The 144,179-nt window shown below is 43.3% G+C and overlaps 1 protein-coding gene and 1 long non-coding RNA gene across 2 annotated transcripts; one reads left to right on the forward strand and one right to left on the reverse strand.

The window, feature by feature from the left end:
• Window positions 1-16,787: 16,787 nt before the first annotated feature.
• IRX6 (iroquois homeobox 6) lies at window positions 16,788-111,552 on the forward strand (the record flags this gene model as incomplete). The annotated part of the gene is made up of 6 exons (XM_082271008.1): window positions 16,788-16,832; window positions 17,504-17,758; window positions 18,069-18,178; window positions 91,765-92,069; window positions 98,795-99,376; window positions 111,417-111,552. 6 exons carry the CDS (start codon window positions 16,788-16,790, stop codon window positions 111,527-111,529), a joined length of 1,410 nt encoding a protein of 469 aa, XP_082127134.1. The 3' UTR covers window positions 111,530-111,552.
• LOC309565836 lies at window positions 46,033-50,594 on the reverse strand. Its single transcript, XR_014225836.1, has 2 exons — window positions 50,525-50,594; window positions 46,033-46,415 (listed from the first exon to the last, which is right to left on the reverse strand). It is a non-coding gene; the product is annotated as an uncharacterized lncRNA (long non-coding RNA).
• Window positions 111,553-144,179: the final 32,627 nt, after the last annotated feature.

Here is a 144,179-nt window from a genome sequence, read left to right on the forward strand (position 1 = left end):
ATGTACTGCCTCTTATCTGATATTCAGGACATCTCCTTTGCCTCTTACTCCAACGACGGTACTCTGACTCTCCTCCTATCCCCATGCCATGGGTGTAAAGTTTGTATCAATTAATGCCCGGGGCCTTAACCACCCGGCCAAGAGAAGATCGTTATGTCAAGAGGCTTTACACCTGAAAGCGAACGTTCCCACAGCCCAGGAGACACACTTCAACGCACTTGCTTCTCCAAAATGTTCGCACCCTGCCTTCCCTCATGTCTTCCAGGCTTTGGCTAGTGAAAAGAAAAGGGGTGTGCTGATCGCCATTCGAGATACTGTCACCTTCTCCCTTAAGGACTCCATGATTGATCCCGATGGTCGGTATATAGTTTTAAACTGCATTATTAACAATCTACCGCTTACCCTTGTGTCTGTATATGCACCAAATTTGAGACAGGTTAAATTTCTCCGTAAACTTTTGAAAAAAGTGTCGCACTCCAGATATGGCAACATTATTGTAGGTGGTGATTTGAATGCGCCTGTTATCCCGGGCCTCGACACGTCCTCCCCTCGCGGCAGGGGCGCCCCTTCCCTGGCGGCTCTGCTTGAGTCAGAGGACCTGTACGATGCTTGGCGTTGCTTGCACTCCACTGACAGATCCTATACTTATTACTCTCCGTGTCCCAACTCCTACTCTCACCTAGATTTCTTTTTAGTCGACAAAACTCTTCTGCAGAGAGTTTCCGAGGCCTCTATACATGATATTGTGTGGTCCGATCACGCGCTGATATCCCTCCTTCTGGAAGTGTGTAACGTGTCCCTAACACTCAACATCTTAGCTCCCAACATCTCCAGCAATATTTCTCACTTAACTCCTCTTCTGATACTAACGTGTTTAACCATTGGTGTGCCCATAAAGCCTTCATTAGGGGTATCCTCCTCAAGCTTAATGCCCAAGTCCATAAATCCTTACGCTTTAAATTAGACAAAATCCTTGCAGATATCCGCACCTTAGATGCCCAGAACCAGGCCTCCCCCTCCCTAACCCTAGCGGATAAGATAGCCACTCTCTGCCACTCCCTCAGAGAACTCCTGTCTTCCCAACATGACAACTATATGCGTAAATTGAAACTCGATTACTATGCCAACAATAACAAGGCAGGCAAACTTCTGGCCAAATCCCGTAGGTCCAAATCGAAGATTTCCTCTCTGGTCCACCACCATACCCGTGATACTCTAACTAACCCCCAAGCAATAGCTGACGCATTTTCAGATTATTGCGGCTCCCTGTACAACCTATCCTCATGTGCATCTACACCTCAGCCAACTGAAGCCAATATTGCTGATTTCCTCTCTAAAATTCGCTTGCCTTCCCTCTCAACATTCCAACTCGAGTCTCTGAATCTCCCTTTCAATGATGAGGAAATTTCCAAAGTGGCCCATTCCTTGCCCAATGGCAAGTCCCCGGGCCCTGACGGTCTATCCTTGGAATACTTTAAAACTTACCTCCCTCTTTTGTCCCCCCACCTCCTAGCAGTGTTCCAATCGGCGGCTTCTAGTGGTTCCTTCCCCAAGGAAATGCTCCTAGCTAGAGTTGAGCGGACACCTGGATGTCCGTGTCCGGTGGGTCCAGCCGAACTTGAAAAAAAAGTCCGGGTCCGTGACCCGGACTTTTTCCGAACTTGACCCGGACACCGAACCCCATTGAAGTCAATGGGGACCCGAACTTTCAGGCACTAAAATGGCTCTAAAAAACCAATGGAAAGGGCTAGAGTGCTGCAAATGGCAGCAAAATGTAGTTAAGAGCATGGCAAGTGCTCTGCAAACAAATGTGGATAGGGAAATAACTTAAAACAAAAAAAAAAACAGAACAATAAAACAATTTTCTTCATCTGTGAAGGACAAGGAGTAGGAGGGAGGTTGAGGTGGCGATGGATGTGGCGGTGTAGGTGGAAGCGGCGGTGGAGGGGGACGAGGTAGCCAACACTGCTTTTTTTTAGTCATTTTTAGTTAGGGTACACCCCAAAAGAGTGAGAAAGATCAAAAATATAACAATGGCTGGGTAAGGCCGGTATACATCTCTATTCTGCACAAGGTACGGAAAAGTCCTGTTGGATCCATGCCTGGTTCATTTTAATGAGTGTGAGCTTGTCCACAGTGTCTCTGGACAGGCGGCTGCGCTTGTCTGTGATAAGGCCCCCAGGCGTGCTAAATACACGTTCAGATAATACACTGGCTGCAGGGCACGCCAGCACCTCCAAGGCGTATAGGGCAAGCTCAGGCAATGTGCCCAATTTGGGGACCCAGAAGTTGAAGGGGGCAGACCCGTCATTCACTACATGTAGGCGTGTGCACACATACTGCTCCACCATGTTGGTGAAATGCTGCCTCCTGCTAAGACATTCCATATGAGCTGCTGGTGCTGCTGTTTGTTGTGGCGTGCTGACAAAGATTTTCCACATTTCGGCCATGCTAACCCTGCCTTCTGAGGTGTTGGCGGTGCCTCCTCTGCCTTGGCCTTGTGCTTCCACTGTGGCCCCGCTGTCAGGTGGGAATGCCAGCAGCATCGCGTCTACCAGCGTGCGCTTGTACTCGCGCATCTTGCGATCACGCTCCAGTGAGTGAATTAAGGACAGTACGTTGTCCTTGTAACGGGGATCCAGCAGCGTGGCCACCCAGTAATCAGCACAAGTTAGAATGTGGGCAACTCGGCGGTCTTTGTGGAGACACTGAAGCATGTAATTGCTCATGTGTGCCAGGCTGCCCAGAGGCAACGAAAGGCTGTCCTCTGTGGGAGGTGTATCGTCTGTGTCTTCTGTATCCCCCCCAGCCACGCACCATTGATGGCCATGAGCTGGCCTGGGTGCCACACTGCTGTGAACATGGTTCCATCTCCTCCTCCATCTCCTCCTCCATCTCCTCCTCCTCGTCATCCTCCAGAACTGTGCCCCTGCTGGACAATTGTGTACCTGGCGTTTGTGGGTGCAGGAACCCACCCTCGGAGCCACTTGTGAATGACTGCCCTAAAAGCCATGGAAATGATCCCTCCTCCTCCTCCTCCTCCTGTGCCACATCCTCTTCCATCATTGCCCGATGCGTTTTTTTAAGGAGGCATAGAAGTAGGATAGTTAAGCTGACAACGGCGTCATCGGCACTGGCCATGTTGGTGGAGTACTCAGAACAGCGCAACAAAGCACACAGGTCTCGCATGGAGGCCCAGTTATTGGTGGTGAAGTGGTGCTGTTCCGCAGAGCGACTCACGCGTGTGTGCTGCAGCTGAAACTCCAATATGGCCTGCTGCTGCTCACACAGTCTTTCCAGCATGTGCAAGGTGGAGTTCCACCTTGTGGGCACATCACATATGAGTCGGTGAGCGGGAAGGCTGAAGTTACTCTGCAGCGCTGACAGGCGAGCAGCAGCAGGGTGAAAACCCTGAAAGTGCGCACAGACGGCCCGCACTTTGTGCAGCAGCTCTGACATATCGGGGTAATTTCTAAGGAACCTCTGCACCACCAAATTCAGCACATGCGCCAAGCAAGGGATGTTTGTCAAACCGGCTAGGCCCAGAGCTGCTATGAGATTTCGCCCATTATCGCACACCACCAGGCCGGGCATAAGGCTCACTGGCAGAAACCACTCATCGGTCTGCAGTTCAATGCCCCTCCACAACTCCTGTGCGGTGTGTGGTTTTTCACCCAAACAGACAAGTTTTAAAACTGCCTGCTGTCGTTTACCCCTGGCTGTGCTGAAGTTGGTGGTGAAGGTGTTGGTGACCGGAAGAGGAGGCGGTAGAGGATGAGGAAGCGGAGTAGGAGGAGTTAGGAACAGGAGGCAAACTGAAGCGCCCTGCAATCCTCGGTGGTGGAAGGACATGCGCCAAACTGCTATCTGCCTCAGGCCAAGCCGCCACTGCATTTACCCAGTGTGCTGTTAGGGAGATATAACATCCCTGACCGTGCTTACTGGTCCACGTAACCTTAGTTAGGTGGACCTTGCCACAGATGGCGTTGTGCAGTGCACACCTGATTTCGTCACCCACTTGGTTGTGCAGGGAAGGGATGGCTTGCCTGGAAAAGTAGTGGCGGCTGGGCACGACGTACTGTGGGACAGCCACCGCCATAAGGCTCTTAAAACTCTGCGTTTCCACCAGCCGGAATGACAGCATTTCAAAGGCCAGGAATTTTGAAAAGCTGGCATTCAGAGCCAGGGATCATGGGTGGGTAAGGGGGTACTTCCTCTTCCGCTCCAGTGTTTGGGAGATAGAAAGCTGAACGCTTCCACGGGACATTGTGGAGATGGTTGGTTGTTACCCTGGTGGTGGTGTTGCTGGTGGATCCTCTGTTTGCGGGGTGGCAGGTGTCACTGTCACTACAGAGGTGGATGAAGAGGCCGAGACTGCAGCAGCAGAAGAGGAAGCAGGAGGAGCCAGAGACCTTTCTTGGTTTTTGAGGTGTGCACTCCACTGCAGCTCGTGCTTTGCACTTAGATGCCTGATCATGCAGGTTGTGCTCAGGTTGAGAAGGTTTATGCCTCGCATCAGGCTCTGATTGCACAGCGTGCAAACCACTCGTGTCCTGGCATCATCACATTGTCTGAAGAACTGCCACACTAGGGAACTCCTGTGAGCTGGCTTTGGTGTGCTCGGTCCCTTGCTGCGTTGGGCAGTAGCAGGTGTAGTGTCTAGGGCACTGCCGCTCTGCTTTTGCACCCTGCTCCCTCTTCTGCTGTGCTGGTGGCTCTGTTCGACCACCGTCTCTTCCTCCAAACTACTCAGGTCATCTGCATGACGTTCATTCCATGTGGGGCCGAGGACCTCATCTTCCTCCACATTGTCTTCCACCCAGTCTTCACCCCTGCAACCCTCGTCGGTCTCCAAAATTCGGAATTCCGCAGCAGTTGGCACCTGAGTTTCGTCATCATCCGAGACAAGCTGCGATGGTCCTCCCATGTACTCATCTGGAAACATAAGTGGTTGGGCATAGGTGCTCTATTCCATTTCTGGGGCAGGGCTAGGTGGATGGCCCTGGGAAACCATGCTAAAAGAGTCATCAAAAAAAAGAAGAGATTGCTGCATGAATTGGGGCTCAGACTGCTTGGCTGATTTGCAAGGGGGTGCGGTGACTGTTTGATGGACATCGGCTACAGGTGCCAACTCTGAACTTTCAGCAGAAGACTGGGTGGGAGATGATGTGAAGGAACTGGAGGCACCGTCAGAAACCCAATCTACTATTGCCTGTACTTGTTCTGGCCTTTGTAGAGGCACATTGGGCCCTGCCAAATACTGCTGCAGGTTCTGTCGCCTACTCGCAGCTGAGGAAGGTGTTTCACCTGTGCGTGTAGCTGGCACAGATCAACCACGTCCTCTCCTTGCAACAGGAGCTCCACAAAAAACACCACGACCCAGGCCACGTCCCTTATATGACCATCTCCTCATATTTATCAAATTTTGGATCTTCCCCGAAATAGGTTTTTATTGCAAGGCGCAATACAACAGTATACAACGGGTGTATCTCACACGTACAGATACAGACTAGGCCGCAATTTAATTTTTTTCCCTAAATGGGTGTTTATTGAATAGCGGACTAGAACAACAGTATACAACGAGTGTATCTCACAGTAAAATATGCAGACTAAGCTGCAATGTAATATTTTTTCCCTAAATGGGTGCTTATTGAATAGCGGACTAGAACAACAGTATCCAACGAGTGTATCTCACACGTAAAGATACAGACTAAGCCGCAATTTTTTTTTTTTAACAAAAAAAGGAGTGCTTTATTGAAAAAACATGTGTACAGAAAATAGGTCAGAAATAGACAGTCAACATAATACATGTGTGAGTCGAAACACCACAAGACAACAGTATTATACAGTAACCAAACTAAAAAATGTCAAGAGGCACAGATCTAAGAGTCATGGAATACAAAGCAATCAGTCCCGGACATCAACCCCAGAGAGGCTAAGGGGAACAGAGGGAATGGGAAGGGAAAGCGGGAGAAAGAAAAAAAAAAAAAGGGGGGGAGGGGGGGGGAAGAATGGACATAAGAAGAAAAAAGAAAAAAAAAAGGGGGGGGAGAAGGGGTGAGAAGAGGGGGGGGGAGGGACAGAGTAGGCAACATCAATCCGCAGTCCATGGCGCCCAGACCTTATCATATTTCCAAGGGCAACCCCTATTCATGTAGGTCAGCTTGTACAAGGGCAAATCTGCATCCACCAGTTTAAGCCAAAACGGCACATCTGGAGGAGACGGAGTCGACCACCGGAGGAGTATACCCTTCTTTGCATAGAAAAGAAGAAATGAGATGAGGAGCTTAGAGTGGTGAGAGCGCTGGTCATCCTCATGAATACCCAGGAGTGCCAGTTCGGGGGAGGGCAGGAGAGTCAAACCCAGCTTAGCATTAATAGCCCCGAAAACTGCCGACCAATAACTAGCAATCACAGGACAGTCCCAAAACATATGAAGGTAAGACCCCGCGTGGGAGCGACAGCGCTGGCAGGTAGCCTCCCTGTCAGGATAGATACGATGCAACCTCTCAGGAGTGTAATATACCCTATGCAGAAATTTCACCTGAATCAACTTATCACGGGAGGGGATAACCAATTTAGGACCCTCTTCTAGGCATTCTTCCCAACCCTCCCTGTCCAACGAGGGGGAGATCAAACTGCCACTGACTCCAGAGGCGTTCAAGTTTGGGAGATTGAGAACCCAGGAGAGAGGCATAAAGGGTAGACAAAGGTTTTAACAAGTCCCCAGGGGCCAAGATCTTTTCGATGGGATCAGACTGGAGGAGAGGAGGCACCCTGAATTGTGACCGGAGGGCATGACGGAGCTGGAAGTATCTAAACCTCATCCACAGAGGCAGGCCAAACCCGTCCTTCAACTGCGCAAATGACAGGACCCGATCCGAGGCCATGACATCCCCCAGGGATGTCACCCCATATCTCGCCCAGACCTGCGGATCCGGAAGCATACGCAAGTGAGGGAGAGAGGGGTTCCCCCAAAGAGGCTGGTCGGGAGACCACTGATTAGGCTGTATAAACCTTTTCCGGGCCACAACCCAGACACGCCAGGTAACACGGGAGGGGCCGGGGACAGAATCATAAGCCCTAGGGCCACGGTACACAAAGTTACGCAGGTCTGCCAGGGAGCCCAGGTGGGCCGCCTCCAAACACGTAGCAGCATTCATAGTGGAGTCCTGAAACCACCAGTGCACAGTGACCAAGACCGCCGCCCAGTAATACACCTGAAAGTTGGGAAGAGCCAGGCCCCCTAGGTCAGGCGGAAGCCACATAGTGGATCTAGCCAGACGCGGAACCGAGCCCCACCAAATGAAGGACCCCACACAGGTATCAACCTCACGGAAAAACCTACCAGGGACCCAGCACGGGGAATGACGAAAAACATAGGTGAACTTGGGAAGAATCATCATTTTCAGAAGGTTAATTTTCCCCAAGAGATTCAACGGCAGACTGGCCCATGCGGCGCAGCGCGCCTTCAGGTCAGACAGGTAGCAGGTTTTTTTCCACAAAGGACTCAAGGGGTTTGGACACCTGAACCCCAAGATACCTAAAATCAGTCACCCAACGGAGGGGGGTTTGCGGAGCCAGTTGCCGTGCCGAATCATCAAGCGGGAAAAGCACCGATTTAGACCAGTTAATGCGAATACCAGAATACACCCCAAAGGTATCAAAAATGATGAGTGCCGCCGCAAGAGAAGAGCCCGCATCCCGGAGATAGAGAAGGGTGTCGTCCGCATAAAGAGAAATTTTCTCCTCCAGCGCACCCACCCGCAGACCCTCCACAGCGTCAGCCGCCCGGATCAAAATAGCGAGAGGCTCCAGAGCCAGAGCGAAGAGGCTGGGGGACAAAGGACACCCCTGACGAGTGCCCCGGTGGAGAGGAAATGGCCCAGAGAGGTCACCATTTGTGCGAACACGCGCTTTAGGTGCCTTATACAGCAGCTGCAGGCCATGGATAAACTTGGGACCAAAGCCGAATCTGCGTAGGACCTCGAAGAGGTAGTCCCACTCCACCGAGTCAAACGCCTTCTCGGCATCTAAAGAGGCAATAACTCTGGAGCCAACGTTGTCGTGGGTGATAGACATGTTGAGGAAAAGACGCCTGATATTAATATCGGTTCCCCGTCCAGGCATAAAGCCAGTCTGGTCGACGTTAATCAACTCCTCAATAACCGTGGACAAGCGAGAGGCCAAGATCTTAGCAAAGATCTTGGCATCCACATTCAACAACGAAATGGGGCGATAGGACGCACAGTCCAGGGGGTCCTTGCCCGGCTTGGGAATAAGGACCACCACCGCCTCCTCCATCGAGGCAGGGAGGGAGTCCAGAGAGGCAAACTCCGTGACCAGGGAGAAGAGGCGCGGGGCAAGCAATTCCACATTCATGGAGTAAAATTCGCCCGGAAGCCCATCTGCACCCGGCGTCTTACCCTTCTGCAACCCAGAGATCGCCGCCCGAACCTCCCCCAGAGTAATCACGTCCTCCAACCGATCCCTGGCCGTCGTCTCCAGAACAGGAAAGGAGACCCCATCCAGATAGCCGGACAGCTCAGGCAAGGAGAACTCAGCCCTAGAAGAGAAGACAAATTCAAAAAATTCCGCAAATCGAGCGTTAACCCGGTCCGGAGAGGAGACAAGGTCTCCCCCCTCCAGCCGAATAGATCCCACCGGCGTGGTCGGCGACTGACTCCTTGCCAACCAAGCCAAGAGCCTGCCATTTTTACCCCCATATTCAAATATACGCTGAGCAGAGTGCACCATGGCCTTGGTAGTAGCCTCCATTCTTAACACTGAAAGAGCACGGAGAGCCCGCTGAAACTCCGCATGCCTCTCAGGCGAAGGGTCCGAGGCATAGGCCTCCTCCAGGGCAGCCATCCTCTCCTCCAAATCCCGCAGGGATCCCAGGGCCTTCCTCTGAATATGGGAAATGCGGGAAATATACTCCCCCCCTAATCCAAACCTTAAAGGAGTCCCACACAACCGGAGGCGCAGCAGAGTCAACATTAGAGTCCCAGTGGGCAGCTATCACCTCGGTCATCTGAGTCTGCAGTCGTTCATCCTGAGCCCAATACCTGGTCCGATATGCCGCGGGAAAGGATCTCCGCCCCCGTTATCAGGCGCAAAAAAGGGGCAGAAGCAAAAGCCAGATCTATACGAGATAGAGCCCGATACGAGGCAGAATGACACGTATAGGCCCTATCCGTCGTATGCAGAAAGCGCCAGACCTCCGTCAGGGCAAATGCATCAGCCCAGCGCGGGAGGTCCGGGGAGTCCCACCTCGCAGCATGCAGCCTATCCAGGCCAGGGGAGAGCACCAGGTTAAAGTCCCCCAACAGCAGAATATTAGGAGTGTCAAACTGCAAAATCGTCTCCATAAGAGAGTAGAGAAGTTGGACGGATGCAGGGGGGGGGGTAAATACAGCCCCACCAGTACTAAGGGGACATCATAGATCCTAGCATGAATCACCATGAAAACCTACCATGAAACCTACCACCCGGGTCAGTTTTAACCTCTAGAACATGGAAGGGAAGGGACCTACGTACCAAAATACTAACCCCTCTAGCATAGGACGAGTAGGTTGCATGGTATTGGGGTCCCATCCAGGGTCTACCAAGGCTGCGCACCCTCGAACCATGTAGGTGCATCTCCTGCAATACACAAATATGAGGAGAATGCTGCTGCAGGAACCGAAAAACCAGGGATCTCTTAACAGCAGCATTGAGCCCCCTAACATTCCACGGAATAACCTTTAGAGATGACATTGCATGGCCAAAAAATTACATGGAAGTGGCGGTGCCCGGCCCCAGGCAGTCCCCCCAGCAGAGAGACAAGCTCCCCGCCACGGAGACCCCCCGCCGACGGACACCCCCACCGGATAGATCACCACACACATGCATACAGTAAATATCTCCCACCACCTGCAAATCCGTACAGCAGCACTCCCAACATAGATAAACAAAAAAAGAAAAAAACAAAAGCAGCGAACCCCCAAAACTTGCAAAGGACATAAAAGCAGCCCCCCACCCCGCAACACCAACCCAACCTTGGTGAGCATAGTTTCCCAAACCGTGCAACCGCACAACCAACGGGAGGGGCGATCACCATATTAGATCTTCCCGAAGGAGCAGCGGTCCATGCAGCAGAGATGCTGAAAAAGTAGGATCACCAGTCATATCAACAGCAATTTCCCCCCGCCAAAATGTACCAGTTCAAAAAAGGGGAGAGACCAGATCCTCCACCCAGCTCAGGGGTGCAGAAGAAGGCCTAGGATAAAAGAAAAAAGAAAAAAAGGGGAAAAATAATCCAACAGTCCACACAGGGTCCTGCACAGTAAAATGTTCCAGCAATCCAGGTGCAGCCAGACATTCCTCCAAAATGGTTGGAAACTTCAACTTTTTTTCCCTCCCCGTGGTTCCCGCAGATTTCCGGCGCATGGATAGCGGGATAGTGCAGGTCCAGGAGCCGCAGGAGAGGAGTAGCCGGCAGAAGGGACATAAGATTCAGCAGAGCTCCGGCAAGTGCAACCGCTCAGGTCTCCATCTTGGCCACGCCCCCCGACTAAGCCGCAATTTAATATCTTTCTGTCCCCTAAATAGTTATTTTTATTGCATGGCGCAATAGAACAGTATGCAATGGGTGTATGTCACTGTAACATATGTGGACAGGGCAGCAATAAACTCTTTTGTCCCCTAAATAGTTTTTTTTATTGCACGGCGCATTAGAACAGTACGCAATGGGTGTATGTCACTGTAAAATATGCGGACAGGGCAGGAATAAACTCTTTTGGTCCCCTAAATAGTTTTTTATTGCAAGGCGCAATTCAACAGTATGCAAAGGGTGTATGTCACTGTAACATATGCAGACAGGGCAGCAATAAACTCTTTTGTCCCCTAAATAGTTTTTTTTTATTGCACGGCGCAATAGAACAGTACGCAATGGGTGTATGTCACTGTAACATATGCGGATGTAACGCTCTTGCATTTTTTGTTAATGAATGGATTTGCAGCTGCAGAATTATTACACTCAGTAGTCATGTAGAGATGTGTTGAACAAACATATCCAACTCTCAGGACTCATCACCGTGCACAGCCTGCTTTATGCAAATATACATACACTCAATATGATGTTCCTGGAGTGATAGGATGTATATGATAGTATAGAGGTGAGAGACAGGCGTTAGAAATGGTGAGTAGTAATATTCAGGAGAGTGGTAGGCGATGATAGGTAGTATGCAGATAGGTTTAGCAATCATGTATAGTAACAGGTGGTAGGGGACAGCAGATGAAGTATACAAGAGAGAGTAACCTAGTGCAATGATGTAGATGATGGTAGGCTCAAGAGCTAGCAATCTATGAAGTTATGCAGATGATAGAAATAGTGCTAACATACTAACAGTCCTTTAGTATGCAGAGGTAGATAGTGTAAGTTAGTTAGGAAGAAATCCCCTGTGGGGTACTTATCACTAGTTGGGTTAGTAGTAGCAAGGTCCAGTAGCAAGAGAGTGATCCGGTAGCGAGATACGGGATCCGTAGCGAGGTTACGGTTTTGTTCAGGCAAAGGAATAGCTAGAAGCTCCGGCAGCATAGGACAAGACTGGTCAAGCATGCGGTTTGAACGAGCAATGAGTGAGAGAAAACCGGCGATTGAAATAGCCGCTCATAGCGGCGCTCGGCGATGATGTCATCGTTCTTAAAGGTGTATGCGTTCCACCTAGTTAGCAAGGTGGGACGCAATATTAAGGTAGAAATGGGAAATAAGGGTACCAGAATCTTACAGCGGACAGGGCAGCAATAAACTCTTTTGTCCCTAAATGTTATTTTTTATTGCACGGCGCAATACAACAGTACGCAATGGGTGTATGTCACTGTAACATATGCAGACAGGGCCGCAATCAACTTTTTTTGTCCCCTAAATAGTTTTTTTTTATTGCAAGGTGCAATTCAACAGTACGCAATGGGTGTATCTCAATGTAACATATGCGGACAGGGCCACAATAAACTTTTTTGCCCCTAAATGTTTTTTTTATTTCACGGCGCAATAGAACAGTATGCAATGGGTGTATGTCACTGTAACATATGCGGACAGGGCAGCAATAAACTCTTTTGGTCCCCTAAATAGTTTTTTTATTGCAAGGCACAATTCAACAGTACGCAATGGGTGTATGTCACTGTAACATATGTGGACAGGGCAGCAATAAACTCTTTTGTCCCTAAATGTTTTTTTTTATTGCACGGCGCAATACAACAGTACGCAATGGGTGTATGTCACTGTAACATATGAAGACAGGGCCGCAATCAACTTTTTTTGTCCCCTAAATAGTTTTTTTTATTGCAAGGTGCAATTTAACAGTACGCAATGGGTGTATGCCACTGTAACATATGCGGACAGGGCCGCAATAAACTTTTTTGCCCCTAAATGTTTTTTTTTATTGCACAGCGCAATAGAACAGTATGCAATGGGTGTATGTCACTGTAACATATGCGGACAGGGCCGCAATAAACTCTTTTGTCCCCTAAATAGTTTTTTTTATTGCACGGCGCAATACCACAGTATGCAATGGGTGTATGTCACTGTAACATATGCGGACAGGGCAGCAATAAACTCTTTTGGTCCCCTAAATAGTTTTTTTTATTGTAAGGCGCAATTTAACAGTACGCGATGGGTGTATGTCACTGTAACATATGCGGACAGGGCCGCAATAAACTCTTTTGTCCCCTAAATAGTTTTTTTTTATTGCACGGCGCAATACAACAGTATGCAATGGGTGTATCTCACTGTAATGTATGAATGAAAAACTGAAAAATAATTTTTTTACCCTAAATACTGTAAAATAATTATTTTCCCCTCACATTGGTGCTTTTTGAAGAGGAGGTTAGAAAAGCAATGTCTGTCTGACATACAGTCTTTAAAGTTAAATATGAACGAAAATTTTTTTTTCTTTTTTAAATGCAGATTAAGCACACACATGTGCACTGAGGTTGCATGAAATGTGCAGCACCGCACACCTAACAGCCAGGTTGAATACTGTTGTTCTATTCCGCTATTGAATAATTTAAAAAAAAAAAAACATTTGAATGAAAAACTGAAAAATAATTTTTTTACCTTAAATACTGTAAAATAATTATTTTCCCCTCCTATTGGTGCTTTTTGAAGAGGAGGTTAGAAAAGCAATGTCTGTCTAACATACAGTCTTTAAAGTTAAATATGAAGGAAAAAAATGTTTTTTCTTTTTTAAATGCAGATTAAGCACACACATATGCACTGAGGTTGCATGAAATGTGCAGCACCGCACGCCTAACAGACTGATAAAATTTTTTTGTTTCTCCCTTCTCCTCCTCACTTGGCTCAGGTCAGGGCATAAAGATCGTTCTACTGCACCCCCACACAATACAATCAATGTAGATCGCTGTCTGATTAAAGCAGATTGTTTCTATCTATGCTTTCCCTAAAAGCAATTTCTCCAGCCTGGCCCTACAGTAAACTGCTATCTCTCCCTCCTGGCAAAAACATCATTCATTGCACCCCACAAAATCAAATCAATGTAGATTGCTGTATGATAAAGCAGATTGTTCCTCCTATGCTTTCCCTACAAGCAATCTCCCCAGCCTCGCCCTATAATAAAGTCCTATCTGTCCCTCAGCAGCAGCAGTCAGGAACCTCTCCCTACATTAATATTAGCAGAGTGATGCGCGGCGCTGTGTGACTCCAGCTTATATAGAGTCTGGGTCACATGCTGCACTGGCCTATCACAGCCATGCCATTACTAGACATGGCTGTGATGGCTTCTAGGGCACACTAGTTAAACGCTTGCTGATTGGCTGTTGAAAGCACGCTATTAAAACCGCGCCAAATTATTAAAATAACGTTACCGAACAACGGACAGTACCAGAACATACAGTGAAATGTCCAGGTTCGGGTCCGGGTACCGAATACCCAAAAGTCCGGTACGAACACAAACAATACAGTCCGGGTTTGCTCAACCCTAGTCCCTAGCATAAGGAAAAACTTTTTAGGGAAAGGGAATATAATAAGACACGTGGCCACTCACTAAAACTAGAGGAAAAACGGTTCAACCTTAAAATACGTAGGAGGTTCTTTGCTGTCAGAGCAGTAAGGATGTGGAATTCTCTTCCACAAGCAGTGGTATCAGCAGGGAGCATTGATAGTTTCAAAAAACGATTAGATGAGCACCTTAAAGACCACAACATCAAGGGGTATACAATGTACGGTTAACAGCAAACACACACACACATCATAGTTTGAACTGGATGGACTGATGTCTTTTTTCAACCTCAAACTATGTAAACTATGTAAACTATAAATAAAGACAGATATTAGAGGACTGCAGTTTGATTGCAGTAGCCCTTGTTCATTTAATCTTGTGAAAAACAGCAAATATTTAGGTAGATCGAAGTAACGCAAATAATTATGTAGCATAATCCGCAAGCTCTTTTAATAGCAGCCAATGTACTGTGATAAGAATGTTCTCTCTAAGAAAAACAATTATATGTAGTAGTTGTGTGGGATGGACTGAAGCAGTTTGTATGCCACCTTTTACTACTATGAATTTACAACAATCCAGATATGCCAGCACTTCACAAGAACTATGCCCTATGTCCCAGGAAATTACTCATGCGACAGTAGGGCACATGACCACATACACAGGACACATCAGTAAACATATCACCACCAACCACAAGCACATCTACTATTCATTATTGTAAGTTTACACTGGAGTAGTAAAAAAGGAGTGTGGTAGGTCCAGCACCCAGTGTGGGAAACTAGGGTGCCCAGCTATCAGGGACTAATCCAAAAGTTTACACAGTGGCCCCTGCTATTAATTACATAATATTTGAATGTTCAATTAATGTATATTTATTTTTGAAAATCCTTCAACTCTTTATGGAACTAAAAGGGGAAAATGGTTTTAAATAAATAAATCCTTGAGGATACCATTATGGTATTCAGAAGTCGATAATATGAGAAAAACAATATTAAACCCATTGAAAAGAAATAGGAAATATGTGCTCAGAAAAGTCAAATGTACACATTACCCTTTTCAGCTTCATAACCCCATTACATAAAGCTGTAATTATACTTTACACTGGTATTTCAAATACACAATGAGGTTTCGGGGATTTAAAACCTCGTAAACCCAGTCTAGTGTGAACATTATTCCACTGGTAAATCTTGAACTGTCTATAAAGGTAAAGTATTAAAATACATTTTAATTTCTTAGCTGATGCAATCACCTAACGCTGCATGTAAGTAATTTTTGTCTCTAAGCTGGTAGCTGGTCTGTGCCATATGTCCTGCTTGGGCAACATCAAATTTTTTATTAATTTTTTTGCTGAAATCTGATAATGTGCCCCCATTTATTATTTTTATGTAACAACTACTTGTGTTTTATATTTCACTCTTATTGACAAATATCAGATCTTATGCAATAGAAATGTAGAAACACATAGGTAATGCACCTAAGTGCAATGTAGTTTTTAATTTTTGCTTTTCATTTTTATAATTGTTCCCGCTTAGCTATGTTAATGAAAATGTAATTTCTTATTTAATTTATCACATCAAATTAAGGAGATAATGTTGTTTTCATCAATTCTAGGTGTACCAATTATTATCCATACTATTTTACAGGTATTCCATCAGAGTATTCCATATAGTCATTTATTATATAGTAATTTATTATACATACATCAAACACACTTATAAATATTGTATCCAAATAAATAAAACAGCATTTATGAGTTATGAGTTACAAAAGAAAAGGAGTACACCACCGTTTAAAATAAGGAATATATTAAACATGACTAAACTTTTCTTAGTTGTAGTTATCCAGCAATTATTGATGTGTTGCACTTTCAGGTCAAATATCTAAATATTTTTGACAGGAAACAAACTTTTTTAAACACTCACTTTCGGTATGAATAACATAAAAACGAATACTGACTTAAAAGGTTGTCACAAAATGCATCTTTCAGCAGTTCCACACTTCCACACTAAAGAAATAAAAGAAGTTTCAGAAGTGTTGTACACTTGTTAATCACAAAATGCGATTTTAGGCATATACCCTTATAATTTTATCTTAAAATGTCTGTGAAATTTTTTTATTCTATACTGACAAGCAATTTAGCTTTCATATGTATGTGATGTTTGTTGATCATCACAAAAAGATATTAAACATTTGACAGTATTAACATTTATTATTTTTTTTGTCTCAAATTCATGCCAGACAAAAAAGGTTTATATTCATGAAAATATACTGCTATGTAAAATAATTTACAGTAGTTAACGAATGATATTGTTAGGAAACCAGCAGAAGGATTTGGCACAATCTCTCTGTGCTGAGAGGGTTAAAAATATGTGGAACAAATATGAAGCCTATCTAGAAAAATCAAATGCATGGCTGGGATCCTATCCTGTACTGTGCTTTGGGATTACCGTGACGTATTTTTCTTCTTTTCCATGGATGAATGTTAAAAACACTTTAGGCAAGCAAATAACACAACAGTCTGTCTTCCTACCTTGCAAGATATATTTTTTAACCTTGTCAGCTGAACTATGTATCCCTAATTTACAGAGAGCGTAAGCACTTTGGAACATTAACCTAAAATCTGAAGATGCTGTTGTACTTGTTACATGAAATCACTTGCATTTTTACATGCAATCATATATAATTATGTAAAAAGACCTGGGATGTGCATCAGATTCAGCTTCTGTTACAGATGATCTGCTTGTGAACTATTGTCTGTGTTAAAAAAAACAAAAAAACAAAGAGAAGATGTCATTTTCACAGTTTAGCTATCCATACAACAGCAACTCACAGGTAAGTGGCAGTACTCTGCTTTCATTCATCAGTCCAATAGCGCAGACATGAGGAGGATTACTTAATGAACAGGCATTTTATTTTGTACTTTTATTGTGTGTGTGTGCACACATGTATGAGTATTTATAAATATATATATATATATATATATATATATATATATATATATATATATTTCATTAGTACTGGTTATTGTTGTTCTGCTATAAAGATATTTTTATGACTAATTAGTAATTTTTTATACAACAATTTGTAAACCAGTCTCATATTCATTTTATAGCTATTTTAAGTATACAAAAAGTTTAAATTAGCATTGTTTTGCATATATTTTTCCTCTAAGGTGCATAGTATCTACAAACATTGGAAAATAAAAATGAAGAATAAATTAATATAAAATAAATATAAGTGCAGTATAAATTAGTATTAATTAAATCTATTACTGTGATATATTATAATAAGAGTACTCTAATTACAATATTAAAATAACTCCTTTATTTATTATGTATATGCAGCAGCAAAATATAGAGTAAAGAGTACACGTCATTTCAGTACAAAACTACATTAATAGGACAATGTATGTTTTATTATAATTTGTGTATTGTGGTTATTACTTTACAAAGAATTATTGCACAAGCTTTAGTGGATTTTGTATCTTACATTTCTGTCCACAGTTCTTGGTTTCTGTAAATCCCAGCACAATTTGTTACGATACTTCTGCATCCGGATCTTTGCCTGTGATCTCTGCTGCTTCTGTCCAGACCTCTGCCATCTGCTGTCCTTCCTATGAGAAAAGGCTGCTGGTTAGCACAAGAACTGATCTAAATGCAGCTTTTGGAATGTATAACCCTCCGCAAACAACAGCAAGCCTGGGCTATGCCAGTTACCTCCCTTGCAGCTCTGATCCCACAGCCTTTTATTCAACCTTGGTGAGTAGCATTGAATTTGCTGACAAATTATTCTTTTCAGTTCTTCCTGCTGATGTTCAATGTTTTCATAAGCAGTCCAAACCTGTACAAAACTGAAAAACATGTTTCATTTAAGTATTAGAACTAGGAATCCTATATTTACACATTTTTAATTAGTCCTTGTATTGCACATCTACAGAGTTTAATCACTTAGTGACAGAGAGAAAAATAAAATTTTTCCAAATTTTAAGTGCAGTGCTGCACATTATTTTCCTATGTACTGTCCCATTGTATGTTAATTTAATTGCATTTTTTTTTCTCCAAATGGAAGACCTCGCAGTATGAAATGAAGGATTCTAGCAGCGCCTTGCATTCAGGGATATCTCAGCCCTCTGTATACTCTCCATATGATCATTCCTTGGGGCAGTACCAGTATGATAGGTAAGGTTTTCTTTGATCAATAAGAATAACTAATGTTCTGTCTGTGATGGTATAACAGACATCAAACCACACCATTTTCAACTAACACTTTTTTGTGATGAATCCCAAAGCAATCATATCATAGAGAAAAATGCATGTAGGCTTACCAAATAAGTAAGCTCTAATAATCTGTAGAATGATAATGCAGAATAATACAAGAATATTACACTGATCTTCAGAATATTTCAGAACTTTGGCTATATGTCCAGTATGATTTGCAGAAACAATATTAGAGCAGTTAAAAGATATACTGTATATATTGTCTGTAAAGATGACTGTAATGTATAGTACTGGAAAAAAGAGTCAATGTAGCAAATGCATATGCATGAAGCTACAGGGAGTTTAGGATGCTAGCTTAAAGCATACATGTAGTTAGTTTCAAGGCAGTAAAGCACTGTTTGAAATGCCTCTTTGACTTTCATGGGGATGGCTGGCCTCACTGGTAAATAGTGAATTGCAAGAGGTGAGAAGAGATTAGCTTAGACCTTGTAAGCATGTTGCACTTTATATATTGTGCCCATACATTTCAGATCTCATGGAGTGTTCAAAAGAAAACTCCACACCTGGAAATGCCTTTTCCTGACTGAAGGAAACACTAGTCCACTGCTTGGTGAAGTTAAAAGCTATATGAGGCGCTTGACTCATCCACCACTCTTCTCACATATCCAATTCAGTTCCTCTTTGTTAATTAGTCCACCAGCTACTAATTAGTCAAGCTTCTAAACTTACAAAGTTTTTAACATTACATTTCCTTAAAATTTCCAACTACCATAACAGACACATCCTCTTTATTTTTATTCACTCTGCTGTACGTATGTATGTACTTCCTCATGTTCGTGTATCAAGGACATCTCATAACCTTCTCCCCTTTTCTGGAATTACTCACTTGGCACTCTCCAACCCTGACATCCTCGATACCCACCTACTTGGACAAACATACAATATGAGTTAAGATTTTCTCTTCAGTCACTGTCTTGTATTTCAGTGTATGTCCCTCTGTAATTTCCCTGTATGATATACTTTGAGATAGTTTAAGTACATTTTTATTGTATCGTCATTTTGTTTGTACTGCATCAAGCAACATTAATTTAATAAACTTTCATGAAGGCATACAGTATTTGCTAAGTGTCCTGAATTTTACAGAACATCCTTGTGGATCTGAACTCTGTCTCATGTTCTTAACATCCAATAGGATGTCCAACAGGATTCAGGACCCTTTGCCTTGCAGGATTCTTAGCATAAATAACTGCCAAACTAAGCTAGAGCAACATATATTGCTGGGGGTGGGGGGCAGTTATGGTGAGATGAATCCTCAGGAAAAATCCTTTAGCTATGAAATCCACTGATGAATCCAATCCAGCACACTTTATGCAGCACCTCTGAGAGACTGAAGAGATCTCTATGATGGCAAACAGAAAAGAAGAGCAGAGTGCACAGACTAAGTGTAGTGGATATTAAACATTTATTAATAGGAGACAATTGCCATTACACTTGAAATAAATCAAAGAATGCTTATCATTTTTCACAATGGGAATCTCAATTGGGGGGGGGGGGGGCACCAAGTGAGCTGTCCAAGTGGATGTGGTCCTGGTGACAACTGTAGTGGCTGAGAGAAAAAACAAGAGGTCACCAGGTTACGTGCAGTATGGTGGAGAGGTGGACAAAGCACACAACAATTAGCAACTCACTTGAGTGTGTAGGTAATATCATGTATAACAGGTGGTAGAAGTGGCCATTGGTGCATCTGCATCTGGGAGGGAGACATCTAAAATCGAGGGGTGGGAACGCTGCTGCAGAGAGAGTATGATAGCTGGGGCAACCAGGCTGAATCTGAGCAGGAAGCAGGAAGCGCCACACTTGGATCGGTGGAGCACAGATGAGGACCAGAAGTGAGGAAACTGAAAGTGAAGTCACGGGACGTCAATGGGTGAAGCTACGTTTTGAGGTCATGCCTCTTTTACCTGACAACCTATCACATTTTTGGAGAACCTGAAATGGCAAGACAATAGAAACATGTTTGGCTTTCAGAGAAAGCGTGGCCTATAGACAAGTAGCCCCACCCATTGAAATACTGAAACGGCACTCACTTCCAATGTCATCACTTCTGGTTTTCATCTGTGCTCCACCAATCCAAGTGTGCCGCTTCCTGCTCTGAGGCTGCCTGGTTACCCCAGCTATCACTTTCCCCCTCCGCAGTGGTGGTCCCACCCCTGGATCCTGAATGTCCCCCTTCCAGCTGCAGGTGCACCAATGACCTATTCCACCATCTGTTATACATTAGATTACCTACACACTCTAGTGAGTTGCCAAGTGTTGTGTGTTTTGTCCACCTCTCCACCATCTTGCACTTAGTCTGGCACCCTCTTGTTGCTTCTCTTAGCCATTACGAGTGTCACGAGGACTAGATCCAGTATATCCACTTCGACAGCTTCCTTGGTGTCCTCCTAAGCTCAGAATCCAATGGAGAACCATGATAAGCATATTTTAAATTTATTTCATGTGAGTTGCTAATTGTCTCCTTTAATAAATGCCTAATATTCACAACATTTAGGGGTTGATTTACTAAAGGCAAATCCACTGTCCACTACAAGTGCACTTGAAAGTACACTTGGAAGTGCAGTCACTCTAGATCTGAGGGGAAGATCTGAAACAAGGGAAAGCTCTACTGATTTCTATCATCCAATCACGTGCAAACAAAAATGCTGTTTTTTTATTTTCCTTGCATGTCCCCCTCAGATCTACAGTGACTGCACTTCCAGTGCAATTGGATTTGCCTTTAGTAAATAAACCCCATAGTCTACATACTCTGCTTTCATTGTCAGGACTCCTAAGCAGCACAGTGACGCTGGTCCTGCCAACCCCCTGAAAAGCACATCCATGTTCTGGTCACACCAACATATCTCTATTATTATTCTAGGGAAAAGTGTCTCCCCTAATTGCTTTAAAAAGTTTACAAATACCTGCATGTGAAGGGCAGAAATAAAGTGTGTAAATTGTATCTCTTTAAAGTAGACAGACTGTGTACAGTTTTCCATATTTTATCCTTACACAGGCTTTATAAGCAGCTCATTCCAAAAACATCTTGCATTCCTTTCAGTGGATGTAAGGTGTTCTTTGACCGGAGGAGGGGGGGTTGTGCTGTTCTTATACACCACCTTCAATCACTGAATGCCTTGTATTCATTATAAAGAGATGCCTTCGGAATGGACAAGCTGCAGAGTAAATTACCCACTGTGGTCTCTGTACCCTAGAACAAACTACGTTTTAGGCGTCATATGCTCAGTGTCGACTGTACTTATTTTTATAGTGTAAATATCCATTTATGTTTTAACAATTGATCTTTATTAAGAATTTACCAAAACAAAATGTTACAGCTGTAAGAAAATCAGGTAAGATCACAATGAAACAAAAAACACAGAATTCATAGTTAGTATCTTAGATATCCAAGTTACTAAAATGTAGCAGTTATGATGCTTCACAATGAGATCTAAACCTTTGAGGACAGAGTATATTTGACTAATGCTAAAAACATGGGGAACAATTCAGGAATAATTAAAGAGAAAGATGAGGGGAATTAAAAGTAGAAAGTTCCAACGAGGAATAAAAAATAACAATGTGCAGGTCTCATCATCAAACATGTACTTCAAAGAAATAATTATTGAACCTATACATTGTACATATATTATGTGAGTTCAGTTTTTATAGGACTTTGAAGGGCTTTTCCATCCTCCTCTCAGGACTTATAACTACTCAATTAAAAGCAATCCAGTTATTTTGCATAGCATGAGATAAGTTTGCTTTATTAATTAGTGACAGGAATTTTTGTTAATTTTTATTTATTTTATATTGAATATTAATAATAGGTTACAATAGCATATTATGTGAATTTGAAAGTAGAAATAAGTACACCTACAGTTAGTGTTCAGAGTGCAAAGAAGTAATTTTGATGTACAATGTGCTGAGTCCCGCTGGTCAATTAGTCAATTATAAATGATATTATTTTTGCTGCATTGTAGATCCAGTTGTTCATTAGTAGTATTTTAGGATTTTAAAGTTAATATCTACTGAGTAGAATTCAAAAAGTTGGCATAAGTTTGGACCCGAACAGTAAACCCTTTTAAAGTCTATGGGACTCGAATTTTAAAAATCAAAAGTCCCCACTTTGAAGGCTTATATGCAAGTTATTGACCATAAAAAGGCTGTGAGGGCCCAGGCACTGTCCTGGGGGACATGTATCATTGCAAAACATTTTTTTTAAAAAGATCCTTTAAGCAGCAGTAATTTTAATGATGCTTAACCTCCCTGGCGGTATGATTCATTCGGATTTTAGGTGCCGAAAGCGGTACCATTATTTTGTATGTAATTCTTGAGAATGAGCAGCCCAAACCAACTATTTACACAACAGTGTAAGGTTTTATTCTTGCAATTTTCTTCACACAAGTGCAAGCTTCAAAAACAGCATAATTCAAAATAAACATAAATAAAATAAATCCTTGCCACTGTGGGCGGCTACCTTCTCACATACAGGAACCTACCTACGGAGTCTGTCTCCAACCTACTGTTGGGCAAACTTTGCTGATCCTACAGCAGACACTCAATAGTCCATGTTTTTTCTTCACACAACAAATGTCCATTGAACATGTCCCTTTTCCTCTTCACATTGAACATGTCCCTTTGCTTGTCTCTTCACATAGCAAACAGTGCATTTATTTCTTTCCACATAGAAATAGTCCAAGACCTCACCTTGAGTAGTCTTCAGTCTTAATTAATTTCCCCTTCACACAGGAAATGTCCATTGGTTTCTTTTCACATAGAAACGATCCAAGACCTCACCTCGAGTAGTCTTCACACTTGTTACCCTCCTCAGCGCACATCGCTTCAGGAGGTCTTCCCCATGCTCACACAGCTTTCAGGGGGCACACATCTGACTGTCCTCCTCTCCCCATGCCCACACAGCGTCAGGAGGCAGCAATCCTTAGACTTCCTTTGGACAAATTATAGAGGCCTTCATTTCCTCATTCTGAACAGTTGACTGGTTTTCAACTTCCTGCTGGCTATCTCTGCAGCCGACACCCTATAGTAATTGGTGAATTTTCTAAACCAGGTGGAAATGTATCTCCTGTCTGTGACTACATCCACAGATTTACCTGACTTCCTGTCACAATATATATATATATATATATATATATATATATATATATATATTTATATATATATATATATATATATATATATATATATATATATATATATATATATATATATATATAGGGCACTGGGGGGCAATGTAATGTGAATTTATTTTATTTTGAATGGTATCAGTGTGTTTGGTGTGTTTTACATTTGAATTTGCCGCCGGTTCCACCCCTCTGCGAACGTCACGTCGCAGGAGACGGAAGGCGGGGCACGGAGACAATCGGGAGGAAGATCAGCCGCCGCATACCGTTGAGATACATCGATGGATCCCGGTGACAAGGTAAGAAACCTCTTTTACAGGATCCAGCAATGCTTCTGGCGGTACCCCGAGTGTGGCTAGGGGTTACCGCTTTTGGCTCTGAAATTTAACCCTGAGCCACACTCGGGAATACCGCTAAGAAGGTTAAAGTGAAACAATAAAAATTTTAAATTATTTTAAATCCCAGTTCCTGGATTGTCCCCTTAGGCTGCCTGTAAAGTGATGCATCTGTATCCTGTATAGAACCTGCTGCAGCAAAACTGACATATATAAAGAAAAATACATTTAAATTGATTTTCCCTGCAAAATTTCTTTATTTTGTAAACAACAGCTTGGGGAGCCAGTCTGTATGATGAGGCCACAATTTAGTGCACTCGGAACAAGATTAGAGATTTTTTGGATAAATTCTGGTGTCTCTTCGGCAGATTTTGAATAGAAGTAACAGGTGCAGAAAGAAATGGGCTTTGGGTGTTGGTGGTACCTTCACACTGTAACCCTCTTGATAAAAGGAAGAATTGACCTTTCTGTAAAAAAATTGATATTATATGCACCTGTCAAACAGGTGTGGAAACATTGGGCTTTGGGTGTGGGTGGTGCCTTCCTGCCGTAACCCTATAGAGGTACTCTTGATTAGAGTTGAGCGGACACCTGGATGTCCGTGTTTGGCGGGTTCGGCCGAACTTGAAAAATAAGTCCGGGTCCGTGTCCCGGACTTTTTCCGAACTTTACCCGGACACCGAACCCCATTGAAGTCAATAGGGACCCGCACTTTCAGGCACTAAAATGGCTCTAAAACACCAATGGAAAGGGCTAGAGTGCTGCAAATGGCAGCAAAATGTAGTTAAGAGCATGGCAAGTGCTCTGCAAACAAATGTGGATAGAGAAATAACTTAAAACAACAAAAAAAATGAAAAATAAAACAATTTTCTTCATCTGTGAAGGACGAGGCCCGTATGGAGTAGGAGGGAGGTTGAGGTGGCGGTGGATGTGGCGGTGTAGGTGTAAGTGGCGGTGGAGGAGGACGAGGTAGCCAACACTACTTTTTTTCAGTCATTTTAAATGAGGGTACACCCCAAAAGAGTGAGAAAGATCAAAAATTGAACAATGGCTGGGTAAGGTCGGTATCCATCTCTATTCTGCACAAGGTACGGAAAAGTCCTGTGGGATCCATGCCTGGTTCATTTTAATGAACGTGAGCTTGTCCACATTGTCTCTGGACAGGCGGCTGCGCTTGTCTGTGATAACGCCCCCAGCCGTGCTAAATACCGTTCAGATAATACACTGGCTGCAGGGCACGCCAGCACCTCCAAGGCGTAAAGGGCAATCTCAGGCCATGTGCCCAATTTGGAGACCCAAAAGTTGAAGGGGGCAGACCCGTCATTCACTACATGTAGGCGTGTGCATACATACTGCTCCACCATGTTGGTGAAATCCTGCCTCCTGCTAAGACGTTCCATCGCCGCCGCTCCTCCCCTGGCCCGACTCCCGCTGTGAATGAAAACAGCGGGAGAGTGCCTCCGGCGGCGCGCGAGCGCAGTCTACAGGGGGAGGAATCCAGCGACGTAGGTCTACGTCGCTGGACGATAACGAGCCACTGTGCCGCAGTAGAGGCACAGTGGCCAGAGGTAAAGTGGTTAAATAGCGGATTAGAAAAACAGTATACAAATACAACGGGTGTATCTCACAGTCAAATATGCAAAGTATGACACAAATTTAATTTTTTTCACCCCAAAAGGGTGTATATTGAATAGCGGAATAGAAAAAAGGATATAAAACGGTGTATCTCACACGTACAAACACAGACTAGGCCCCGATTACAATTTTTTGTACCCTAAAGGGAGGATGAGGAAGAGGAGTAGGAGGAGTTCAGAACAGGAGGCAAACTGAAGCGCCCTGCAATCCTTGGCGGTGGAAGGAGATGCGCCAAACAAATTTAAAAGGTGTATCTCACACGTACCGATACAGATTATGCCGTAATTTAATTTTTTACACTCCAAAAGGGTGTATATTGAATAGTGGAATAGGAAAAATTTGATAAAACGGTGTATCTCACACGTACAAACACAGACTAGGCCCCGATTACAATTTTATGTATCCTAAAGGCAGGATGAGGATGAGGAGTAGGAGGAGTTCGGAACAGGAGGCAAACTGAAGCGCCCTGCAATCCTCGGCGGTGGAAGGAGATGCGCCAAACAAATTTAAAAAGGTGTATCTCACATGTACCGATACAGACTATGCCGTAATTTAATTTTTTACACTCCAAAAGGGTGTATATTGAATAGCGGAATAGAAAAAAAAATTCAAAACGGTGTATCTCACATGTACAAACACAGACTAGGCCCCGATTACAATTTTTTGTACCCTAAAGGCAGGATGAGGATGAGGAGTAGGAGGAGGTCCGAACAGGAGGCAAACTGAAGCACCCTGCAATCCTCAGCGGTGGAAGATGTGCCCCAAAAATTTTGGAAGGTGTATCTCACACGTACCGATACAGACTATCCCGCAATTTAATTGTTTTTACCCCAAGGGTGTAGATTGAATAGCGGAATAGAAAATATGATATCAAAAGGTGTATCTATCTCACACGTACAGACCCAGACTAGGCCCCGATTACTATTTTTTGTACCCCAAAGGCAGGATGAGGAGTAGGAGGAGTTCGAAACAGGCAGGAGGCAAACTGAAGCACCCTGCAATCCTCGGCGGTATGAGAGGCGCCCCAAAAATTGGAAAGGTGTATCTCACACGTACCGATACAGACTATCCTGCAATTTAATTGTTTTTACCCCAAGGGTGTAGATTGAATAGCGGAATAGAAAATATGATAACAAAAGGTGTATGTATCTAACACGTACAGACCCAGACTAGGCCCCGATTACTATTTTTTGTACCCCAAAGGCAGGATGAGGAGTAGGAGGAGTTCGAAACAGGCAGGAGGCAAACTGAAGCACCCTGCAATCCTCGGCGGTATGAGATGCGCCCCAAAAATTGGAAAGGTGTATCTCACACATACCGATACAGACTATCCCGCAATTTAATTGTTTTTACCCCAAGGGTGTAGATTGAATAGCGGAATAGAAAATATGATATCAAAAGGTGTATGTATCTCACACGTACAGACCCAGACTAGGCCCCGATTACTATTTTTTGTACCCCAAAGGCAGGATGAGGAGTAGGAGGAGTTCGGAACAGGCAGGAGGCAAACTGAAGCAGCCTGCAATCCTCTGCGGTATGAGATGCGCCCCAAAAATTGGAAAGGTGTATCTCACACGTACCGATTCAGACTATCCTGCAATTTAATTGTTCTTACCCCAAGGGTGTAGATTGAACAGCGGAATAGAAAATATGATAACAAAAGGTGTATGTATCTAACACGTACAGACCCAGACTAGGCCCCGATTACTATTTTTTGTACCCCAAATGCAGAATGAGGAGTAGGAGGATTTCTGAATAGGCAGGAGGCAAACTGAAGCACCCTGCAATCCTCGGCGGTATGAGATGCGCCCCAAAAATTGGAAAGGTGTATCTCACACGTACCGATACAGACTATCCCGCAATTTAATTGTTTTTACCCCAAGGGTGTAGATTGAATAGCGGAATAGAAAGTATGATATCAAAAGGTGTATGTATCTCACACGTACAGACCCAGACTAGGCCCCGATTACTATTTTTTGTACCCCAAAGGCAGGATGAGGAGTAGGAGGAGTTCGGAACAGGCAGGAGGCAAACTGAAGCAGCCTGCAATCCTCGGCGGTATGAGATGCGCCCCAAAAATTGGAAAGGTGTATCTCACACGTACCGATACAGACTATCCCGCAATTTAATTGTTTTTACCCCAAGGGTGTAGATTGAATAGCGGAATAGAAAATATGATATCAAAAGGTGTATGTATCTCACACGTACAGACCCAGACTAGGCCCCGATTACTATTTTTTGTACCCCAAAGGCAGGATGAGGAGTAGGAGGAGTTCGGAAAAGGCAGGAGGCAAACTGAAGCACCCTGCAATCCTCTGCGGTATGAGATGCGCCCCAAAAATTGGAAAGGTGTATCTCACACGTACCGATACAGACTATCCCACAATTTAATTGTTTTTACCCCAAGGGTGTAGATTGAATAGCGGAATAGAAAATATGATATCAAAAGGTGTATCTATCTCACACGTACAGACCCAGACTAGGCCCCGATTACTATTTTTTGTACCCCAAAGGCAGGATGAGGAGTAGGAGGAGTTCAGAACAGGCAGGAGGCAAACTGAAGCACCCTGCAATCCTCGGCGGTATGAGATGCGCCCCAAAAATTGGAAAGGTGTATCTCACACGTACCGATACAGACTATCCCGCAATTTAATTCTTTTTACCCTAAAGGGTGTAGATTGAATAGCGGAATAGAAAATATGATATAAAATTGGTGATTTTTCAATAGCACATGTGAACACAGCAGTGACTTATATCAGTCAGCTCTGCTGCAGGCTATGAAGGGGAAAAAAAAAGAAAATTCCCCTTTAAGTTTGCAATTTTTAAATAGATTAGTACAGACTATGCCACAATTTAATTATTTTAACCCAAAAGGGTGTATATTGAATAGTGGAATAGAAAAAATTGTATCAATTTTAAAATCACTAGCACATGTGAAGACAGCAGTGTCTTATATCAGTCCGCTCTGCTGCAGGCTATGAAGGGAAAAAAAAAAGAAAATTCCCCTTTAAGTTTGTAATTTTTAAATAGATTAGTACAGACTATGCCACAATTTAATTTTTTTAACCCAAAAGGGTGTATATTGAATAGTGGAATAGAAAAAAGTGTATACATTTTAAAATCACTCAATAATAGCACATGTGAACACAGCAGTGTATTATCACAGTCAGCAGCACTGAAGGAAAAACGCTGCACACAACTGACTGATAAAAAAGATTTTTTTCTCCCTCCTCCTCAGCGGGCAAAAAGATTGTGTTCACTGCACCACCCCACACACACAGCAAAATCAATGTAGAACACTGACCCTGCCTATTCTCCAGCCTCGCCCTAAAATGATCGATAAGATTGGTCACTGGCACTGCAAACCCCCCACACAGCAAAATCGATGTAGAACACTGACCCTGCCTATTCTCCAGCCTCGCCCTAAAATGCCCTAATAACTCGCCCTGCCTGCACTCCGACCTGACCCTGAATTCTTTTCGGACACAATATAATTTTTGACTGTCTGTCCCTAATCAGCAGCCAGCACGTATGATGTGTGCTCTCTCCCTAAACTACAGCAGAACGAAGCAGCGCGCTGGGGCTCTCGAACTTATAAAGACATGGTCACATGCTTCAGATGGCCAATCACAGCTACTAATACATTAGTAGGCATGCTGGGATGGCTTAAGGCACACCAGTTAAACGCTTGTTGATTGGCTGTTGAAAGCCCGCCATTAAAAGCGTGCCATTACATATAAACCCGGAAATAAAATGACCGAACACGGATTTTAAACCCGAACATACAGTAAAGTTTTCGGGTCCGTGTTCGGGTAACAAAAATCCAATTATTCGGTACGAACACGAATAATACAGTCCGTGTTCGCTCAACACTACCCATGAGCCATGAAACACGGCATGGCTTATTTTAAGCTAACTTCGGAATACCACTGTAATTTACAGGAAAATATGGTGTCTTACAGAAATATACAGGCAAAATATTATTTATACTAGCACCAGCAAACACAGCAGGAGATGCTGCCCAAACCACAGCAGGGGTATCAGAGGGCACTAAAGCAAGGCTGCTGAAAATATCTGAACTGGAATATTAATCATTAATAATTTTAGACAAAGATGTTTATAACTGACAAAGTAGTTGAATATGTCGGGATTCACCCACAACAGGAAAAACCTACCTGTGCCAAGACCAGCGCCATTCATTGCCTAGGGGATGAGGTCATCTTTGGCAAAGGCCACCCAAAGCTCCATCTGCTGGAAGCTCCTTTCACTGCATCTTCGCTCCTTGGCCGCGGGAGGATGCCGCTCTGGGCGGGGAAGGGGCTGTCTTCACGTCTTCTATGGCAGCCAATGGATCCTCCTGACTCGAAGGTAGGGCTAGGCAGTGCCTAAGCCAGTCTTCACTGCTCTCTGCCTCTGCCCACTCCAGTAGCTGCCAGAGAAGCGTCTATTTGTCCCTGAGGAGGGGAACAATCACAGGGTCCAGTATTATAGCTCCTGCCCTGTATTATAGCATGGAACTCCGCTAATGGATCCTACCTTAGGTGACTAACACGGACTAATATGTGGTACCCCTTTATATAGGAGTCCCCAGGAATTATTGAAGGTTCCTGTGGTTCATGTGCCCTAAATTGACCTATCCTAGAGTGGGTCCCCCACATTTCCAGAAGATTCCAGGTCATATGACGTGGATTGTCCTATCACTGATTCCCAACTGTACTAATGCACTGGGTGAGTCTTGAAACAGATGCTGCCACAATCCCATAAGGAAAAGGGGGACCAGAAAACAAGCCCATTCCTCCTTTTCCTCACATGTGAACATCATAAAGAAAACACGGACACTGGCTGTAATTAGCAAACTGGAAAATATGATTGTGATGTGCAAACTGTAAACACTGGTATTTGCTGTGATCAGCAACAATGGCACTGACAGTGATACGTAAAACTGGAAAACCACCACTGCATGTCATTGGGTATATTGTGTGATGGGATTTAAACAATGGACCCTGCTGTAATGTGAAAACTAGAGACAATGTTGCTGTTCATGAATCAGCAAACTGAAAACACTGGCATTGGCTGTAATCAGCAAACGGGAAGTAGGGATGTCCTGAAATATTCGCCGACGAACAGTTCCCGGCAAACATCGCTTGTTCGCGTTCGCCACGGTGGGCGAACATATGCGATGTTCGGTCTGACCCCTATACGTCATCATTGAGCAAACTTTGACCCTATACCTCAGTCAGCAGACACATTCCAGCCAATCAGCATACCCTCCCTCCCAGACCCTCCCACCTCCTATAAAAAAGCAAGGACAGCATCCATCTTAGATTCATTCTGAAGCTGCATTGTTAGTTAGAGCAGAGAGAGTGCTGCTGCTGAATTAGTAGCTAGGCGAGTGTTCTGTGGCCACTCCAGTCCTCAAAGATCCATCTGCTGTAAGGACAGCGACCTGACAGCACCCCAAAAAGCCCTTTTTAGCGCTGTTACATCAGTCTGCTTATATATATATATATATATATATATATATATATATATATATATATATATATATATATATATTGTAGTTGCCTGCCCCTGTGTGAGAGGCCACAGGCCCACAAACTGTGCTGTGTGCACACCACTCATATAGGGTGGCACAGTACCTTGCACGCATAGTATCACTTATATTCTGAAGCTGCAGTGTTAGTTAGAGCAGGGAGAGTGCTGCTGCTGCAGAATTAATAGCTAGGCCAGTGTTCTGTGTCAACTGCAGTCCTCAAAGACTCATCGGCTGTAAGGACAGCGTCCTGACAGCACCCCAAAAAGCCCTTTTTAGGGCTGGTACATCAGTCTGCTTTTATATATATATATAAATATATATATATATATATATATATATATATATATATATATATATTGCAGTTGCCTGCCCGTGTGTGAGAGGCCACAGGCCCACAGACTGTACTGTGTGCACACCACTCATATAGGGTGGCACAGTACATTGCACGGCGCACGCACAGTGCCCCAAATTGGAAGTAAGAGGACCGACCAACCATCTTTTTCCATCTCCAGGTTCCTAAAATCTATTCCATACACCGGCCCCTGATAGGGGACAAAACAGAGATTAAACTGGTAAGAACAGATTTTTTTCATTTAACCACTTGCTGACCGCTCACATTGAGCGTACTGCAGCAAAGTGGCTCGTTATCGTCCAGCGACATAGACCTACTACTGTATTCAGACACAGCGGGAGTCGGGCCAGGGAAGGAGTGGCGGTGATCACCGCCGTTCTTCCTCGATCGTCTGGGATCGAGTGTGGAAATCCACCCACTTGTGTAAACAAAGTGGGCGGATCTCCTCTGTGACAGACAGTCACAGATTACAGGATTCAGCATAGCTGAACCTGTGATCTGTGTCTGTGTCACACAATCCCCTCCCCCCACACACGTCAGTAAGCATGAGGCATACATTTAACCCCTTGATCACCAATAAAGTTAACCCCTTCCCTGCCAGTGTCATTATTACAGTAACAGTGCATATTTATAGCACTGATTACTGTAGTAATGTCACTGGTACCCCCAAAAGTGTCAAAAATGTCAGTTAGGGGTGCGATCTGTCCGCCGCAATGTCGCAGTCCCGCAAAAAAAATCGCAGATTGCTGCCATTACTAGTAAAAAAATAAACAATAAAAATGACAAATCTTTCCCGTAGTTAGTAAACGCGATAACTTTTGCGCAAACCAATCAAAATACGCTTATTGTGATTTTTTTTTACCAAAATATGTAGCAGAAAACAAATTGGCCTAAAATGTTAAAAAAATTAGATTTTTACATTTTTTGGGGGGAATGTTATATATCAGAATGTAAAAAATATTGTTTTTTTTTTTCAAAAGTGTCGCTCTTTTTTTCAAAAATTAAAAATCGCACAGGTGATCAAATACCACCAAAAGAAAGCTCTATTTGTAGGGAAAAAAAGGACATAAATGTAATTTGGGTACAGTGTTGCATGACTGCGCAATTGTCCGTTAAAATAACGCAGTGCCGAATCGCAAAATATAGCCTGGTCAGGAATGGGGTAAAATCTTCCGGTCTTAAAGCTGTTAAAAATACGCTCATTGAGGATTTTTTTTGTCAAAGACATGTAGCTAAATACATTTTGGCCTAGATATATGACAAAAATTTAATATATTGGATATTTTTTAACTGTCAAAGTAGAAAATGTCAATTTTTTCGCAACATTTTCACACTTTTTTTATTAATATCGCAAAAAATAAAAAGCGCAGAGGTGATCAAATACCACCAAAAGGAAGCTCTGTTTGTGGGAAAAAAAGGACGTAAATTTTGTTTGGGTACAGGGTTGCATGACCGCGCAATTGTCAGTTTAATTCGCACAGTGCCAAGTTGCAAAAAGTGGCCTGAACATAAAGCAGGAAAATCCTCCGGTGGTAAAGTGGTTAAAAAAAAGAGGAAAGCCTCTGCGGAGCTGGGTATTTTTTGGCCACGTCACTTAACGCTCATGCACAATGGCTGTAAGATCATGGGTCCTTTTGCGGAGGTGACAAACCTGGTCAGTCAAACCCAAGGCAACATCATCGATCTCATCCCATATGTGTTTTTTTCTGGAGCGTGCCCTGCGAAGAGTGCTGGATCAGGCCGTAAATGAGCACGAAGAGGAAGAGTTGTGGTCACCATCACCACCAGAAGCAGCCTTGTCGTCGTTGATTGCTGGACCTGCAGCAAGGCAGAGAGAGGAGTCTGAAGAAGAGGAGTCAGAGGAGGAAGGTAGCTTTGAGGAGGTGGAAGACCAACCACAGCAGGCGTCCCAGGGGGCTTGTTGTCACCTTTCAGGGACCCTTGGTGTTGTACGTGGCTGGGTGGAGGAAGAGACCTTCAATGACATCAGTGAGGACAAGGAACGGGACATGGCTAGCTTGGTATCCAACCTTGTGCAAATGGGGAGTTTGCGGTTGTGCAAATGGAGTGACTGACTGACTGTTAAACGGGGAGTTTGGTCTGTCAGAGTTTGGTCTGTCACTGTGAAGCGGGCGTAACCCTTACACTACCTGATTGATACAACATCATACCTGATCGTATACACACACTGGATGTTTTAAAGCACGTTATTCCAAACAATTTAGGAATGTTAGGTGATTTATGCCCTTCATGGATTAAAACCCGACTCTGCGTCAACTACGTAATTTTAGAGTTTTGCCATGGACCCCCCTCCGGCATGCCACAGTCCAGGTGTTAGTCCCCTTGAAACAACTTTATCATCACTATTGTGGCCAGAAAGAGTCCCTGTGGGTTTTAAAATTGGCCTGCCTATTGAAGTCTATGGCGGTTCGCCCGGTTCGCCCGTTCGCAAACATTTGTGGAAATTCGCGTTCGCCATTCGCGAACGGAAAGTTTTATGTTCGCGACATCTCTAACGGGAAGCACTGGTGCTATCTATGATCAGCAAGCTTAAAACATATGTACTGGTTTTGAAAGGCAAACTGGAAAAGCCCTCACTGAAAACACTGGCACTTGCTGTAATGAGAAAAACAGGAAACTACCACTGGCTGTGATTAAGTGTATTCTGTGCATTTTGATGTGATTACAACACTGGCACAGGATGTAATTCAGTCTGTATAAAAACATCTGTTAACAAATAGGGTTCATCACAAGACCTTATAGAACAATACAGAGTAAATTAAAAAAAATGAGCGATGTCATTGACCAAAAATGGACATGACCATATTTGGTTAGAAAAGACCACCAGAGAGTGCCAACGTAAGTGTAGCATTGGTAAGACTTTAATGATAAAATGACAATAAACAGCTCCCAAAGGTAGCAAAATATGGTACTTGTCATTTGCACACCCCATATCATGCACCTGGTGATGACTGGAATGTTGTGGAGGCTTCTCTTGCCCAACACTTCTGAAGGTAGAGACAAAGTGTGAAGGCAGGCAGTGGCACGAATGCCAGAGTAGTTGGCTGGTGAAGTCTGCTCATATGTGGATGAAGTCCTAAGAACAGGATACTGAAACGGCTTGGCACCAGAGCAGGACATGGTAAAAGAGATGGTATGCAGGCAGTGTAACAAGGTCCTGAGTCAGCAAGCAGATCAAATCCAGGAAGCAGGCCAAGGTCAGTAACAGCCAGGCACCGCAGTACAAATACAGCAGGCAAAGATGAGTCCAGTAAACAGGTTGAGGCCAGAGAGATCTAGTGAACAAGGTTAATGCAGGAGAAAAGGCAAAGTCCAGGAGAAAGCCAGGTCACACACAGGTAAGAAGGTTCAATGGACCAGGTCACAGGAATACAGGTACAAGCTGAAGACCATGCAACTGACCATGGTGACAGGCCAGTTTAATAGGCAACTGGGTGCCAAGTATGTATGCAATTCATATGCGCATGTGTATGTGTGTAAGTGTGTGTGCATGAATGCAAGCATGTTGAACTGGAATATTACATCATTTGCCTCTTTGCCTAGAAGTATTAGCATGTGAGCAATGCACATGCACGCAAATATGAGCATAAGCCCGCACTGATGTTATAGTACTGGGAATCTGGTTTATCTTACACCCCAGTACAGATCCCCTGTGGATTGATGGCAGATCACTCAATTCTAGGAAACAGCCTCACTGCCACTGGCCAGGTAGAAGAAACCAGGATGCAAGCTCAGAAACAGGGACCAGGAAGCCAAGGATCTCGGTCGAGTACAGGGCTTGACCAGAAGTGGTCAGATGTTGCCGGAGGGCAAAAGGGGCATGACTACACATTTCAGAGTCACCCAGGTTTCGTACCCAAGCCTAAAAGACCTATTGTGAAGGGGGCTATTTGTATTTACCCAGGACTACATTTCCCAGCATTCATTAAGGTGACAAATGAACTTCTACTGGGAGTGGCTTCACAGTAAGGCATTACATGGAAGGCAACAACATATATCTGCTAGACTAAGAACATGCTAGTAATGAGAATAAATATAAAAATATATATATAAAAATTAAATATGTGGTTAGTTGTGCCTTAGGATCGCATACAAACCCAAGAGTAAGAGACAACTACTCACATTTCCAGCACAATTTAAAAACAACTAAATGTATTTAAAGGCTGAAACCTAATAATAAATAATATAAATTAAATAACAATCCATTATCCTAGATTGCAAAAGTCTTTAACACGAGGACCTTGGTGTGTGCATACAGTACCCAAAAAGGGCCATTGGTCCTCGTAACAACACTGGTAGGCTAAACAATATGTGAAGACACTACAGTATATGAAAAACAATATCCCAGTTCAGGGATATAAACATAAAAAGGGGAAAACTATCTAAATACAGAGTTTTCAACAGAAGATGGAGAAAAAAAGAGGGTGCAGGGGATTCACACCCCTAAAATAAATTATGTATATGCACGTACAGTATATATGTACGAATGTGATGGTTTAAATATGTTAGATACAAAATGAAAAATCTAGAATGTAATAATGATGGCATAATGATAGAAATTATGTACCTCCTGTGTGTGTACAAAAGGGAAAGTATAGCTGAGTTTTGTACTCAAAATGGATTGAAATTTGTTATCAGTCACCCAGAGAGATTTTTATTTTTACCAGCAAAGAATGTAACAGATTTAGAACATTTGCAAGAATCTCCCCCTTTTTTTTTTAATTTCCTGCATCTTCTTTTGAAATCTCCATATTCAGATAGTTTTTCCTTTTTATGTTCATATCCCCTAATTAGGATTGTTTTTTTTTCATATAGTTTCATATAGTTTTAGCCTACTAGCGTTGTTATTATTGTAAAATACTTAGAGTGAACTTAACCGGCTCGGTGGCTCGGTGGTCCTTTTTGGATACCGTGTGTGCATACATCAAGGTCTTTATGCTAAAGACCTTTGCAATGTAGAATAATGGCTTGTTATTTTCTGTTAATTTTTTTTTATAAGGTTTCAGCCCTTTTATCTATTTGGTTATTTTTAAATTGTGTTTCATTTTGTATAGTTGTTTCTTACAATTTTTTCTGACTGTGATCCTAAAGAGCAACTAACCAAATGCCCTTTTTTAAATTTTTTATATATATATATATATATATATATATATATATATATATATTCAGATTTTTATCATACATTGTTTATACTCATTGCTAGCATGTTCTTAGTCTAACAGATATTTGTTGTTCACTTCCATGTATTGTAATCTTACTGTGAAGTCGTTCCTACTAGTAGTTCATGTCACCTTATGAATGCTGTGAAATTTAGTCCTGGGCAAATACAAATGGCCTCCTTCACAATAGGTCCTAAAGGCTTGTGTGTGGAAAAAAAAAAAAAAACTGCGTATAAACGTCCACATAAAAGGCAAAATCCTTAAATATAAAACAGTCTTCAGTGATCCAGTGAAGAAAAAGGAAAAAACACCAATAGTGCTTCCAACACCAAACAGGAAAATCGCAGGAGCATCAGAGATAGTGGACTCTAATGCTGTCGTACACGCATAGGATATTGAAGCCTTGCTGGGACACCCTTAGTATCAGATTTCTCCTCCAATCTTTAACCTCACTGGCGGTATGATTCTTTTGGATTTTAGGTGCTGAAAGCGGTACCATTTGCATGTAATTCTTAAGAATGAGCAGCCCAAACCAACTATTTACATATGATTTTTTTTTTACTGTGCGTTCTTCTTTATAACATCTCGGGTATGATAAAGTTTGAAACACAAAATCATAAATTATAATATAATATAATAAAAAACTATAAATAAGTTAAAGTATGTATGTATGTATACATATATATATACTGTATATATACACACACACATATATATATATATATATGAGACACAATCATGAAGAGGAACGAAATTTATTGGATATTTCAAACTTTTCTAACAAATAAAAAACGGAAAAATTGGGCGTGCAAAATTATTCATCCCCCTTAAGGTAATACTTTGTATCGCCACGTTTTGCTGCGATTACAACTGTAAGTCGCTTGGGGTATGTCTCTATCAGTTTTGCACATCGAGAGACTGAAATTGTTGCCCATTCCTCCTTGCAAAAAAGCTCGAGCTCAGTGAGGTTGGATGGAGAGCGTTTGTGAACAGCAGTTTTCAGTTCTTTCCACAGATTCTCGATTGGATTCAGGTCTGGACTTTGACTTGGCCATTCTAACACCTGGATATGTTTATTTGTGAACCATACCATTGTAGATTTTGCTTTATGTTTTGGATCATTGTCTTGTTGGAAGACAAATCTCCGTCCCAGTCTCAGGTCTTTTGCAGACTCCATCAGGTTTTCTTCCAGAATGGTCCTGTATTTGGCTTCATCCATCTTCCCATCAATTTTAACCATCTTCCCTGTCCCTGCTGAAGAAAAGCAGGCCCAAACCATGATGCTGCCGTCACCATGTTTGACAGTGGGGATGGTGTGTTCAGGGTGATGAGCTGTGTTGCTTTTACGCCAAACATAACGTTTTGCATTGTTGCCAAAAAGTTCGATTTTGGTTTCATCTGACCAGAGCACCTTCTTCCACATGTTTGGTGTGTTTCCCAGGTGGCTTGTGGCCAACTTTAAATGACACTTTTTATGGATATCTTTAAGAAATCGCTTTCTTCTTGCCACTCTTCCATAAAGGCCAGATTTGTGCAGTATACAACTGATTGTTGTCCTATGGACAGAGTCTCCCACCTCAGCTGTAGATCTCTGCAGTTTATCCAGAGTGATCATGGGCCTCTTGGCTGCATCTCTGATCAGTCTTCTCTTTGTATGAGCTGGACGTTAATAGGGGCGGCCAGGTCTTCGTAGATTTGCAGTGGTCTGATACTCCTTCCATTTCAATATTATCACTTGCACAGTGCTCCTTGGGATGTTTAAAGCTTGGGAAATCTTTTTGTATTCAAATCCGGCGTTAAACTTCTCCACAACAGTATCTCGGACCTGCCTAGTGTGTTCCTTGTTCTTCATGATGCTCTCTGCGCTTTAAACAGACCTCTGAGACTATCACAATGCAGGTGCATTTATATGGAGACTTGATTACACACAGGTGGATTCTATTTATCATAATTAGTCATTTAGGTCAACATTGGATCATTCAGAGATCCTCACTGAACTTCTGGAGAGAGTTTGCTGCACTGAAAGTAAAGGGACTGAATAATTTTGCACGCCCAATTTTTCAGTTTTTTATTTGTTAACAAAGTTTGAAATATCCAATAAATTTTGTTCCACTTCATGATTGTGTCCCACTTGCTGTTGATTCTTCACAAAAAATTACAGTTTTATATCTTTATGTTTGAAGCCTGAAATGTGGCAAAAGGTCGCAAAGTTTAAGGGGGCCGAATACTTTCTCAAGGCACTGTATCTATGTTGGGAATGCTGTCCAATTCGATCCCCACAGGATCAGAGTTTCCTATTGCCCTGATGGTTTGATTAATCAGATGTGGTGGAAGGGAGGAGGCCCAGCTCCTAGGAAGCTGAGGTGTGGTCTTTCATCTCTTAGCATTGAAGCCTGAAGATGGTAGAGATCACAGTGGAGGAAGCACTTTGTTGGGGCTAACAGATAAATCCTAGATGTTCCAGCTTTAAGGGGCCATAAGCCTAGACAAAAATCTTGCAGGGGAAAGTGTTCTAAAGGTTCAACAAGATGACTTTTGATTTTATTAGCTGTTCCACAAAAACAATGTAAAAGGACTGCCATGTAAACATCAATAGGTTAGGAAAACCAAACATTTGTAACAATGGTATGTGTTGTTTTCACCTGCTATCTAGGATACATGTGCACATATCTCTCTCTATCTAAAACTAAATGTAGATTGAGTTCTCTCTCCCTCTCGCTATCTATATATCTTAAGAGACACATTGTAGAGACTCACCACTCGGTTGCTGGAGGTGGGCCAGCGGATGGGGTTGGTCCTGCTGCTGAGCAGCCCCAGTTCTCAGTAGAAACTGTGTGAAGAGATAGAGAAAAATAGAAGAAAAATAAGCTTAGCAATGAAATTCCCAAAACAAAATGGAGACTAGGTAGTCATGGAAAACATCAAACCCCCACTCCTCTCATCTTTATCCCCACCATATCCACCCTCCCCCTCTTTTCGCTTTCTCTAAATGTTCACCCATTAAACCCCCCTACTCTTTTACTTCTTTCGCTCTCCCATCTTCCCCATCTCTCTCTCTCTCTCTCTCTCCCTCTCTCCCATATCTCTCCCATCTCTCTTTCTCTCCCATCTCTCTCTCTCTCTCTCTCTCCCATATCTCTCCCATCTCTCTCTCTCTCTCTCTCTCTCTCTCTCTCTCTCCCATCTCTCTCCCTCTCTCTCTCTCTCCTCCACCCTCCCCTGAAAGGGTGCTTTTTGTACCTTTCAGTGCTGAATCTGATTTCCACACTGCAAGCTTCAGGGAGAAGCATGTAGCCTTAAAGATATGTACTCCATGCTTCTGTTCTGAAGGTGGTTCTCTGAAAAGATATGGCTGAGGCACCAACAACATCAAAGTGTTTTCACCATCTACTTTTTTGATGCTTCTATATAACAATCAGGTTAGACTTACCCAGTGGCACCTGTTCAGTGGTTTTGACAGCTGGGGGAACATGACTGCTAGTTTCTTGTCTGTCATTGGCACCCCCTCTCTAGGCTCACGTTACTCCCTTCCTCAACCTGGGAACCAGTATCAGAGCATTCAAATTGCTGCGCATCCGCCAGCAGCATGTATCTGACACTATGATCAAGATTTCAGGTGACTCCTCCGTGCATGATGGTGGCGCTACGGAAGAAGTAGCTGTAGACAAGGAGCCTGTGGAATAGGCTGCTTTGGCAGATGTGGTGGAAGGAAAACTAGTATGGGCCTGGGTGACAAAGGATGAGGAGAGCTTAGTTATCCATTCCACCAACTCTCTGCATGTGACTCAATAACATGGGGAACCCTCGGAAAAAAAGGATAAGCATGCCCCGCCTGCAGAGGATGCACCATGTCCACAACCCCCACTTTTCACTGTGGACACAGAGGCTGCTTGCCCTCTTTTAGTGCCCTGTGAGCATCAGCCTCTTCTTGTTGACCTTTTTGGACATGATGGGGATTTTTATAACTTTTTATTATAGAGCGTGGGATGGAAATATGGTACTTGGGTGCAATACTTTTGTGCTTGGTGCACTATAAAACATTTTATTATTGTTTTTTTTTTTTTGGGGAAGATTTTTTTTATAACTTTTTATTGTAGTGTGTGGGAAGGGAATATGGTGCTTGGGTGCAATACTTTTGTGCTTGGTGTACTATAATATGTTTTATTATATATTTTTTTTAATAAAGAAGAAATTAATAAAGCCCAAAAAAAAAAAGAAAACCACTGCTGACACAGAAGAAATAGCACACGTGACACAGAAGGGGGACAGCAATTATGCCTTAAACATTGTTAGTGCTGCTGCACCACAAAAACAATCACTGCTGACGCAGAAGAAATAGCACCTGTGATGCAGATGGGGGGGACAGAAATTATGCCATAAATATTATTAGTGCTGCTGCACCATGAAAAAAAAAATCACTGCTAACGCAGAAGGAATAGCACCTGCCACACAGAAGGGGGATACTAATAATGCAGCAACAGAACCTGATGCTGCAAAGAACAAAAGAAAAAAAATCAATGAAAAAATCAATAAATAATGGGATCAGTGGGGTGACACAGACATGTTATATACACCAACACTACAGTGGCACCATTACACTTTTGTTACACAAGAATCAGCACAGCACTACACTACACTGACTGTACTAAACTGACTGAACACACATCCACTAACTACCTGCCTAAACTCCACTAACACTACACAGGGCTGCCATGTAAGCAGCCTTATATAGTGTGGTGCGTGGATTTAGCCCCTGAGCCATGATTGGTACATACAGGTCAGGTGCATGCTTTGGCCAATGACAAGCACTTAATGCAGTGCATTATGGGGCGCTCGTTGGCAGGGGAACTTCCCGCCAAGTTCCCCCAGATGTTTGAGTGTTCAGCAAACACAGAACACATGATATTTGAGTGTAAGATTGCCACCAAAAAAAGGGTTAACTATGCAGAGGAGTTGGCGGAAAGATATGTTTATATTAAATACAATTTTCTTTGTTGAGGTTTTATGGATGCCTTGTTAAAAGTGATTCCTAAATACTCTATGCCTGCCTCAGCCCAATGAAATGGGAATTTTAGTCATAAGAGTTTGCGAATGGTGTCATCTACTTCCAGATCTAAAATATGTGATTTAATGGCATTAACCTTATAGTAGGAGATAGCTCCGAAATGTTGTAGTATGGATTGCACAACTGGTAGGGACGAATGAGGATTGGCCAACATTGATATGATGTTGTCGTGTGGTTATAGTCACCAGCTAGGAAACCAGAAATTAATTTGGAGCTTGAGATATATTACACCAATGGATCTATGATCAAGTTGAAAATGGGGAGGTGATAAGGGGCACCATAGGCATGTGCCATTTGTTATATAGAAGGGAGTAGCGAGCATTTCTGCCACATAAACTTGAGCAGAAGGGGCTGAGTATAATGCCATAATGGCGGATAGCATGGAACCCCTGAAGCCCAATTTATTGAGTACTTCTTTCATATATCCCCAGTGCCCTCTGTTGAACGCCTTCTCTGGGTCCAGAGATAGAAGCAGGGAAGGCGTTCTGTTGGTGCTGGCTGTATGGATCCGGTTGAGAAGTCTTCTTGTGGCGTCAGAAGATTGCCTACCTTGAATGAAACCTGTTTGATCGGCGTTGATAAGAAGGGGGAGCATTTTGGATAGTCTAGGAGCTAGTAATTTAGCATGTAGTTTTAGATCCACATTAAGAAGGGAGATAGGTCTAAAGTTTTAGGGGGTAACTACACTTTTTCCTGGTTTAGGTAGGGTGACAACTACTGCAGATAACATTTCAGGAGGAAACATGGAGCCGGAGGCAGAGTCATTAAAGAAGCTTTGGAGGTGAGTGGGTGAGTACCAAACAGAACTGTTTGTAGTATTCTCCTGGCAAACCGGCAGGTCCAGGAGATTTACCAATAGGAAGAGATCGGAGCACTTTTTGATTTGAAAAAGAGGAATTTAGATCCTTTCATTGGTATTTACTAAGGATGGGAAGGTGAATTTTAGGTAAGAATTGCGGAATTCGATCTTGGGTTGGTTGGTGACTAGTTTGGTTTTTAAGGTTGTAAAGGGAATCATAATATGAACTAATGGAATTGGCTACGTCTTGGGGGTTGATTATTTTTTCTTTGGTGAGAGGGTGGTAGATATGGGGAATTATATTATTATATAATACTATAAAACTATGTGCCATGGCCTTCCCTGCTAGATGTTAAGTAGAATGTGGCCTTGAGCCTACGATGGACTTTTCCTAAAGAGTTTAAGAGAAGAGCCCTCAATTTTTGGCGGAGGGCTAATAATTTAATTTTTTAACATTGTGGGTTGGGTTAAATTTATTCTGGGAGTCAATAGTAGAAATTTCGGTGGGAAGCTCGTCAAGACACTGTGTCCTCCTTGTTTTGCCCAAAGAGCTTTACTGAATCCGTTTTCCTCTAAAAAAGGCTTTGTGTGCCATCCAGAGTGTAAAGGAGTGTGGGACCAATCCTAGGTTATGGAGAAAAAGGCACGGTGATGCTGGATTTGTTGGGAAAATGAGGACGTTTGTAGAATGTGGGTGTTGGCCTTTCAGAGCCTAATGGGGTCAGAGGCTGTAGAAAATGTTATAGTGATGCTCATGGGTGCACGGTCCGACCATATAATGGCATCTATGGCTCAGCAGGACTTATGTTGTAATAAACATTTATTGACTAAAAAATAGTTAATTTTTTCTTTGGTGAGAGGGTGGTAGATATGGGGAATTATATTATTATATAATACTATAAAACTATGTGCCATGGCCTTCCCTGCTAGATGTTAAGTAGAATGTGGCCTTGAGCCTACGATGGACTTTTCCTAAAGAGTTTAAGAGAAGAGCCCTCAATTTTTGGCGGAGGGCTAATAATTTAATTTTAACATTGTGGGTTGGGTTAAATTTATTCTGGGAGTCAATAGTAGAAATTTCGGTGGGAAGCTCGTCAAGACACTGTGTCCTCCTTTTTTTGCCCAAAGAGCTTTACTGAATCCGTTTCCCCCTAAAAAGGCTTTGTGTGCCATCCAGAGTGTAAAGGAGTGTGGGACCAATCCTAGGTTATGGAGAAAAAGGCATGGTGATGCTGGATTTGTTGGGAAAATGAGGACATTTGTAGAATGTGGGTGTTGGCCTTTCAGAGCCTAATGGGGTCAGAGGCGGTAGAAAATGTTATAGTGATGCTCATGGGTGCACGGTCCGACCATATAATGGCATCTATGGCTCAGCAGGACTTATGTTGTAATAAACATTTATTGACTAAAAAATAGTTAATTTTTTCTTTGGTGAGAGGGTGGTAGATATGGGGAATTATATTATTATATAATACTATAAAACTATGTGCCATGGCCTTCCCTGCTAGATGTTAAGTAGAATGTGGCCTTGAGCCTACGATGGACTTTTCCTAAAGAGTTTAAGAGAAGAGCCCTCAATTTTTGGCGGAGGGCTAATAATTTAATTTTAACATTGTGGGTTGGGTTAAATTTATTCTGGGAGTCAATAGTAGAAATTTCGGTGGGAAGCTCGTCAAGACACTGTGTCCTCCTTTTTTTGCCCAAAGAGCTTTACTGAATCCGTTTCCCCCTAAAAAGGCTTTGTGTGCCATCCAGAGTGTAAAGGAGTGTGGGACCAATCCTAGGTTATGGAGAAAAAGGCATGGTGATGCTGGATTTGTTGGGAAAATGAGGACGTTTGTAGAATGTGGGTGTTGGCTTTTTAGAGCCTAATGGGGTCAGAGGCGGTAGAAAATGTTATAGTGATGCTCATGGGTGCACGGTCCGACCATATAATGGCATCTATGGCTCAGCAGGACTTATGTTGTAATAAACATTTATTGACTAAAAAATTGTTAATTCAGGAATACGAGTTGTGGGAGGCTGAGAAAAAGGTGTAGTCGTTCTCCGTCGTGTGTTGGCATCTCCAAACATCATAAAGGTTGTGGTTCAGCATTGGTGAGGAAAATAAATTGGTGAAAGAACCAGCGCCTAGGACACTTGTGTACAAAGTGGGAAAAAATAATTATTTTAAGAATAAGTAAACAGAGATGCAGCCATTAAACCATAGCAGGCTATGTGGAAAGTCAGAAAATATATTAGGCGCAATGTCTGTTTAAAAAAAATATTTTTGGTGATAATATAAGAAAAATGTTTCAAATGGTGGATGTTAAGAAATTATGAACTAGAATCTCATGTGAAGCATGTGAGAAAAGTGCTGGTTCAAATATGTGCTAACTTAAAGTTATATGACTGGGTAAACTCACCAGATATTTTGCTGGTAAGATTATAAATTAACAGCCAAGCCTTATTCACAATTAGTTACACCTTGGACTCCTCTCTCCTTGATCACCACAGCTCAGATATCAATCATATGTAGAACCACATAGAGGGATAAAGAGGGATGCCACACATAGCGTTATACTGTATAGCTAAAAGTATTTTATTTAAAAGATAAGTTCCAAACACTCACAATAGATGGTGTCTGCTAGGGATCTGTTCCTGTTAAACTATGTCCACTGCTCTAGCCATCCGTGAGCAGGGATACAATGTAGCAGTACATCCTCACAGTCAAGCGGTGCTGTCTCAGCGTCCTATCACCACGCCCTACCGGTTTCGTCACCTGACGTCTTCTCTGGGCGGTCCCTTTGGTGAGGAAAGTCTGAGGGAAGGGTTGGAGGTATACAATAATTGGTCTGGTGCTGTGTTAAAGTTTCTGCATATAACCAAAGATCCTTGCCTGTGTTTGTTCATTTTTTTCATCATTTTGTGTAGGAAGTAAATGTGGCATGAATTTGGGGCATAGAGACATGCTATGGTATATTTGGATCATGAGATGGTACAGATCAAGAAAAAAGACCTTTAGTTGGGGTCAGAGAGTTTGTGTAGTAGAAAGTTTGTTGATGGCCACTAGCACTCCTCTTGTCTTTTTGTCATGGTTGGATGCTAAGAAGACACGTAGGAAGCTTTTGTTGTGAAGGGAGGGGGTGGCAGATTCTATAAAGTGGGTTTCTTGGTCACAAATTACATCACAGTTTCTATTTCTGTGATGTCTGCCAGAGAGATGCCCTGTTTGCAGCGTAATTTAGGCCTTTCGCATTTAGTGATAGAATTTCAATTGCCATTTGAGGGATGGTGTAATGAGATATACTATGTACTCAAAGTCAGGCAGAGACGAGAGACAGGTGTTCCATCTGTGGAGGTTGGTAGATTGCGAATCACAGGATTATTGCTGGATGTACTGGTAGGTGATGCTTTGAGGTAGTCACTTGGGTGGTTAACTGAGGTTTCAGGCATGAGGGTTGAAACAAAAAAGGTGTTAACAAGGTTTAAGAACAAAACAGTCATAACTGTACAGCCTTACATATTAGGGATGATCGAATTTCAGAAAAGTTCGGTTCGGATTCCAGAACCCCATTGAAATCAATGGGACCCGAACTTCTGGAATCAAAAAACACCATTTTGAAGCCCTAAAACCCAATAAATGCCCCTAAAAAGTGCCTAGGGTTCTGGGTCATTCCCCAGGGACTATTAATCACACAAAAAAAGTTCTTAAAAATTGTCGTTTTTGATAGAGAGCCAATTATTAAAAAAAAAAAAAAAAAAAAAAAAAAAAGAGATTTCTTTGGATTTAGTGTCTGGGGGGTCTAAAAGGTGTACCTGTGAAGTTTCAGCTCTGTAGCATGTCCAGAACCAGAATTATAGCATACCAAACCTTCAAAAATGACTTTTTTGCTTAACCGCACCTTTCTTTTGCTCCTAATCAACGGCACAGCCAATGTGTATGATGGGGACATAATGCAGTGCACTGGGAACAAGATTAGAGTTTTTTTTGGAAAAAGGTGCTGTCTCTTTAAATGTGCATATAATTAACGGGTGTATTTCCACAATGGGGCTATTATTACCAAATGTTTTCAAGAAGTCCAAAGATGTATGTAATTGCACTTTATTTCATGTAAAATGGTGTTTGGTGCACTTTAACTTGAATTCTCACAAGAAACAGACATATACGCACGGATACATTGAGGGTTAGGGTTAGGGGTAGGGGCCACAATGTACTGCAGAGTGAACAAGATTAGAGATATTTTGGATGAATACTGTTGTCTCTTGACTTTGAATAGAAGTAAAGGATGCTTAAAAATTGGGCCTTTGGTGGTGCCGACGATGCCTTGACACCATATCCCTATGAAAGTGCTGGTAATGAAGGCAATAATTGCCTTTGTAAGGAAAAAAATTACAATGATATGCATCTGTGTGACAGGTGCGCAAAAATTGTTGTTTGGGTGTTGGCGGAGCCATACCACTGTAAGCCCAAAGAGCTGGTGTTGAAGAAAGCGTAAAAATTATGAAGGTGTGCACATGTGGAACAGGTGCGCAAACATGGTAGTTTTGGTGTTGGCGGAGCCTCCCCACCATAACCCCAAAGAGCTGGCTTTGAAGGAGGCCCAAAAATTGTAAAGGTGTGCACCTGTGGAACAGGTTCGCAAACATGGTAGTTTTTGTTTAGCATAGCCTCCCCACCTTAACCCCAAAGAGCTGGTGTTGAAGGAGGCCCAAAAATTGTAAAGGTGTGCACCTGTGGAACAGGTGCGCAAACATGGTAGTTTTTGTTTTAGCATAGCCTCCCCACCTTAACCCCAAAGAGCTGGTGTTGAAAGAGGCCCAAAAATTGTAAAGGTGTGCACCTGTGGAACAGGTGCGCAAACATGGTAGTTTTTGTTTTAGCATAGCCTCCCCACCTTAACCCCAAAGAGCTGGTGTTGAAGGAGGCCCAAAAATTGTAAAGGTGTACACCTGTGGAACAGGTGCGCAAACATGGTAGTTTTTGTTTTAGCATAGCCTCCCCACCTTAACCCCAAAGAGCTGGTGTTGAAGGAGTCGGGGAACGTGTTCACCAGAATCCTCTTGAGACTGTCCTCAAGGGATTTGATCCTGTGGACTCTCTGGGTGGATGGGAAAAGCTCCGAGACTTTAGACTTGTACCGGGGGTCAAGTAGGGTGGCCAACCAATAGTGGTTAGTCTCTTTAATGGCCTTGATTCTGGGGTCCTTTCGCAGGCTCTGAAGCGTGATGTTTCCCATGCGTCGGAAATTAGCGAAGGCCTGAGAAGCTGACTCCTCGGGGTCACTCAAAACGACATTATCTTCAACGGGCTCCTCCTCCCAGCCACGCACTACTCCAAAGTGTCCAGAGGGAGTCAAACTAGGCCTTGCAGATTGCCGCATGTCTTCCTCCTCCTCCTCCTCAAACCCTGCAAAAGTTCCCGCAGAATCGTCCTCCTCCTCCTCCTCTTCCACCCCTGGATCCTGCTCGGGCCTCTGGGAGCTAGGCATAATGGGGTCAGGATTCTCAGGATAAAGGGGGCCTTGAGAGGCAAGGAAGTCCTCCTCTTCCTCCTGCTGCTCTGCCTCCAGTGCCCTGTCCATAATGCCACACAGAGTGTGCTCCAACAAAAACAGTACCGGTAGGGTGTCACTGATGCATGCGCTTAATCAAAAGCCACTGCCGTGGTGAAAAGAAGCCCAGGCGCGCAGAGCCAGTGCTGGTGCCGTACTTGCATAGGTATTCATTGAGGGCCCTCTGCTGCGTGTACAGGTGCTGCAGCATAGCCAAGGTGGAGTTCCAGCGGGTGAGCATGTCACAGATGAGGCGGTGTACCGGCAGGTGAAACTCGCGCTGCACTTCGGCCAAACGTGCAGTGGCACTGTACGACCGCCTGAAGTGACTGCACACCCTTCTTGCCATCCTTAGCACATCCTGCATTCCCGGGTACGAGTTCAAAAACCGCTGTACCACGAGATTCAGGACATGCGCCAGGCATGGCACATGGGTTAACTTTCCCTGACGAAGGGCGGTCAGGAGGTTTGACCCATTATCAGTAACCACCATCCCTGGCTGCAGCTGGCGTGGTGTCAATTACCTCTGGGCCTGTGCCTGCAGAGCCCCAAGAATCTGAGGGGCAGTGTGCTGCCTGTCCCCTAGACACACAAGCTGCAGCACTGCGTGACACCTTTTGGCCTGACAACAAAGAGAGAGCCGCTCAGGTGTTAGTTCAACGGGTGGTGCTGGTCAGATCCGCCGTCCAAGCTATGAAGAATCCAAAAAAGTAGACCGCACTCAGGAAAGTAAGATGAAAACAATCAAAACTCCTTTATTCTTCTTCGGTGTAGCAGACAGACAGTACAATGCACATAACAGACGTGCCGGGTTAACGCGTTTCACGAATTAAATCGCTTACTCATAACCATACACTCAATGTATGGTGTATGGTTATGAGTAAGCGATTTAATTCGTGAAACGCGTTAACCCGGCACGTCTGTTATGTGCATTGTACTGTCTGTCTGCTACACCGAAGAAGAATAAAGGAGTTTTGATTGTTTTCATCTTACTTTCCTGAGTGCGGTCTACTTTTTTGGATTCTTCATACCTTTTGGCCTGAGACATAGAATAGCCCTTTGAACGTTTACGTGGTACCTCATCATATTCAAAGGACCATTCTGCAGAGGAGGGCATGGAGGAGGTAGAGGAGGAGGAGCAGGAGGGGGTAGAAGTGATCGATCTACCCGGATCAGCGACACCACCAGCTGTTTGCAGACGTGGGGGCAACACTGGCTGCAGCACCGAGCCCTGGCTACAATCCCTTCCACTGGCAAGCAGTGTCACCCAGTGACCAGTGACAGAAATGTACCGTCCCTGCCCATGTTTGCTTGACCAAGTGTCAGCCGTCAAGTGTATCTTACGGCTGACTGACTTGGCCAGGGACGACACTACATTGCCTTCCACATGTTGGTATAGGGATGGCAGGGCCTTACGGGAAAAGTAATGCCGACTTGGCACCTGCCACTGTGGAACTGCACATTTTGCGAAGTCACGGAAGGGAGCAGACTCTACCAGATTAAATGGTAATAGTTGCAGAGCCAGTAGTTTAGCCAAACTACTGTTTAGACGCTGGGCATGTGGGTGGCGGGGAGTATACATTTTGTTTCGTTACAGCATGTGTGGAATCGAAATTTGGCGTCTAGATGTTACAGCTGGTGGTGTGCTGGAGGTAGATGCGACACTGCCTGCTATATCATCATCCCTGTCAGTGGAGGCTGCCAACAGGTGACGAGTGACTATAGCAGGGCCAGGAACAGACTGATGTGCAGGTGGAGCAGGTGGAGCAGGTGGAGCAAATGGAGCATGAGGAGGAGCGTGAGGAGGACTAGGAGGCTGACTGACCGATCTTTGGCCCTTTTGTGGGTTCTTTAAATGCTCCTGCCAACGGGCCGAGTGGTGGGTTGTCAAATGCCTGTTTAGGCAGCTTGTACCCAGGTGGTTGACATTTTTGCCACGTTTTATACCCTTCTTACAAATCTTGCAGATTGCAACTGTTTTGTCTGCATGGGATATCTCAAAAAAGGCCCAGCAAGATGAGGTGTGTATAGTGGCCCGGGAGACAACAGGTGCGGCCTTAGATGGAGCGGGCCGTCTGCTCTCCCCTCTTGCTTGCTCTGCCTCCTCCTCAACCTCAGACCCAACATCTGACTCCATAAAAGACTGAGCATCAGGCCTGGCCCGGGAGACAACAGGTGCGGCCTTAGATGGAGCGGGCCGTCTGCTCTCCCCTCTTGCTTGCTCTGCCTCCTCCTCAACCTCAGACCCAACATCTGACTCCATCAAAGACTGAGCATCAGGCCTGGCCCGGGAGACAACAGGTGCGGCCTTAGATGGAGCGGGCCGTCTGCTCTCCCCTCTTGTTTGCTCTGCCTCCTCCTCAAACTCAGACCCAACATCAGACTCCATAAAGGACTGAGCATCAGGCTGGAGTAGATGGCCGACACTGTGGTCAAACAGCTCAGCTGACTCCTCTGTCATGTCTGAAGTTGGGTCTAAGGGAGGACGTGAGGTGGACATGGACTCATCTGTATTTGTTATGCCAACTGCAGAAGACTGACCACTTTTCTCTGCCTGGGTCACTGTAGTTGCAGATGATGCCGATGATGAGGGTTTGGTCATATAGTCCACCACCTCCTGTACATACTGTGGACGTATAGCTTGGCCACTGCCGGAGAACAATCCAAATGGTGGCCTGGCTTAGGACTGACCACCATGTCCACCCCTGCCTCTAGACACCCTAGAAGCTGTGCCCCTTTCCGCAGCAGGGCCACGTATGCCTTTTCTTGGTCTACCAGGCATATTTGTCACTGATGCGTTGGCAACTGTGTGCGGTGAAAAACGCACACTGCTATGCGACCCACAGTTGTCGCTGGATACAGCACAGCAGATGTGTCACGCACAGTAGCAAAGTTTTTTGCACAGTGGACCTAACGCTTTGAACAACAGGCGTTAGGTTGTCACTGATGCGTTGGCAACTGTGTGCGGTGAAAAACACACACTGCTATGCGACCCACAGTTGTCGCTGGATACAGCACAGCAGATGCGTGTCTCACGCACAGTTGCAAAGGCTTTTGCACAGTGGACCTAACGCTTTGAACAACAGGCGTTAAGTTGTCACTGTATTTTGCTGCCTAGCAAGCATGTACACCTGCTGTGATACAGCAGCAGTGTGCCACGTGCTCACTAATAGGGATAATCGAACGGTTCGGGTCCACCATCAGTTCGGCCCGAACATTGGGTGTTCGAGGTTCGGCCGAATTTAGAACTTTTTTCCCAAAAAGTTCGGAATTCGGCAACCAGAACCGACCAAAATGCAATGCTTCAGGAAATGGGCTTTAAAAGCCCGTGATTGGACCAGAACCATTAGCAAAAGCCAATTGAGGGGGCAGGAGAATGCTAGGAATGTGATTGGAGTGACTAGGGGGTCCCTAGACCAATCATTAGTGAATACGCCCCCCAGTATATACGATAGCCCCCGCCATATTCCTAGCATTCTTGTACGGGACATGGAAGAGAGTGGAATGCTGTTCTGTTCTAATGTGTTACTAAGTGTCATTTAACTATTTTTAGTGTGAGGAAAGGGATATCTAGTGTAGTTAGATCCTTTACACTTAAGTTAGCTTCAAAAATTTAGTTTCTGCAGGGAAAGTGTTAAGTGTAAGGGGACCGTAGTGTAGTGTAGGGTTAACTGACAGTGACTGCTATGGAAGGGTGACAAAACCCTTCCATAGCAGGGTGACCGCTATAGAGAAATGATCATTTCTCTGAGTTGCTTCGGGACAGGAATATGGCTTCTCACCAGCAAGCATTTTTCATGCTGCAGGGGCTGCCACTGCCAGTGCTTTTTTGAGGACATGTTTGATGTCAGACATGACATCTGAACATGTGTATAGGGGGTATATATTCACATATATGTCTGTATATAAACCCCTAGACATATATAGGTGTGATAGTAGCAGAAATATATGCTTGCGCTTGCTAAATCATTTACAGTAATATATTTCTGCTACTATCACACCTATATATGGCTAGGTGTCTATATACATATAATTATGTGTGTATATATACCACTATACACAAGTTCAGATGTTTTGCCTGCCTCAAAAGAACCCAAAAAAATGCCAAAAAAACGCTAGCGTCAAAAAAAAATGCTGAGGTGTGTTTTTGCTGGCATTTTTTGGGGGGTTTTGGAGGCAGGCAAAACATCTGAACTTGTGTATCGTGGTGTATATACACACATACATATATTTATATACACACCTAGACATATATAGGTGTGATAGTAGCAGAAATATATGCTTGCGCTAATGAAATCATTTACAGTAATATATTTCTGCTTCTATCACACCTATATATGGCTAGGTGTCTATATACATATAATTATGTGTGTATATATACCACTATACACAAGTTCAGATGTTTTGCCTGCCTCAAAAGAACCCCAAAAAATGCCAAAAAAAACGCTAGCGTCAAAAAAAAAAAAATGCCCAGGTGTGTTTTTGCTGGCATTTTTTGGGGGTTTTTGGAGGCAGGCAAAACATCTGAACTTGTGCACAGTACCACTATACACAAGTTCAGTTGTTTTTCCTGACTGCAAAGAACCCAAAAAAATGCCTTCTATTAAACTGGCAAGGTATGAAAACCGAGAAGAGAAGCCAACCCCCTGAGCTGAAAGTGTTCTAATACAAACAATCTTTTTTTTATGGTTCTGGACATGCTAGAGAGCTGAAACTTCACATGTACACTTTTTAGACCCCCCAGATACGAAATCCAAAGAAAAAAAAAAATCTCTCTTTTTTTTTTTTTTTTTTAATTTTTCAATAATTGGCTTTTTTATCAAAAATGACAATTTTTAAGAACTTTTGCTACAACACTGTTTCATGGTTCTGCACATGCTACAGAGCTGAAACTTCACATGTACACTTTTTAGACCCCCCCCCCAGATACTAAATCCAAAGTCAAAATCAAAAAATCTCTCTTTTTTTTTTCAATAATTGGCTTTTTTATCAAAAATTACAATTTTTAAGAACTTTTTTTTGTGTGATTAATAGTTAATGGGGCATGACCCAGAACCCTAGGGACTTTTTAGGGGCATTTATTGGGTTTTAGGGCTTAAAAATTGTGTTTTTTGATTACCGAAGTTCGGGTCCCATTGATTTCAATGGGGTTCTGAAATCTGAGCCGAACTTTCGGGAAGTTCGGATGTTCTGGCCGAACCAAACTTTTCAAAAGTTCGATCATCCCTACTCACTAAACAGAACCCTCACACTTTCCCTACAGAAACTCAATTATTAAATATAACTAATGTAGTACAAAGTTCCCTAACTACACTAGATATCCCTTTCCACTAAATAGAAAGCTCCATACAGCAGAAGCCTGACACTGTCCCTTAAGTTTTTTTTTTTTTTTTTGTAACTCTAAGAACCAGCACAATTGCTGTATCTAACTACACTGGCTGTAAGCTAAATACAATTCTGCTATATGGAGCTTTAGAACCACTCGATATGTAGGAAATGTAGTGTAGCAAAGCAGGAGTCAGAGAACTGCTTCAACTCTCTTCAACAGGATCTGGATAACTGTGCTAGGGGTTAGGCGGGGCCATCTTATATAGTGTGGGGCGTATTCACTCCTGATTGGCCTCTGGTCCCCGTAGTCACTCCAATCACATTCCTAGGAGACTCCTGCCCCCTCATTGGCTTTTGCAGACGTTTCTGGGCCAATCACGGGCTTTTAAAGCCCAGTTCCTGTCCCAGTGCATTTTGGGCGGTTCTGGTGGCCGAATACCGAACTTTTGCCGCAAAAAGTTCGGTATTCGGCCGAATATCGAACATCCAATGTTCGGGTCGAACCGATGGTCGACCCGAACCGTTCGATCATCCCTATTAAATATAACCAAGTAGGCTGCTAATTCCAGAGTGGGGGCAAACAGTTCAAGTGAAACTAACGTGACGGCCAAGGGGCCACAGAGAGAGAGACTTTAAGTGCTTAGGAGAAGTAGCACCATCTGTAGCTGGGTGTCAGTGATTTTTTGGTGCGAGGCCCAGATTGTGATTTGAACCAGGGTGGTGGAATCTTGTAGGCAAGGTTATGAGCTCCAGTCTTGGATGGGTATGATACCCTTATTTTCCAAGCAGTGAGGCCTTTCTCTAAAGAGGGGATAACTCAAGACTCACCCCTGTGTCTGCAGCTGCTCTGTTCAGTTTCATCCTTGCCTTGGCTGGGCTTGCACAGGGAAGACTGTGGAGAGGAGAAGAACTTCTGGGAGAAGATCCCCAGCACAACCGTCGGCCCCTTGTCGCTTCCTTGAAATAATCAGGAGATAGCGTGTGCTGGCGGGAGCCTGTTTGAGGTACGAGTGCGTTTGTGCCATTTCTTAGTGTCTGAGATAGGCGCTGTCATCTCTCTCAGGGCAGGCCTCCGCCATGCGCGCTAGCCACGCCCCCAGAAAGTGATGTCTACCATGCAGATACTAAGGGTAACCAGGACTGGTGGGAATGCTAGCCAGGGGGGAAGATGCTATCGTGCATGGGTGACAGGTCCTCTGGTTAGCGGGAAGGGGGGGTTTGGTGTTCTGCCTCTCTCCCTAGTAGTTGGAGTCCCACGGCACCTGGGACCAAATCTGGAGACCCCATGAACCTTGCTGCAGGTACAGGAGAGTAAAGGAAATAACTAGTGCACGTGTAGAGGTTCACGCTCAGTGCATGGCAGGATCTCTGATCTACAATAGGGAGCGAGGTGGCAGGGTAGCTGAGCTGGTGGAGTGAGACACAGACTCTCCAGTTTCCCCCTCAAAATACTGCATTCAGGTAGAAAAGGTGTAAAGTCTCACAATGAACAGCCTCAGTTCATGTGTACCCAGGGCCAGACTGGCCTATCGGGAGGAGCAGGACATTTCCGTGTAGGCCTTCAAGGCTGCCTGCCCTGGGGCTGCTTTGAGGGCAGCGGCACCCATTAAAAATCTGGCTACAGACCCAGTTCAACATGTCAACTGCACATGCGCTGTTGCAAAGCCAGTGGGGTTCGGGAAAGTCTGTACACACTTGGCCATGTTCAGGCAGGCGGGCTCATGCGCAGTGAAGTAATGGCGCCGGGCAGTGCCATTTATACATGTAAGGCAGCAGTGGCACTCATCTCGGTATGGTCTCGGTGGTGGCACGTGCCCCTTCATCACAGACCCCTCGGCATTCCACAGCCTCTGACCACCTCCTGTTATTACTATTCTGTATCATGTTTGCAGCCTCTGACATCTCCTGTACCATGTCCGCAGCCTCTGACATCTCCTCCTGTACCATGTCCACAGCCTCTGACATCTCCTCCTGTACCATGTCCACAGCTTCTGACATTGTTATGTAACGGTATCAGCCAAATGATCAGACCAGTGGTGATGTGCAATTTCTACTTTACTTAACAATGTAGAACGTAAATTACACAGGAGATCATGTGGACAGGGGTTTTCAGTACAAAACAGCAATATGAGGAAGGGAGAAACAGGCATAAAACATGTGAAAACAATTATATTGCAGTTCTACTAATGACCACTAGATGGCAGCAGAGGGCTCTGAGTTCAGTTTACTGATAGGATAGAGAGCTGAAGATTCTCACGTGTTCCAAGAGATGAATCATTCATTCAGCAGACTGTGAGCTGAGGGGATTTCCTGCTGGCACAGACTTCACACAGGCACTGCTGATTCTGACTGCGGTCAGGAGGCTCTGTTGGCCTTAGATAGGACCAACCCACTGCTTGGACAGCTTCTCCACGTGGACTGTAACAGAGTCCTCTCGAGTGACTGGGGCTTGGATAGATGCTGTGTACTCTTGTGCTCACTGCTGGTGGCCCACACACCAGACTGATCAGATGAGGACCCAGCACCTGGGGACAGCTCACTTGCCCAGTCACTGATGTCCCATCAGGCAGGATCTCTCTGAGCACAGGAAGCTGGGCGGAGCTGGCATTTATACTCCCTGGGCATGTCCTGGAACTCAGATGATGCTGGGAGCCCAGAGGATTGTGGGGAAGCGAGTTAAAGGGACTTGCACCTGCATCTGGATAAAGGGGCACATCACTACAACATCTCCTCCTGTACCATGTCCACAGCTCAGCTTCTGACATCTCTTCCTTCTGTAACATTTTAACAGCCTCTGACATCTCCTGTACTATGTCCACAGCCTCTGACATCCACTGTACCATATCTGCAGTCTCTGACCACCTCCTGTACCATGTCTGCAGCCTCTGACCACCTCCTGTACCATGTCCACACAGCCTATGATCACCTCCTATACCATGTCCGCACAGCCTATGACCACCTCCTATACCATGTCCGCACAGCCTATGACCACCTCCTATACCAGGTCCGTACAACCCCGGACCACCTCCTATACCATGTCTGCAGCCTCTGACACCTCCTGTACCATGTCCACAGCCTCTGACCATCTCATGTACCAGGTCTGCAGCCTTTGACATCTCCTGTACCATGTCTGCACAGCCTATGACCACCTCCTATACCATGTCTGCCTATATCAAGTTTACCATGTCCGCAGCCTTTAACCATCTCCAGTACCATGTCTTTAGCCTCTAACCATCTCTTGCATCATATCCGTAATCTCTGACATCTCTTGTCTTTTATCATGTCTGCAGTCTCTGATGGGGAGTCTGGAGAGGAGTCAAGAGTGGGAGTGCCGCCGGGATGGGGGTCATGGGAGAAGTCAGAAGTGTGTGGACTGTGGAGAGGAGACTATAGGATAAAACTAGAGCCACCAAGCTACAGCCAATTGACTGAGCCCTGCATGGTGCAACTGAGAAGAGGTCAGTGACAGTGCCACCAGGCCAGTCTGAGGGGGGTCATCAATGTAAAATGGGAGTAAATACAACAATGTAAGGCGGTACTGATATAAAAGTTATTCTTCCTTCTGACAATATATCACCATAGCAATAAGTGGACTGTTCTTGATGGTTGCTCCACTCTTACCACGTTTAACCGGAATTTGCTTTGCATGAGGCTGGACATTGTCGTGCACCAGGAGAAACCCAGGACCCACTTCACCACTGTAGGGTCTGACAAAGGGTCCAAGGATGTCATCCTGATACCTAATGGCAGTCAGGATGCCATTGTCTAGCCTGTAGAGGTCTGTGTTCCTCCATGGATATGCTCCCCCAGACCATCACTGACCCACCACCAAACGGTCCAAACCGGTCGTAGTGAATGATGTTACAGGCAGCATAAAGTTCTCCACGGCTTTTCCAGACCCTTTCACATCTGTCACATGTGCACAGAGTGTATCTGCTGTCATGTGTGAAAAGGACAGGGCGCCAGTGGCGAACATGCCAATTTTAGTGTTCAAAGGGCAAATGCCAATTGAACTCCCTAGTGCTGGAAACTGAGCACAGGGCCCATTAGGGTACGTTAGGCCCTCAGGCCACCCTCATGAAGTCTGTTTCTGATTGTTTCGTCAGAGACATTCACACCAGTAGCCTGCTGGAGGCCATTTTGAAGCGCTTTGGCAGTGCTCATCCTTTTCCTCCATGCATATTGGAGCAGATACTGGTCTTGCTGATGGGTTAATGACCTTCTACGGTCCTGTACAGCTCTCCTAACTGCCTGTCTCCTGGAATCACCTCCATACTCTTGAGACTGTGCTGGGAGACACAGTAAACCTTCTGGCAATGGCATGTATTGATGTGCCATCCTAGAAGAATAGTACTGCCGGTGCAACCTCTATAGGGTCCAGGTATGCCCTCATGCTTACCAGTAGTGACATTGAACTTAGCCAAATGCAAAACTAGTTAAAAAACAGTCAGCAAAGATGAGTAGGGAAAAAAATGTCAGTGGCCTCCACATGCAAAACCTTTCCTGTTTTGGAGGTCATCTCATTGTTGCCCATCTAGTGCACCTGTTAATTTCATCAATACCAAAGCAGCTGAAACTGATTAACAATCCCCTCTGCTACTTAACTGACCAGATCAATATCCCAGAAGTTTACTTGACTTCATACTATACTCTGATTAAAAAGTGTTCCTTTAATTTTTGAGCAGTGTATATTTAATACACTCTTCAAATGTGCTTTAAAATTCATGGTTTTCCCTTTTATGAACAAGAAAATAATGATGTTCTTCTGTTCGGCTGGTATATTAATGCTATGGGGCTGGTATGGAATTATTTCCAGTTTTTTATTCCCAGTCAGGGGTGGGTGTACCACCAAAATATTAAAACAATATTTTTGCTGAAAATACATGAAAATGGTGGACACAAATACAAAACAACTTACAAAATTCCTGTTAAATCTAAACGATAAATTGTATTGAATTAATAAGCAAAGCTCTGTGTGTGAATAAGATCTTGGAGCTCATTCGCATGAGTGCTGTGGCCCGTACAGTGTGAATCAGTGTTCTTTTGATGGAGCGGTGAGTAGATAGCCGACATTATGCTATAGAGACACAGCAGCCGTATGAACACAGCCGCAGATCCTAATTTGACAGGCATGTGGATGCAGCTGTATGGCCCCAAACACAGAAAGTGTGGATTCAAGGCCACTCACTTACACAACTGTAAAATTAGGACATGCTGCTGAGTTTGTATAGCCATTGTGTCCTCAGAGAGTAACAGGCGGCTTAAGCCACACAAACAAATCACTCATTCACACTTTACGGGCCAGAGAGCCCTTATATTTTTAATTAAATTTTTACAAGTTTTAAATTGTGTTTTTTTTAATATATTTTTTTTTTCACAAAATAAAAGTGAAGGGGGGGGGGGGCTTTGGTGAAATATCAGGGGTCTATTTAGACCCCTAACTTCTTACTTTTGAGAGAGAAAAAAAGGCTGAGGATATAGATGAACAGATAAATGAACAGACAGCACTCTGTGCAGAGGTCCTTGTTCATTCACAAACTGAAGCATAATAAATACAGTTATGAGTTATAAATAAACACAGTGGGTGATTGGTATGCATCAATGATTGATTCCATTCATTCACACGCTCTCCTGCCTGAAAAGATCCCCCTGTGTGCCTGCAGTAGCGGGAAAGTAGTGGGAGAGGAGGAGGAGGAGAGAGGAGGGTAGCCAGCAGCATTGCAAGGGGAAAGTAGCCGTTAATGTCTAGTTTTGAAGTAGATGACAGTAATGATTGATTTAACAGAATCATCAGAGAATATGCAGAATATACAGATTTTTGCCTTTGAACTTCTGTAGAGGGCACAGGGGCATAGGCATATGAAAATGTAACATGAAGGCTAGATAAAGATGTTAGATGTTTCCAAATGAAACTACAGATTTATTTTCTCAGGGGGCAGTGAAGCTTCCTAGTAAAACATCCCATAGGTAACTATCTGAACAGTGTCTTTCCTTGCATTATAATGGGGTTGCAAATCCTAACAGATCATACAAGCAGTTTATTGCAGATACTTTGATGTATGGCAGTCCTGAACTTGCAATGGCAGAGAGAGTCCCATTTGCAGACATAACTTTCCACCAGTGTATCACTAAACATTCTTAAGCACTGCTGTAGAGTATTTACTCCACTAGATGGAGCCCAAACAAAGATAAAATGTCACAATGGCAAACCAGAAATATAATGATGCTAAAGGCACATCACTGAGTTTTGATGCATCCTGAATGCTGACATTTTCTGGTAAGTACTTTTACTAAAGGACTTTTTTTTATTTTGGCTAGAGTAAGGAGGAGGGCAGGGGACAGGGATATAACTCCTGTCAGCTTTGCTTTGTCATTGCCCCATTGTGGTGATTTCCTTTCTCTTCCTGTCCTATAGCCAAAACAGAAAGTTAGAGGAAATCCCTTTCCAGGGTCACCGGATTTAGTGCTCCCATGGGAAGATTTCTCTGTTTTCTCTATTCCTGTTCTGGTGACAACCCAAAATTGTGGAATTTTATGTTACTTTTATTTGTGGTGGTAATGGTATAGAGGAAAAATAGAGAGGGTGAATCTCCCTAATCAGGGTACAGACAGCAAAAAAAAAAAAAAAAAAACTGCTAATCCCTCTTCACTCTAAGACTAAAAAAAAAGTGTTACCTTTAGTTAAACTTAAACAATTCCCATTTCAATCTGTAGACCCAATAACCCATCTGGCCATAACTGGTGCATTTGCTAATACCATGAGTCCACTTAAGCCATCATCCTTTTAACTTTGGTCTACCTGACAGGTTTGGTTTAACTTTTGTAGCTAAAATATGTCTAATATGAGGCTGCAAAGGATGCTGCGGTTGACATTTTTTCCATTCCGTCAGCTGAGACAATAGAGAAAAGGTACACTGATGGCCTAAACCTCTGAAGCAAAAATGGTAGCACTTTAAAAGCTGCTGCAATGTGAATGCAGCACACCAATTGATAACACTTCAGTATAGTTCTCCTTTTAGATGCCTGAAAAAAGTCTCACATTTTCATCTTAGATTTGGAGTTCAAAAGCATTGCTACCTAGTAGCTATACCTCTGTTTTATCGATATGATACCACATTCAAACACACAATCATTCAGTCTACCATTCTAGGTAGGGGTGTCATTCACCCATGTTGTCACCATCACCTCTGGAAAATCCAATAGATATCCAGTAGTCCATAATATTTGCACTGCATTCTTTTCTTTCACCTCTTCATCACATGAAGAATCAAATAATAATGATGCCTCTCCTATTCCTTCTCCATTTACACCTTTGTGACTCAATTAATCGATTTAAAAAAAAAAAAAACATGACAATTTGGTGGCGAAGGCGATTGTTTTTTCTCATTCCTCTGTATAAATTCAAGGTGAGTGTTCTCTGTAATATAAAAATTAGGTAAATTGCTGGTAATTAATACTGAATAATTGCAATCTTTTCCCTGATGACATACTTGGATGCATATTCTAAAATAAGTACCTTTGAAAACCTTTGAAAGATAGACTTTCCTGTTTTTTTTTCAATCTTGCTTGCCTATTGGCTTTAAGTGAGCATTCACTAAAACATTGAACAGATGTTTGACCTATGGACAGAATTTTGTGCAGTCCTGAAAAATTCTATCTTTACCTTAAAGATATAAATATATCTTTACCATCAAAATTAGCACGGCCAAAGCAGGGAATATGCTCAAGGGTTTCCCAAGTGTCACCAACCATCTTGCCCAATTGAAGATGAAACAAATGGGACGATCACTGGTGAAAAACATACCAACAGCTAGCCTGCAGGGGGTATTCTTTCCATAGATTCATCAGTAATAAGATCAATGGCAGTTCTATACAGTATGGAGTAGGCAAGTCTATATTTTCTGGTGTTTGTGTCAAGGACAAACTAAATTAAAGGGTATCCCAAATTGGTGTGTGCAGCCTATTGCATTAGGGTGTGCACCCCAGAGCACAAACAGAAATGCATGTATATGAGCAGAGCAGAGATTGGGGTCAGTAGGGCAGTGGACGATGTCAGTAGAGGAGAGATTGGTGTCAGTAGGGCAGAGGACGTTGCCAGTAGATTTCCCAGTCTCTTTCTCTGCAGCCTCAGCTGCACTGGACAGTGAATGAATGGGAAGTGTTATCCTGAGTGGCTTCCAGTTTACTATGCTTCAGTTGAGAATGAACACAGGAGCGATCAGTACAGATCACTCACTGTGTTTACTCAGAAAAAGGAAGGGGGTGATAAATGAAATATTTACAGGCCCCTTCCCTCGCTCTCTATCCTGAAACATCCCCCAGAGCAGCCGGTGGGAGAGGAGAGGAGAGGAGGGAAGCTGGCAGCACTGCATGGAGGAGACAGGGGGTGCCAGTAAGCAGGGGAAATCAGCACCGCACAAAGTGAATAGGGTGTGCCCAGGCACACATGGCACACCCTGTGAGCACACCTATGGTAGCCCAGTGAGAATAAAGCTGAAGGAAAGAAAAACTTCTGCCCTCCAATCTTGCAACATTTATGATGTCACTTTCAGTTTCTACAACTGCTCCCTTGATGCATCCTTGCTGTCACTTAAATGTATATTGTGGGGGGATCAGTCCACGGTCACAGTTTCTTTAGAAAAACTTCATGTATAATCCATAGGAAAATTCATAACAGAAAAACAGGCACCTTACCATAAAATAACAAAAGTAAGCTATTGCTCTGTTGAGCCTTACTGTGTCCATAGCTTGATACAGTACTTGTCCCAAGGTAAGTGTCAGAGATAAGCAGCCATGCTCCCAGTTGCTTCCTCACTCTCTCTAAAATCCAGGACCAGCTGCCTTAATCAAGGCCTAGCCAGAGAGCATCAAACTGTGGTCCATGGAATTGGGAATATGTCCCATTCGAGCTCTATCAGATTCCCAGTAAAACCAGCCCCGGATTGGACTTTACTAATAACAGGTAAAGAACTATTTCTCTTTACCCTAACATCTATGCCGGTTTTACCTCATGTTGCAAACCTAAGAATCTGTGGAGGAACATAAATCCCATCAACCTTCCTCCCTGCCATTTGGACCTGTTTTACCGGCACCCCACTACAAAGCCCCTCCTCTGCTCAAACTCAGGGGGTTGAGCACCTTGGGAAAACAATATACTCTGGAGAGGGCATCTGCGTTAGCTTGTTGGCTACCTGGTCTATGTTCTGAAACTCTGTAGAGTCAAGAACCATCTGGTAACTCTTGCATTTTTCTCCTTATTTTGGGTCATCTATTTGAGGGGGGCATGGTCAGTTAAGAGTCTAAACTGTCACCCTAACAGGTAGTATTTTAAACTCTCCAGAGCCCATTTGATAGACATTCCGGTTCTACAATAGCGTATCTTTCTTGCGGGGGTCAATTTCCTACTTAGGAATTCTATGGGGTGTTCCTCCTCATTCACCACTTGGGACAATACTGCACCTAATCTCACATCTGACACATCCGTTTGCATTATAATTTCCTGTGTAAAATCCAAGGAAATTAAGACAGGGCTATTACACAGGGCTGTCTTTAGGTGCTGGAAAGCTTTCTCGGCTTCTGGGGTCCAAGGGAACGCAGAGGACTCCCCCCCCCTTGGTAAGATCCATAAGGGGAGCCGCCAATATAGCAAAGTTGGGGACAAACCTTCTAAAATAGCCTGTTAGCCCCAAAAAGGCCCACACCTGTTTTTTATTGAGGGGTCTTGGCCAACTTTGGATGGCATGTACCTTTGTGACCTGGGGTTTTACTATACCACAAATATTGGGCCTCCTCTAATCCCACAGCACATTTCTTTGGATTAGCCGTCAAACTCTGATCCAGGATGGTGATATATCAGGCAAGTCTTAGATGTTCAATTAGTTAATCTACCCTGGGGATTGAATAAGCGTTTGACACCTCATTTAACTTTTCGAAAATTGTTACAGAATCGGATGCTTCCATCCGACTTGGGAATCAGGACAATTGGACTACACCACTCACTATGGGATTCTTCTATCACCTCCAGATCCAACATCCTCTTTATTTCCTCTGAGACTACTTGGCACCAAGCTTCTGGGATATGGTAGGGTTTTATGTTAACTTTCACCCCGGGCTCTGTCACAATATCATGCTTGATCATTGAAGCTACCCCTGGAAGATCTGACAAGAACCCCTTATTTATTTGCAGAAATTCCTAGGTCTCTTGTTTTTGGCTTACTGACAGTGCCTCAGCGATCTCTACCCCAGGCATTGTAGAAGAACCTGCGATAGTCATGGCCATTGGCGCTTGGACCATAAGGGATTATCTGTCTTTCCAGGGCTTCAATAGATTGACATTGTAGATTTGGTAGGGCTTCCTTTTGCTCAGCTGGTGTACTCTATAGTTAACTTCGCCCACCCATTTTACAACTTCATAGGGCCCTTACCCCTTTGCCAGAAATGTATTCTCCACTGTAGGTACCAGCACAAGAACTCTGTCACCGGGGGTTAAGGGTTTGGATCTTGGCTAAATGGTTATAGACTCTGGCCTGAGCCTGCTGAGCCTGTTGCAAGTGGAATCTAACAATGGGCATTACTTTTCCGAAACTGGTCTTGCATTTGAGCAATATGCTCCACTACGCTTTTGAGTAGGGTTGCCTGTTGTTCCCAGGTCTCTTTTGCTATATCTAATAGACCCCTCAGATGTCGGCTATACAGCAACTCAAACGGGAAAAATTCGGTGGAGGCTTGCGGTACTTGCCGTACAGCAAACATGAGGTAAGGCAAGAGGCAGTCCCAGTTCCTACCATCTGCTGCCATTACTCGCTTTAACATTCCTTTCAAGGTTTTGTTAAACCTTTCCACAAGACCATCTGTTTGCAGGTGGTACACAGAAGTGTGTAAGTGATTCATTTTAAACAGTTTGCACAATTCTTTGGTAACCTTCAACATGAAGCGAGTGCCTTGGTCAGTTAACAGCTCCAGGGGAATACCCACACGTGAAAATATAAGCGAAGTTCTTTAGCAATACTTATAGCCGAGAGGTTCCTCAACCGAATTGCCTTTGGGTACCGGGTAGCATAGTCCAAGACAACCAGGATATACTGGTGCCCCCTAGCGGACTTAACCAAGGGACCTTTGATATCCATGGCAATCCTGTCATAGGGCACCTTAATGATGGGAAAGGGTGCCAATGGACTCCAGAAATGTGAGACCAGAGCAGTGAGTTGACAAACTGGCATGACTCACAAAACAATCTGACATCTTTATGTAAACCTGGCCAATAAAACCATTGAATTACTTTCTCTTTAGTTTTATCCACACCCAGATGCCCTCCGAGAACATGACAATGTGTCAAATCTAGTACCATGCATCTATCAGATTGAGGTACTAGCAACTGTTCCAGTTTCACTCCCCATATCTCATCCACTCTGTATAACAGGTCATTTTCCATAGAGAAATGTGGGAATTTAGCCTCCTCCCCTGGCTCTTGGGGTACCCAATTTACCACTTTTACCTGTTCCCTGGCCCAGGCTAAAGTGGGGTCCCTCAGCTGGGCTGTGCCAAACTTTTGCCAGGTGGTGGGTAGATCCGGCAGGTCTATCTCCTGCGGGGGTTTTCTGTGTCACCTGCGAGGACATCCAGGAGAAAATTTGGAGATTCTCCTCATTCTGCTCTTCCAGCAGTTCTGGGCAGCAGGGGTGAGATCCAACTTGGGGCCTTGCTTCTTTAGCATCTTCCAGAAAAAAATGGGAAGCCTCGCCCAAGGACAGCGTTATACATTCGATTTGGGACCACTCCTACTTCATGGTCCCTGGTGCCACCGGGAAATTTGATCAACACAATGGCTGTGGGATAGCACTTGGTATCTCCATGGACACAAACAACCCCCATAATTTTCCCAGGTTGGTGGGCTTCTGTCTCTGGGAGAAGGACTCTTTGGGTGCTACACCCCGAAGAAAGTCCTCAGTACATAAGCACTGCTCTACGAGGGCCACCAACTCATGGGCATCTTTGGAATCTGCTCTCCAGGCAAACCGCTATATAGGAATGGGAAGGGCTCTCACAAAGCAGTCCACCACCACTCTCTCCACGATCTGGGCTGGGGTGGGGACCTCCGGTTATAACCATATCCGTGTGGGGTGAATGAGGTCATACATCTGGGACCTTGCAGGCTGGTCCACCTTAGTTACATAGTTACATAGTTAGTGAGGTTGTAAAAAGACATCAGTCCATCCAGTTCAACCTATGATGTCTGTGTGTGTGTTTGCTGTTAACCGTACATTGTATACCCCTGTATGTTGTGGTCTTTAAGGTGTCCATCTAATAGTTTTTTGAAACTATTACATACATAGTAGGCGAGGTTGAATAAAGACAATAGTCCATCCAGTTCAACCTGTGTAGGTGTGTGTGACTGTAATCATCTAACATAGCCCTCAATCTCCTGATCCTTGAGATGTAAGTCTAAGAGTCTTTTGAAAGTCACCATACTACCCGCAGAAACCACCTCTTGTGGTAGACAATTCCACAATCTTGTAGCCCTAACAGTAAAGAACCCCCCACGTTGCCTGAGGTTAAAACGCTTCTCCTCTAATCGCATTGTATGTCCTCGAGTCCTCATGCAATTCCTTCGAATGAACAGCTTTTCTTCTAAGCTGAGATCCCCATTAAGATATTTATAAATTGCTATCATGTCCCCTCTCAGACGTCTTTTCTCCAGGGAAAATAAATCGAGCGATTGCAGCCGCTCTTCATAGGTAAGGTCCTCCAACCCCCTAATCAGTTTAGTTGCCCTTCTCTGGACTTTCTCCAGCTCCAACACATCCCTCCTGAGGACTGGCGACCAGAACTGGACAGAATACTCCAGATGCGGTCGGACCAGAGTTTTATAAAGTGGAAGGATTATAGTCTTATCTCTGGAATACATCCCTTTCTTTATGCATGCTAATATTCTGTTGGCTTTGGAAGCTGCCGCTTGGCATTGCATGCTGTTGCCTAATCTATCATCAACTAAGACTCCCAAATCTTTCTCCATTTTTGATTCCCCCAAGGGTTCCCCTCCTAACGTGTATTGTGTTTTTATGTTTTTGGTCCCCAAGTGCAAAACCTTACACTTCTCCACATTAAACCTCATTTGCCATGTCGTTGCCCACTCCGTAATTTTGTCCAGGTCATTCTGTAGGATATCTGCTTCATGCTGTGCAGTTATTGCCCTGGCCAATTTTGTGTCATCTGCAAAAACTGATAACGAACTACTGATCCCTTCCTCAATGCTGTTTATGAATAAATTGAACAAGGTTGGTCCCAGGTGATACGACTGTTTGCGGAAGAGAATTCCACATCCTTACTGCTCTTACAGTGAGGAACCCCCTACGTATTTTAAGGTTAAACCGCCTTCCCTCTAGTTTTAGTGAGTGGCCACGTGTCTTATTGTTCCTTATGCTAGGGTCGGCAGTACATTATTTGTACATTGATATCCTATCCCCCCTCAATCATCTCTTCTCCAGAGAGAATAAGTTCAGTGCTTTCAGTCTTTCCTCATAGCTGATGTCCTCCATTCCCCAAATTATTTTTGTTGCCCTTCTCTGGACTCTCTCCAGTTCCAGCACATCCTTCCTGAGGACCGGTGCCCAGAACTGGACAGCATACTCCAGATGTGGCCGGACCAGAGTCTTGTAGAGAGGGAGAATAATCTCTTTATTTCTGGAGTGAATACCCTTTTTTATACATCAAAGTATTCTGTTGGCTTTGCTTGCATGCCACTGCCAAGCCTGTTGTCTACCAGTACCCCCAGGTCCTTTTCCATCCTAGACTCACCCAGAGGTTCTCCCCCCTAGTGAGTAGCTTGCTTTCTGGTTTCTGGCACTCAAGTGCATTACTTTACATTTTTCAACATTAAACCTCATCTGCCATGTAGTTGCCTACCCCATTATTTTGTTGAGGTCGGCTTGTAAGGTTTCCACATCCTGTATAGAAGATATTGGCATGCTTAGTTTAGTATCATCCGCAAATACTGAGATTGTACTAGATATCCCCTCCTCTAGATCATTTATAAATAAATTAAACCTTGAATTGTCAAGCATGGACTTGCTGGGCCCTCAACGTTATTGTAACTCCAAGGCGGGCCAAAATCTCTGTTTTAAGGCTTTGGTATTTGCGGGCCTCAGAAGCACTCAGATCAAAATAAGCCTTCTGGGGATCTCTGGTCAAAAAGGGGGCAAGGACCTCAGCCCACAGGTCCTGAGGAAGCCCTTCTCGCTCTGCCACTCTCTCAAAAACTGTGAGGAAAGCCTCCAAGTCATCCTAAGCAATCATTTTTTGTAGTGCAGCTTGCACTCACTTGTGTATATCTGCAACATTATCCACACGTAAAACCTTGTCAGTCAGGGAGTGTAACTGGCTCTCTATGAGCTTATTGAATTATTTTTGTTCTTGCATGGCCAGTTGGGTAGCTACAGCAAACAAATGATTTGTTTCCTATTGCTCGGTGCATGCTTGGGCCAGCTGTTTCATTAGTTCCTCCATTGCGCGTGCTTGGGCCAGCTGTTCCATTAGTTCCTCCATTATCCCCACTCTTTACTGGCACACAGAAAAATAATAATTTGGTGTACTGTCCCTTTCAAAATGCTGGATATATATATATATATATATAGATGCAAAATTATTCGGCCCCCTTGAACCTTTCAAACTTTTGCCACATTTCAGGCTTCAAACATAAAGATATAAAACTGTAATTTTTTGTGAAGAATCAACAAGTGGGACACAATCATCAAGTGGAACTAAATTTATTGGATAATACTTTGTAGCGCCACATTTTGCTGCGATTACAGCTGTAAGTCGCTTGGGGTATGTCTCTATCAGTTTTGCACATCGAGAGACTGAGATTTTTGCCCATTCCTCCTTGCAAAACAGCTCAAACTCAGTGAGGTTGGATGGAGAGCATTTGTGAACAGCAGTTTTCAGTTCTTTCCACAGTTTCTCGATTGGATTCAGGTCTGGACTTTGACTTGGCCATTCTAACACCTGGATATGTTTATTTGTAAACCATTCCATTGTAGATATTGCTTTATGTTTTGGATCATTGTCTTGTTGGAAGACACATCTCTGTCCCAGTCTCAGGTCTTTTGCAGACTCCATCAGGTTTTCTTCCAGAATGGTCCTGTATTTGGCTTCATCCATCTTCCCATCAATTTTAACCATCTTCCCTGTCCCTGCTGAAGAAAAGCAGGCCCAAACCATGATGCTGCCACCACCATGTTTGACAGTGGGGATGGTGTGTTCAGGGTGATGAGCTGTGTTGCTTTTACGCCAAACATAACGTTTTGCATTGTTGCCAAAAAGTTCGATTTTGGTTTCATCTGACCAGAGCACCTTCTTCCACATGTTTGTTATGTCTCCCAGATGGCTTGTGGCAAACTTTAAACAACACTTTTTATGGATATCTTTAAGAAATGGCTTTCTTCTTGCCACTCTTCCATAAAGGCCAGATTTGTGCAGTATACGACTGATTGTTGTCCTATGGACAGAGTCTCCCACCTCAGCTGTAGATCTCTGCAGTTCATCCAGAGTGATCATGGGCCTCTTGGCTGCATCTCTGATCATCTCTGATCAGTCTTCTCCTTGTATGAGCTGAAAGTTTAGAGGGACGGCCAGGTCTTTGTAGATTTGCTGTGGACTGATACTCCTTCCATTTCAATATTATCGCTTGCACAGTGCTCCTTGGGATGTTTAAAGCTTGGGAAATCTTATTGTATCCAAATACGGCTTTAAACTTCTCCACAACAGTATCTCGGACCTGCCTGGTGTGTTCCTTGTTCTTCATGATGCTCTCTGCGCTTTAAACGGACCTCTGAGACTATCACAGTGCAGGTGTATTTATACGGAGACTTGATTGCACACAGGTGGATTCTATTTGTCATCATTAGTCGTTTAGGTCAACATTGGATCATTCAGAGATCCTCACTGAACTTCTGGAGAGAGTTTGCTGCACTGAAAGTAAAGGGGCTGAATAATTTTGCGCGCCCAATTTTTCAGTTTTTTATTTGTTAACAAAGTTTGAAATATCCAATAAATTTCGTTCCACTTCATGATTGTGTCCCACTTGTTGTTGATTCTTCACAAAAAATTACAGTTTTATATCTTTATGTTTGAAGCCTGAAATGTGGCAAAAGTTTGAAAAGTTCGAGGGGGCCGAATACTTTCGCAATGCACTGTATATGTATATATATATATATATATATATATATTTTTTTTTTTTTTTTTTTTTTTTTTAAATGCCGCTGCATTCTCTGGGTCTTGTGCCTGCTCCAAGCCACCAATTGTGGGGGATCAGTCTCTAAGCAGGGACACTTTCACAGTTTCTTTAGAAAAACGTCATGTTTAATCCATAAGAAAACTCATAACAGAAAAACAGGCTCCTTGTCATAAAACAACAAAAGTAAGACATTGCCTTGTTGAGCCTTACTGTGTCTGTAGTTTGACATTTTCTCTTAGGGGTGTACTCACTTTTAGACATGAGTGGCTTTGTGTTGAGTTATTTTGAGGGGAGAGCAAATTTACTCTGTTATACAAGCTGTACGTACACTCACTACTTTACATTGTAGCAAAGTTTATTTTCTTCAGTGTTGTCACATGGAAAGATATAATAAAATATTTTTAAAAATGCAAGGGGTGTACTCACTTTTTTGAGATACTATATATATATATATTTTTTTTTTTTTTTTTTTTGTAGGTGTGTTCCCGCTATGTTCCTAAGTGTGAGTGCCACATCCCGATATATAGAGCATATTTTGGAAAATCCCCTTGGGGTGGGACTTTATAGGTCACTCGAAAAAAGTAATATTGAAGGTATAATTAAATAATATATTTTATTTATAACATGAAAATGTAGAAAAATACACATACAAAAGAAATTTAGTAACGTTTAAAATTTGGGCAAAACTGGTGTAGATAAAAAGATGTACATATACACTCAACCAACTATTCCATGTATGATCCGACGTTTCGAGGTAGAGACCTCTTCTTCAGGGACTGTACTGGAAATAGTTATTTCTGCAAATATTGAAGAAATATCGGGACAGACAATTGTCAGTTCATGAGATACGATAGGCGAATATAGATATAACGTATTTTGTGTACATATATATACTTGTTATGTCAAAAAAACATTAGAAAACAAATACAAAATAAACTTACATGGTTGGAGAAAATATGAACACCAGTATTGTTTTGCCATCAAGTAAAAACATGGATTTTTTAACAACACCCACAGGAACTAGTAGTTGTTTTGTGTGTGAGAGGAAGGTTTAATGCAAGCAAAGAGCCATGGTAGTGCCGATATACATGCGACAATAGACATGTGCAGACTGGGGGCCAAATGTCACAACTGGAGTCCAATGTAGCCTGAACAGATTGGCAGAGGCCAACCACAATGTGCTGTAAAAAGTAGATAAAAATAAATGAATATATATGTAAGGAAAGAAAAAGAAGTTGTTCTGTGAACATGTCATGCAATAACATGCAGCAGTGCAACAGAACAAGCACATAAAGTCGAGAGGGATGTAGCCCCAACCGGATCTATTTGTGTCCTAGAGGGGTTCTTTCTCTAAATAAATTGCATATATATATTACATTGGCTTGTTTAAAAGGAAATTGTCTCCATATATGTATGGGGCCAAAGCCGAGCACTGATCGCTACAACAAACGGCCAGTGGACGGTAAGATCAAATCCTCTATTGGGCAAATGTGAAAAGAGACAAAGAGGCCAATAAATATTGCCCAAATACCATGAAAAGAATATCAAAAGTTTTTGAGGAATATAAAGCACAAAGGATTACAGAGCCAAAAAAATGATGAGCACTGACCTTAGGACATATACCCACTCGGCGAACCTCCTCCCAGCAATGGATGTGCAGAGTGATCCATGCTGGGAGTGGTGCCTAAGTAGGGGTACTATCAGGTGAGAGCAATCACTATGATTGCGTCTCAGCCCCCTGACAGCTGTGGGCTCCCCGGGCGGTGCTCGCCAGGCCCGCCCCTAAGCCCGGCCCCGACGCGCACAGGATGTGCGTCATCGGAGGGGGCGGGAGCGTAGTCGGCAGAGCATCTCCCACCAGCACGGGATATGACGCCGCTCCTGCGTGATGATGCAGGTAGCGGCGTGTCCCGGAAGCTAGGAGGACATCCATAAGGATGTCAGCAGTGGAGGTCCCAGCCGCCGGAAATCGCGGGACCTAGAGATTGGTCCCGAACCCCGTGCTGGGTTGGGCACTGGACTCCCAGGGTGCACAAAAAGACGCGTGAACCTAAAAAGATGATAGAAAAATATTGTATAGTGGGATAAAAAATTTTTTTGAATAAGATGTACAAAAATGTACATACATTTTATCCGTTCTGGGGCTTAATAAAGATGTCACAGTGATAATTTTGTCGACAATCACATTGTTGTGGTGATATATAATATAATATGATGGGCACCGCATTTAAAGGCGCTTACTTGTAAATAAATACCTAGTACAAGATCATTTGAAAAAATATACTTGTGTATTTTTAAAGATGAAGAGGAGGCTCATATAGGCGTCCAAAAAGTATCAACTGTGGGTGGTGTCAATTCCCTGCTTTTTTACAAGTTTTTTACATGAGCATTTATGCACAGACATCAAAATCAAGGGGGGCATGATGGTAAACAGTTGGTATTGGGTAACTAGCCAAATGCAGAATAAATTTAAATGTAGATGATAATACGACCTAGAGTGCTGTATTGCACATGGAATATTGAGGAAAAGATGGAGTACTCATTTTTCAATGCCTCCAGATGCGAAACCCTCCAAAAAGGGCCTAAACGACACCATATCGTTGAGGCCCGGGGGGTTCCGTTGCTTTTAGAAAATGGATCCATCTCAGCTCCATTTGGAGGAGGCGCTTATTCCAGTCGCCTCCTCTGGAGCTGGGATGGACCCGATCCAAAGCCAAAAATTTGATTTTAGGAAATTTACCGCCATGTACAATAGATACATGGCGGCCCAGGGGTAACTCGGGATCGCATTTACGCATACTTCTAATATGTTTGTACATGCGTTTCCATAGTTCTAACTTGGTCTTGCCAACATAAAAGCATTTACATTCGCAGATTAGAAGATAAACAATTCCGATGGTTCGCCAATTAACAAAATGTTTGGCCTTAAACTTTAGGCCATTGGGGAGGATAGGGTCCTGTATAGTATGCATGAATTTACAGTAATGGCACGCGCCACACATAAAAGTACCTTTGTACTTGCATGGATCAAAGTTGGACTGGCTTTTTAGTTCACTGCGGACTAATTTGTCCTTTAGGGCCGGAGCCCGTCTATATGTGATTAGAGGTCTCTGAGGGAGATGTGGGCTTAAGGCAGGGTCTAAGGCTAGAATATGCCAATATTTGGTGACTATATTTCGTAAATCCTGATGTTGTTGAGAATAGCCCGTGATTGTTCTCAATGTATTATCGTTTTTACGGACCTTAGGGACAAGCAGTGAATCTCTGTCACTGGCTAGTGCTTTCCTATAAGCTGATTTGAGCAACTTGTGGGAATATCCTCTTGCCAAAAGTCTATCTCTCAGGCCAATAGCTGCTGTTTTGAAAGTGTCTACGTCGGTACAATTCCGACGCAGACGCAGGTACTGGCCTGTCGGAATCGAGTGAATAAGGGGTTGGGGGTGAAAACTTGTAGCGTGGAGGATGGTGTTCCCGGCAGTGGGCTTACGATAAAGCCCACTGCGGAGAGCACCATCCCCATCGCAGAACACCTCAACATCCAAAAAAGTTATTTTAGCGGCATCGGCATGCATAGTGAATTTCAAATTGAATTCATTGCGATTTAATCTTTCTATGCATCTGTCAAGAAGTTCTCTAGAACCATCCCAAATTACAAAGACATCATCAATATATCTCATCCATGTGCGTATACAGTCTGTATACATCATAAGGTCATCATCTGCCAAAAGAGTTTTCTCCCACTCCCCCAGGTACAAATTGGCGTAGGATGGGGCACAGCATGTCCCCATCGCTACGCCTTGCACCTGGAGGAAGTGGGAGCCTTGAAAAGAAAACACATTATGTGTTAAAATAAGCTCCAACAAAGACAGCATGAACTCCCCATATGCGTCAAGGCCAGAACTGGTGGCGATCGTGTGGCGTACAGCTGCGACCCCCCTGGAATGGGGGATCGAGCTGTACAATGCCTCAACATCGATCGCCACCAGAAGACACCCAGGAGGGAGGGTGAGATCACTGATTTTTTGTAAGAAATGTATAGTGTCACGTGTATAAGATAGAAGTTTCGTGACATAAGGCTTTAAAAATTTGTCGAGAACTTTGTTCGCACTATCCGTGATTGATCCGCACCCAGAAATAATAGGTCTACCTGGGGGGTCCCTGGGGTCCTTATGGACCTTTGGGAGGGCATAAAAGGTTGGAACCACCGGAAAGGCTGGACGAATGTACTCCCAAGTGTCTTTAGTAATGATATTATGCATATTATGCAGATAGGCTGTATCTACCAACTCATAAAAATGAGTATTATATTTGTTAATGATATCATTTGTGATAGGTCTATACCATTCAAGATTTTGTAAAATTTTATGACACATGTGGATGTACTGTGTATCGTCCATCAGGACGATATTGCCCCCCTTATCCAATGGCTTAATTACAATCGATTGATTATTTGCAAGGGCGTTCACAGCTTGTCTCTGTTGGGGCGTGATATTGGATGCATGTGAAGGCTTAATTTTTAATTTATCTACATCATTAGAAACCATTTTGAGAAAGGCGTTTATATTAGAGTTTTGTATGGGAGGACATTTGTCAGATTTTTTCTTCACAATGGGATGAGGACATGGAGGTTCATTAGGTGCTGAATCGACACTCGCTAATAGCGAGGGAAGATCAACACAGTCAATGAGATCCTCGTTTTCTTCTAGGAGAGATATTAGAGTTTCAAGAGCAGGATTGTGAGGAGTATTAAGGGATGTACCTTTGGATTCTTTATTGAATAGAACTTTGAAGTTCTGCTTACGAGCAAATAAATGCAGGTCCTTGACAAAATCAAATTTGTCAAGGCCTGCATTTGGACAAAAACTTAGTCCCTTTTGGAGGGCCAGAGATTCATCCTCCGTCAAAATGTGACGTGACAAATTAATGATAGTGGCTTCTGTGAAAGGTAAACATGAAGTGTCTATAGGGGTTGTGATGGAGTGGGGGGAAGTGAGGAAAGTTGAAGTGCTTGCTGGTGTAGGATGTCTAAAAAAGATGCGTCTTGTAAGTCAATAGTACTAGAGATAGTGGAAGGGGGTTGGATGGGCATAGGAGTAGTGACTAATGAAATGACTAATGACACTTGGCCCCCAGTCTGCACATGTCTATTGTCGCATGTATATCGGCACTACCATGGCTCTTTGCTTGCATTAAACCTTCCTCTCACACACAAAACAACTACTAGTTCCTGTGGGTGTTGTTAAAAAATCCATGTTTTTACTTGATGGCAAAACAATACTGGTGTTCATATTTTCTCCAACCATGTAAGTTTATTTTGTATTTCTTTTCTAATATTTTTTTGACATAACAAGTATATGTATGTACACAAAATACGTTATATCTATATTCTGCTATCGTATCTCATGAACTGACAATTGTCTGTCACGATATTTCTTCAATATTTGCAGAAATAACTATTTCCAGTACAGTCCCTGAAGAAGAGGTCTCTACCTCGAAACGTCGGATCATACATGGAATAGTTGGTTGAGTGTATATGTACATCTTTTTATCTACACCAGTTTTGCCCAAATTTTAAACGTTACTAAATTTCTTTTGTATGTGTATTTTTCTACATTTTCATGTTATAAATAAAATATATTATTTAATTATACCTTCAATATTACTTTTTTCGAGTGACCTATAAAGTCCCACCCCAAGGGGATTTTCCAAAATATGCTCTATATATATATATATATATATATATATATACACACAAATTGGCATTGAGAGTAGTACTGCATAGTGCAAAACCATAAAGGTGAAAGTGGCATTGCAGATTTTAAAATCATTATTGGTAATGACTGCAAAATCAAAATCCTGGTGAACTGAGTGTTCAGGCAAGCAAGCAGATGGCTATAGAGGCTATTGATGGCTATTACATTTTATTTCTTCTACACACTTCCCATGATTAACCAGTTCTGGACCGGAAGGATTTGCGATTCGGCACTGCGTTATTTTAACGGACAATTGCACAGTCGTATAATAGGGGGGGGAGGGTTGGCGGCGGGCGGCAGAAGGACCCCCCCAATCCCTCCAGCCTGCACCACCATATCCCATCCCCCCATGCCAGTTTACTTACCTTGCTCCATGGGACTGACAGGCAGCAGGGGCTGCGGCTTTCCCCTCGGTCTCCATGTTCCCTCTCGGTGGCCATCTCCTCTCTCCCTCTTGGCCAATAGGATGCCTTCTCCTTTCGGCCAGTTGGGAAACAGGTCTCAGGACCCGCTTCCTGATTAACCAGGAGGAGAATCAGTGTGGCAATAGGGAATATTCATTCGCTATTGTCACACAAGTGGGAGGCCTCAGGGTGCAGTGCCCTGCGCCCCGAGCCCACCCTTTTTTGAAGCCTATTAGAGCCTCTGGCTCTAATCACGTGCTTAAAAAAATAAAAATAAAATCCCCCATTAAAATCCATGCATTTGGCACCCTGCATGTAGATTAGGGGGCCGGATGCATGGATGGGGGGGCGGCGCCCCTGCGCCCCTAATGGACAGGCCGCCACTTGTTTAACAGATGTTGTTGAGGGTTGTATTAAGCTATTTTATGGGAGATCCTGGCCATTTACTGGAGGAACAGGAGAACCTGGGAGCCACAGCAAGAGGCAGTGAGAGGGGACCATCTCTGCGTCATATTCAGAGGTTGTCTTTGGGAAATAAAGGTATGAGTGCTGCCAGCATTGCTGCAGAGGTTAAAGAGGTGTGGTCAGCCTGTCAGTGCTCAGACAATACGCCGCACACTGCATAAAATTGGTCTGCATGGCTGTCATCCCAGAAAGAAGCCTTTTAAAGATGATGTACAAGAAAGCCCACAAACAGTTTCCTGAAGACAAGCAGACTAAGGACATGGATTACTGGAACCATGTCCTGTGGTCTGATGAGAGCAAGATAAACTTATTTGGTTCAGATGGTGTCATGAGTGTGTGCAACCAGGTGAGGAGTACAAAGACAGGTGTGTCTTGCCTACAGACAAGCATGGTTGTGGTAGTGTCATGGTCTGGGGCTGCATGAGTGCTACCGGCACTGGGGAGCTACAGTTCATTGAGGGAACCATGAATACCAATATGAACTGTGACATACTGAAAGAGAGCATAATCCCCTCCCTTCGGAGACTGGGCTGCAGGGCAGTATTCAAACATGATAACAACCCCAAACAAACCTCCAAGATGACCAGTGCTTGCTAAAGAAGCTGAGGGTAAAAGGTGATGGACTGGCAAAGCATGTCTCCAGACCTAAACCCTATTGAGCATCTGTGGGGCATCCTCTAACGGAAGGTGGAGGAGTGCAAGGTCTCTGAGATGTCGCCATGGAGGAGCGGAAGAGGACGCCAGGGGCAACCTGTGAAGCTCTGGGGAACTCCATGCCCAAGAGGGTTAAGGCAGTGCTGGAAAAGAATGGTGGCTATACAAAATATTGACACTTTGGGCCCAATTTGGACATTTTCACTTAGGGGTGTACTCACTTTTACTGCCAGCAGATTTGACATTAATGGCTGTGTGTTGAGTTATTTTGAGGGCACAGTAAATTTACACTGTTATACAAGCTTTACACTCACTACTTTACATTGTAGCAAAATGTCATTTCTTCAGTGTCGTCACATGAAAAGATATAATAAAATATTTACAAAAATGTGAGGGGTGTACTCACTTTTGTGAGATACTGTATGTGAATATATCCTAAAAAAAAAAAAAAACCTTCTGAATTTAAAAACCCTTTATCTTAACGCATTCTATGCATTAAGATAAAAAGCCTTCTGTGTGCAGCAACCCCCCCTAATACTTAACTGAGCCCCCTCTCTATCCAGCAATGTACACGAGTGCTTCAGCCATCCAGGACTCTCTCTCCTGATTGGCTGAGACATAGCAGCAGCGCCATTGGCTCCTGTTGCTGTCAATCAAACTCAGTTAGCCAATCAGTATAGAGAGGGGGCGGGTCCAAATGACCGCTCCGTGTCTAAATGGACACACGGAGCTGCAGCTCCACTCGGGTTCCCCCATAGCAAGCTGCTTGCTGTGGAGGCACTCAACAGGAGGGAGGGGTCAAGATCTCCAGCCAGGGACCAGAGAAGACGAGGATCTGGGCTGCCCTGTGCAAAACCACTGCACAGAGGAGGTAAGTATTACATGTTTGTTATTTTAATAGGAAAAGAAAACAAGACTTTACAATTACTTTATTTTTAAACCCCAGTTCATATAGTAATGTCAGTCATAACATTGCAGATGATCACAATCTTCAGTATACCAGAAACATACAGTACGCAGAATGCTGAAATACAGTATATAAAATACTGATTTTGCAACATATTTAGTTTATACATGATTAGTAAGGTTAAACAACCATACACACTGTGTATATGGAATTGGAATACAAAGTTATAAACATACATGTTTGGGGTTATAAACAAAGTGCTTTGCATAAAAAGCAGGATGAAAAACAATATAACAAGATACGGGAAACATTTGTATCGTATTGCTGCCACATCACCTGTTTTGCACATTTTCCATTCATCCTAATATCACTACATGCATAATCTATAATCCTAATATCTGCAACCTTATGAATGTTGTACTTTTTTTGGGTTCCACTTCTGTAATTCCTTTAGTGTTGTATTTAGAAATATATAAACTTCCAACTTCTTGAAGTGTATAAAAATATATACTGTATGTGTTTGTTTTCTGCATAAAGTGCATAAAGAAGAATTTAACCAACTGGGTCACAAAGAAAACACAGATCAGTGGTGAACATCTTGCTAAACCTTGATGTATCAGTACTGCTTGGACCGAGAGGAAAGATGTAGAATCTTATAAAACGTTGTTTTATCTTTAATTAAATTATTACGTTATTTTATCTTTTAGTTATCAGTGTAAATAAAAAAATAAAAAAAACTTTACAATCGATCCTGATAAGGAGTAAAGACTGAGTTATGGAATGATATGGGTAAGGGACACAGAGGCATATTTGATATTTAGCTTTTTCTGGTTATCTTTATTCCACGAAGTGATTTAGCTGTGAGTAATGATGCCCTATGTGTATGTAAAATGAACCCTCCTTGTTTATATTATTGTGTATGCAGATCAATCAAGCACACATACAGTACATATACTCCTGTCTCCTCAGGGACATGTGCAATTCTAACATTGCTAGATTCTGGTATGAACTCTACAACTGTCTTTTAGATGGTACATGTCTGCCAAATTTACTTTTTAAATAGAGTCACCAAAATATTTGCAAGACTTTACTGGTCATATATGTCATCAGCATAGGATTTCAAGTATCCCTGACCCCTTTAGACCCCTTTGAAATCATAGTTCGGGGCGTGACAACCACGCTAAGAGATGGCAGCTCACTGAGTGTGCTCCACTCCTCGGCTGATAAGTAAACCTGACACGGGCCCAACAGCAGCTCCAACCACCACCAGAACGCTTCCACACACTCTCCGGATGTTGCAGAATGAACCAGTGGCGTTGAGACGACCCCCGCCATATAAGCTGGACAGATTCCTTCTGCTGCTGCTGAGGCTACAACAAATTGGCGGCGGCTGCACGTCATTAGCAGCCTGCCAGCCACAACTTGGGAACCCCTTGCAGTCACTTCACTGGAACATGGAGGACCAGCGCCCCACCATCCAGGGGAATCCTCAGGCTCTGGAAACTCCACACCATATACCCGAAGCACGGCCAAGTCCTGGCCCTGCATGGATGAGGATGGCGACCCTTCTCTCTTGACAGACATAGAATTAGGCAATACACAAGCAGGATTCATCTCTCCCCCAGAGTGCCCTGATCCCGTTGCCTCTTTCCCAAATCTGGCTGGGTTTTCTGCTGGTCAGATCCTCAAGGAGGCGCAACACAGAAGGCTTACCATTCTTAAAAGCAGCCTGCGTCCCAGTGTTGGGACACTGAAAGAAAACTGAACGCTCAATGCCAGAGTCCCTAGTTCATGCAGGTACCCCAATGACAGGGTGTCCCATAACAATTGGACCTTCTCTTTCCCTGTAGTTAGAGACTGCTCTGCATTTTACCTGCCACTCAGGTCTACCCAGGGCATAGGTTACCCTGCTCAGGTCCCTAAATGTGCCAGGGATCGCAGAGATGACCCCTGGGTCAGGATAAAGTTCATATGGAACACTACCTTTACCCATAGGACCTCTACTACTGGGGCTGTAACAGCAGGTGCAGTTCTCATGTACAATGTGGATATCTGGACCTCCTGGCCTTGGCATAACAGGATCAGCTGGCTGCAAAAAGAACTTGTGATGAGCAACAGTAGGAATCTTAACCCACACAGACAACTCATTTAGGAAACAGAACGCTGGAACTTCAGAACCCTCAGACACATCAGCAAGCGAGAGCTTAACGCAGTCACCTGAGTCTGGCTTGACAGCAAGTAGTGAATTGGCATAGTCCAGCTGGGCAGCGGCCCGGGTATTGGCATAGTCTGGCTGGGCAGTGGCCTGGGTATCAGCATAGTCCGGCTGGGCAGCGGTCCGGGTATCGGCATAGTCCAGCTGGGCAATGGACCGGGTATCGGCATAGTCTGGCTAGGCAGCGGCCGGCAGGTCAACCGCGGCAGGCTTGGCAACAGACGGCAGGTCATCATCGACAGGCAGCAGGATAAAGGAGGTCTGGACACCATCGGCAGGCGGCAGCATGGAGGAGGTCTGGACACCATCGGCAGGTGGCAGCATGGAGGAGGTCTGGACACCATCGACAGGTGGCAGCATGGAAGAGGTCTGGATCTCATCAGCAGTCAGCAGCACGGTGGAGGACTGGATCTCATCAGCAGTCAGCAGCACAGAGGAGGACTGGATCTCATCAGCAGTCAGCAACACGGAGGAGAACTGGATCTCATCAGCAGGTAACATGGATAATGGCAGAGTGATAAGAGCAGGTAATGAGTTCTGTTTATTTTTGGGCTTAAATACTGGAGTCCTGTGAGTATTTGCCTTGTGCTGACCAGAGTGTACTGCTGATGGAAAAGTAGTAACAGTAGTGGGGAGAATAGCAGAAAGAGTAGCAGAAGTACAGGAATAGGCCTGAGACGTTGCTATGGGTAACAGTATTACTGAGGGAGTCTCCAATGGATTACATACAGAGAAAGTGTGGTTACTGGTGGCAGGATACTGATCTACAGGAGGAAAAGAACACTTAGTAGTAGCTGTGGTTGCTAAGGGTAACAGAGGAATAGATTCCCGATTTCTAACAGCAGATATGACTTTATGTGACTCATCTAGCACTGGGGATAGTATCTCTGATCAAGCTTGTAGCATAGGGTGAACTAAAGTCAGTTTGTCTTTCCCTTGCTCACATTGCTCAATTAAAGACTGCACAGCAGCAATGCAATCCAACAACACCTGTTGTGAATAGATTGAATACTGCTGGAAGAAAGAACCTGCACAATGTTTCAGCAACCATCCCAAATATCCATCCTGGAACATAATAAATGGAGGAGTAAAAACATTATGACCCTGAGAGATAAACAAAATACTAGCTCAGAACAGACCTGAATCAAAGACTGAACTTTGCTAAGGGAGAATCTGCCCTCAACAGCTAAGGCATGTGCTGTCAGAATGCTTTCCAGCAGTTCCTCCTCAGTGAAATCCTGCCAAAATGAATGACAAAAATCTTTATCTTCTACTGCAAGCTGCACACGACATATAACCTGCGCTCTAAGCATTTTGACAGAAGGAAAACAAAGTCAAAAGCCACTGGCTCCCAGTTCCAAAATGTAGCTGATCTGGTTGTAGTGGGCGTCACTATTATGTCAGGATTCAGCAGCAGCTAGGGAGACCAGACACATAGCTACACATGGAAACTGAGACCAAACAATGTAGATAGCTTTAAAGTGAAATGTATTTACAGTTAAAGTGAAATTTATTTACAGTGAAACATACAAACAAGCATACACAACAACCAGTGAACATAGATAACACCAGCAAACCAAACTCCACCCAAAAGACAAAAATAATTAATGAACCAACAACTGACAATCTAAAAACATCTACCTTATAAGGGATGGGGTAACAAGGAATACAGGGATGCAGGGAAGAGGGGGTACAAGAGCAGAGAACAGGAGCAAGGCATAGGGGTACAGGATAGATATAGATGAGAATCAGGATCGCAGGAACAAGGCTCTGGCAACAAGAGGAAAATCACACTTGGGAAAGGGAGGAGCAGCCCTAAATAGCCACCCAGCAGCTGAACAGGTGTAAGTGATCATAGAAGCCTGCTGGCTTCTGGGGGACACCTGCTGGTGGACCCTGGAACTGCAGCATTCAGCCCAGGTAAACACAGTGCCACCAGCAGGTGAACTCAATCCTAACAGGCAGATGATTACAGACAGAGGTGGCAGGGTATTAATTACAGAGATGTGGCAGATGATAATGGACAGATGTGGCAGATGATCATGGACAGATGTGGAAGAAGTTCACTGGGACAGATTTTTTTACTGGGACAGATGTGTGACAGGTGTTTTTACTGTGTTGGGGACACTAGCTGGGTGATCAGTGGGTAAAAAGCAGTAAAAGTGCTGTAAACTCACTGATCCCCGGCTGGCAGCATAGATCAATTTTCCTTCTCCTCACTAACAGGCTCTGTGTGAGGAGAAGCAGAGCCGATCACCATGACAATGGCTGTGTTTACATTACATGATGGCTGTGATTGGACACAGCCATCATGTGATCAGGAGGGCCAATCACAGAGCCCTCCTGCTGAGCGGTGTTGCGCTGTGTGTGGGGGGGACACAGGCACACCGGGATCATGCAGCTGCGCGGGCACGCAGCTGCGTGATCCCCCTGCTTCTGAAAGACGTTCAGGAACATCCACTCAGAAAGGGAAGCTCCCACCCGCCCATATATGTGCAGTGGCCAGGTGGGAGGTGGTTAACGGCAGCATACAGCTTCCAATGCCCTTTTTTCATATTTTACTAGATCATAGACCACACAAGAACTGACATCATCCCTAGTAAGACTCCTAGCACTGTTGTTTTTTAAAAAAAAGGTATAGCTTGCTGACAAAGGTTCAGATTTACTTCCTATACACTCCCCCAAAAAAGGACACAGCTGTGGAAATGCCAATTTTTTTTGGCTTAAAATCAAAAAGCCCAAGGTCTAGGGATGGACAACATTTGTGACTTGAGAAAGGGGGACACGTTGTCATGGCAACCTGGGAACATTGATTAGGGAATGGCCAGCAATCCTACACATGTGACAGTGCTATTTTAGTTCCGCTATGGAGCAGGCCCCAGCTGGACACCCTTAGTACTACTGAAGCTGTTTTTGTACATTGCTTGCATTGTGTCTATATCGCTAGGCTTTTTGTTATGTGCCTGGATCTGCATCACTGCAAACACATAAAGCAGCAAAACTAGGGAAAGCACATCTTTCATGGCCAGTTGCCATATAATCTAGGTATAATGAGTTTGCACATTGGGAGTGCTGAATGCACATTTTGGCACCTGAGACTGGCCAATATATTCAATCGTTTTAACTTCCACTTAAAATACACAGATTCCATGCTCCTGTTCTGTTACAAAAAAAAGAGAAATTGCTATTATGGTGGGGGACTTTAACCACACTCCCTGCTTTGACATTGTATTAGGCTATCAGGATGTTTGAACAAATAATGAATTCATCTGTATCTAATATTTAATCCATTAGTCTCCAAACTTTCTAAACAAAGGGGGAGTTAACTGTCTTTCAGGCTTTAGGGGGTCCAGACTGTGGCCAGTGGGAAAAGAAAATGCACTGGCATCAGGAGGAGAAATGGTGCCGAATCGTTGGTGTCAATGGGAGGAATAGTGCCCCATCATTGGTGTCAGTGGAACGAATGGTGCCCCATCGCTGTCATCAGTGGGAGGAATGGTGCCCCATGGATGATGTCAGTGGATGTAATGCTTTCTCAAGGACCAGATAAAGGCAAGCAAAGGGACACCTCAGGCCTGCAGGCCACAGTTTGGAGACCATTAGTTTATTTGATTAATGTATAACAGTGCCTCCAATACAAAAATAATTAAAATAATTAGGTTTACTGATTAATAATTCCTGAGATTCGCTGCCCCTATGCAGATATTCTTTAAAGGCTAATCACCTAATAAAGCATTTCACCTTTCAGAACATATTACTTGTTCCACCCATATTTAGGGTGAAACATATAACATGTTCAAGTAGCTGCAGCCTCTCCCCCCCCCCCCCCCTGTCGTTTTATAGTTTCAATTAACTACCATGGTGCAGTTAAATGGTTTGGTAGTTCATTCATTCTTCTTGTCAGTGTGCATCTGTGAGCAGACAGATACACAAATAAGTAGATACATATTCACCAGCACACCAAGGATCTTGCAAAAGCAGTCCAAAAACTTTATTCCATAGAAGATCACATCAAAAAAATTAGATGTGATCTTCTCTGGAATAAAGCTTTTGGACTGCTTTGGCAAAATCCTTGGTGTGCTGGCGAATATGTATCTACTTGTAACTGATCCAGTGGCCAGCGGGTGATCGCTTCAGCACCCAGTACACAAGTGCCTACAAACCAGGAAGGTGTGCGATAGGAATATGAACTATATAAACTATATAGATATACAAATAAGTCTGCAGGAGTCCTGCTTGGCATCAGCAGTTCATGGGTGTAATGCTTCACAGGCTCTAAGTAAAAAAAATTATAAATGTACATTCTTTTACCTGCAAAATTATGTGCATTTACAATTTTTTTTTTAAAAGGTGAACTTATCCTTTAAACACAATACAATTATGTGGATGTATGAACTGCAATTTAATTACAAGAAGTCAATTAACAAACATAAATAACAGCATAAATTAATATTGTGATACAGTCACTGAGATTAGCTTCACAATGAAATACCTAAGCAGTGTTCCTCAACTCCGGTCCTTAGGGCCCACTAACAGGCCAGATTTTAAGTATTACCTTGGGGAGATGCAGACTAGAGTACTGCAATCACTGAGCAGCAAATGATATCACCTGGGATGTATTTCAGTTATCTTGCAAATCTGGCCTGTTAGTGGGCCCTGTAGGCCAGGGTTGAGGACCACTGACCTAAGGTACCCCACTAAGAAACAAAGAAAAAGATGTGTTGGGCGCTTGTGCCGACAAGTGGGACCCACACTGGGATGTGGATAAGATGGAGAGAGGTACATAAACTCCAAATGTAGCAAAGTTCCGATGTTGATTCTGAGGGCAGCACTGTAGGCAGGCAAAAGCCGAAATCCTGCTGGCACATATAAAACAGAAAAGGACAGGCGCCACTCAGTGTCAAACAAGGTTTATTGCACAAAAAACATAGCACACTTACATAGAAGTTAGGTTCAGGCTTCTCCCGATAGCTTCTCTACCCCTATATGGCATGGCGCCTCTTCCTATCGGCCGAACCAGCAGCCGGGAGATGACGCCGCTAGAATGGAATCCAATGGGGGAGCAGGATCAGACCACAGACGGCATAACAATTCAATGCCTGGAAACATTGGGATCTGGTAAGCAGCCCCCCCCCCCCCACCCTCTCACGTGTGTAATGTTCTGGTACCTTTGGGTACCCTAATTACTCTTTCATAAGTGTATGCGCCCCACCATTCTCTTTTGGTAAGGTGCGCATACACCTTTAAGACTGATGCTGTCATCACTGAGCGCCGGACTGGATGGCTATTTAGATCGCCGGCTCTCACTCACATGTGTTCGTTCAAACTGCTTTGTGCCTTGATGCTAACCTGTCTTGAAGCTCTCATGCTTGCAAACATACCTCGCTGTCGGACCCACGCTGCGCTGATCCCTGTATCCCGCTACCGGATCATCCGCTCTTGCCGAACCTCTCCTCTGCTACATTGCTATTAGTGATAAGTACCCCACAGGGGAAACCTCTATAACCTTTATACTAAAGCTTACACTATCTAGCTCTGCATACTAAGGACTATTACTACATCTGCATTATCTAAGATTGCTAGCTCTTGAGCCTACTACCACCTGTTCTTGCACTGGGTTGATCTCTCTTGTATGTCCACCTGCTACTCTGTCATCTACTACCATACATGATTGCTAAACCTATCTGCATCCCATCTGCTACTATCTTACTTTCAAGAACATTTTCTTTCAAGTGTCTGTCATCTACCATCTCTACCCAACCTGTCTCTTCAGCCTATCATCACTGTGTTACTATATACATAAGTCACTCTAGGAAACATCTTATTGAGTGTGTGTATTTACTTGCTGAATTGAGATCATCCACACATGATGAGTCATTGAGAGTTGGGAATGGTGTCTCAGCGTTTCTCTACATGACTACTGAAGTGGAATATTTCTGCAGCTGAAAATCCACATCATACGTAAAACGCAGGAGCGTTACAGATTGAACGAACCACAAATGGATTCAGCAGAAATAACCACTCAGATGACACAATTAAAACAGCAAGTACCTGCGTTAATACACGCACTTGCTGAATTAAAAGAAGACAATCAGGCTCTGTCGCAGCAGGTAATTAGACTGACACAACTTACCACTGCTCAGTCCCCTGAACCCAAAATAAATCCTCCTTTGGTATTTACAGGCGATCGCAAAAAATTTCGCAAATTTAAAAACGCATGTGAGTTACTTTTCTTGCTAAAACCCCGTACCTACCTTACTGATCACATTAAGGTTTGTACTATTATTTCTTACCTAACAGGCGATCCTCGGGCCTGGGCAGACTCTCTTTTTGAGAAAAGCGAAAAGCTTCTCAACTCCTATGCCTTGTTCCTAGCAGAACTCAAAGAGATGGACCCTTGATTCAGAATGGAATGATGCATCTCTGAAATCCCAATTTAGGCTTGGCCTATCAGAGGCCGTTAAAGACGAGCTCGCCCGAGCGGATCTGCCAAAAACCCTGGATGCATTGATACAACTCAGTATCACCATAGATAGAAGACTACGAGAAAGAAAGGCTGAGAAAATGGGAATGCCATTATCCAGTTCTTCTTGGATTTCGGCCGTTGACCCCGTTCCTATGGAGGTAGGAACCATACGCCCACCTCTATCAACTATGGAAAGAGCCAGAAAACGATCTGGTAATCTCTGCTTGTACTGTGCATCCCCGGATCACAAGATAAACGTCTGTCCCCTAGTCTACAAAAAGAAGGGTGAGTGTTCACATGTCCTCCTAGGGGGATTGACAACTTCAATCACTAACCCTTACCTTTCTGTTTGCTTAACATTACAGTGGGACCAGAACAGGATTACTACTAAGGCCATGATTGACACAGGATCTTGTGGAAATTATATTGACATACGTTTTGCTGCTTTAAATAAAGTTCCTATTATTTCTAAACTTAAACCTGTCTCAGTGAGTCTTATTAACGGTGTTCCTTTATCCTCTGGTCCGATCACTGATCAGACACAGGCACTCCTAGTCACTACTAACGGGTCTCATATGGAGACCACTACCTTCGATCTAATACCTTCACCCCACTTTCCCATTGTTTTGGGACTTCCCTGGTTGCACACACATCAACCAACCATAGATTGGAAGGAACGGACCCTGACCTTCCTCTCTTGCTATTGCGAGGGTACGTGTAACCTCCCGTCTTTCGGGAAGATCCTGTCTATGGTGACAGATGAGATTGCACCACTATGTTATCAGGATCTCTCTGAGGTTTTTCTTGAGAAAAATGCTCAAGCACTACCTCCCCATCGAGACTATGATTGTAGCATTGATCTACTCCCAAATAGCAAATTGCCGTTCGGTCATGTTTATCCTCTTTCACAGGATGAACTTTCCCATCTCAAAGACTATTTGGATGAGAATTTGGAAAAAGGTTTTATTAGACCTTCCACTTCTTCCACAGCAGCAGGACTCTTTTTTGTCCGCAATAAAGACTCAAGTCTCAGGCCTATCATCGACTATAGGCAATTGAATGCTATTACAATAAAAGATCGCTATCCTCTACCGCTTATCCCTGAGCTCATTGAGCAGGTGCGTGGAGCTACCTATTTTTCAAAATTGGACCTGAAAGGAGCATACAATCTCATTCGAATCCGTGATGGACACGAGTGGAAGACTGCATTCAGAACCAGATACGGATTGTTCGAATATCTTGTAATACCATTCGGGCTATGCAACGCCCCTGCAGTTTTTCAACGATTTATAAACGATATTTTCAGAGACTTACTAGATGTCTGTGTTGTGGTATATCTGGACGATATACTTATATATTCACGATCCCTGTCTGAACACATAAGACATGTAAGACTAGTATTATCGAGATTGCTTGCACACAACCTTTATGTGAAACTGAAAAAATGCTTGTTTCATAAAGAAGAGGTACTGTTTCTAGGCTACATCATATCCAAAACAGGAATCGAGATGGACATGAGTAAGATATCCTGCATTCAGGATTGGCCTACACCAACCACACGCAAGGCGCTACAGCGATTCCTTGGATTTTCGAATTTCTACAGGAAGTTCATTAGAAACTTCTCTGCCATTGTGAGACCCCTCACACAGCTCACTAGCATTAAAAAAACATTCAAATGGTCAGATGAAGCAAATAAAGCTTTTCACCTGTTAAAGACAAGGTTTACTTCTGCTCCCATACTACGCCATCCAGACCCATCCCTCCAATACATTCTGGAAGCAGATGCGTCAAACATGGCAGTAGGAGCAATACTCTCCCAACGACCAACTCACACTTCACCACTTCATCCAGTCGCCTTTTTTTCTAAATCCCTAAGCAGTCCAGAGATAAATTACCCCGTGGGTGAAAAGGAACTGCTTGCTATAAAATTGGCTCTGGAGAATTGGCGACATCTACTCGAAGGCACCCAATTACCAATACTTATATACACGGACCATAAAAATCTCCAATATCTTCAGACTAACAAAACTCTCTCGCACCGACAGGTACGATGGTCACTATTCTTTCTAAGGTTTAACTTCCTAGTGACCTACACACCTGCAGATAAGAACAAAAAGGCGGATGCACTATCACGACTAACTGAAGAAAACTACTTCGAAATCCCTTCCGTTCCTATAATACCTCACAAACGCATTATTGGAGTTGTCCGTTCCTTGAAGGAAGAGGTTTTGCATGGTATAAGTTTGGATTCACCCCCACCACAACTAAATACTGATGCAGAAGGCTTCCTCTACTACAACGACAAACTTTACATACCACCTACCATACGCACCAAGATCTTGGAATTATCGCATGATGTGCTTATGGCAGGACATATGGGTATGACAAAGACTCTTAATCTGATTACCAGGCAATTCTGGTGGCCTGACATGAAAACATCTATAAAAAAATTCATCTCTTCATGCAATGTCTGTGCCAGGTCCAAAATTGAAACAACGAGACCATCCGGTCTACTATGCAGTCTACCAATACCCCAAACTCCATGGGAAGTTGTGTCCTTGGACTTTATAGTGGAATTGCCTCCTTCCAAAGGATTTAATACCATCTTAGTGTCAGTGGACCATCTGACAAAAATGGCACATTTCATTGCTATTCGCAGACGTCCAAACAAACGGCAGAACTCCTGATGAAACATGTCTTTAAGTTACATGGTATCCCAAAAACTCTTCTGTCTGACCGTGGATCACAATTTATTTCCAAGTTCTGGCAAGAACTATGTCACATACTACGGATCGAGCGTAAGCTCACTTCTCCTTACCATCCGCAGACCAACGGACAGACTGAAAGAGTCAACCAATGCATCGAGCAATATTTACGTTGTTACACTTCTTACCAACAGGATGATTGGGTGGATCTTCTCCCTCTGGCAGAATTTGCCTACAACAACGCAACCCACAGTACGACCAAGCAGAGTCCGTTCTACTTGAACTATGGGTTTCATCCCTCTATTCTTCCACCACGCATCCTTCCTTCAAATAACCCAGTAGCTTCAGACTATCTTACCCAAATAAAGGACTCTCTGGGTTTGCTTAATACTACCATTGCACACGCTCATAGTCAACAAAAGAAGTACTATGATCTTCGCAGAAGACCTTCTCCTCAGTACGCTATCGGGGACCTCGTTTGGCTCTCAACAAAAAATTTAAGACTGAAAATCCCTAGCAAAAAGCTTAAACCTCTGTTCTTGGGACCTTTCCCAATCAAGAAACTTATTGGAAAAGCTGCAGTACAGCTTACATTGCCAATAGACCTCAAGATACATCCCATTTTCCATGTGTCGCTACTGAAGCCCCATGTTCCTGACCAAGGAATAAGGCCCACTATCCCACCTCCTCCTCCTGTACAAGTTGAAGGTGGAGAAGAATATGAGATAAAAGAGATTCTGGATTCTCGTATCCACAGAGGAAGACTTCAGTACTTGGTTCAATGGAAGAACTATGGGCCCCAAGACGACACCTGGCTAAACACCTCTGACATACATGCCTCTAGATTAATCCGCAATTTTCATGCGAAGTACCCAGACAAACCAGCTCCAGAGGCCTTCAGGAGCCGGCCTTAAGGGGGGGGGGTACTGTAATGTTCTGGTACCTTTGGGTACCCTAATTACTCTTTCATAAGTGTATGCGCCCCACCATTCTCTTTTGGTAAGGTGCGCATACACCTTTAAGACTGATGCTGTCATCACTGAGCGCCGGACTGGATGGCTATTTAGATCGCCGGCTCTCACTCACATGTGTTCGTTCAAACTGCTTTGTGCCTTGATGCTAACCTGTCTTGAAGCTCACATGCTTGCAAGCATACCTCGCTGTCGGAACCACGCTGCGCTGATCCCTGTATCCCGCTACCGGATCATCCGCTCTTGCCGAACCTCTCCTCTGCTACATTGCTATTAGTGATAAGTACCCCACAGGGGAAACCTCTATAACCTTTATACTAAAGCTTACACTATCTAGCTCTGCATACTAAGGACTATTACTACATCTGCATTATCTAAGATTGCTAGCTCTTGAGCCTACTACCACCTGTTCTTGCACTGGGTTGATCTCTCTTGTATGTCCACCTGCTACTCTGTCATCTACTACCATACATGATTGCTAAACCTATCTGCATCCCATCTGCTACTATCTTACTTTCAAGAACATTTTCTTTCAAGTGTCTGTCATCTACCATCTCTACCCAACCTGTCTCTTCAGCCTATCATCACTGTGTTACTATATACATAAGTCACTCTAGGAAACATCTTATTGAGTGTGTGTATTTACTTGCTGAATTGAGATCATCCACACATGATGAGTCATTGAGAGTTGGGAATGGTGTCTCAGCGTTTCTCTACATGACTACTGAAGTGGAATATTTCTGCAGCTGAAAATCCACATCATACGTAAAACGCAGGAGCGTTACAACGTGTGGGTGAATTCCAGCACAGCACTCCCTCTGGTACATCATAGAGGTTCCCCTTTGGACTGATCTTTCTGTTTATCTGCCCTTATTTACTTTCATCTGGTAAGCAGTGAATTCATGAGGTGGTGGGAAACCTTCACATCACGATTGTCATCACTCCAGCAACACCCATTTATTTCCTAAGATTTCACCTGTTTGATATTCTTTTGGATTTTACTTTGAGACTATTGGACTCATTTACACATGGATAGTTTTGGATTTTTTTGGTGTGAACCATATCACGATTATAATAGGCACTTGTTTTTACAGAGAATTCAGTTGGCTTTATTTTTGCATATTGTCACACAAAATAAGTTGTATATGTTTACACTTGTTCATATTTATAGCGCACCAGACTTTTTTATCTATACACTTTTCATCATATCTTTGGTTGCAGCACACACAAGTGCAAATTTCCTTTGCAAAGTAGGCAGCCTGTCTACTCTTAATTCCCGTAAAGTAGTAGTAGTAGTAGTGGGCAGAACTGTTATTATTCTTTTTCGTTTCTGAGCCAACTGTGTATCCAGAATTACTGTTTACAGCGCAGATAATGATGATAGCCTGTTTTAGGCGTCTGGACAATAAGCAGAACAGTTTAATAGAAACACTCTTCTACTTAAACGGGCTACGGGACATCGTTTTTAACAGTAGACAGAAAAAAATATATACCATATACGAAAATGTTATTATTATTATTTTTTTTTTTTAATCAAAAGAAAGTTTTATTGAGAAAACACACAAAAATACATGATACGTTATACACAGCCAAAATGACATTGCAATATGTACAAAGAAATACAGATCTCAGCCAAAGAGTAAGAATACTGTAACAGGCCAGAGTCTACCTCAATCTTCAGAGCTCTACTTGTCTAGTCAGCATAACAAAGAAAATGTTATTTTTAAATAAATCTTTTTTTCAGTTTTACATAGCTTGGCTAAAAGTTAGACCTTCTGTAACTTTTTTTTTTGTATTGCCATCTGTGCCCATTGTGACTAATTTTCTGTGGAAAGGTTTGGAGCACTGGATTTCACGGTCTCTGCCAGAAGGAAAAATGCGACTAGAGAGAATACAAGTACACTCAAAACCTGGTTATATGAGCATAGGAAGAATCCTTACCCAACAAAGGGAGAGAAGATAATGCTGGCAATTATAACTAAGATGACCCTTACTCAAGTGTCCACCTGGTTTGCTAATGCAAGAAGGAGGTTGAAAAAGGAGAATAAGATGACTTGGTCACCTAAAAGCAAATCTGGTGAAGAAAGGACAGAAGAAAAACCAGGTGAAGAAAAAAAAAATTTTGAGATTGATGATCCAGGTAACTATGATAACTTTTTTTAAGGTTACAATTCTTAATATATCATATAAATGACTAGTTCATGTTCTGTTCTATTCAATGTATGTGCTGTTAAAACCTTTTAACTTTAGCATCACTATTAACGTAAACTTGGAAAATCCTAAGCAACTCAAACTCAGCATATGATAAAAAATAATGCATAAACAGAGGTTACTGTCAATAAAAGCAACATATCAATGAAATTAATAAATCCAAATATTCATTACATAGCTAAAGCTAAATTAAAATCTTGACTCTAAGCACTTGAGTACCAGCCTCTAATACCCCATCATCATCAGGCCATTTTTCGGTTTTCAGAGCTGTGATAGCTTGACTGACAATCCAAAACAACAACACTGTACTTATTTTGTGGTACAGTATTTAACAGTCTTTAGCTTTTTTTTTTTAACAGTAAAAAATTTAATAAAAAATAAAAATACCAGAATTGTACAATCAAAAACCCAAACAATCCTTATTTGAAATGTAGACACCCAAGGTGATAATTTTTTGCCACAAATTTTGGAAATGAAGAAACATGTCATTACTGAATGGAATGTATTGAATACATACATAATCTACTTTCTATAATAAAATACATTATTTGTTTATTACTTGTAGGGTAGTTATGTATTTAAAAAAAATGCTAATTAGGTATAGGTTAGATATTAGATATAAAAATATTTAAACCTCATTGAATTTCCTAAATCTCCAATCAGACTATGCAGTAGTAATATTAGTCACAATGAGTGTAATAAAATAGAACAAATAAAATAAAATAAAATAAAATCACTCTAGTAGCGTTCCACCCCCTTCATTCCAACCAACTTCCATCAAGTAATAGAGTGTGAGCAAAGTCCTTGCACTCTTAAATTGAGCATAATGTCTCTAAGGTATCAATTGCCAATCAGTCCAGACATCTGTAGAGATGGCAGATCAGAGCACAGCTCCCTCCGTGGCTTCTATACCAGAGCCGCTGCAACCAGGCACTATAGAGAGGAGAAGAACCGCCACTGTGGGACACAGAAAACACCATCAAATGATGTGCTCACACTGCCAGGACACTGATTTAAGAGACACATTTTAATGTACTTTTATTTATGGTGTTACAGGCAGTGTAATCAGTGAAAGAACATTGCTCAATGGAGGAGAGGGCAGGAGTGGGCATGCCCATGTTGGATTATCTTTAGTGCAGCTTAACCCAAGATCTGATTCTGTTAACTCCCACGGCATCTGAAGTTCAAAAGCAGGAAGAGGACTGGGCAGGCCTGCAATGAAGATTTAAACCGAATGCAGCAGCCTGTACATCCTAAAATATACAGTACTTTATTATAGCCAATGGTGTTTGCTATGACGAAGAATGACAGCCATTGATGGAGCAACAAATGAAATTGGGAGAATTCTGCTATTCATGCAAATTTTTTTTTGGTAAATGCGGTGTCAAAAGGGAGCCGTGTCCACTTGGTGCACTTTGGTGTTTGGAGTCACCTATCAGGATTGTTGGAAGGTGGAAGTTGGTTGCAATGAAAGAGGTGGAGCGCTACTATAGTGGTTTTATCTTATTTGTTTCATTACACTCATTGTGAGTATTATTTCTTATACATAGTAATAGCTGCCGACCAAGGGTAAAAAATATCTGTTCAACACAGGGCTTTTTTCTCAGAAAATAGGTGCAGGAACTCAATCATGACCCCCCCCCCCCCTCTCCAACAAAACTCCCTCCCCAAATTGGTCAAAATTTCACTAACACTGGGAGGGTCTGTACAGAGTGCAGTTTTTGGTGGCGTTACACACAGAGTGCAGAGTTCAGGGGTGTGCTGTGTACAGAATTCAGGGGTGGGCAACACACAGAGTGCAGAGTTCATCCTTCTTCCACAGCTGCTTAGCTCTGCATCCCCCATCCACATCTCACTTTTACCCCTCTTCTTCTCTAATACTTCCCCTCACACTGTAGGCGGCTTCACCTCTCTCACTTACAGAGAGATCATCCAGTGGGAGTGTCAGCATCAGTACTGCACCCCAGGTACCCGCATCTCCTTTGTCCTCATACTGCACTTGGGAAACACAGGAAGACAGACTTCTGTGTTTATGAGTGTTAGTGGTGAGCAAGGAGCAAAGGGCCTGAGCGAAAGGTGGTGGAACTGAGTTCCACCAAGTTCCAGCTGAAAAAAGCCCTGGTTCAACATATCCTCCTGGAGCGTGTAGTATTACTGTGCAAGCTCATCTTGCCATAGTTGTGAACAACTATGCAGTGGTAATGTATCAGTGTTAAATGTTATTGTGAATCAAAGCGTGTTACATTACAGCAGTCCATTCATATAGAATAGGCTGTTAGTGAACCTTAACACACTAACAAACCTACTTAACCCTCTTAGTTTTAATGCAGCACACCACAGACACAAAATGTGCATTGCAGTCTGCATGCATTTCATTGCACACTACGTTAAGAAAATTGCACTACTAAGCACCACACTGTGCTATACTATGGTTTGCATTTACCTATAAACTGCAGATGTAAATGGGCCCTAAAGACTTTTGAGCATTTCTGTGAATGGTTTCATAGCTAATGTTTCAAGGGGAAACTCCTGACTTTACATCCAAGCAAAACAGATTTTGTGCTAACATGCTGAAAGTGGGAAATCTATTTGAAGAAGGTTGATTATAATGGCATTTTGAATCCAGGATGCCTGTCCATATTTCATACAGTATCTCACAAAAGTGAGCACACCCCTCACATTTTTGTAAATATTTTTTTATTATATCTTTTCACGTGACAACACTGAAGAAACGACACTTTGCTACAATGTAAAGTAGTGAGTGTACAGATTATATAACAGTGTAAATTTGCTGTCCCCTGAAAGGAATTAACACACAGCCATTAATGTCTAAACCGCTGGCAACAAAAGTGAGTACACCCCTAAGTGACAATGTCCAAATTGGGCCCAATTAGCCATTTTCTCTCCCCAGTGTCATGTGACTCATTAGTGTTACAAGGTCCCAGGTGTGATTGGGGAGTAGGTGTGTTAAATTTAATGTTATCACTCTCACTCTCTCATACTGGTCACTGGAAGTTCAACTTGTCAACTCATGGCAAAGAACTATCTTAGGATCTGAAAAAAAAGAATTGTTGCTCTACATAAAGTCTATAAGAAGATTGCCAAGACCCTGCAACTGAGCTGCAGCAAGGTTGCCAAGACCATACAGCAGTTTAACAGGACAGGTTCAGCTTAGAACAGGCCTCGCCATGTTTGATGAAAGAAATTGAGTGCTCGTGCTCAGTGTCATATCCAGAGGTTGTCTTTGGGAAATAGACATATGAGTGCTGCCAGCATTGCTGCAGGGGTTGAAGGGGTGGCGGATCAGCCTGTCGGTGCTCAGACCATATGCTGCACACTGCATTAAATTGGTCTGCATGACTGTTGTCCCAGAAGGAAGCCTCTTCAAAAGATGATGCACAAGAAAGCCCGAAAAACAGTTTGCTGAAGACAAGAAGACTTAGGACATGGATTACTGGAACCATGTCCTGTAGCCTCACGAGACCAAGATAAACTTATTTGGTTTAGGTGTCAAGCATGTGTGATGGCAACCAGGTGAGGAGTACAAAGACAAGTGTGTCTTGCCTACAGTCAAGCATGGTGGGGGGGAGTGTCATGGTCTAGGGCTGCATGCATGCTCCCAGCACTGGGGAGCTACAGTTCATTAAGGGAACCATGAATGCCAACATGTACTGTGACAAACTGAAGCAGAGCATGATCCCCTTCCTTCGGAGACTGGGCCGCAGGGCAGTATTCCAACATGATAATAACCAAACCAAGAAGGAAATTCCCCTAGGGATGGGACTTTTTAGGCACCAAAAAAGAAAAATGGTATAAATAACAAACCAGTTTATATAAAAAGATAAATTCTTTATTTATGGATACAAAAAGAATAAAAACATAGAGGCAAGCTATAAATTGCTACACATCAAACAGTCGGACTAGAAACCACATAAACCCTTAGGCTAAACCCGACGCGTTTCGGAGTCTCTTGGGCTCCTTCCTCAGGGGTGCCCTTGGAGGGTGGTCTGCGGATGATCAATACATAACATATTAGTTACAACATTATATATCTAATTGCAAAAACGTTGAACAAAGTGTTAAACAACAACTTACATAGTTCACTGTGATGGTGAGCATAGGTAGCCTGCCTGGCGGTTAAAAACAAATGGACAGCATATCGCTGTTATCCATCAAGAGTGCTGTATTCACAATGTTTTAGGTCTAGGCCAAAATCTTAGATCTTTACGATGTTCAGAATTTATGTGCTGACCAGTCTTGATTAGAGACTGGGTAGGAGTAGCTGGAACCTCATATAACAGCAGATCTGCTGGGTAGGAAACGTATAGTTACTGCAGGGTCTAGTCAAAAGACCAAGCATGTACAGGGTGCCCAAAAAGGAAGATAATCTCCAGTCCCATATATCCTTTATATAAAATATAAAGAACGGGAATTCTAACTCATAATGGATAATAAATAATGCAAATGAGTAAATGGAGACTAGATATGTCTGAATATACTATGCCAGGAAATATAACCATGGCCAAGAATAAAAATCCAATTTGAATGTAGTAAAGGCTGGAGAGTTCCATTGGGCACCGTGCACAAACCAACATTCACAAAGCTGATCAGTTGGATCAGCAATGTTTAAATATAAATGGCTCAAAGGGATTTTCCTTTATCTTACCTTAGAGACAGCAATGTGTTGTTCACAGAGGACGAAGGACCTCGTAAGACCTGTGTGTCCGGCAAAGGAGCAAGCAGCTCTGATGCTGGGTACACAGGGCTTAAATAGCGTGATAATCAGCTGAAAGGTACATCAGCTGGATTACACGCTTGCAGCTGATAGCCGTCGGAGGTTCCCTGGAACGTAAGGGCCGGACACGCCCCCGATCCGGATATCCAGCGGAAGCGTGCACGGCCGATGCGTTCCACCGACACGGAGGCGCCACCTGTCTGCGTGAGACGCAAACAAGTGTGTTAGACATCCACTGCCGACCTCGCAGGGAGGTCGGGATGGAAGAGCGGATGTCAGTATATGCGGGCGCCACAAGGTGGCGTCCGCCTTACCGTGCCGGGCTAATCCTACAAGCACTTGCAGAGACTATAATTGTCTCGGGCAATGAAAGACTGGACATAATAGAGAAGAAATTAAAGCTCCAGTATTCGATTGGAGTCAAGGAGTTGAAGTGTTTAAGGCAGAAGCAGACACTTCATAAATCCTAATGCATACAGATTGCTCAAAAAGCTGTAATGTGGATAATGGGAAACAGATTTTTTGTAATGTATAAATACATGAAAAACTGACTTAACTCCTGATGGGGCAGCTTAGAAATATGCTGAAGCATTTGTGTACAATAGTGCTAGGATATGAAAGCAAGAAATAATGGTACAACAAATAAACAAAATTATTTTAACATAACATATAAATACCATAGTTATTTCTATGAGAGAAAATACAGGACATAGTTGAAAGTATTATCATATGAGAAAGGAAGGGATGGAGAGGGATGAGGGGAGGGAGAGGGGGGGAGAGGAGAGAAAGAGGAAGGAGGGAAGGGAAGGGACATTTTCATGAATCATCAGCCTGCCAGCAAGGCACGCTCAAAGAACCCTCAAAGTATAGGTGTCCAACAATGTGAGGGGCATGGTATTATGTTATCTTTCCATGCCTCCAGACGTGAAGCCTTCAAGAAACGGTCTGAATGACACAAGGTCATTCAGTCCGGGTGGCTCAGTGGCCTTTAATCGGTAGATCCAACGTAACTCCATTTGAAGGAGGGTCTTGTTCCAGTCCCCCCCTCTGGGGTTAGGGTGGATTCTATCCAATATAAGAAATTTAATTTTAGGGAATTTGTCAGGGTGGACCAAAGCAGCATGGCGCCCTAGTGGGAGATCTGGATAGCGTGTCTGTATACTTTTAATATGTCTACATGCACGCTTTGTAAACTCAAGCTTTGTTTTGCCAACATTTTGGGATGTGGCACCGCTGGGACATTGACAACATGAGCAATTATTTATGTATCCAACATGATAATGACCCCAAACACACCTCCAAGACAACCACTGCCTTGCTAAAGAAGCTTAGGGTAAAGGTGATGGACTGGCCAAGCATGTCTCCAGACCTAAATTCTATTGAGCATCTGTATGGCATCCTCAAATGGAAGGTGGAGAAGCACAAGCTCTCTAACTTCCACCAGGTCCGTGATGTCGTTATGGAGGAGTGGAAGAGGACTCCAGTGGCAGCCTATGAAGCTCTGGTGAACTCCATGCCCAAGAGGGTTAAGGCAGTGTTTGAAAATAATAGTGGCCACAAAAAATATTGACACTTTGGGCTCAATTTGAACATTTTGACTTAGGGGTGTACTCACTTTTGTTGCCAGCGGTTTAGACATTATTGACTGTGTGTTGAGTTATTTTGCGGGGACAGCAAATACAGGATACTGTTAAACAAGCTGTATACTCACTACTTTACATTGTAGCAAAGTGTAATTTCTTCAGTGTTTTCACATGAAAAGATGTAATAAAATATTTACAAAAACGTAAGGGGTGTACTCACTTTTGGGAGATACTGCATATTTGTTTTAGAAGTTCTGGATATCACATATATAAAATAATTATATTCAGTAGTTGGATGTTTTTAGTTTACCTCTAAAATTGCCTTTTGTATTCCAGATGAAAAAACATGCAAATGTGAAAAATACTTAATACAATGGAAATTAAGTAATACAGAAGATCAGTTTAACAGCTTAGAGAGTGACACCAAAAGCGATCGAAGCAATCCTGCTGATACAAAACCTATTTCTTACATATCTGATATTAATGAATGTTACTTGACACCAAATGGCAAAGACCTCAATCATTTATGCAACAATGACAACAAAGAATCAGTGTTGGAAATTTTGCAGGAGAAAAACAATCTTCATTGTTTTGGGAAAACTGCTGTCAGCTGTGAAAATGAAAAAACCCAATCCCATATTTGGTCTTTGGCTAACAGAGTAGATGCAAGCAATACTGATGATATTGAAAGCAGTGACAACAGATCAGATAGCCAAGACTGTCTCTTTGTTAGAGGACTTTGTGCTCATGGGTTGTCCTTGCACAGTAAAAAAAATCCAACTCAAAGAGAATACTATTTTGATGAAAGTTCTCAATCAGCAAAGATCTTCAGTACTTCATCATTTAATCTACAATCTTTTCAACGCAGCTGTCTTCACCCAGTCCCCGGAGAAACATATGAATATTCTTCAGTTGAAGGTATTACACCTTGTTAGTGTGCAAATTGTTTATTTGAAAGAGTAATTACATCCGTGGGCTGTGACTTTCAAGAGCTGATTTATGCAAAACCGTTACTAATTCATTGCTTTGATTAGATTTTAAATGTTGTTACACCTGTGTTCAATATGACTTAGAAAACCTGCAAAATGATAGTAGTTATTAGCAACACAGAGAATAAGCCACCAATGTAATTAAAATAACTCACTTTACATAATATTTAAATCCAACTGATGCTACATATAGGAAATCGGCAACTGAAAGAAAAGGCCCAACATTACAAAAATGTAAACATTAACATCCACATGCTGGGCTGTCTTTACTTGTGTTACTATTACAAAAAAACAAAAAACACACACACACACATCCACTGTACAAAACCTTTGGAAAATGTCAGTAGGAAAACACTGTTTTCCTGACTTTCCTAACCACAGTTAAGAGGTGTGGGGACCTAAAGCTAGAGTCAGGTGAGTTCCAATGCCAGGTTCAAAGATGGAGTGTTTACTATAAATAAATCATGTTGTTTAGGGTATTATTGGCAGCAAATAGTTATGAGTGAATTGACCAGTTCTGGGTCTGCTGAATAATTGACAAACCCAACCTAAAATCTATGAGAGCTGAATCTCGTTATTTTTACTTGCCTTTTTTTCAGTTATTGATCAAGATTTATATAGCACCAACAATTTACAAAATGAAAGCAGACAGTACAGTTACAATACAATGTAATGCAAGAACAATCAGAAGGCGCTGCTTGCTAGAGCTTACAATCTAAAAGGTAGGGTCAAGTGATACAAAAGGCAATAACTGTGGGGCATGAGCTCATGGAGAAAGTAAAAATTCAGTTTATTAATTAGAAGCAAGATAGGTTTCAATGCCAATTTGCAAGCTTTAGTGAGAAAAGGCATGGATAGCTGGGCACTGTCATGGGGGACATGCACCACTGCAAACTTTTACAAAATACCTTCTATCAGAGAAACAGTAATTTTAAAAAGCCTCAAAATCAGCATTAAAAAATAAAACAAAAAGCAAAAAGTGACACTTGTTAAAAACAACTATTGATGTGAAATGACATTTCAACATCTATACCAGATCTTTATCTAGGATAAAGGTTTTAAGGGGGACCCATATAGGAAGAAAAAAACAAAAAAACATGTGGGGTCCTCACCATATTGAATCAAATTCTTATTGTTGAGGAGTGTCTGGTATCAAATTTGAGGGGGAAATCAAGCACAAAACAATATGGGTCTGCAGAATCCATACCAGACCCTTATGCAAGTGTTCTGCCTTGCCAGGAAAGGGAAATACAGTTAACCCCTTCTTTACCCCCCCAAAAATAAACATGTCCCTCACTGTAATCCAATGTCTGTCATGTTGTGTAATAATGAAGATTCACCATCAGTCACAATGAAATACTCTCCAGGAACACAAACACAAATTAGCACTGCCTTTACAATATTCTCCCACTGCTAGACCATCACAAATAACAGTTCCCGGGCTTACAGGCGAATATAAACAAACAATCCTGGATGACATCATTGATTAAATATAGGCATGACCTTATTTGGGCAAAGACATTAACCAGTACCCCAGCTAGTTTTGTTACATTGAACAGCTGTGCATTCAAAAGCTGTTGATTGTTTCACTATATTGGTGAGAAAGAATCACTTTGGGATATTTACATTGGAAGATTTTATTTTTTAATTAAAAGACTTTACCTGTGGTGTGTGTGTTTATTTACTACTATTTACCTGTGAATGAGTAACCAGGGTTATTATTTACACATTTACTATTTACAGCCTTACACATTTACATAGGGAGTAAACATCTGGGGGCCCCTTTGATCTAAAGGGGGTTTCACATTTCTTGTAAGTCTACCCACAGACCCCTGAATCACCTGGCCCAAGTATGTGGAGAAGATGCCATTATCTCCAATGCTATGAAGGAGAATAAAGGTATGTGACTTGGTATGGATTTGTTTGTTTATTGCTCCCCCTAAAAAATCCATATCAGACTGATAAGTTGCCCCTGCAGCCCGCACATTTACCAGGGCCAGGGATGTGGGGTAAAGGGTCTTGTTCCCATCAATATAGGGACAAATCGCTTTGACACGGGGCCCCCTAATAAAGTTCCCCAGTGTTGAGGGCATGTGGATTGGTAGGGTTCAGGGGACACATGATTGCTGCCCCTCCCTTTCTTTGCCAGCTAGGCTACATTTTCATATAAGGATCTAGTATGCCATTTTTTATGTTATTTCATGTGGCCTGGTATGGTTCAGGAGGTGGGTGTGGGCACATGCTCACTTCCCCCCTTTCCTGGCCTTCAAGGCTTCATGCTGGATTAAAGAATGGGCCCTAGGTTCAGTCCAAACACAATTTCAGACTGAATTTTAACCACTTGCCGACCGCCGCACGACTATCTACGTCGGTGGTTAGCCCCTCACAGGCAAAGTGACGTAGGGCTACGTCACTAGCTTGTGAGGGTCTAGGGAGCGAGCTGAGACACGCACGTGGTAACGGAACCCCCCCCGCGCGTGTGACCGGCGGACCCAATGTCCGCCGGTCACTCTGCGATCGGCGGGGGAGAGGGAGAAAGTCAGGCGGCTTGTGTAAACAAGCTGCCTGTCATTCTCCCCTGTGTATGAAGGATGATCATACGGTTCTACTATGTAGAACCGTTGATCACTCTTCATACATCTGAAGCCACAGCCAATCACAGTAGAAAGCACGCCCCTAGGGACACACATAGCCCCTCCCTTTCAAAAAAAAGTTAACCCCTTCACTGCCAGTGTATTTTTACAGTAACAGTGCATATGTATAGCACTGATTACTGTAGAAATGTCATTGGTAACCCCAAAAGTGGCAAAAATGTCAGTCAAGGGTCCGATCTGTCCGCCGCAATGTCGCAGTACCGAAAAAAAAAATCGCAGATCGCCGCCATTACGCCTTAAAAAAAAACAACAAAAATGGCAAAAATCTTTCCCTTTGTTAGTAAACTTTTGCGCAAACCAATCAAAATACGCTTTTTGTGATTTTTTTTACCAAACATAGGTAGCATAAAACAAATTGGCCGAAAATGTTAAAAAATTAAGATTTTTACATTTTTTTGGGGGGGAATTTCATATAAAAAAATGTGAAAAATATTGCTATTTTTGCAAAATTTACGCTCTTTTTTTGTTTATAGCGCGTGATCAAAAAATCGCACAGGCGATCAAATACCACCAAAAGAAAGCTCTGTTTGTGGGAAAAAAAGGACGCCAAATTTGTTTAGATACAGCGTCGCACAACCGCGCAATTGTCTGTTAAAGTCACGCAGTGCCGAATCGCAAAATACCCCCTGGTCAGGAAGGGGGTAAAATCTTATGGGGCTTAAGTGGTTAAATGTTTGGCATTTGTTCAAATCCTGGACTGTTGGCCTGTTTAGTGGGAATAGAACATCATTTATTTTTACTGCTATTATCTATGACAGCTTTCTATCTATCAGTGATTGCTAAGGAAGCAGTGGGTGCTGGCATCTGCTGTATCCTTCTCAACCAGTAAAGTCACCTGACTCAAATAATTTACTAGTCAGGATTCCCCGGCCATGTAAACAAATGGACAGGGAGAGAATGACATCACTGACCAAATATGGCCATACTTGGTTAAGGATTTCACCCAGGAGTTTCTACTTCTTTGTTTACTTTTAGAAGCGGGGCCCCAGGCTGTCATTTAGCAATAGTCAGTGACGTAATTGAAATTGTTCATTGGTTGGCGGGATTTTTTTTTTCTTTTGTAAAGTGTCATAAATCCTGATTGACATGGATTTTCATTGTTGGATGTTATTTTTATAATGGATGTACATTGTGGGTCTGGTATGAAATTTGCCGTAGACCCTTCTTTTTGTGTGTGCTGTCCCCCTTGACAAGAGCTCCCTAAAGATAAGGATCTGTTGTGTATTGTTAGGGGAAACCCCAAACTGTTTTATTTTATTTTTAATTTTTTCTGGTGGTTCCAATTTAATATCTATACCAGAATTACATCTAGGATAACAGTCTGGTATAGGTGAAGGGAATCCCTGGCCTTTTGTGTACAGATTTGCTGTAGTAGGTTTAGTACTTCAAAAAGATGTGTCACTTCACAGGTGGGTTAAGGGCATGTTATTTACAGGAATTATGCTTTTTTCATGTTGATTTTAAAGCGTTACTAAATTTGCTGCTCCCCGACAAAGGGGATTTTTAACAATGCATTCTTGCTTTAGTACACGTCCCATGGGGTAGTGTCCAGCCCCCTTTCCTCCTATGCTGTTTGTTTGACAATTCCTTGTCTATTAGCCTTGAATGACAAATTACAGTTACAGTTTTGGGGGTTCAGATTCAACACCAAATTTTAGTCATGTTCTGCTTTTAACTGATTCCAAGGCACTATTTCCAATGCACATGTTCCAGTACAGATGGCTGTATATATTAGTGGGTGCTGAAATGATCACCGTGAATAGTCAGAATGGGAGATGTCACCAGAACACCATGGATCTCCAGAATGGATTCAAAGCTTTATTCAGCGATCACATTGTTACAGAAAATAGAAACGTTTTGTAGCCACACAGGACCCCTTCATCAGGCATGTGACATGCCTGATGAAGGGGTCCTGCATGGCTCCAAAACTTTGTTATTTGCTGTAAGTAGGTCATAGTTAAATAAAGCTTTGGACCCATTTTGGAGATCCATGGTGTTCTAGTGACATCTCTCAGCCTGCTTTTAACTGAACCCAGGAATGTTCAGATCATCTCTGGGTCTGAGATGGATTTTAAGGAAATCTCCATAACAAAAAAAAAGGCATGGACTCCTCACTCAAAATCCTTATCCAGTATGAATTTTGAAGTGGAACCCAACACAAAAAACAGAATGCAGTTCCCCAAAATGTTTACCAGACTCTTATCTGAGCATGTGGCTTCACTGGTCATTTAAGGGAGGGGTCATAAACATGTGGTTTCCTCCTAAACCATAACAGGCCACATGCACTCAAAATGGGGAGAGTGCCTTGCCAGGGGGCCTTCACTGACAAAGCACCTTGTCACCATATTGTTGGGGACAAGGATCTGCACTACACATCACTTGCCCTGGTGGATATAGGGGTCCGCAGGGAGATCCCCCTTGTAAACCCATCAATTTCATTGCCCATCATTGTCAATCATGATGAGTGACACCCGACATAAAAAGTGCCACAACAACAATCCTCTTGCATCGTTAGTCTGTTACAAATTACACTTCCCCTGTGATGCCTATAGTGCAAACAGTAACGCTGGGAAAACCTGGATGATGTTATAGACCAAATAGTGTCATGACCGCATTTGGTCAATGACATCATCCAGAATGTGTGCCTGTCAGCAAATTTACAATCTCAAAAAAACAGCAGGTAGAAAGTTATTTACCTACCTGAATGACTTCTGGCTGCTGCAGTTTGAGATTCGGGTGGAAGAACTGGCCAAATCTGGCCATTTAGTTCACCTGTTCCACACACCCTGAACAATTAAAATTCCTAAAGTTCAGATCAGACTTCTTGAGCTAAAGCATAGAAAGTCACCAATGTGGCTATATTATTACTAAGGGGTTGATTTACGAAAACTGGAGAGTTCAAAATCTGGTGCAGCTGTGCATGGTAGCCAATTAGCTTCTAACTTCAGCTTGTTCAATTAGGTTCAACAACAAAAACCTGGAAGCTGATTGGTTTGTATGCAGAGCTGCACCAGATTTTGCACTCTCCAGTTTTAGTAAATCAACCCCTAAGTTGTATCTTGCCTAAGTATCAGCCCTACCAATATGGGGCAGTGGCAAGATAAGAATTCATATTAACAAACTTGTGGAAATAACTTTAAAGTAGATCTATAGTCTAAGCTGATGGTATTTAATTTACTGAAACACTTGAAGCTGAAACTGAAGCTATTGACTTTGTTTCATTCAAATAATATATACAGTGCCTTGCGAAAGTATTCGGCCCCTTGAACTTTTCGACCTTTTGCCACATTTTAGGCTTCAAACATAAAGATATAAAACTGTATTTTTTTGTGAAGAATAAACAACAAGTGGGACACAATCATGAAGTGGAACGAAATTTATTGGATATTTCAAACTTTTTTAACCTCTTAAGCCCCGGAAGATTTTACCCCCTTCCTGACCAGGGCCTTTTTTGCGATTCGGCACTGCGTGACTTTAACGGACAATTGCGCAGTCGTGCGATGCTGTACCTAAACTAATTTGACGTCCTTTTTTCCCACAAACATAGCTTTCTTTTGGTGGTATTTGATCACCTGTGCGATTTTTACTTTTTGCGTTATAAACAAAAAAAGAGCGTAAATTTTGCAAAAATAACAATATTTTTCAAATTTTTTTATATGAAATTCCCCAAAAAATATGTAAAATCAAAATTTTTTAACATTTTTGGCCAATTTGTTTTCTGCTACATATGTTTGGTAAAAAAAAATCTCAAAAAGTGTATTTTGATTGGTTTGCGCAAAAGTTATTGCGTTTACTAACTAAGGGAAAGATTTCTGTCATTTTTGGTGGTTTTTTTTTAACGCGTAATGGCGGCGATCTGCGATTTTTTTTGCGGTACTGCGACATTGTGGCGGACAGATCGGACCCTTGACTGACATTTTTGACACTTTTGGGGTTACCAGTGACATTACTGCAGTAATCAGTGCTATACATATGCACTGTTACTGCAAAATGACACTGGCAGGGAAGGGGTTAACTTTATTGGGGAAGGAGGGGTTAAGTGTGTCCCTAGGGGTGTGCTTCTTACTGTGAGTGGACATGGCTACTGGTGTAGGAACAGTGATCAACGGTCCTACATAGTAGAACCGTATGATCACCATTCCTACACAGGGGAGAATGACAGGCGGCTTGTTTACATCAGCCGCCTGCCTTTCTCCCTTCACGGCTGACAATCGTGAGTGACCGGCGAACATTGGGTCCGCTGGTCACACGCACGGACTTCCCAGGGAACGAGCCGGGGTGGGCGCGCGCCTCCGCGGGCGCGTGCTCGCCCGCTATTGGCTCACAAGCAAGTGACATACTAGTGACGTACCGGTACGTCACTTTGCCTGGCCGGGGCTGACCGACGCAGTATATGTACTTGCGGCGGTCGGCAACCGGTTAACAAATAAAAAACTGAAAAATTGGGCGTGCAAAATTATTCAGTTCCCTTAAGTTAATATTTTGTAGCGCCACCTTTTGCTGCGATTACAGCTGTAAGTCGCTTGGGGTATGTCTCTATCAGTTTTGCACATCGAGAGACTGAAATTTTTGCCCATTCCTCCTTGCAAAACAGCTCGAGCTCAGTGAGGTTGGATGGAGAGCGTTTGTGAACATCAGTTTTCAGTTCTTTCCACAGATTCTCGATTGGATTCAGGTCTGGACTTTGACTTGGCCATTCTAACACCTGGATATGTTTATTTGTGAACCATTCCATTGTAGATTTATGTTTTGGATCATTGTCTTGTTGGAAGACAAATCTCCGTCCTAGTCTCAGGTCTTTTGCAGACTCCATCAGGTTTTCTTCCAGTATGGTCCTGTATTTGGCTCCATCCATCTTCCAGTCAATTTTAACCATCTTCCCTGTCCCTGCTGGAGAAAAGCAGGCCCAAACCATGATGCTGCCACCACCATGTTTGACAGTGGGGATGGTGTGTTCAGGGTGATGAGCTGTGTTTCTTTTACGCCAAACATAATGTTTTGCATTGTTGCCAAAAAGTTTGATTTTGGTTTCATCTGACCAGAGCACCTTCTTCCACATGTTTGGTGTGTCTCCCAGGTGGCTTGTGGCAAACTTTAAATTACACTTTTATGGATATCTTTAAGAAATGGCTTTCTTCTTGCCACTCTTCCATAAAGGCCAGATTTGTGCAGTATACGACTGATTGTTGTCCTATGGACAGAGTCTTCCACCTCAGCTGTAGATCTCGGCAGTTCATCCAGAGTGAACATGGGCCTCTTGGCTGCATCTCTGATCAGACTTCTCCTTGTATGAGCTGAAAGTTTAGAGGGACGGCAAGGTCTTCGTAGATTTGCAGTGGTCTGATACTCCTTCCATTTCAAAAATATCACTTGCACAGTGCTCCTTGGGATGTTTAAAGCTTGGGAAATCTTTTTGTATCCAAATCCGGCTTTAAATTCTCCACAACAGTATCTCGGACCTGTCTGGTGTGTTCCTTGTTCTTCATGATGCTCTCTGCGCTTTAAACGGACCTCTGAGACTATCACAGTGCAGGTACATTTATACGGAGACTTGATTACACACAGGTGGATTCTATTCATCATCATTAGTCATTTGGGTCAACGTTGGATCATTCAGAGATCCTCACTGAACTTCTGGAGAGAGTTTGCTGCACTGAAAGTAAAGGGGCTGAATACTTTTATTTGTTAACAAAGTTTGAAATATCCAATAAATTTCGTTCCACTTCATGATTGTGTCCCACTTGTTGTTGATTCTTCACAAAAAATTACAGTTTTATATCTTTGTTTGAAGCCTGAAATGTGGTAAAAGGTCACAAAGTTCAAGGGGGCTGAATACTTTCACAAGGCACTGTACATCCTAAATTTTGGATCTCAGTGCTGCAGCCTTTTTCAACAACTTCCTGTTTCCATACACTTGCTCCAGCATTGGCGTGATGTCTTTGTTCTCATCTAGTGTTCTGAAATTAACAGCAGTGGATGATGCTTGTGCCCAGCCTTGATAACACTAATGGATGTATTGGTTATTGCAAAAATTCAAACTCATTGTTACTTGCTGCTGAAGTCATACCTACAGTATGTGTCTATAGAATTTAGCATATAATCAATCCCTCATAACATATAACACATCAGGGCTAATTAATTAATTAACCCCCCTGCGAGAAAAAGAGTAACAGAGAATTCTACAAATCAACCCTATCCAGAGGGCTAATAATGTGACTTTAAAGTAAGTTCCCAGTAAATGTAAAGGTTCAGCAACTAGGCAGCTGAGAGAAAAAGAATGAAACACATGCAACAGAGAAGACAAAGGCCAGACTTTATGCAACAATCAAAGTAAATCCAACCAGTGCAGTGATTTCAAGATCTCAAAATTGCAGGCAAACCTTGAAAAGTGGGACAAAATTGAATGTCTTTAGGTGCATGTCACATTAATTGTTTTATGAATATTGAGTAAATTCCTAAGTTAGATCTTAGCCAAAAGACAATAAGGGCTCTTTCACACGGCCGCTCCGTGTGTCCGCAAATCATCCTATTTTTTGCGGATGATTTGCGGACATAATGTAAGTGAATGGCACTGCGGATGTCAGCGGAATACCATCCGCTGACATCCGATTTTCCTCCTTTCAGTTCTGTTCCGTTTTTTCGAATGGAACAGAACCCTATTTTTTCATCCGTGTAAAAAATGGAAAGGAAGGAAAATCGGATGTCAGCGGTGTCATCCGCAATGCTATATACTTACATTATGTCCACATATCATCCGCAAACGTATGGGATGATATGCAGGCACACGGAGCGGATGACACAAATGTCATCCGCTCCGTGAAAAAAAAAAAGTCCCGCAGCGGACTAAAGCAGCGGAGCGGCCGTGTGAAAGGACCCTAATGTACAATAATTGTAGCTTGTCACAAGATAACATTTATTTTGTATTATGATTACCTGAAGATTAGTATCAACACAGGATTCCTAATCAACAAGAAAATATGTATACTGCTTAACGCAAGTGGCTAATCAAGGGCTCCACTGATAATTCTCTGGGTGCTGGTCATCATTTGTGTAGGAAATTGCAAACAAATCTTTATCATGACTATGCATGTTGCATCAGTGCTGTATTAAAGGTGTCCAAGTGTGCCCGAGATTTATCACAAGGAAGAGGAGACACACACATCAAGGACTCAGTCAAAGGTTGCAAGTCACACACTGGAGAAGGAATGGGGCTCAGAAATGCTCCTGCTGAATTCCAACCATTTCAGTACAGACCAGTAAAGATGTCCCTGTCTCACATTAGACATGATACAGTACGCATGCCACTATCAGCCCCATCCCCTACTCTATCTTCTCTCCCACCCCTATTCTCAGGCCACTGACTTTCAAAGATTTCCAGGTAGGCTGATTGTACTGTATATCTGTGGACATATTTATAACGGTGCCAGAAATGTACTGATGTTTCTGGTGGTGTTAGTGCTGTACTACCTGATTGAGGCTGTGGGGCACAATTTAAAGAAATGGACTACCAAAGCGTACACAAAGAACAAAGGTTGCGAACCACTGCGAAATGTTATATATGGATGTTCACTCATAGTAAGCATCCATATACATCCACTTTGGTCCATTAAACTTTTCTATTTCTATGATGTTGGTCTATGTTTCTTCTGAATTACTGTGTGGTTCTTCCAACATACTGGAAGTCAAAGGGGCATTCCAGTAAAAAAATGACATATTCTGATTTACTGGAGATCTAATCAGAAGGCCTTCACTGCTGCTAAAAGATGTTATAGTTTTTGCTTATGGCTGATAAAGTGAAATATGAAGTGCCTTGTGTGTTGACATATGTAGCTGCTGCCAAGTTGTTCTTGGTGGAGGTCTAGGTTAGATATTTTGTTTTGTTTTCAGAAGCTTTTAGGCAGCTTGAGGTTTGGAGGTTCAAAATCTGCATGTTGGTTTTGAAGACAGAGTAGACTTTAGATCATGGGTGCTCAACCTGTGGCCCTCCAGCTGTTGCATAACTACCAGTCCCATCATGTGTCTGCATTTGGGAGTCATGCTTGTTACTGTCAACCATGCAATGCCTCATGAGACTTGTAGTTCTGCAACAGCTGGATGGCCACATGTTGAACACCAATGCTTTAGATAAAAGTATTTTAATGGGATGTTACAAATGACAATTTTTTTCCAGCACACTTACCAGCTAGCCTGCAGACTGGACACAGATCCAGTCCCGCTCTCTCCTATAAGGAAATCAGATGGAAATGGACCGCCACTCCATTTCCATATGATTCTATCCGATCCACCAGATGGATGGAAAATAGGACCACCATCCATCTGGATTTCGCGGATGCGATCGGATAGTGGCGGACGTCAGGGGACATGTCACCACTGACATCTGCCGCTTTTTAGAGGAAACTGCAAGGACCGATCAGATCCGCCTAAAAAACTGACAGCCCATGTGAAAGGGCCCTAAAAGTGCAGGGACACATTGGACGCCCAGCAGGAGCACAGTGGCAGTTAAAAATATCTATGGCATATGTGCCATACTTAGAATTTAAACTTTAATTGCGACAGAAAATTAAAATATAAAAAGATACTTAAAAAAAAAAACTTTAAAGTGGTTGTAAACCTCAGACATTAAATATGAACAAAGTATATCCCTCTATAGTGTGTACTTGTAAGTGTAATTTCTGTCTGCTGCTTCTTTCCCCTATCAGTATGAATCACTTCTGACAAGTTTTCCTGACACCAAGAGAAAGAAGGTGACAGGGGAGGGAGTTTCAGCTTAATGACAGCTTCAGCTCTGTTTCTGTGTGCTGTGTGAAAGGGGGGGGGGGTGTCTCTTCCCTCCAATGAGCTCAGAACTCTCCTCACTGAACTTCGGCTCTCCACCCCATTTTTCTGAGAGCTCAGACAAGCTTTATAAGTTCTGCACTTTGAATGGAAAATAAAAACTCTCATAGAAACAAAATAGGAATGTGCATTTAATATGAAAAGCTAAAATATGAAAATATGCAACAGGGTCAGTGTTTATTTTCTACAAGGATGCAAATTTGGTCATGTCTGCAGTGGTTTCATAATATCAATTGTGTTGCAGTTTAAAGTGGCCTGTATTGAGCAATAATAATCACATTTTTGAGGGGTTGTTAAATAGCTGGGAGAAAAAAAAAACTAATTATTAAAATGGTACAACTTGGAACTTCATTTCTTTTCAAAACTAAGTGAACTACTTATCAGAAGGTAATAGTTGTGTAAACATTATCTTTTAGAGCTTTGTTTTATTTAATGAAACCTATATAAACTGAATAGCTTTTTTCTTCTATTTCTATATAGACATTGAGGGAACCATCAAGACAGGCAAAGAATCTTCAGATTACAAGGAAACCAATCTTGGGGATGACAATGAATTACTAAAGACAGCTTTCAGACCAGTGATAAGGAGGTAAATAGCTTAATATTGGTTATGGGACTGACTAGGAAAGTAATATAAGATTTTGCAAAAATATGCTTAAAGCGGAGTTCCGGCCACAAAATCGACATAATCGATTTTGTGGCCATCCGCTTGCTTTTCTTCACCTGAAAAGGAAATGGATAGTTAGGATTTTTTTTTTTTTTTACTTACCTTGTTATTGTAGAAAGAAGTACTCACCTTTCTTCCACTTCCTCCCTCGGCCCACGCCGTCACTTCCGGTTTGCAATGATTCCTGGGAGCTGAACGTCATCGCTCCCAGGAATCAATGCGATGGCACCGGCCCCGCTCGTCACTTCCGGTGCGACGCCGTATTCCCTGCTAAACAGCTTCTGGGCATGCCCAGAAGTTGTGGAGGAATGCGGCGCCGCACCGGAAGTGACAAGAGGGTCCGGTGCAGGCGCATTCTGGGAGAAGAAGACACGGAAGAGGACACAGAAGAGGATCGCGCTGGCTTCAGCTGCCCACAACAGAGATGGCAACGCTGGAGAAGAAATTTTAAAAGTGAGTATTTCTTCTTGCAGGTAAGTGCGAACCAGGACAGATCAGAGGCTAGCCATTGTGGAATGTACTAGCCCTGACTGTCCCAGGGGTATGTTCATTGAAATTTTTTTTTGTGGCCGGAACTCCGCTTTAAAGTGTATCTAAACCCAAGAATAAAACGTCATATATATCAGCTCATCAGTGCTTTTCATTTTTTCAGATTTTTTTTCCTTTCATTATAAACAGGTGATCATGTCAGTAATGCGTTTCTTGTCCTAAGATGGCACAATTCACGCATGCTGCATCCATTTAGAACAGGGATGTCCGAACTAGGGCCCTCCAGCTGTTGCTGAACTACACATCCCATGAGGTATTGTAAAACCCTGACATTCACAGACATGACTAGGCATGATGGGAATTGTAGCTCCTGAACAACTGGGGGACGGGGCATAGTTTGGAGACCCCTGATTTAGAGGCAGCATTGTCACCATAGGATGTGTTAGTACACCCCTCCCTATCCTCTTCTGTATAACCTGGAGAGGAGTTATTCTGTAGTCCAAAGAAGTGGAAAGGGCTGATAGGATTCATTGGGATTTCAGTACAGCAAAGGCATTGTATAGTCAACTCACTATAGGACGTCACTAGCTCACTAAACTTTTGACAGGATTAGCAACAAGACACTTCATAATATAGCAGAGAAAACAATTTCCTCTGTTTAATGTGTCAGCTTATTCAGTGCATATAGTGGGCACAGACACAATATTTGTACTGTATACTAGTGATGGCCCGAACACCCAACCCCCCCCCCCAGTTTGGTTTGCACCAGAACATCTCGAACAGGGGGAATGTTCTAAGGAACATTCAAACCCTATGGACATGGACATGAAAAATCAAAAGTCCTAATTTTTTTATGCAAGTTATTGCCATAAAACGTGTATGGGGACCCAGGCGCTGCCCCGGCAGGGGCAAAAAACCTTTTTAAAATGATCATTTTTAAAGGAGCAGTGATTTTTAATGATGCTTAAAGTGAAAAAATAAAAATGAAAAATTCCTTTAAATATCCTGCCTGGGGGGTCCCCTTAATGTGCCTGTAAAGTGGCGCATCTGTACGATGTATGTAGTACGTTGCAGGTCCCCCCACCCTACCAAAGTCCATAGCAGGCCCTTCGGGTCTGGTATGGATATTAAGCGGAAACCCCACACCAAATTTTTTAAAAAAAGGGTCCCCCCCAAGCTTTTTTTACCCCAATTTTTTTTAATTTACATTTTCTTTTACAATAATTTTTTTTTAATTCAGCTCTCAGCAGGGAAGCCTTAACAAGCTATTGACTGTACGCTCGGCGGGCGAACATCCCGCTAAGTGTCAAGAAAGTTCAGGTGTTAGGCGAGTACCTGAATGGGCGATGTTTAGGTCAAGCTTGTGCTCGGCCCAAACTGTTCACCCATCCCTAGTGGTGCCTGAACGCTGTAACCCCTCACAGTTACTCTTGCAGGGCACAGGACCAGGCCCTGCTGTTAAAAATTAGAAACAAACATTGAAATTACATGTACTCATCATACAAGTGCAGAAGAAATGGGCCTTGGGTGTTGGTGGTGCCTAAACACTGAAACCCCTCACAGTTACTCTTGCTGGGCGCAGGAATGGGCCCTGCTGTTAAAAAATAGAAACAAATATTGAAATTATATGCACATGTGATACAGGTGCAGAAAAATTGGGCCCTGTGTGTTAGTGGTGCCTGAACACTGTAACCCCTCACAGTTACTCTTGCTGGGTGCAGGAGCGGGCCCTGCTGTTAGAAAATTTGAAACAAAAATTGAATTTACATGCAACTGTGGTACAGGTGCAGAAAAATTGAGCCTTGGGTGTTGGTGGTGCCGTAAACCAAAAACATTGTTGGAAGCTAGCATAATCAAGATTTAGGAATAGGATAGGCAGCATAGGCAGTCTTCAAGGGATCCCAGATTCCTAGCAAATTCAATCAGTTACATCAGCATCAGGGGCTTGATTGCTGCTGTTTATCCAGGACTGATTCATTTTGATAAATGTCAGTCAGCCAACAGAGTCTGTGGACAGACGCACTCTTTTATCCCTCACAAAACCTCCAGCAGCACTGAATGTCCATTCGGAAAGCACGCTGGAAGCAGGACAGGCCAGTATCTCCATTGCATATTGAGCAAGTTCTGGCCAGTGGTCCCTCTTCAAGACCCAGTAACCCAGTGGATGCTCAGTTGGAAAGGTCTCCAAGTCTGCTCTTGCCCCTAGATATTCCTGCACCATATGCTGCAGACGCTGCCGATGATTGCTTTAACCTAACAGCCCTGGGAGCTGAGAACTAAAGTATTGTTTAAAGGCATCGGTCAGCCGGCCGCCTTCTCCACCGCTCCTACTTTGACCTCAGAAATACGTTGTCCAGAAAATGGTAACCTCCCAGTGTCTGGAAAGGTGTTACACAATTTTTTCTTCAAGAAATCCTCAAGATGTTTCATCCTCTGCTCCCTCTGTGAAGGCAGGATGAACTCTGCACCTTTACCCTTTTAACGTGAATTAAGAAGGGTTGCCAACCAGTAATGATCCCTCTCCTTGATACCACAAATCCTCTGATTCTTTTGCCGGCTTTGCAGCATCAGGGAGCCCATGCAGCGTAAGTTTGAGGAGGCATGAGATTCTAAGTCCTCTGGGTCACTAAGGAGGACATTGTCAGGAGCAACCTCTCCCCAGCCACCTACAACTCCAGGGGATTCTGGGGAATGAAAACCATCCCTTGAAGACTGCTGTATGTTATCCTCTACAGCCATGCTGCCACAATCCTCTTCCTCCTCCTCCTCTTCCTTCTGTGTGTTTTGTGGCCCCGCGGGAATGTTATCTGCATAAAGGGGGCCTTGTGAAGAAAGGAAGTCCTCCTCTTCCTCCCGCTGTTCTGCCTCAAATGCCCTGTCCATGATTCCACGAAGTGTGCGCTCCAGCAGGAAGACTAGAGGGACAGTGTCATGATGCATGCATCGTCGTGGCTCACCATCCTTGTGGCCTCCTCAAATGATGACAGGACGATGCATGCATCTTTTATCAGCAGCCACTGGCGTAGCGAAAAGAAGCCAAGCTCCCCTGAGCCTGTCCTTGTGCCATACTCACACAGGTACTCATTGAAGATCCTCTGCTGTGCGTGCAGCTGCTGCAGCATTGCCAATGTTGAGTACCACCTGGTGGGCATGTCACAAATGAGGCGGTTGGTGGGCAGGTTGAATTCTCATTGAATGTCAGCAAGCCGAGCATTGACATTGCAGGATCACCAGAAGACCACAGACTTTTCTGGCCTGCCTCAGTAGGTCTTGTAAACCTGGGTACCTGTTAAAGAAACACTGCACCACCAAATTCAGGACATGTGCCAAGCATGGAACATGTGTCAAGTGTTCTTGTCGGAGGGCGGAGAGAAGGTCAGTGCCATTGTCGCATACAATCATTCCTTGCTCAAGCTGCCATGACGTCAACCACCTATGAGCCTGCCCCTGCAGAGCTGACAGAATCTCTGCCCTGGTGTGGCTCCTGCCCCCTAGACAGACCAACTGAAGCACTGCATGACATCTTTTAGCCTGGCTGCTTGAATGCTTAGGGAGCACTGCAGGTTCAGAGGCTAATTCAGCAGAAGAGGCCATAGAGGAGGAAGAAGAAGAGGAGGGGGGAGCAGACAGATGTGGCAGAATCACCACCAATGTTTTGGAGGCAAGGTGGTGGAACAAGCTCCAGCACTGAACCCTGTCCTGCATCCTTCCCAGCTGCCAGCAGATTTACCCAGTATGCCGTGAAGGGAATGTAACATCCCTGACAATGCCTGCTGGACCATGAGTCAGCAGTAATGTGAACCTTCCTGCTGACTGCTCTGTCCAACGAGGACACAACATTGCCTTCCACATGATGATACAGAGCTGGAATGCTGTTGCCAATGGACTGCATGGCAGATCGTCATATGTCTTGTCAAGCATGTGGTGCCCAAGCGGCTGGTGTTCTGGCCATGCTTGATCCACTTCAGACAGAGATTGCAAAGATCAATGTTGTGGTCTGCTGCACATGTGTTGAAAAAAACATACATCAATGAACTTTAGGAAGTCAGGGGGGAGTTAGCAGTGCCCTACACCTGTGGAGTTCTGTGGTGTGATGCAATAGGGTGGCTGCCCTTAAGCTGACCCCTGGAGGACATTCTGCCTCCTCCTTCTCCTCCTCACTTTCCTCCTCTATTCTCCTCATCACTGGAGCATACTTGGCAGTATCATCATGTAACTGACACTATAATTGAATAATTCAGGTGACTCCTCTGTGCATGATGGTGAGGCTATGGAAGAAGTAGCTGTGGATGAGGAGCCTGTGGAATAGGCCGCTTTGGCAGCTGCGGTGGAAGGCAAACTAGTATGAGCTTGGGTGACAGAAGATGAGGAGGATGAAGATGGCTTAGTTATCCACTCCACCAACTCTTCTGCATGTTGTGCCTCAATAACACGGCCAGCACCAGAAAAAAAACAAACGTACCCCGCCTGCAGAGGATGTACCATGTCCACGACCACCACTTTTCACTGTGAACACGGAGGCAGCTTGACCTCTTTTAGAGGCCTTTGAGCATCTGACTCTCCTTGTTGGCCTTTCGGACATGATGGGGATTTTTGGAGAGGTTTTTATAACTATTTATTATAGAATGTGGGATGGAAATATGATGCTTGGGTGCAATACGTTAGTGCTTGGTGCACTATAAACCATTTTATTATTGTTTTTTTATTTTTTGGGGGGGATTTTTATAACTTTTTATTATAGAGTGTGGGAAGGGAATATGGTGCTTGGGTGCAAAACTTTTGTACTTGGTGTACTATAAACCGTTTTATTATGTATTTTTTTTTTTTTTAAAGAAAAACGTATTAAGCCAAAAAAAAGAAAACCCCTGCTGACGCAGAAGGAATAGCACATGCGACACAAAATGGGGGACAGCAAATATGCCCTAAATACAATTGATGCAGCTGCACCACAAAAAAACCCCACTGCTCATGCAGAAGGAATAGCACCTGCGACACAAAAGGGGGACGGCAATTATGCCCTAAATAGAATTACTGCAAACACGCACTGCATTATGGGGCATTATGGTGCGCTCATCGGAATGGTAAAGGACCATATTCAAGCATTTACTAATGATAATACTATCATTAGTAGTGATTAACATTGATTTATGTAAGACCATTATTGTTAGACCAACCTTTTAATATTCTATGTGAAGGTAAGCTGTAATTTTGGTAGGAGGAAGCCATGTGGATGTGGTGTATCTTTCACTAAAGAACTTGATACAGTATCCCATTAATTATTTGCAAATCAGAGTTGGTCTTTTGGCATTGATAACATTCTGTGCACTTGGATAGAAAACTGGCTGCAGGAGTATGTTAAGAGAGTGGTGATTAATAGCATATTTTATGAATAGTCCAGTGTTGTGAGTAGGGTACACCAGGGCTCTGTCTTGATAACAAGTTTGTTTAACTTGTTCAAAAAATTATATAGAGGTTAGAATAAATAGTTCAATGTCCTCTTTTCTATGTTTGACAACTTAATGTTCTTGTGCAAAGTACTTTGCCTTTCCTCAGTTGTACTGTACAACCACCCCTTACTTTTTCCTTCCAATAAAGAAAAATAGTTAAATCTCAGTGATTGCTGATGATTTAAAGCTCAGCAGGGCAATTACTTCATGACAGGATACAGCAACTTTACAAGAAGACCTAGCTAAAATAGAGGGATGGACAGCTAGATGGCAGATGAGAATCAATACTGAAAAATTTAAAGTAAGGCACTTGGGAGTTGAAAATACAAATGAAAGTAACTCGCGGGGGGAGGAATTCTTGAGGAATCAAAGATGGAAAATCTCTGGATCCTAGTAGATCACAGACTCAGCATGCAATGCCAAGCTGCAGCAAGCAGGACTAGCAGTTTATTAGCACGCATTAAATAGTTTCATAAATTAGCCTGTAGTTTTGTTTGTATACTCTTGCCTTCTTGCTGCAGTGCTTATATATTGCCTCCTTTCACATGTGGTGTTTGGCTTCTCTGTTCTAATATGGTGGTCGCCTGCTCCACTGTGGGTTATATCCTTTTCCTGTCTATTACTTCCTGGGTCACCTCCCTGTGTGCTTCCCTATATATACACATGCTCAGTGCACTGCTCCTTGCTTGAACATCTTCACTGTTCTCTGAGCTCCCATCTGTGTACTCCTTAGCTATTGTATCTGATTTCCTGTGTACCGACCCGGCTTCGTTTCTGCGTCTATGTTCCTCTACTGCCTGTCCTGACCTCCGCTTGTCTCTTGGATATCCTTAAAGTCTCCTGTTTACTCTGCACATGCCAGCGGTCTCCACATCTTTAGCTGGGCCTACCTGGGGGGCCGCAACCTGGTTCCGGTCTACTGCAAGTCCTTTCCCACCATCAGGGGCCTAGGTGAAGAAGCAGGCTGGGGCTTAGACTCCGTGCCCTGGGGAATCCTGAGCTGGGGATCTATAAGGGCTCACTACCCCAGACCAGTGGCGGCTGGCTTGGGGGCACAGGGGCGCTGCCCCCCTCCATGCGTCCGGCCCCCTAATCTACATGCGGGGTGCTGGACTCATGGAGTTCAATGGGGTTTTTTTTTTCTTTCTGAAGCACCTGATTAGAGCCAGAGTCTCTAATAGGCTACAGAAAAGTGCGGTGTGATGGTATTCCCCATCACTGGAAGTTAAAAACAGATAATTAATGGTTTGAATTGCTTCAGATGCGACAGTCATATTTGTCAGCAATATCTCCATATAGAAATATGAAGATTTATTCCCATTGCCATGAAATCTGTAATTCCTAAATAATGTGAGTATTACATATCCCTCAATGTCAGACAGGTTTTCGCCATTAAAACAGAAGAAATATTTGCGCTCAAGACAGAAAAAGTCAATATGAAACATACATATATGAGAGGCAGCTAGCTCAATAGGTGGATTACAGTCTTATGTGAGATAATAAACAAATTGGGAGCTGCGCCAAGTATTTATGAAAAGAATATCAAAATAATGAAGTCCAAAACAGTCTTTTTAAGAGAGCAGAGAAAAAAAAGGAAGAAACCAAATTCCAGCCAGCCAATCACCAGTGCATAGCAAGAAAGCCTAATTTCCCCCTGTGTTGGGGCTCCTTACCAGAAGATTTGACCCTCTTTTCACAGAGCGGTCAAACAGGCGCCAATGGAGAAACATTTGATGAGATTGGTAGATCCTAATCAAATTCCCCAGCATAATAAGGCTTCATTATTCCAATAGATGGTACAATCACCAGATCCCATAACACTGTCAATTGCGAATAGCCTCAGGAAAAGACAGAAGGAGGGCCAATAGTCAAGTATGTATGAACAAAAAAAAAATATTAAAAAGGTAGTGCACTTACATAAATTCCATCATAAAATCAGCAATTGGACATAAAAACCACGGTGTGTGGCGTGCTCCACATCAATACGTCCGCCTTAGGCGTATCATCAAAGGTCTGACATCATCAGAGGCGTGATTTACCAACGTGAGCACGCATAATAACCCACTAAACGCTGGGTTGGGATAGAGGTAGAAGAGGCCGGACAGCCAACCCCGCCGGCTCCATGGTCAGTCTTTGCATCTACGGATGCAATATGGGCACACCCAACAGTGGGGGTAACGCTGAGAGAATCCCGACGAATGCAAAGCCATCCTAAGATAGCACCCTATCCCTCGCCTATCTATTAACGCCTATCTTGGGCAATCCGGATTTTCCTCCCGGCTGTACGAATGCCAGGATACGTAAGTTGGCGCAATTGGGAAGAACATGTGTGTGTGATGTATGGCAACAAGGCCATATGCCTTTTCAAGAGGAGATTAAGGCATGGCCTGGAGTGTCATTAGATTATTTTTAGTATCTACCAATTGCGACACTTTATCTATCATTCCAGCAAAAAGGCTATATACCATATACCACGAGATCTGACTCAATTTGAAACTTTATGTTTATCAGGAGAAGCGCCTAGACACCTAATATCTCGGTTTTATACTATGTTATTAGAGGACCCGGTAGAACAGTATTTGACATTTTTACGAAAGTGGGAGCGGGATCTTATGATTACATTGACACCAGAAAAAATTAATAAGATATTGAGCTTGGTACAAAAATCCTCATTAGATAGAAAAATACAGGAAACAGGATATAAAATTCTGACCAAATGGTATAGGGTTCCAGCAGTACTAAATAAAATGGATGCGCGCGGTTCAGATAAGTGTTGACGCTGTGGATTGACATATTTTTTGGGAGTGCTCCCTTCTGCGGCCTTTTTGGATAAAGGTTGCCTCAATCATTAAACAATTGACTAATGTGGAGGTACTGGACGACCCTGCATTATGTCTGCTCCATCTGACATCGAGTTCGGTTAAGACGTATAGAAAGTCGTTGACACTCCGACTCCTCAATGCCGCAAAAGCATTTATACAGGTATTTTGGAGGCAAAATATGCCACTACCAATTAAGCTTTGGTATTTAAAGGTTAATGAGATCCATAAAATGGAAGAATTGACTGCCGCATTGAGGGGGAACGGAGGAACAGACTAGAATACGATGGCTACCATGGATACATTGGATACATTATACAGGAACTGATGTATATCAACAGGAGACCCAGGGGCTGGCTCCCCGTGTCTCGCTATGATCGATATCACTCAGCACAACCCCCCTCCCATAAGAGAAAGGATGTAAGGGGAAACCCGGTAGGGAAAGCAATTGTCTCTTTTTTTTTCCCTCCCCCAATGTTTCTCCAACTACATAGGGAATAATTGTAGGATGCACTTGGGTTTAAGACACGCAATATAATTTTGGTTGCAATATATAATAGGATGGGAAGCTACATGTGTGGGGTGCTCATAGGGCTTATATGTATTTTTTTTCTCTTCTCTTGTGCAACATCACTACTATTACTATTACTAAACAATTGAAGTTCTGGAACACGTGTGGTATTTTTTTTTCTCTTTATTTATCACTTAAAGAGTATTTTGCATAATTGATGCATCTGATCACCCATGGGGTTTTATTTTTTTCCTCACTTAATGAGTATATTGCATATTAGTTGCATCTGAACACTCGTGGTTTTTTTTTTTTGGTAACATCACTTAAGCTATTACTACACAATTGAAGTTTTGGAACACGTGTGGATTTTTTTTTTTTTTGCGTGTTTTAGGGGTAACACTATTTATGATAACATTGCACAATTGATGTATTGGAGCACGTGTGAAAATCCCTGATATTTTTTTTATTTACCTATGTGTAATTTACTAGCTGGAGAACAGGGGATGTGTATTGTATTTTTGTTTTGTTTGAATATATATTCTATGTATTATTGTATTGTAAAATGAATACAAATTTAAATAAAAAAAAAAAGTTCATGCTCCCAAAACCACCAGAAACGGGGACACAGCAGAACACACAAATGGGCCAGAAAGCTAAAAAGTCATTTAGGCAAATGGTCGGTGTATGAAAACTGATAGTTGCCGAAAAAACTTAACCAAGGCTGATAAGACATAATGATTAAAAAGACTTATTACATGGCAATAATGCATAAATGAACAGGCCACAAAAGACAATGAAAATAATAATATTGCTGCACCAAGTGAACATCAATCATTAGAGATAAAAATTATTTAGTGTTCAAAATAATACCACAATTCATTGCATATAATAAAATGTCGAGTGAAAAATAATCAGGTGATATATAAATCAATATAAATTGTCCCAATCAGGTGATATATAAATCAATATAAATAAATTGTCCCCAATCACAAATGAAAAATAGTGTCAAAAATCGTGACTAAAATCTTCATCCATAAACGAGATTAAAAGTGCTGCATGTTTCACTCCAAGTGACTAGTGACAGACTAGCAGCTCACCTCAGGGAGAGACTCCTAAGAGTCAAAGCACACTCTGGATAAATCCCAATAGCCTGGTTCGCCTTCCAATCACCGCCTCCTGCTACTTTCTCCAGGTGTAAACAGCATCGGTGTGGAAATAAAAACAAGATCTAGTGCTCTCTGCTATGAAGGGCTATTTATTATGCTTAAACAATGATATCGCACTTACATTTCAATGCACTTAAAGCAGTGCAGACTGTCAGAACATCAAACCCTGCCTCTGGTCTCCGGGAATCGGCGTGATGACGTGCAGGCTCCTCCCCCGTATGCGTTGCATCATAGACTTCGTCAGCGTGGTGGAGCCAATCATCTTCAAGGATCCTATATAGCGCCAATGCTGCCGTGATCCCGCCCCACTCCTGGCGGAAGAGGCCGTACGGCGCAGCGCCATATCTAGGCTTTGCCAGCAATCATTACCCATGATATGCAGACGCCCTGCTTACAACTAGAGTGATCCTAAAACGGCCCACATAGACCGGCCGATCCGCAGATCGTAAACATTCAACTGTGAAATTGCTTTCACTAGGAGCCTGCTCTCATCATGTTCCCGGAGGCATAACAATACACATCTAGGCAGTGTTACATCTTACATCTTAACATTACATTCCGCTACCATAAATACAGCAACTATCAGACAGATCAAAAATAAATTATAAATATATAAACACAAACCTATGCCTATGTAAAAACCAATATTGAATTAATAAACCATAGGAGGTTTAATAGCCTATTTAAATGTATCTTTAATAATGATTAAAATCTAGTGAAAAGATATAAACCCTACAGGGTCGAGAGTTGTATAGGTAAATAAATTATATAATATTATAATCCCAATGGTATTAGTGTATACTTCTATTTATACCTAATTCTTCCAGCATATTAGATACCAATACACAGAATTAATAAAATATTAAATATTAAAATATATATTAAAATATTTAAAATTCTTTTTAAAAATCTATTTTTAAAATTCTCTAAAAAGTTCCCAGACTATATTAAAATCATTAAAATATTTAAAATAATCAAAATATTAAAAATATTTAAAAAATTTAGCATATTTAAATATAAGATTATTAAAATTAATATCAAGACAGAGGAAAAAGCTATTTATCACTGATAAAACAATTTAGGTCGAACTCGATGTTCAAACCCCTGGGGTCTAAGACCTAGGCCTGATAGATCCAGTAGGATTCCCGTTTACTCAATTGTCTAATGTAGTTCCCACCTCTCCAGTGTTTTACTACCCGTTCAATCCCCCAAAATTTGAGGGATTTAGGGTCTCGGTTATGAACCATTCGAAAGGGTTTGGATACATTATGATTAATGGAGCCTTTTTTGATGTTTTTAACATGTTCTCCTATCCTGACACTTAAACTCCTGGAGGTACGCCCTATGTATTGAAGACCGCATCCACATTCTAACATGTAGACCACTCCTATAGTACCACATGTGATGAGATCTTTTATGGGATATGTTTTATTTGTGCTGTTGGATTTAAATTATTTTTTCTTTTTCTGATTAGACACCGCGTGTCTACATGCGGGACATTTCCCACAAGTATGAAAACCCGTGATGAATGAGAACAGTCCCTCCTTCTTCTGAATGGGTGTGTCTATGGCCCCTGGAGCAATCATATCCTTTAGTATAGGAGCCTTTTTGTACACAAATCTCGGTATTTCCGGTAACACTGGCCCCAATATCCTATCCTTTCTCAGAATGTTCCAATGTTTCCTCACGATCTTCTCTACTTGTTTGTATTGCACATTGTAATTAAGAATGATCCTGAATTCCTCATTGGTCCGGTTTTCTCTTCTTTGAACATTATTTCTTCCTATTAAGGCATCTCTATCCATTTGTTGGACTTGTGTTCTGGCTGTTTGTATATCTTCGGCTCGATAACCTTTTTCTAAAAATCTTTTACCCAGCGTATCTGACTGGACTACGAAGTCTGATTCTTTAGTGCAATTTCTCCGTAGTCTTACAAATTGTCCCTTGGGTATGTTACAGAGCCACATCTTATGATTAGTGTTGAGCGAACACGGACTGTATTATTCGTGTTCGTACCGAATAATTGGATTTTTTGTACCCGAACACGGACACGGACACTTTACTGTATGTTCGGGTAAAAATCCGTGTTCGGTCGTTTTATTTCCGGGTTTTGCATGCTTTGGCGCTCTTTTCATGGCGGGCTTTCAACAGCCAATCAACAATCGTTTAACTGGTGTGCCTTAAGCCATCCCAGCCATGCCTGCAAATGTCTCAGTAGCTGTGATTGGCCGTCTGAAGCATGTGACCAAGTCTTTATAAGTTCGAGGCAGCCGCAGCGGCGTCATTATGCTGCTTAGATTCAGGGACAGAGCACACATCAACGTGCTGGCTGCTGATTAGGGAAAGATAGGCAGGAAAAAACCATTTGTGTCCGGATAGAATTGAGGGACAGGTCGGAGTGTTTAGGCAGGGCGAGTTGTAGGCATTTTAGGGATAGAGTCTGCTGAATTATATAGGGTCAGTGTCTTCTACAAACTACAATCGATATTGCTGTGTGGGGGGTGGGGTCTGCACTCAATCCTGATCTACGATCTCTTCTCAATCCTGTTAGGGACAGAGTCTGCTGAATTTTAGGGAAACTGTGTTCTACAAACTACAATCGATATTGCTGTGTGGTGTGGGATTGGAGATAGGCAGGTGTCAGTGATCCACATCCATTTTTCTGTGTGTGAGCTGCAGTGAACACAATCTTTTTGGGCTGCAGTGAACACAATCTTTTTGGGCTGCAGTGAACACAATCTTTTTGGGCTGCAGTGAACACAATCTTTTTGGGCTGCAGTGAACACAATCTTTTTGGGCTGCAGTGAACACAATCTTTTTGGGGTGCAGTGAACAAAATCTTTTTGGGGTGCAGTGAACACAATCCTTTTTGGTGTGCAGTGAACACAATCTTTGTGGGGTGCAGTGAACAAAATCCTTTGTGGGGTGCAGTGAACACAATCTTTTTGGGGTGCAGTGAACAAAATCCTTTTTGGGGTGCAGTGAACAACATCCTTTTTGGGGTGCAGTGAACACAATCTTTTTGGGGTGCAGTGAACAAAATCCTTTGTGGGGTGCAGTGAACACAATCTTTTTGGGGTGCAGTGAACACAATCTTTTTGGGGTGGAGTGAACAACATCCTTTTTGGGGTGCAGTGAACAAAATCCTTTTTGGGGTGCAGTGAACAAAATCATTTTTGGGGTGCAGTGAACACAATCTTTTTGGGGTGCAGTGAACACAATCTTTGTGGGGTGCAGTGAACACAATCTTTTTGGGGTGGAGTGAACAACATCCTTTTTGGGGTGCAGTGAACAACATCCTTTTTGGGGTGCAGTGAACACAATCTTTTTGGGGTGCAGTGAACACAATCTTTGTGGGGTACAGTGAACAGAATCTTTGTGGGGTGCAGTGAACACAATCTTTGGGGGGTACAGTGAACACAATCTTTGTGAGGTGCAGTGAACACAATCTTTGTGGGGTGCAGTGAACACAATCATTGTGGGGTGCAGTGAACTCAATCTTTGTGGGGTACAGTGAACACAATCTCATACTGAAGGTTTGAGGGTGCTGCCTGTTCCATACTCCCCCTACTCCTCATCTAGCCTTTTAGGGGTACAAACAATAGTAATTGGGGCCTAGTGTGGTTGTGTACGTGTGATATACATACACTTTTTTGGGATCATATTTTCTATTCCGCTATTTAATCAAAAACCTTTGGGGATCAGTTAAATTGGGGGATAGTCTGTGTTGGTACGTGTGAGAGAGATCCACCTTTCCAAGTTGTTGGGGTTCATCTCATACTTCTGAAGGTTTGAGGGTGCTGCCTGTTCCATACTCCCCCTACTCCTAGCCTTTTAGGGGTACAAACAATAGTAATTGGGGCCTAGTGTGGTTGTGTACGTGTGATATACATACACTTTTTTGGGATCATATTTTCTATTCCGCTATTTAATCAAAAACCTCTGGGGATCAGTTAAATTGGGGGATAGTCTGTGTTGGTACGTGTGAGAGAGATCCACCTTTCCAAGTTGTTGGGGTTCATCTCATACTTCTGAAGGTTTGAGGGTGCTGCCTGTTCCATACTCCCCCTACTCCTAGCCTTTTAGGGGTACAAACAATAGTAATTGGGGCCTAGTGTGGTTGTGTACGTGTGATATACATACACTTTTTTGGGATCATATTTTCTATTCCGCTATTTAATCAAAAACCTTTGGGAATCAGTTAAATTAGGGGATAGTCTGTGTTGGTACGTGTGAGAGAGATCCACCTTTCCAAGTTGTTGGGGTTCATCTCATACTTCTGAAGGTTTGAGGGTGCTGCCTGTTCCATACTCCCCCTACTCCTCATCTAGCCTTTTAGGGGTACAAACAATAGTAATTGGGGCCTAGTGTGGTTGTGTACGTGTGATATACATACACTTTTTTGGGATCATATTTTCTATTCCGCTATTTAATCAAAAACCTTTGGGGATCAGTTAAATTGGGGGATAGTCTGTGTTGGTACGTGTGAGAGAGATCCACCTTTCCAAGTTGTTGGGGTTCATCTCATACTTCTGAAGGTTTGAGGGTGCTGCCTGTTCCATACTCCCCCTACTCCTAGCCTTTTAGGGGTACAAACAATAGTAATTGGGGCCTAGTGTGGTTGTGTACGTGTGATATACATACACTTTTTTGGGATCATATTTTCTATTCCGCTATTTAATCAAAAACCTTTGGGGATCAGTTAAATTGGGGGATAGTCTGTGTTGGTACGTGTGAGAGAGATCCACCTTTCCAAGTTGTTGGGGTTCATCTCATACTTCTGAAGGTTTGAGGGTGCTGCCTGTTCCATACTCCCCCTACTCCTAGCCTTTTAGGGGTACAAACAATAGTAATTGGGGCCTAGTGTGGTTGTGTACGTGTGATATACATACACTTTTTTGGGATCATATTTTCTATTCCGCTATTTAATCAAAAACCTCTGGGGATCAGTTAAATTGGGGGATAGTCTGTGTTGGTACGTGTGAGAGAGATCCACCTTTCCAAGTTGTTGGGGTTCATCTCATACTTCTGAAGGTTTGAGGGTGCTGCCTGTTCCATACTCCCCCCTACTCCTAGCCTTTTAGGGGTACAAACAATAGTAATTGGGGCCTAGTGTGGTTGTGTACGTGTGATATACATACACTTTTTTGGGATCATATTTTCTATTCCGCTATTTAATCAAAAACCTTTGGGGATCAGTTAAATTGGGGGATAGTCTGTGTTGGTACGTGTGAGAGAGATCCACCTTTCCAAGTTGTTGGGGTTCATCTCATACTTCTGAAGGTTTGAGGGTGCTGCCTGTTCCATACTCCCCCTACTCCTAGCCTTTTAGGGGTACAAACAATAGTAATTGGGGCCTAGTGTGGTTGTGTACGTGTGATATACATACACTTTTTTGGGATCATATTTTCTATTCCGCTATTTAATCAAAAACCTCTGGGGATCAGTTAAATTGGGGGATAGTCTGTGTTGGTACGTGTGAGAGAGATCCACCTTTCCAAGTTGTTGGGGTTCATCTCATACTTCTGAAGGTTTGAGGGTGCTGCCTGTTCCATACTCCCCCTACTCCTAGCCTTTTAGGGGTACAAACAATAGTAATTGGGGCCTAGTGTGGTTGTGTACGTGTGATATACATACACTTTTTTGGGATCATATTTTCTATTCCGCTATTTAATCAAAAACCTTTGGGGATCAGTTAAATTGGGGGATAGTCTGTGTTGGTACGTGTGAGAGAGATCCACCTTTCCAAGTTGTTGGGGTTCATCTCATACTTCTGAAGGTTTGAGGGTGCTGCCTGTTCCATACTCCCCCTACTCCTAGCCTTTTAGGGGTACAAACAATAGTAATTGGGGCCTAGTGTGGTTGTGTACGTGTGATATACATACACTTTTTTGGGATCATATTTTCTATTCCGCTATTTAATCAAAAACCTTTGGGGATCAGTTAAATTGGGGGATAGTCTGTGTCGGTACGTGTGAGAGAGATCCACCTTTCCAAGTTGTTGGGGTTCATCTCATACTTCTGAAGGTTTGAGGGTGCTGCCTGTTCCATACCCCCCCTACTCCTCATCTAGCCTTTTAGGGGTACAAACAATAGTAATTGGGGCCTAGTGTGGTTGTGTACGTGCGAGATACATACACTTTTTTTGATCATATTTCCTATTCCGCTATTCAATAAAAACCTTTGAGGATCAATTGAATTGCGGGATAGTCTGTGTCGGTACGTGTGAGAGAGATCCACCTTTCCAAGTTGTTGGGGTTCATCTCATACTTCTGAAGGTTTGAGGGTGCTGCCTGTTCCATACCCCCCCTACTCCTCATCTAGCCTTTTAGGGGTACAAACAATAGTAATTGGGGCCTAGTGTGGTTGTGTACGTGCGAGATACATACACTTTTTTTGATCATATTTCCTATTCCGCTATTCAATAAAAACCTTTGAGGATCAATTGAATTGCGGGATAGTCTGTGTCGGTACGTGTGAGAGAGATCCACCTTTCCAAGTTGTTGGGGTTCATCTCATACTTCTGAAGGTTTGAGGGTGCTGCCTGTTCCATACCCCCCCTACTCCTCATCTAGCCTTTTAGGGGTACAAACAATAGTAATTGGGGCCTAGTGTGGTTGTGTACGTGCGAGATACATACACTTTTTTTGATCATATTTCCTATTCCGCTATTCAATAAAAACCTTTGAGGATCAATTGAATTGCGGGATAGTCTGTGTCGGTACGTGTGAGAGAGATCCACCTTTCCAAGTTGTTGGGGTTCATCTCATACTTCTGAAGGTTTGAGGGTGCTGCCTGTTCCATACTCCCCCTACTCCTAGCCTTTTAGGGGTACAAACAATAGTAATTGGGGCCTAGTGTGGTTGTGTACGTGTGATATACATACACTTTTTTGGGATCATATTTTCTATTCCGCTATTTAATCAAAAACCTTTGGGGATCAGTTAAATTGGGGGATAGTCTGTGTTGGTACGTGTGAGAGAGATCCACCTTTCCAAGTTGTTGGGGTTCATCTCATACTTCTGAAGGTTTGAGGGTGCTGCCTGTTCCATACTCCCCCTACTCCTAGCCTTTTAGGGGTACAAACAATAGTAATTGGGGCCTAGTGTGGTTGTGTACGTGTGATATACATACACTTTTTTGGGATCATATTTTCTATTCCGCTATTTAATCAAAAACCTTTGGGGATCAGTTAAATTGGGGGATAGTCTGTGTTGGTACGTGTGAGAGAGATCCACCTTTCCAAGTTGTTGGGGTTCATCTCATACTTCTGAAGGTTTGAGGGTGCTGCCTGTTCCATACTCCCCCTACTCCTAGCCTTTTAGGGGTACAAACAATAGTAATTGGGGCCTAGTGTGGTTGTGTACGTGTGATATACATACACTTTTTTGGGATCATATTTTCTATTCCGCTATTTAATCAAAAACCTTTGGGGATCAGTTAAATTGGGGGATAGTCTGTGTTGGTACGTGTGAGAGAGATCCACCTTTCCAAGTTGTTGGGGTTCATCTCATACTTCTGAAGGTTTGAGGGTGCTGCCTGTTCCATACTCCCCCTACTCCTAGCCTTTTAGGGGTACAAACAATAGTAATTGGGGCCTAGTGTGGTTGTGTACGTGTGATATACATACACTTTTTTGGGATCATATTTTCTATTCCGCTATTTAATCAAAAACCTTTGGGGATCAGTTAAATTGGGGGATAGTCTGTGTTGGTACGTGTGAGAGAGATCCACCTTTCCAAGTTGTTGGGGTTCATCTCATACTTCTGAAGGTTTGAGGGTGCTGCCTGTTCCATACTCCCCCTACTCCTAGCCTTTTAGGGGTACAAACAATAGTAATTGGGGCCTAGTGTGGTTGTGTACGTGTGATATACATACACTTTTTTGGGATCATATTTTCTATTCCGCTATTTAATCAAAAACCTTTGGGGATCAGTTAAATTGGGGGATAGTCTGTGTTGGTACGTGTGAGAGAGATCCACCTTTCCAAGTTGTTGGGGTTCATCTCATACTTCTGAAGGTTTGAGGGTGCTGCCTGTTCCATACTCCCCCTACTCCTCATCTAGCCTTTTAGGGGTACAAACAATAGTAATTGGGGCCCAGTGTGGTTGTGTACGTGTGATATACATACACTTTTTTGGGATCATATTTTCTATTCCGCTATTTAATCAAAAACCTTTGGGGATCAGTTAAATTGGGGGATAGTCTGTGTCGGTACGTGTGAGAGAGATCCACCTTTCCAAGTTGTTGGGGTTCATCTCATACTTCTGAAGGTTTGAGGGTGCTGCCTGTTCCATACCCCCCCTACTCCTCATCTAGCCTTTTAGGGGTACAAACAATAGTAATTGGGGCCTAGTGTGGTTGTGTACGTGTGATATACATACACTTTTTTTGGATCATATTTTCTATTCCGCTATTTAATCAAAAACCTTTGGGGATCAGTTAAATTGGGGGATAGTCTGTGTCGGTACGTGTGAGAGAGATCCACCTTTCCAAGTTGTTGGGGTTCATCTCATACTTCTGAAGGTTTGAGGGTGCTGCCTGTTCCATACCCCCCCTACTCCTCATCTAGCCTTTTAGGGGTACAAACAATAGTAATTGGGGCCTAGTGTGGTTGTGTACGTGCGAGATACATACACTTTTTTTGATCATATTTCCTATTCCGCTATTCAATAAAAACCTTTGAGGATCAATTGAATTGCGGGATAGTCTGTGTCGGTACGTGTGAGAGAGATCCACCTTTCCAAGTTGTTGGGGTTCATCTCATACTTCTGAAGGTTTGAGGGTGCTGCCTGTTCCATACTCCCCCTACTCCTCATCTAGCCTTTTAGGGGTACAAACAATAGTAATTGGGGCCCAGTGTGGTTGTGTACGTGTGATATACATACACTTTTTTTGGATCATATTTTCTATTCCGCTATTTAATTTAACTGGGCCTCCATGCGAGACCTGTGTGCCTTGTTGCGCTGTTTTGAGTACTCCACCAACATGGCCAGTGGCAATGACGCCGTTCTCAGCTTAACTATCCCACTTCTATGCCTCCTTGAAAAAACAATTCGGGCGATGATGGAAGAGGATGTGGCACAGGATGAGGAGGAGGAGGAGGATGAAGAGGTAACATTTCCAAGGCTTTCAGGGCAGTCATTCGCAAGGGGCTCCGAGGGTGGGTTCCTGCACACGCAAACGCCAGGGACGCAATTGTCCAGCAGGGGCACAGTTCTGGAGGATGAGGAGGATGAGGAGGAGGAGGAGCTGGAGGAGGAGATGGAACCATGTTCACAGCAGGGTGGCACCCAGGCCAGCTCATGGCCATCACTGGTGCGTGGCTGGGGGGATACAGAGGACACGGACGATACACCTCCCACAGAGGACAGCCTTTCGTTGCCTCTGGGCAGCCTGGCACACATGAGCGATTACATGCTGCAGTGTCTCCACAACGACCGCCGAGTTGCCCACATTCTAACTTGTGCTGATTACTGGGTGGCCACGCTGCTGGATCCCCGTTACAAGGACAACGTACCGTCCTTAATTCACTCACTGGAGCGCGATCGCAAGATGCGCGAGTACAAGCGCACGCTGGTAGACGCCATGCTGCTGGCATTCCCATCTGACAGCGGGGCCACAGTGGAAGCACAAGGCAGAGGAGGAGGAGGAGGAGGTCGCCAACGCAACCAGGGCACCGCCAGCACCTCAGAAGGCAGGGTTAGCATGGCCGAAATGTGGAAAAGCTTTGTCAGCACGCCACAACAAACAGCAGCACCAGCAGCTCAGATGGAACGTCTTAGCAGGAGGCAGCATTTTACCAACATGGTGGAGCAGTATGTGTGCACACGCCTACATGTAGTGAATGACGGGTCTGCCCCCTTCAACTTCTGGGTCTCCAAATTGGGCACATGGCTTGAGCTTGCCCTTTACGCCTTGGAGGTGCTGGCGTGCCCTGCAGCCAGTGTATTATCTGAACGGGTATTTAGCACGGCTGGGGGCGTTATAACAGACAAGCGCAGCCGCCTGTCCAGAGACAATGTGGACAAGCTCACGTTCATTAAAATGAACCAGGCATGGATCCCACGGGACTTTTCCGTACCTTATGCAGAATAGCAATGGATACCGACCTTACCCACCCATTGTTCCATTTTTGCTCTTTCTCACTCTTTTGGGGTGTACCCTCATTTAAAATTTTTGAAAAGAAGCAGTGTTGGCTACCTCGTCCTCCTCCTCAGGGCCAGATTAATGTAGGGGCTATTGGAGCTGCAGCTCCAGGCCCCTACCTTTTATATAGGCCCCGGGTTGGCCATATTCACTGTTACCGCTCTTCTGTCACTTGTAAACACAGAAGTCTGGCTTCTATGCTCGCTTCCCCAGGCAGCACCCTCAGAACCTCCCCACACAGCGTGAAGGCCGGACAAGGAGGGACAGTTGGCGATGCATGGATGTGTTTATGGGCTTCAGAGACAGCATCCCATGTTGAATTAGGCATGCATAGCTGCACCCTTCCTCCTCTGGGTGCATGGCAAGGCACGGCCCTTAAGGCCCTTCAAAATCCTCAGCACCAAGCCCATGATGCTGTTAATCCGGCCCTGGTCCTCCTCCACCGCCGCTTCCACCTACACCGCCCATAGGTGTGCGCAGCCTATTGCATTAAGGTGTGCACCCCAAAGTTGAAATACACATGCATGTGTTTGCCAGCAGGGAGAGTAATGTATCGGGGCCATGTACCTGTAGGCAAGGAGAAATAGAGCAGAGCAGGTCCCAGGGAGATCTTTCCCATCTCCTCACTGGCAATGCTATGTGCCCTAGGTGATTAGGGTGTGCCCAGGCACACCCAGCACACCCTGTGCGCACGCCTATGTCACCGCCACATCCACCACCACCTCAACCTCCCTCCTACTCCATATGGGCCTCGTCCTTCAGAGATGAAGAAGAACATTGTTTTATTTTTCTGTTTTTTTTTTGTTGTTTTAAGTTATTTCCCTATCCACATTTGTTTGCAGAGCACTTGCCATGCTCTTAATTACGTTTTGCTGCCATTTGCAGCACTCTAGCCCTTTCCTTTGATGTTTTAGAGCCATTTTAGTGCCTTAAAGTTCGGGTCCCCATTGACTTCAATGGGGTTCGGTGTCCGGGAAAAGTTCGGTAAAAGTCCGGGACACGGACCCGGACTTTTTTTTAAAGTTCGGCCGAACCCGTCGAACACGGACATCTAGGTGTTCGCTCAACCCTACTTATGATGACAACTGTCCATTGGAAGATAGGAATTCCTATCTATTTGTTTAAAATCATTTCTAGTAAAAAGAAGTCCTTGGTGTTTAAAAATCTCTAAATCTAAAAACACTATGTTCTCGTTACTAATATTCCAGGTCAGTTGTATATTCTTGTCGTTCCTATCCATTTTCGCTTTAAATCTGTTAAAAGACCTCCGATCCCCCTTCCAAACAATCAGGAGATCATCAATAAATCTTCTGTAGCAGATTAGCTCTGGTGGACGGTCTTTTAAAATATGCTCTTGTTCCCAATGGGCCATAAAAATATTGGCGACGCTGGGGGCAAATCTAGCCCCCATAGCGACGCCTTTTATCTGGAGATAATAGTGGTGATCGTACCAGAAATAATTGTGCTGGAGACAGAAAGCTAAACATCTCAACAGGAACTTTTTATGTTTGGATGTCAAATCCGATTCGGATAGGGCCCATTTGGTGGATGCTATTGCCCACGTCTGATTGACCAAAGGCTGGAGGAAAAAGTCGATATATTGGCCCAGTCGGGCACACATGGAATCAATCCCATTAATAATGGGCCTCCCCGGTGGTTTCTCCGAATCCTTATGGATCTTTGGTAAAAAATAAATCAAAGGTATACTACATGCAGAGGGGTTAAGGTACAATTCTTTTTTATTAAGTATCCCTTTCTTCGCTCCTCTTTTGATTAAATGTTCCAGTTCCTGTTTATATTCAAATGTCGGATTATTATTCAGTAGTTGGTAGGTCTCCATATCTGATAATTGTCTTTCCATCACACCTTTATAGTAAGACTTATCCATTACCACCAATCCTCCCCCTTTGTCCGCTGGTCTGATTATCACTTTCTTATCTTTTTACAGATTGGGCGCAGCTCCCAATTTGTTTATTATCTCACATAGGACTGTAATCCACCTATTGAGCTAGCTGCCTCTCATATATGTATGTTTCATATTGACTTTTTCTGTCTTGAGCGCAAATATTTCTTCTGTTTTTGTATTGCTTTTTTTTGATTACCCATATTTTCTGCTGTATAGACTTTATATTTAGCCAATGATATTTTTGTCTTTAGGGCTAATCATGTTATTGATACCAAGGAAGCTTTTGATGATTTGGAAGCACCCTCATCTACTTATTTGGGAGGTGCTTTTTTACGGCTAAAGAATATCATGGTATCTGAAATACATACTAAGTGGGATATAGCCCTTCTGAATAAATATCTTGAACTTGGCATGGTCCCTCGAAGTCTTGTGTGGGAAATAAGCCCACAGGAAGACGAGAAGGACCTTGCAGTCTGGTTCAAATATTTTAATGATGCCGGTCTTAATATGCTCAAACTAACGAGGTTAGATGAGGAAATCTCTAGCTTAAAGGTCTCTATGGCACCCTCCTCTGGTACCACCGAATTTAGCAATAGATCTAGTGCCCTTTGGAAAAAGAGGAGGTGGAACAAAAAGCTAAGAAAAATAAAAAATATTCTAGAGACCTGCAGGATTACAAATCAAATTTGGTGTTTAAATGACAAAGGAAGCAAGAGGAGCCTTGAGGTGATACAGTGAACCAGCCTTCATCATCTGTCCCTACCTTGGCTCCCCAATCTGGGAATGCCCATGATAGAGTACCTGGAACACCAACTCAAAGGATGTGGAATAATGCCCGAGGGAGAGGTAATAAACGTAAATCTGCCAATAATGGTAGGGGTGGTAGACCTCGCCATTACCCCTGTCGCCCTAACCAGGGTTATGGGGATAACCAACATAATCAGGGGAATCATTACGCTGGTTATGGAGGTTATAGCTCCCCATGGAGAGATGTTGGTGCTTCCTATAACCGTTTTGAGCCCCTTGATAGGGATGAGTACTACAGTGATGGGGATGATGATAGGTATATCACTAATCACCCTTATAATACTCCACAAAGGGGTAACCATTATGGCCAACCTAATCGATCAGGGGCAGGTCCTGATACCTTTCACTCTACTAGACAAGGGGGTTTTCACAGAACCAGGGATACCAACGGTCAGGATTTAGAACAAGGAGAGGGACCAGAGGGGGAAGGAGGAACCGACAAAAAAAGAAAAAAGGACAAAATAGATGCCGGTATCTTCAATCCTAGTTCAGCCCCTTTCACTGATAATGAAAAATTAGTGTTAGATCACGGTCTCATATACGCTCAAACAAAACCAATCAACAGGTTTAGTTTATTTATGGATGTACACAAGTACATCCGTAAGATCAATATTAGAAGGTAGGTTATGTCCAACCACATTAGAGACCACCGGTTGGTGGCTGATGGAGTAAGGCATTCAGGTCTATCTAATGCCTCTTTATTTAACCCTCTGGGCTTTATAGCCCCTTCTATAAAAGTCTTTAAGGACTTGGTTATTAAGGATGAAGAAAACTTTTGAATTAGGAACGATGGGAATGAATTCAGATTTATTGACGGTCTAAAATCTTTAAAGAAAAGGGAGGATATAGTTGTCCAATCAGCAGACAAGGGTGGGGGAATTGTTGTCCTTGATAAAACAGCATATATATCATGGAAATGCACAGACTTTTGTCCGATAGTGATACTTACTGCTCTTTGTCTGTAAACCCCACCCATAAATACAAAAAAGAGTTGTCATTGCTGGTTGATAAGGGTTATAGGGATCACATACTTATTAAGAAGGAGAAGTCCTTCCTGGTTTCTGTGGCCCCGCAGGTGCCCATAATATATTAATGAAAAAAGATGGGGTATACCTGCGTTATGGAATGTGTATACAACACAAATACATGCACATAGGTAAAAAGGTGGTTGTGCTGCCTCAAACTTACCACTAAGGGTAAAAGATAATTGGGGTTTGGGAGTTTGTTGGTTTAGGGCGCTACCACCGTGCGCAGGCAATTTTGTGCAAACACTATCAATTGATTTATTAAAATAACCATAAAGAGTGTAGAAAGTGCTCTGTGCTTAAAAAATTGCACATTAGACAAAAATGTGCAAAATAAAAAAAAAGTACAATGTGCTGCAGAGTATAATCTGTTTGCTCAACCAAAATAATTGAAGTGCACTTGTGCTGATGTAAACCAATTAGTGTACCAGCTTGCTGGGTACAAGCTGTGAAAAACCAGCTGGTACTGCTTACTAAAAGTGCCAAAGTGCTACAAATAAATAAATAAAGGAATATTGCTGCAAATACATTTATTGTGGTATCCCCATATTGGGGGTGAAAAAACTTATGGTTAAAATCGAAAGAGTGATAGGATTCCAATCTGTGCGTAAGTGGCGCTTATATTGCGCGTGCTGGGAGTGCAAGTGCTAATACCCGTGGTAAAGCACTTACCAGGCTACCTCCCTTGTTCCAAATAGGGCTCGACTGGTGCTTTTCCCACTGTATCACTTTGCCTTTTGTTAGTATGCTGCATGTATGGAGCTCCTGTGTTAGGCTCGGCTGTTTGCAGTTTGCTCAGTGATAATCGTCTAGAGAGTCAGTGTACAAAAGACAGAGAAACTTCCATGGCGTAGTAAAACTGTATATCGGGGAAAGTGTGGTATAAACTCACTGTTAGGAAGTTCACGTTCAGCTCCTCGGGTGTTCCCAGATGTTCGGCCGTCCGGCGCTTCTGCGTTCCACAGACCGAAACCACCTAACCGGAAGCGACGAATGACATTGTGTTGCCGCTCTACGCGTTTCTTCACTGCGACGTCATCTGGGGCGGCAGATGACGGTATATTAGGTATTAGCACTTGCACTCCCAGCACACGCAATATAGGCGCCACTTACGCACAGATTGGAATCCTATCACTCTTTCGATTTTAACCATACGTTTTTTCAACCCCAATATGGGGATACCACAATAAATGTATTTGCAGCAATATTCCTTTATTTATTTATTTGTAGCACTTCGGCACTTTTATTAAGCAGTACCAGCTGGTTTTTCACAGCTTGTACCCAGCAAGCTGGTACACTAATTGGTTTACATCAGCACAAGTGCACTTCAATTATTTTGGTTGAGCAAACAGATTATACTCTGCAGCGCATTGCACTTTTTGTTTATTTTGCACATTTTTGTCTAATGACCATTTTTTTAAGCACAGAGCACTTTCTACACTCTTTATGGTTATTTTAATAAATAAATCTATAGTGTTTGCACAAAATTGCCTGTGCACGGTGGTAGCGCCCTAAACCAACAAACTCCCAAACCCCATAATATATTACCTTCCCAAGGTACACAAAGACCCTAACAACCCACCAGGTCGACCCTTTATTAGTGGGATCGACTCTGTTACGAGCCGAATTGGGAAGTATATAGATGGGTACCTGCAACCATTGGTCACAAATACCCCTTCCTATCTTAGGGACTCTACACAAGTACTTAATCTTTTGAGTAGTGTACAATGGAAAGAGAGCTATCTTTTGGTTACAGCAGATGTTGATTCGCTGTATACCATTATTTCCCATGAACATGGCTATGGTGCAGTAGAGGCTTTCCTGAATATGGATGATTCTATCATACCCACCCAACGACAGTTTATTCTTTATGGAAAAGGGGGGAATGTGGGACTTTAAATGAGTTTTGCAACCAGGCATGTATGTTTCCAAATGAGTATCATATAAAGCCCCTACACAAGGAGGGGAACCCATCAAGAGCTGACATAATTGTACAGATTTAATAAACCATATTTATTAATCACATATATAATTATTACAAAATGGGGATAATGCACTCATTTCATATACAATAAAATCCATAAAATTAGTAGGTTACATCTGACATCAATTTCTCTATAGATACATGATCTGGAAACATGAGATACTTGAATACAGCTGAGTAAATATAGGCTCCACGCGTTTCGTGGACCTCCGTCCACTCATCAGGAGCTTGAAGAAAAACAGTATCTAAAAATACATAAAAAATCTCAATTATACCAAAGTAATATTGAGGGAAAAAAGGGGAAAAGGAAAAAGGAAAAAGGGAAGCAAAAAAAGGGGGAATACATTTGTAATGGAATGGGCACTACCTGAGATGGTGTCACATATCCAGAAATATTCCAATTAGGGAAAATGAAAACGAAGGCTGATCCGAGAAATGCCTGACCCGGGGCTGAGGCATGGGCATCATCCAACACAGTTTATTCTTTCTCTGTTGCTGTTTGCCATGCAGTACAATTATTTTTGGTTTGGTGGCTCCTATTTTTGCAAACTAGGGGAGTCGCCATGGGCGCAAAATTTGCGCCGAGCAGGGCAAACTTGTTCATGGCCAAATGGGAGGAGGATGTCATCTATGCCCACCAGAGCCCCTAATTGGTTCTCTGGTGGCACTACATTGATGAGGTCCTCCTCCTTTGGAATGGCGATAGAGCATCTCTTGACCTCTTCATTGAGGAGCTCAATTCCAATTCCTTGGGCATAATATTGCAACATGAGGCTAGCAATCTAAGCATCAATTTTCTAGACCTCAAGATTGAGATCAAGAATGGTTCTATTGTGACCAGTACTTACTTCAAGAGTACCGATCGCAATGGTTTCATTGAGCAAGGTAGTTGCCATCATCCCTCTTGGCTGGGTTCGGTCCCCAGGAGTCAGTTTCTCAGGTTACGCCATAACTGTACTAAGAGGGAAGATTATTTGAGACAGGCACATATCCTTAAGAACAGGTTCCTGGATAAGGGATATAATGAGACTATTCTGGATTCTTTTATTCATGATATAGGCCAACGAGATAGATCTTCTCTATTGAAAGTTAAAAACAAGGCCCCTGTTGATCTAGACAAGTTTCGTTTTTCTTTTGTCACCACTTTCTCAAGACAATATCGAGATGTTAAACGCATCTCTAAAAAGCCCTGGGGAGCTCTCAGGAATGATGGGGTGTTGGGTCCCCGCCTACATGAGGCTCCTCCAGTTGTCTTTAAAGGGGTTCCTCCCTGCGTTTACAGGTTGCTCCCAATGTTTTAGATATACCCAATCGTGTATACTTTTTTCAGAATTTTAATGACTTTTTTCCATGTCGGAAGTGTGCAGTCTGCCAGGTTAATGTCCTACCTGGTAGGAGAATATGTGAGTTTCAGTCAATGGCTACATCCAAGAACTTCCAGATAAAACCTTTCATCTGCTGTTCTACTACTAATGTGGTCTATTTGCTCGAATGTCCCTGTGGCCTACAATACATAGGCAGCACTATTAGGACTCAGAGTAAGAGTCAGAGTAAACGAACATCTTGGAAACATCAGAAGGGGTTTCCTTAAACATAGTGTATCTAGGTACTATGCCAAATATCATGCAAAAAATCCCGCTGGCACCAAAATTTGGGGCATCAACAAATTCACCCCCCCTCTGGAGAGGTAGCCATATCCGGCGGGAGATATGAAATACATACTCTCTGTGGGGAATGAATGTCGAGTGGGATGTTAATTGCCAAATTAACAATAGTTGAACTAATTTATCCTGACCTTGTTCTGAAATAACACTAATATGTTATACTGTATTTTATGTCTTTTTATAACATTGATCGTTTTTTAATGTTGTACTTTGGCCGTATATGATTTATATTGTGCCTAGATGAGCGTGGGCCATTGTCTTTTGTGGCCTTTTCATTTATGCCTTATTGCCATGTAATAAGCCTTTTTAATCATTATGTCTTATCAGCCTTGATTACGTTTTTTCGGCAACTATCGGTTTTCATACACCGACCGTTTGCCTAAATGACTTTTTAGCTTTCTGGCCCGTTTGTGTGTTTCGCTGTGTCCCCCGTTTGCGGTGGTTTTGGGAGCATGAACTTAGTTGAGGTTTATTGCTTCCTGTCCGCCTGGTTATGGCATCATACTGAGGTGAACGCACGAGGTGACTACTTCCGGATATGTCACTTTCCAGGCATTATGCTTTATTATGCATGCTCACGTTGGTAAACCACGCCTCTGATGATGTCAGACCTTTGACGATACGCGTAAGGTGGACATATCGATGTGGAGCACGCCACACACCGTGGTTTTTATGTCCAATTGCTGATTTTATGATGGAATTTATGTAAGTGCACTACCTTTAATAAACTTTTTTGGTCATACGTACTTCACTATTGGCCCTCCTTCTGTCTTTTCTCGAGGTTATTCGCAATTGACAGTGTTATGGGATCTGGTGATTGTACATCTATTGGAATAATGAAGCCTTATTATGCTGGGGAATGGGATTAGGATCTACCAATCTCATCAAGTGTTTCTCCATTGGCACCTGTTTGACCGCTCTGTGAAAAGAGGGTCAAATCTTCTGGTAAGGAGCCTTGAGTGTCAACACAGGGTGAAATTAGGTTTTCCTTATTGTTTGTGGATTGGGAGGGAATGTGTATTGTCCCTGTCTCATTGTTAAATGGTAATGACATCACATTGTTCTGTCTGTATGCCTTAAGATAAACGTATTATGGGATGTATATATGTATGGGGATTGGATGCTAAGGGGGAGGGGGGATTGTCCCACATTGTATATTTTTGTGTACACTGTATGGGAATGACTGAGTGTAAAACCCTGTTTCTATTGGATTGTGAAGGTCATGTCCGGTCCTCAACAAGGTCCACCTGGGCGGTAACCTTGCGGGGGAAAACTGTATATAAGCATGTTTCTTGTTCAATAATGTTAAATCTAGTTCACCCTCAATCTAGAGTCCTTTCTCTCATTGGGGGAATCGTCTACAAGGGATTGCTATGCTTGCATACTCCCTTGGATAATCACTAAGCTCTTGTAAGAGCTTGTGCCAGAGCTTGTTCCTGCTGCCCTCTCTGGGGAAAGAGAGGTTCACCCATGGGAACCTGGAGCCTTGTCGTAGGTCCAGGGTGGGTAGGAGACGGCGAGACCCTAACCAAGCTGCGGCGGTTTGTGGGGTCTGAGGTGGTTATGGTGTCTGGTCGAGTGCTTGGAGCCCTCAGAAAGCACTAGGAGCATCCGTCAATGGAGGTACCCGGTCGGGGTGCTGGTTCATCCGTTACATTGGTGGCAGCAGTGGAATGGCGTCCTAGTGCGAGGAGAAGCAGCTCAGAGACACCGGTAATGTTATGGAGCAAGCTAACACCCGTGCAGCGTCCCCATATGAGGAGGAGTTTCTCTGGAGGTTGCAGCAACACTTGGCCCAACAGGATGGGCCTGTATCAGAGGAAGCCATACTGGACTGGGGAGATTTCACTCAAAAGGAAATGTGGTATGAGGCCTTAGAGGATGTGCAGTGGAGGCGGAGAGAGAACCTTCCCAGCGAAGAACTGTGGTTCCAGGTATATGTAGCCCTCCGCTTACCTTTCCTAGGAGAGCAACCCCTGGATTAGTGGGTGACGGAGCTGTGGGACCTGATTTGGAAGGAGTCATGGCTGGATGAAGCTTACCGGGCACTAAAGTGGTACGCCACCCGGCACGACCACTTGATGGCTGATGACAATATGCTAGAAGGTGAGAACTATAGTGGCCTGGGCTTGCTGTGGGAGGCCTTTGAGGAGAGGGATTTTGGATGTCCAGCAGAGTTTTGGTGCTGGGAAATCCACGACACCAGGAAAGCCTTACTGGGTCTCCCCAGAGCGGATGACCTGGGGTCAGACCTGATTCATCTGGTCAGAATGGAGTGGGAACTGGAGCAGGACTACCAATGCCTGCTCTGCTCCATTCCACCCCATTCTACCCTGCAAGCACAGCCGGAGTGCTGGGTGGCAGATCCAGACCCACAACCCTTCAATTGGAGAGACATTACAGACTAGTGGTACTGTGAAGACCCACTGATGGCAGGTGGAGATGGGACAGAGGTCTCTCTACCGGCCCTACAGGGAGGCTGGGCAGCCGGCCCAGATCCACAGCTATAGCAGGAGTTACTGGGAATAGAGACAGAGTCACAGGGAGCCAAAGGTGTCATTCTTCCTCCCCAGTGGCAGTATGTGTTACAGGGAGCTGAAGGTGTCGTCCTTCCTCCCCAGCGGCAGTGTACCTTCCAGGAAGAGGAGACAACTAATCCTTCTCCCCTACCACAGGGAGACAACAGCCCGGACCCCAATGGTGCAGATGGGACTGCGGTCTCTGCACCAGACTTACAGGAATGCTGGACGGCCGGTCCAGATCCCCAACCTACCCCACAGGAATACCAGGGGGAGGAGGTAGGCATTCCCTCCTCTCTACAGCAGACCCCCAAAGAGGTCCTGAGAAGAGCTGGCAACAGAGCAGAGTGGGGTTGACCTCTGCCCTCAACATACCAAAGAGGGAGTTCCTGTGATAGTGGATGGGACTACAGTCTGCACTTTTATACCCCAGGGATGCTGGACAGTCGGCCCAGATCCCCAACAGCCTGATGAAGTGAGCCCCACCACCCTGTCTTCTCTCCAGCGGCTGAAAGGACTCCCAGGAGAAGGGCAAGTCCACACTAATCCCCAGTGGAGGGTATGTGCTACAAGAGAGGCAGAGGTTGGCTGGGTGATTAATGCTATTTTCCAGACAATTTGTTTGGGGTGCTGGCTGGGTGCAGACATTGGGAGCGCCCGTGGAACACAGCCTACCTTAAGGGGGTTGGAAAGTTCCTCTCTCAGCCTACAAGGCTCCTCTTATGTCTAAGTCACCCTGTGTCTCTTAGGGACACAGGGTGCCCAAGAAGCCCAGTCTGGCGTGCCCAAACCAGACTTTCACAGACTGATAGGCTATGAGAGCTCCATGCGCCTTGCCAGGGCAAACTTAAAAACTATGTGGAACTTTGTCAAGGTAGCTGCAATGATGGATTGACTCTTTGGGACTTGTTACCTGACTAACTCAGGCACAGACCGATTGGAGGTCTGGTACCTGGTTCGTCTACCTTTTGGGGGGAAGATATGCGACGGTATTCACTGTCACTGGAAGTTAAAAACAGATAATTAATGGTTTGAATTGCTTCAGATTGTACAGTCATATTTGTCAGCAATATCTCCATATAGAAATATGAAGATTTATTCCCATTGCCATTAAATCTGTAATTCCTAAATAATGTGAGTATTATATACAGTATCCCTCAATGTCAGACAGGTTTTCCCTATTGTTTGTGGATTGGGAGGGAATGGGGATTGCCCCTGTCTCATTGTTAAATGTTAATGACCTCACATTGTTCTGTCTGTCTGCCTTAAGAGAAACGTATTATGGGATGTATATATGTATGTGGATTGGATGCTAAGGGGGAGGGGGATTGTCCCACATTGTATATTTTTGTGTACACTGTATGGGAATGACTGAGTGTAAAACCCTGTTTCTATTGGATTGTGAATGTCACGTCCAGTCCTCAACAAGGTCCACCTGGGCGATAACCTTGCGGGGGAAAACTGTATATAAGTCTGGTCACTGGTCGCTAGTCACTCTGCATTAAAGGGGGCAAGCTGGTCACTCTGAATTGAAGGGGGCACGCTGGTCACTCTGCATTGAAGGGGGCACGCTGGTCACTCTGCATTGAAGGGGGCATGATGGTCTCTCTGCATTGAAGGGGGCACGCTGGTCACTCTGCATTGAAGGGGGCATGCTGGTCACTCTGCATTGAAGGGGGCACGTTGGTCACTCTGAATTGAAGGGGGCAGGCTGGTCACTCTGCATTGATGGGGGCACACTATACCTTGATTACTGAAGGCCCCTTTCACACTTTTGTGACCTCAAAGTCCCGCAATTTTTTACCGCGTTTTTTGCCGCAAAGCAATGCCTATTACATTTTTCTGTTTGCGCCCCCCCAAAAATGTTGAGCACCAGCGGCCACTGCTCCAGACCCGCTGACAGTTTGCTCAAGCCATGAGCTCCTCGGACACACCGCAGCCAACTTCAGAGTTTGGCAGAGAGTTGACGTTCAGCAGGCATGTATTTATGCTCATGGGTAATGCTCTTATGTCCATTACATACCTTAACCTCACTTTTTCAGGTCCACATGGCCTATCCCTTCCTCTGACCTTGACATTCTTCTTCTTCT

This window comes from Pelophylax lessonae (genome assembly GCF_965119305.1).
Source record: "Pelophylax lessonae genome assembly, chromosome: 10".
NCBI classification, from domain to species: Eukaryota; Metazoa; Chordata; class Amphibia; order Anura; family Ranidae; genus Pelophylax; species Pelophylax lessonae.